The sequence below is a fragment of the Bombina bombina genome, chromosome 1 (genome assembly GCF_027579735.1).
Source record: "Bombina bombina isolate aBomBom1 chromosome 1, aBomBom1.pri, whole genome shotgun sequence".
Taxonomy (NCBI): domain Eukaryota; kingdom Metazoa; phylum Chordata; class Amphibia; order Anura; family Bombinatoridae; genus Bombina; species Bombina bombina.
Window position 1 is genome coordinate 905,625,372 of NC_069499.1, and position 144,179 is coordinate 905,769,550.

Here is a 144,179-nt window from a genome sequence, read left to right on the forward strand (position 1 = left end):
GGGCATCGGAAAAAACACATATTTTTATTTGTATGTCCTTTGATGATTAATTCTTTATTAATAACCACTTGAAACTAAGGCCCTGATATTCAAAGATTTTGCAGCTTGGAGAGAAATTGTAGTTCAGACTTCTAAAAGGCTCCCTCTCATTTATGTATATTAAGCAGAGACAAGCCCAGTGCAATATATTATTATTATTATTATTATTATTCTTTATTTATAAAGCGCCAACAGATTCCGCAGCGCTGTCCATGGGTACAAAGATAAAAGTGCAGTACAATACAATATAGAAGACACCAAAGTTTAACAAAACAAATACAGGGGGAATTGAGGGCCCTGTTCCCGTGGGAACTTACAATCTAGATGGTAGGAGGGTGAGAAACAGGAGGTGGGGACTGCAAAGGTGAGAATGATGTTAGTGTGGAGTTAGATGGGGCAGCAGTTAGGCAGGTAGAATTCATTTTTTACTGATTTAGAGATAGGCTTCCATGAACAGAAAGGTCTTTAGGGAGCGTTTAAAGGAGGAAAGGTTAGGGGAAAGTCTAACAGCTCTGGGAAGTGCATTCCAGATGGTTGGTGCTGCACGAGAGAAGTCCTGTAGCCTGGCATGGGAGGAGGTGATGGTAGAAGATGCAAGGAGCAGGTCATTGTTGGATCTTAGGGGGCGGGCTGGAGTATATTTCTTGATGAGTGAGGACAGGTAGGGGGGGCTACGTTGGTAAGGGCTTTGTAGGTCAGGATGAGAATTTTGAATTTAATTCTGCTGTGGATGGGTAGCCAGTGAAGGGACTCGCAGAGAGGTGCAGCAGATACAGAGCGTCGGGAGAGGTGGATTAGCCTAGCAGAGGCATTTAGGATGGATTGAAGAGGGGAGAGGCGGGAGAGAGGGAGGCCAGTTAGTAGGTTATTACAGTAGTCAAGTCGGGAGATTACCAGGGAGTGGATTAGCTGTTTAGTAGTTTCAGCACTCAGAAATGGACGGATTTTGGAGATATTGCGTAGATGGTTGCGACAGGAGGAAGAGAGCAATTGGATGTGGGGAATGAAGGACAGATTGGAGTCAAGTGTAACTTCTAGGACACGGACTTGGGGTGATGGGGAGATAGTGGTATCACCAACAGTGATTGAAAAGTTAGGAACCGGGGTAGAATTAGAGGGGGGATTAGAAGGAGCTCAGTCTTGGACATATTGATTTTTAGGTGGTGAGAGGCCATCCAAGAAGAAATGCCAGATAAGCAGACACCGATGTGAGCAAGGATAGAAGGAGAGAGTGAAGGGGCGGATAGGTAGATCTGGGTATCATCAGCATAGAGGTGGTAGTTGAAGCCATAGCTACTGATAAGTTTTCCCAGTGAGGATGTATAAATAGAGAAGAGTAGGGGACCCAGAACAGAGCCTTGAGGTACTCCAACAGACAGAGGCAATGGAGAGGAGTCGCCACCAGCAAAGGAGACAGAAAAGGACCTATTAGAGAGATAAGAGTGGATCCAGGAAAGGGCAGTGTCAGAGAGCCCAAAGGAGCTGAGAGTCCGTAGGAGAAGGGGATGGTCAACTGTGTCAAAGGCAGCAGACAGATCAAGTAAGATAAGTATTGAGTAGTGGCCATTTTTTTTAGCAGAAAGAAGATCATTAGTAACTTTGGTGAGAGCAGTCTCAGTTGAGTGTTGGGAACGGAAGCCAGATTGTAAGGGGTCAAGCAGTGAGTTAGAGGACAAGAAGTGGGTTAAGCGATCGAAGACTAGTTTTTCCAGGACTTTTGAAGCTAGCGGAAGCAGTGATATGGGGCGGTAGTTTGCAGGAGAATTGGGGTCGAGGGAGGGTTTTTTGAGGATGGGGGTGACCTTTGCATGTTTGAAGGAAGATGGGAATGAACCGGTAGTAAGGGATAGGTTAAATATGTGAGTAAGAGCTGGAGTGAGGGTAGAAGACAGAGACGGTATTAGATGTGAAGGGATAGGGTCAAGTGGGCAGGTAGTGAGGTGTGAGGAAGACAATAGGGAACTCACTTCATTCTCAGAGGTAGGGGGGAAGGTGCTGAGAGTGGTGGAGGGGGTTGCCAGGGGCGGAGATGGAAGGTTGCAGACTTGTGTTGGGATATTATTTCGGATGGTAATTGTTTTGTTGAAAAAATAGTCTGCCAGGTCTTGAGCACTAAAGGCAGATGAAGGGGGTGGTGAAGGTGGGTAAAGGAGAGAGTTGAAAATGGAGAAGAGACATTTAGGGTTTGTGGAGTGAGTAGATATAAGAGAAGAGAAGTAGGTTTGCTTGGCTAAGTGAAGGGCAGAGGAGTAAGAATAAAGAATGAACTTATAGTGAAGGAAATCTGATTCATAGCACTGCATGATATGAGAGTTTTGTTACATTTATACTTTGTACATTGTATTTTATATTACTATATATTTCCGATTGGGTCCTTTCAGTATTATTGCAATTAAATGTTGCACTTTCTCATTTGTATTTTAAAACATAAAAAACTTGATCTAGTAGTGATTTTACACATTTTGATTATGCTTTGAAAGTTTCTGTGTTACTTTGATAGCGTAGGATTATACTTTGTATATTCTGTGTATCTTTTACAAATTACATTGCACATTTGTCCATTGTAAGCTGACAGTTTCGGAATGTGGGATGGACAGGGCAGTTCCCTGGGCTGAAAAGGGGAGTTCCCATGTATGTCTGAAGCTTTCTCACTAGTCTTGTGAAATTTTGTAAGCATTTTAATCAAGTTGGTCTCACTGATTTGTCTCACCAGCTGTGCACAGGTGAAGTTTGCTAAAAATTCACAACACACTTATTTTAACTACAGAAAAGTAATATATACTAAATTATAGACAAAATCAAGTTACATTGTAGCAAAAACATTTCAGTTTAATTTGGAATTGATGCAAACAGAGCATTTATACAGTCCCAGGCATTCTCTAGTTACCTCCTCTATCCCATGAGAAAATTTGTATCCCAGAGAGCTTAATTGCTTTCTATGGAAGGCCTCTCTCATCTCTCTGGGATTTCCAGGTCCCACCTCTTTTCTTAGAAAACTCAGTGAGTTCTGCCCCTGTGAAGTCAGCACTATATTATCTCTCCATATTAAAGAATGTTTGATTATCTGGCCCATAGAAAGTAATAACGCTCTCTGGTAAACTGATGCTGAAAGTTTTTCAGTTTTAATTTAAATAAAAGACATGTAAAGTGCACTCTAATTTATAAAATACACACACACACACACACACACACATATATATATATATATATATATATATATATATGTATATATATATATATATATATATATATATATATAAAAGTATGAACTTAATTTGAAGTGACACAGAAACTGTGAAGACATAATAAGAATTTGTAAAATCACAATCCTAACTACACTGATGTATCCAAAATAAAATACAAAATAGAAAGTTTAAATGTAATAAAATGTAATCTAAAGTTTAAATTAATATAAAATATAAATCACAAAGTGTAAATGCAGCAGAACTGTCATGTCATGCAATGCTATATTGCACTGGGCTTGTCTCTCCTTCATATACAGAAATGCAGGGAAAGACCCTTAGAGAAGTAAAGCAAAATCTGCCTTTTTAATATTTCACTAGAGATCTCGCAGTGCTGGAGGATCATGTCACCTAAGCGGAAAGGTAAGGGCCTAAGGAACATGTTTAGAAGGGCGAGAGCCAAAGAAGATTTAATTTAAGAATTAAAAGTGTCTGTCACAATAGATAAATATTAAGATGAACACCAATTTTTGTGGGGAAAGAGTGAAGATCAGTATCCATAAAGTGTAAACAGATGAAGCAGACTACTGGTACATGGAAAAAGAATGATGTCATCAATACACATATCTTCTATTATCAACCATAAATAATTGTGTAATTTCATTTTAACACTACTGGTGTAAAAGTAACCAGAGAATCTTTAGTGTAGCCAACATCTCTTTAAAACATCCTCTACTTTCAATGGATAGTGTGGCACACTAAACATCACTTATATTACAAGTTTAAAGTTATCTGTTGCATTCCAGTGCAACACATAACCGTGCTAAAAAATGTAGCTCGGCTTGAGATACAATATATTAAAATAAAGTATTACACTCACATTTAAACATATAAAATATAAGTTCATTAATAAAATACATTTACCAAAAGTGCTTAAAAGAGATGTGTTATATGCCAAGGTGCTGTGTGGTTATTGGCACTTAAAGGCTACATTTAGAGTAGAATGCAAACAGAGAGAAGAGATGGACACGCCAGAACAACATAATAAGAATTGGTGCAGTGGCCAAGACCAAGTGCCTGTGCAAGAGGAAAAAGAGGTTTTGATAGTTTTGATTGATAAAAAGCTTTAAATAAATAGTCTTTTTAATTAGATTATAAAACCTGATTTGATAGAGAGACGAAACTGAAGTTAACCAAAGTACTGTTATGTGTTGGCTTTATTAAATGTTTGAGTGCTTGTAAAGTGTTGTTTGAAACTAACAACAATGTTGTTGGCACATTCACTAAGGCCTAGATTTGGAGTTTGGCGGTAGCCGTGAAAACCAGCGTTAGAGGCTCCTAACGCTGGTTTTAGGCTACCGCCGGTATTTGGAGTCATTCAAAAAAGGGTCTAACGCTCACTTTTCAGCCGCGACTTTTCCATACCGCAGATCCCCTTACGTCAATTGCGAATCCTATCTTTTCAATGGGATCTTTCTAACTCCGGTATTTAGAGTCGTGTCTGAAGTGAGCGTTAGAATTCTAACGACAAAACTCCAGCCGCAGAAAAAAGTCAGTAGTTAAGAGCTTTCTGGGCTAACGCCGGTTTATAAAGCTCTTAACTACTGTGCTCTAAAGTACACTAACACCCATAAACTACCTATGTACCCCTAAACCGAGGCCCCCCCACATCGCCGACACTCGATTAAATTTTTTTAACCCCTAATCTGCCGACCGCCACCTACGTTATACTTATGTACCCCTAATCTGCTGCCCCTAACACCGCCGACCCCTATATCATATTTATTAACCCCTAACCTGCCGCCCCCAACGTCGCCGCCAGCTACCTACACTTATTAACCCCTAATCTGCCGATCGCAAAGAGCCGCCACCTACATTATAGCTATGTACCCCTAATCTGCTGCCCCTAACACCGCCGACCCCTATATTATATTTATTAACCCCTAATCTGCCCCCCTCAACGTCCCCTCCACCTGCCTACACTTATTAACCCCTAATCTGCCGACCGGACTGCACTGCTACTATAATAAAGTTATTAACCCCTAATCCGCCTCACTAACCCTATAATAAATAGTATTAACCCCTAATCTGCCCTCCCTAACATCGCCGACACCTAACTTAAATTATTAACCCCTAATCTGCCGACTGGAGCTCACCGCTATTCTAATAAATGTATTAACCCCTAAAGCTAAGTCTAACCCTAACACTAACACCCCCCTAAGTTAAATATAATTTTAATCTAACAAAATAAATTAACTCTTATTAAATACATTATTCCTATTTAAAGCTAAATACTTACCTGTAAAATAAACCCTAATATAGCTACAATATAAATTATATTTATATTATAGCTTTTTTAGGATTAATATTTATTTTACAGGTAACTTTGTATTTATTTTAACCATAATTTTAAGAACTATTTAATAGCTAAAATAGTTAAAATAATTACAAATTTACCTGTAAAATAAATCCTAACCTAAGTTACAATTAAACCTAACACTACACTATCAATAAATTAATTAAATAAAATACCTATAATTATCTACAATTAAACCTAACACTACACTATCAATAAATAAATTAAATACAATTCCTACAAATAAATACAATGAAATAAACTAACTAAAGTACAAAAAATAAAAAAGAACTAAGTTACAAAAAATAAAAAAATATTTACAAACAACAATTTTAAACTAATTACACCTACTCTAAGCCCCCTAATAAAATAACAAAGCCCCCCAAAATAAAAAAATGCCCTACCCTATTCTAAATTACTAAAGTTCAAAGCTCTTTTACCTTACCAGCCCTGAACAGGGCCCTTTGCGGGGCATGCCCCAAGAAGTTCAGCTCTTTTGCCTGTAAAAAAAAACATACAATACCCCCCCAACATTACAACCCACCACCCACATACCCCTAATCTAACCCAAACCCCCCTTAAATAAACCTAACACTAAGCCCCTGAAGATCTCCCTACCTTGAGTCGTCTTCACCCAGCCGAGCCAAATTCTTCATCCAAGCGGAGCAAGAAGAGGTCCTCTATCCGGTAGAAGTCTTCATCCAAGCAGGGCAGAAGAGGTCTTCCATCCGATTGAAGTCTTCATCCAAGAGGCATCTTCTATCGTCATCCATCCGGAGCGGAGCGGCAGCATCCTGAAGACCTCAGACGCAGAACATCCATCCTGGCCGACGACTGAACGACGAATGACGGTTCCTTTAAATGACGTCATCCAAGATGGCGTCCCTCGAATTCCGGATGGAGGACCTCTTCTTGCTCCGCTTGGATGAAGAATTTTGCTCGGCTGGGTGAAGACGACTCAAGGTAGGGAGATCTTCAGGGGCTTAGTGTTAGGTTTATTTAAGGGGGGTTTGGGTTAGATTAGGGGTATGTGGGTGGTGGGTTGTAATGTTGGGGGGGGGTATTGTATGTTTTTTTTTACAGGCAAAAGAGCTGAACTTCTTGGGGCATGCCCCGCAAAGGGCCCTGTTCAGGGCTGGTAAGGTAAAAGAGCTTTGAACTTTAGTAATTTAGAATAGGGTAGGGCATTTTTTTATTTTGGGGGGCTTTGTTATTTTATTAGGGGGCTTAGAGTAGGTGTAATTAGTTTAAAATTGTTGTAATATATTTCTAATGTTTGTAAATATTTTTTTATTTTTTGTAACTTAGTTCTTTTTTATTTTTTGTACTTTAGTTAGTTTATTTCATTGTATTTATTTGTAGGAATTGTATTTAATTTATTTATTGATAGTGTAGTGTTAGGTTTAATTGTAGATAATTAGAGGTATTTTATTTAATTAATTTATTGATAGTGTAGTGTTAAGTTTAATTGTAACTTAGGTTAGGATTTATTTTACAGGTAAATTTGTAATTATTTTAACTATTTTAGCTATTAATTTGTTCTTAACTATTTAATATCTATTGTACCTGGTTAAAATAAATACAAAGTTACCTGTAAAATAAATATTAATCCTAAAATAGCTATAATATAATTATAATTTATATTGTAGCTATGTTAGGATTTATTTTACAGGTAAGTATTTAGCTTTAAATAGGAATAATTTATTTAATAAGAGTTAATTAATTTCGTTAGATTTAAATTATATTTAATTTAGGGGGGTGTTAGTGTTGGGGTTAGACTTAGCTTTAGGGGTTAATACATTTATTAGAATAGCAGTGAGCTCCAGTCGGCAGATTAGGGGTTAATAATTGAAGTTAGGTGTCAGCGATGTTAGGGAGGGCAGATTAGGTGTTAATACTATTTATTATAGGGTTAGTGAGGCGGATTAGGGGTTAATAACTTTATTATAATAGCGGTGTGGTCTGGTCGGCAGATTAGGGGTTAATAAGTGTAGGCAGGTGGAGGCGACGTTGTGGGGGGCAGATTAGGGGTTAATAAATATAATATAGGGGTCAGCGGTGTTAGGGGCAGCAGATTAGGGGTACATAGGGATAATGTAAGTAGCGACGGTTTACGGAGCGGCAGATTAGGGGTTAATAATAATATGCAGGGGTCAGCGATAGCGGGGGCGGCAGAATAGGGGTTAATAAGTGTAAGGTTAGGGGTGTTTAGACTCGGGGTACATGTTAGAGTGTTAGGTGCAGGCGTAGGAAGTGTTTCCCCATAGGAAACAATGAGGCTGCGTTAGGAGCTGAACGCAGCTTTTTTGCAGGTGTTAGGTTTTTTTTCAGCTCAAACAGCCCCATTGTTTCCTATGGGGGAATCGTGCACGAGCACGTTTTTTAAGCTGGCCGCGTCCGTAAGCAACGCTGGTATCGAGAGTTGAAGTTGCTTTAAATATGCTCTACGCTCCTTTTTTGGAGCCTAACGCAGCCCTTCTGTGAACTCTAAATACCAGAGTTATTTTAAAGGTGCGGCCAGAAAAAAGCACGCGTAGCTAACGCACCCCTTTGGCCGCAGAACTCTAAATCTAGCCGTAAGGTTGTTGCAGATTAATTTAAACAATTATTTTTATGCGTAACATCAATCATTTCCATTACAATTTGACATCTGAGAAGATAATTTGATGACAGGTAATTATGGGTACGGTTCTACTATTATCAAGCCAGCAGAGGGTGTGGCAGTGATGTCCATGGATACTTCCTTTTATCTTGGTGAAATAAACAACTGTCTGGAGAAGAAATTAGGGATGCTTTTTAGAAAGCTCCTGAAAAAGTTAACATTAGTTATTTTAGTTAAAAAAAAAAAAAGAAAAAAAAAACAGAAATCCACCATTTTAGATTTCCGCGATTGGTTTTGTTTTTTGTATCAGTTCTGGTGTTTGTTGATTAGCAACCATTCATAGTAGTTCAGCCTGCTGTTTTGGTAAAATGGAAACTGAATTATGGCAGTTATTGAGTTCAGCTGTTTTTGTTTTGTTACAAAATAAAAATGGCTGAATCAGTTTTTCCAATATTCAAAGCGAAAATCAAATAGAGTGGAATGGACCCTATAATATTCATCTTTGTGGTGTTCATAAACTTTTAGGTTTAAGTACTGGTTTGAATGGGGAGTATATTAAATACTGGGGGGATTTATGTTTTCAATAAGCCCCTTAGAACTAGTGAAAACATGTACACATCTGCTCTTATGTAGGAAATCTAAATGTTCCCTTTGGTGTGAAATGTCAAGATGTTTTTATTTAATGGAAGGTATATTCCAGTTGTACTCAACTCATATTCCCAATCACTATGTGATCTTATTGTAAAGTCATGAAAAAAATGCCTCTTTACTGGACTGTCTCAACAGCTGTCCTGTGTTTCCCAATAAAGATTACTTGCAAGGAATGTAGAATAATTGCTTCCTAAAGGTTATGATAGCAGAAAAAAGAAACAAAAGTATATGTATTTAGATATAAGGTAAGCACACCTACTGATTACAATAAATAATATCAATGTTCATGCCCTTAGCCCTCCAAAGGTACAAAAGTAATAAAAACATCTGCACACCAACTAAAGAGTGGAATAAAAGCTTTAATAGTTCATACAGTATCAATGCTTTGGGGCCACTGCCATTTTCTCAAGGTAAAATAATATTCACATTTAATATAGGACAAGAGAGGGCACCATTGTGCAGCACTTATTTTTGTGGTCATTAGCGCCAATTAAACTTGTCACTTGTTCACACTAAGCTATATCTTGTGATTACCGCTTGGCCAGACACAATGTTGTATTTAAATCTTGTTTTATTGTTTTTATATTTATTTAAACATTTCTTAACTAATAATCTGCTATCTCTTTAATTCACAAATAAGTTATATTTGGAACTGGATGATGTCACCTATCTCACAGAAGTTTGACCATAAATCAACATTTCAGATGGCACAAGCCACAATAAAATATACCATATGTTCCATTTTTTTGTTATTTAATAAAAAAACAAGCAAAAAAAACATTTCCTTCAACCCCAAAAAGTTCATGGACCCTAGGAACTGTGCCTACTGTGCCAAATAGATGTTGGTCTAGTTTGTGTCTAGCACATCACACATATTTAAATCATTTCCCAACAGTGATAGAAGAAAAGCAGTACATATATACATTTCAAATGACACCCTAAACAGCTAAAATTATACAAAGAAGCATTCAAATAAAATATATCCATATTGGATATAAAGTACTAAGTAAACAATTCCACTTGCTTAAATCTTTGTTTTTTAGGTGTGCCAAATTATATAAATAACATGGTACAGGGCCATATTCAGGTTCCATGGCTTATTCTGTCTCTTATTCTTTGAGTGGTCTCCATCTGGATATTAACAAGCATAGGTCAAGATTACAAGTCCCATGGCAAATCTGTTGTGAAAACACTGCACGCATTATGTTTTTTTCACATTTGGAGTTGCGCAGGTATTACCAAATTGCAAAATAACATTTTGCACACGCGTTAACTCGCATAATCCAAAAAGCCAAATTGCATGTTCTTGTATTCCCCCATAGAAGTCAATGGAGAAGACAAATAGAAAAAAACAAAAACTAATCTGTTGCACAAAGACCATGATGTATTCTCCTCAAAAATTGTACATGCAAATGCATATACTGTATTTAATATTGTGAGAATGTTTTCTTAACAGAATTTATTCTATTTATTTGTAAATAAATATTTCTCTACATATGTGAGGATTTTTGGACAGATATTTCTATTTATAGCGAGATATCTATATGAATATATATACAGTATATGTCTAGATATCTCAAGATCTATATGAGAATATCTTTTTGAAAATCCCTCTGATATATTGTTTAATGTGCAGAAGATTGTAATGTGAAATCTTTTTATTATCTACATAGTTAAACATATCTCTATAAATATACATCCATGTTTCTCTATGTATGTGCATTCATGTCAATGTAAAATCCCTGTGTCTGCTTTTTTTTCCCCCTAACACCTGAGATCTCGTATCTTTGAGCCCTTATAACTTTTGTGTGCAATATATATATATATATATATATATATATATATTTATTAGACAGTGTTAATATGAGTGTAACTGTACTTTGTAATGTAGTTTTTAAGTGTTTCATGAAAATTTTTTTTTTTTTTTTTTTTTTATTTTATTGAGGGTAAAACAATATATTCACTTGTAGTGCATATTACAAACAGATAAATATTATCATCATAACAGAACATATAGAGTGTACATAAAGAACTAGCAGCCCTCATTTTTTTCTTTTTCTTTTTCCCCTATTGTTTGTAGATGTAGATCACTCTTGGACCTGTGATATTGTAATAAATTGTAATAAGGGATAAACAATGAACAAAATAAACATAACAAAACAAAACAAATTGCATCTTAGAGAGAAGGCATCAAAAAAAAGAAAATGAAGATGCAAGTAGCCAAAACTGGAAACAGCAAAGATAAATATAACCATTCAACATAATGCAAATTGTCACATTGTAAATGTACAATCAAATGGGTTCTATGTAAGAACTGGGGACACCATAGCTATGGTTTAAGGGGGTGGCAATCATGATATATATCTTTAAATTATTTATTTGGAGAATTGGATGTTGGGAAATTTTATCTGTATTTGCTGATCTCGTTTCCTGTGCTACACTGAGAGGCCATCTGGTGGTCAAAAATATAAAAGTGACTTAGAATGTGCCCGCACTAGATAACCCTTGTGTATATATATATAGTAAAATGATTTAATGCATCACTTAGCTAAAGCAAATATATTCTTCAGTCATGCCATTGAATCTGCTGTCTAGAGGTGCTAACAGTACTTGATACCTGGTCGCTACCGCGAAACCAGGACCTGTGAGTTGATATAATGTAAGAGTCGGCACCATGCTAAGATTAAATGTAGACATGCCCCAAGAGTATCTTATAGTGATATAGGCAGTATAAAAAAAAATATCCTTATCTCTATGAGCGGGTAATCCCGCTTTACTAAGGTGTCTTAAATGTGCCTCATTCTGAGTTGGTATACCAAGTGACATATGGTTATATGAGTTATATATTTAAAGAAGCGAACATAAGGAAGCATATACACAGTAAGATCGTAACATCTTCTCCCACTGAGGGTATTTCAAATTGCAAACAACATTATTACATTAATACATGTTAGATTACGATTGATTCAGAGTCCAATGTTATGATAAATGTTAGAGAAGTAGATGTAAACCTCATTTGATTTGACTGGTTAACAAGATAAGCTGGTTAGGAGTGTAAACAGTAACGCCAATACCCAGCCGGGTTGACAATTTTTCCAATAGCGCTATCAGAGGGAAGCACATCAGGGCCACATCACCGGCATGAAACCTGAGCACAATCCAGATCCCCTGGGCAGCGATGCCCAGCTCTCTTCTTCAGGAATATTTCCTGGTTAGTTTTTGCTATATCAGTCTGGGTAAGCATAGGTCTGGAAAATGCTGTTATTATGTCTCTGTCTGTAGTGTCTGTCTGCAACATGTTCCGCTTATGTCTCTGAGTGGCCATGCTGTTTTGCGGATCAATCATCAGATCTAGCATTGTCCCGAGAGGAGTATGTGCATCTCCAGCCATGTCCAATTCAGCTAGGCCTATCTTATACCTTATTATATGATCTAGGGTCTTCAATGTACTTCTAATACTGGTGTATTTGCTCATCATGGCGTCAACAGGCCCTGAGCTCCGCATGGTGGCTAGATGGGCAATGGTTCCAGCTTGAGTCTGGGGGGCCTGTGAGAGATCAGATGAGTGTGGCCCCTTACCTTGAATAAGCGCATTGGTTGGGTATGTGTAAATATCCTTGTCTATAGAGTAAGTCATCTTCACTGTGCTATGTGTCACTTCTGCACTTACTTGTTTGGCGGTAAACTTGCAAATTAGATTGTCGTATGGAGCTCTGTCCATCATTGATTGCAGCAGGCTTTCAATCCTTTGAAGATGCTTATCATTGTGATCTGGCATGTTAGGTTCTCCGGTGATAGCCATCCTCCTTTTTAGAGTGGTATACACGTGGGTTATTGGGGTATGATGTGTGAGATAGTTTGCCACCTCCAGTTAAGGCCAAGTACCTCGGAAAACCGAGGGGGAAAGCACTGCCTATCGTAAGCCGCTGCTCTGGCCTCTGATGTCCGATTCTGGGCTCTAATGTCAGGAATACAGCTCAGTTGTAGTATATGCTTTCCACAACAGGAACCAAGAGATTATAATGTAAATTGAGTTGTTGTGCTGTAAAATTTCTCAGATAATCAGCGGATTATCAGTGTATCTATCAGAGCTCAAGAAAATGCGACCTCTCAGGATTGCTGTACGGACACGCCCCCCTTCATGAAATTTTTATGTTGTGGAAAACTGTTAACTACAGGATTGGTGCATAAAAAGTGATTGTGCGTGTGCAATCGTGATTTTTCAAAACTTGTAATATCTGCACAGTGAAAATTGATTTTGAAAAGAACATATCACGCAGAAAACTTGTAATCTTGCCCATTGTAACTATTGATCATACATCACATAAGGGTATGAGATTTCATCACCTTTCAGGACACTATTACATTGGGCATATTAAAACACAGGTATGTGCCACCCTTACAGGAAACAAGACCGGTATAGGGGGATATTTATCAAGCTGTCAACCGCAAATACGCCGGAATTCCGCAGCGTAATTGTTGCAAGCTTGATCCAACTTAGTTATCAAAGCCTACAGACCGACAAAAGTTGACATTTGTGATGTAACATACGATCTGCCTGTCTCAATCCGATGCAAATCGATGCTTATGTCATTACAGATGTTCCGAATACACATTTAGCACTATTTGACCCCTTTTCCCATTTGTCAAATTTCTAACAGGTATGCTCGTCGCTATTCTGGTCCAGCGTACCTGGTTTTTAATCCGCCACCCTGGAGGCCGCGGATGCCATAGAAATAAATGGGAGTCTGGAAGCACCAAAGTTTATGTTCGATGCTGCAAGATATCCCATTGATTTATATCGTTGAAAACAAGTAACGTTTACACCTAACACCCTAACATAAGCCCCGAGTCTAAATACCCCTAATCTGCCACCACCTACATAATGTTATTAACCCCTATTCTGCCCCTCCCGGTCCCCACCACAACCTAAATAAAGTTATTAGCCCCTATCCCGCTGCTCCCGGACCCCGCCACCACTAAATAAACGTATTAACCCCTAAACCTCTGGCCTCCCACATAACTGCCACTAACTAAACCTATTAACCCCTAAACCACCAGCCCCCCACATCACCATAAACTAAATTAATTGGAACCTTTTAGCCAATAGGAATGCAAGGGATGCCATCTTGGATGACATCACTTGCATTGAAGTTCCAGTTTATGGAAGCGACCGTATGAAGAGGAGCTCTGCGCCGGATGTCTTCAGGATGGACCATCTCCACGCCAGATGGATAAAGATAGAAGATGCCGTCTGGATGTAGACTTCTTGCTACCTGGATGAGGACTTTGCCGGCTGGATGAAGATGGAAGAGGCCGCCCGGATAAAGACTTCTTGACGGCTGCATGGATAATTCAAGCTGGACTTCAATAATTGTAAGTGGATCGTCAGGGGTTAGTGTTAGGTTTATTTAAGGTTTTTTTGAGTGGATTTTATTTTTAGATTAGGGTCTGGGCAGGTAAAAGAGCTAAATGCCCTTTTAAGAGCAATGCCCATACAAATGCCCTTTTCAGGGCAATGACTAGCTTAGGTTATTTTAGATTTTTATTTAGAGTTTTTTTATTTGGGGGGGTTGGTTGGGTGGTGGGTTTTACTGTTGGGGGTGTTTATGGCAGCGACCGTATGAAGAGGAGCTCTGCGCCGGATGTCTACAGGATGGACCCGCTCCACGCCGGATGGATAAAGATAGAAGATGCCGTCTGGATGTAGACTTCTTGCCGTCTGGATGAGGACTTTGCTGGCTGGATGAAGATGGAAGAGGCCGCCCGGATAAAGACTTCTTGACAACTGCATGGATCCTTCAAGCTGGACTTCAATAATTGTAAGTGGATTGTCGGGGGTTAGTGTTAGGTTTATTTAAGGTTTTTTTTGGGTGGATTTTATTTTTAGATTAGGGTCTGGGCAGGTAAAAGAGCTAAATGCCCTTTTAAGAGCACTGCCCATACAAATGCCCTTTTCAGGGCAATGGGGAGCTTAGGTTATTTTAGATTTTTATTTAGAGTTTTTTATTTGGGGGGTTGGTTGGGTGGTGGGTTTTACTGTTGGGGGTGTTTGTATTTTTTTTTACAGGTAAAAGAGCTGATTTATTTGGGGCAATGCCACACAAAAGGCCCTTTTAAGGGCCATTGGTAGTTTATTGTAGGCTAGGTTTTTTTTTATTTGGGGGGGGCGTTTATTTTTTTGGTAATTTAGTAATTTTTAATAATGTTTAATAGTACATTTATATAATTTGAGTAGGGTTAGGGTTTTTTAATATGTAATTTAGTTAATTTAACTGGTAGTTTAATTTAATTGTAGTATAATAGTTAGGGTAGGTTAATTAATAGTTTAAAAATAGTTTATTTTAATTTTACAGGTAAGTTTAAATTTATTTTAAGATAGGGATGTTGTAATTTTAATTTAAAGTTAGTGGCTTGTTAGGCTTAGGGGTTAATAGCTTAATTTAGTTTATGGCGATGTGGGGGGGCTGGTGATTTAGGGGTTAATCAGTTTAGTTAGTGGTAGTGATGTGGAAGGACAGAGGTTTAGGGGTTAATACATTTATTTAAGTTGCGGCAGGGTCCGGGTGGCGGGGTCAGGAGCGGCAGGATAGGGGTTAATAACTTTATTTAGGTTGCGGCGGGGTCCGGGGGCGGCGGGATAGGGGTTAAAAACTTTATTTAGGTTGTGGCGGGGTCCGGGAGTGGCGGGATAGGAGTTAAACATTTTAGTATAGTGGCGGAAGTTAGTGACAGGTATAAATAAAGTTGGTAAAAAGTCGAATAGACGTGAGATCAATGACTGCTAGTTAACAACAGTCCGATGCTCATCGCCCTGTACTTGGTGTGCGTCTTTTTGACGGCTTTTTCTTATAAGTATGGAGATTGTATTCAGGTCCGCGGCCGCGATGTTAGGTGATTTTAGGCAAGCGTATTAGTGCCAGCGAATGCAGCATACTTGAAGCTTTGATAAATATCCCCACTAACCTTGTTTGCCAGTCTGCTCTTACCAATCTTTTCCAATTCAGAAAACCCCTCTGATAAATTTTCAATGAAGATTAGGAAAAGTCAATAATATCATTACAGGTTTACTGCAAAATATAACAATTATAACTTAAAGGGACATGATGCCCAAATGTCGAAGCACATGAAAGTGATGCAACATAGCTAAAAAAAAGCTGAATAGAAAATATCACCTGAACATCTTTATGTAAAAAAGGAAGATATTTACCTAAAAATGTCCTAAGTATTCACACCCAAAGTAAAGAGACTTTAAGCAGCCAATCAGGATACTAGTTTCAGGACATGGGGAGTGTGCATCTGGCATGTGCAGGTATAGTCATGTTATTTACCTATTCAGTTTAAGGAAGTTTACTATGAAATCTCTCCAACTTCCAGCTGAACAGCAGTTTAAAGGGACAGACTAGTCAAAAATAAACGTTCATGATTCAGACAGGGCATGTAATTTTAAACAACTTTCCAATTTACTTTAGTATGCAGCTTTTTCTTATAAACCATAATTATACTTATTTTGATGTGACCTTAATGGTGTTGAAGAAATCAGACATGTCAAGCAAGAGAGTATTTTGATATAAGAGAAAGATGGTTTATTTTAACTGTGTCTAGAAAACTTTGGGGTATAAATGAAATCTTTGACACTTTCTTACAAAGATACATTTATTTTTTTCTGACTTTCTGTTGACGCCATTTACTTAAACCAAAAATTTGGCACTAATAAGTAAAGTGCTATACAATGCACTGAATATGATGTACGTCTGACATAATATTATATCTTGTGATTATATCATTTCAAGGTCAATTTGATTGTGGAGTAATATTTCAGATTCTTCATATAAATAAATGTTTCCACATTTCCCATAAAAGAGAAAATCTTATATCTCCTAAAATATAAAACAGCCAAATGAAAATGTGATCAGAATGTAAACCAGCAATAAAAAGGAGGTTAATGTTAATAGTGTATTTATTGCTACACTAGAATAATTGCTGCCTTGAAGCCATAATTATTTTTCCTTTGAACACTTTCCAGTCCTTTTCTCTCTCATGTACTTTGTATTTATTGATTCATCACATTAGAATATAACCAGTATTTAGTCCTGCAAACTGATTTTATGAAAGTTTCTTTTTACAAGTTTATTGGCATTATTGGATGTACACAATTATTAATTAACAAACTGGAGAAAAGCTTAGTTTCTTGATAACTTAGATTTTTTTTAATCAAGTTGGATTTTTTTTATTGTGTCACTAGATTATACATCAAGGGCATATGTTAAAGGGATTGCTTTTTGTCTTTTTTGCATCTAAAATAGGGCATTTAAACGTGTACAATATCTTTTATTTGAATGCTTGTGTGAGTAACTGTCCACAAACACAGCAATAGGAGTTTAACAATCTGTCCTTAAAGGGGCATTGTACCGTTTTTTTCATCCCCTTCAATGAGCTAGATTACAAGTGGTGTGCTGCTTAGTTATTTTGCTCATGAGTAAACACCACCAGAAGTAAATTGCAAGTTGAAAGTAAAATGTTTACGCAAGTAAAAGCTGACCCGTGCTAACTTCAGGACTTTGGCTATCATGACAGTGCTAACTTCTTCTCCCCATAGACTTAAAAAAAGAGCAGAAACTGAAAAAAACCCCCACTTATTACTCGCACGCTAACCTGGCAGGAGTAGCTATGAATATATTCCAATGTTCTTCACATAGAAGAAAATGTTATTTTTAAATAAAGATTTCCTTTCATATCTGATGTATTTTTTGTAAAATATATATCTATAGATATTTGTCTATGTGAATATGTATAGGTATATACAAATACATATAGGAATATATATTTAAAAGTACATAGAAAATTTGCCCTATGTGAAGAACATCGAAATGTAAAATATTTTTATTAAATACACACTAAAACACATGATTAAATATTATAATTGAATAAAAATTATTTTTGTTTTTTTCAGGTATTTGAGTGGAAAGGGTTCCAAAGTATATATGCATATATGTGTTTATGTTGTGTTTAGCGCTACTTTTAATGTAGACCTACCCCTTTACATGAGGCCACATTTTTTATTTCAACTTGCAATAAGTGCACAAGTTAACATGGGCACAATATTTTAATATTGTGTGCACCCTAATGTTAACACGCTACCTGTAATCTAGCCCAATGTGTTTCTAATAATGTTACTGCTGGAGTGTATTAAATTGTTTAACTTTATTTTGTTATTTAAAATATCTACATTTTGCCTGTTGATACTGCAACTTATACTGCAAATGTTAATACTGCACCATTCTATGTAGCAAAGTGATGCAAGCAAGAGGAGGTGAGAGAGCGAGATCTAAGGAAATGGTATTCATGCAGCTGCTTGGAATACAATTAACTCTTATCAGCTACATACCTGAGTACAATGTTGCTTTAACAATTTTCAGACAAAAAAAGCTATTTTCACTATGAGTAAAAGCTGTTCTTTTTAACGCATAATAGCATATTTTTTGTAAAATGTTCCTTTAAGACCTGGCTTTACATTGCATGTGTATGTACATGTCTCAATAAATACAATAGGTTCCGTATCTTCAGTGTTATCAAGTGCTGATGAAACTGAACCTTTTTAATCTGTGTTCACATTTTTTAATGAAAATTAACAATAAGTGTGATTTGGGCCCCGATGATCGAAAGTTCCAAGAGGCAGCAAGATTTCAAAAGGCATCCATCTCCATGTCGAGAAAACCGGTGAAATATTCCAAGCGGCTGACATCAGTGTTTAAAGACAACATCGCAATAGTTGGTAATTCTGGGAATATATTGCAATCAGCATCGCCATATACATTGACAATGTAAAAGTAAAGAATCCTTTTTAAATATATCACACAACCAAATAAACATACTGAAGCCAACAAGAATAACCTCCATCACTATTAACCCCCTACACTATTAATCCCTAAACCCCCACAACACAAAACCTGCTACACTATTAACCCCTAAACCACAATAAAATCTACACTACTTAACCCCTAAACCACCATTACCCCCACAGCAATAACCCCTACTCTACTTAACCCCTAAACCACTAATACCCCACATCAATATCCCCTACTCTACTTAACCCCAAAATTGCCAATAACCCCACCACAATAAACTTCCCATTCTACTTAACCCCTAAACTGCCATTACCCCATCACAAACTACCCCCTAATCTATTAAGACCCTAACTGCTACAACCCCCATTGCAAACTACCCCCTAAACCCCTAACAGCTAACCCCCCAAATCCCCTAACCTAAGACCCCCCCAAGACCTCTATCTTTTTTTTTTTATTCCTTTTATTTATAAGTTTCACAAAAGAAAACACATATATACATCAAAAAGTGGAGATATGTAAAATGATGTCACGCAGGACCACTTTGAACATAATACAGTTAAACAAAGAAAGTGAAATCATTGCATAAAACCTTGTTAAATGCATTTGTCATACTTTTTAACACACAAACTAAACACATTATACTAAACTCCGGAAAAAAAAAAAAAAGTTAAAATTCCCTCTCTCTCCAGCCCTCAACTCTCAGGATCATTCTCATCTAACCAAAATCCAGGAAAATGTCCTGCAAATATGTTGGCTCCTATTAATATTATCGCATTAATAAGTTTAAAATTCTTAGGGACCCCACAGTATTTAGCCAAAAAGAAAATCTCAATTGGTTTAAATTTATAATCTAAGTGTAGTTTCTCATTCATCCAATACATAGTTTTTTGCCAAAACTGGAAACTTTTAGGGCACTCCCAAAAACAGTGTACTAAATCTAGCTATTCGTGGTTTAGATTTTTGCCATAAAAATTTTGAGCACACTTTATTGTAGCTGCTGATATCAGCCTTACGTATAAATAATGGAATATTTTGAAAAACATATAGTAATTTGGGAAAAAGTAATGTTTTAATCAGAGCTACACGCGCTGACAGAGAAATAGGTAAAAAGGCCTAATCCTCAAGTTTTTTTTTACATTTCTCTAGACTGGGTGTAAAGTTCAATTCGTACTAATCGTCTGGATTATTAGTCAATTTAAGGCCCAGGTAAGAAATTTGAGTGACTTCCAAAAATTGGTGGTTGATTCTAGTTACTGGTCTTTTGTCTATCCACAGAAGTTCCGATTTCGATAAATTAATCTTGTAACCTGAGATTGATCCGAACTTAAAAAAAATATGCTGTAATATTGGCAAAGTATTTTGCAGATCAGACAAGAATAATAAGAGGTCATCCACATATAATAAGAGGACTAATTTATGATCAGCTAGTGTAATACCCTCAAGTTCTTGCTGGAGAAGTATTGCTAAGGGTTCCAAAGAAATATTAAAATAATAAAGGGGAGAGAGGGCATCCCTGACGAGTCCCTCTCATAAGGGTGATCCGTTTAGAGATCATGTTGTTAATAATAATTGCTGATGAGGAAGCATTGTAAATCAATTGAATAAACTTATTAAAATGCCCTGACATCCCGAATTGCTCTAGAGAAGAGAACATGTGATCCCAGGCTATCCGGTCGAAGGTCTTCTCAGCATCAACAGTTAAAATAGCCTTATCTAATACCACATATTGGGGCCTAGTTATCAAGCTGTCAACCTCAAATACGCTGGAATTCCGTAGCGTATTTGTGGCGAGGCTGATTCGCCTTAGTTATCAAAGGCTTGAGACCGGCAAAAGAAGAATTTTGTGACGTAAACTTTGATCCGCCGGACTCAGTCCGACACAGATCGATTCTTATGTCACTCCAGATGTTCCGCACACAAGTTCGGCACAATCTGACTACTTTTGCTAGTTATAAAAAAACTAGCAGGTACGCTCGGCACTTTTCCGGCCCAGCGTACCTGGTTTTCAAACCGCCACCCTGGAGGCGGCGGATCCCATAGGAATCAATGGGAGTCTGACCATAGCGAAAGTACAAGTTCGCTGCTGCCAGACATCCCATTGATTTCTATTGGAGATGTCTGCACCTAACACCCTAACATGTACCCCGAATCTAAACACCCCTAATCTGCCGCCCTACACCGCTGCAACTAAATAAATATATTACCCCCTAAACCGCCGCTCCCGGAGCCCACCGCAAGCTTCTCTATACATATTAACCCCTGATCAAAACAGCCAATAGAATGCGACCTCAATCTGATTGGCTGATTGGATCAGCCAATCGGATTGAACTTGAATCTGATTGGCTGATTCAATCAGCCAATCAGATTTTTCCTACCTTAATTCCGATTGGCTGATAGAATCCTATCAGCCAATCAGAATTGAAGGAACGCCATCTTGGATGACGTCCCTTAAAGGAGCCTTCATTCGTCGGTAGTCCGTCGGTAAACAAGGATGTTCCGCGTCGGCGGGATGAAGATTGAAGACCCGGCTTGGAAGATGAGATCGCCCGGATAGAAGACTTCTTCAGCGCCTCTTGGAAAATGACATCGCCCGGATGGAAGACTTTTTCAGTGCCGCTTGGAGGATCACTTCATCGGATGGAAGATTTCTTCAGCGCCGCTTGGAGGATAACTTCCTAGAATAGGGTAGGGCATTTTTTTATTTTGGGGGGGTTGTTATTTTATTAGGGGGCTTAGATTAGGTGTAAGTAGCTTAAAATTGTTGTAATATTTTTAAAATGTAACCTATTTTTTTATTTTTTGTAACTTAGCTTTTTTATATTTTGTACTTTAGTTAGTTTATGTATTTGTATTTAATTGTAGTTATTTGTAGGTAATTTATTTAATTAATTTAATGATAGTGTAGTGTTTAATTGTAACTTAGGTTAGGATTTATTTTACAGGTAATTTTGTATTTCTTTTAGCTAGGTAGTTATTAAATAGTTAATAACTATTTAATAACTATTCTAACTAGCTAAAATAAATACAAAGTTACCTGTAAAATAAAAATAAATCCTAAGATAGCTACAATATAATTATTATTTATATTGTAGCTATATTAGGGTTTATTTTAAAGGTAAGTATTTAGTTTTAAATAGGAATAATTTATTAAAGTATAGTGTAGTGTTAGGTGTAATTGTAATTTAGGTTAGTTTTTATTGTACAGGTAAATTTATCTTTATTTTAGCTAGGTAGCTATTAAATAGTTAATAACTATTTAATAGCTATTGTACCTAGTTAAAATAAATTGAAATTTGCCTGTAAAATAAAAATAAATCCTAAGATAGCTACAATATAATTATTATTTATATTGTAGCTATATTAGGGTTTATTTTAAAGGTAAATATTTAGTTTTAAATAGGATTAATTTAGTTCATAATAGAGATATTATTTAGATTTATTTAATTAATATTTAAGTTAGGGGGGTGTTAGGGTTAGTGTTAGACTTAGGTTTAGGGGTTAATAAATTTATTACAGTGGCGGCGGTGTAGTGGGGGGCAGGATAGGGGTTAATAAATTTATTATAGGTTGCGACGGTGTAGGGGGGCAGGATAGGGTTTAATAGGTATAATGTAGGTGGCAGCGGTGTCCGGGAGCGGCGGTTTAGGGGTTAATACATTTATCAGAGTTGCGGCAGCGTCTAGGAGTGGCAGTTTAGGGGTTAATACATTTATCAGAGTTGCGGCAGGGTCTAGGAGCGTCGGTTTAGGGGTTAATACATTTTTCAGAGTTGCGGCAGGGTCTAGGAGCAGCGGTTTAGGGGTTAATAACTTTATTTAGTTGCGGGGGGCTCCGGGGGCGCCGGTATAGGGGGTAGAACAGTTTAGATAGTGTGGGTGCTTAGTGACAGGCTAGCAATAAAGCTGTAAAAAAGCCGAAGAGCAGCGAGATCGGATGAGTGATAACTCTCACAGTCCGCTGCTCATTGCCCCGTACTTGGTACGTGGCTTTTTGACAGCTTTATTTGATAACTTAGGCGAAATTTTTCAGGTCCGCGGCGGCGATGTGAGGCGAGCTTAGGCGGGCGTATTGGGCTGGCGAAGGCAGGAAAGTTGACATGTTGATAACTACCCCCCCATGTCTAGATGTCCTGTATTTATTCCATAAAAAGTCCAGGAGCACCAAGACTTTCCTTTAATTTTTAACAGGATTTCTATCAGGCATAAATCCTGATTGATTTTTGTGGATTATATCTCCGATATGAGGTTTGAGGCGATTAGCTAAGATGGCAGTTAAAAGTTTATAATCGGTGTTCAAAACAGAAATAGGCCTATACGAACTGGGTAACTCGGGATCCCTGTTCTTTTTTAGTATTAACAAAATGTTAGCAGCTGCAAAGTAGGGTGAGCATGCAGCACAGTCAGAATAATAATAATTAAATAATTTGTTCAATATCGGTATAATCTGAGTTTGCAATATTCTATAGAATTCTATAGGAAGGGCATCAGGCCCAGCAGCTTTATTTAATTTGGCATTTTTAATAGCTAATAGTATCTCATTTACTGTAATCGGAGAATTAATTTCCACCATTATCTCACATGAGAGTCTAGGGGTCTTAATCTTATCCCAGAATTCCTTCTTATTACTAAAATTAGGATTTTCACCTATATATAAGTTACTAAAATAGTCAAAGAATACTTTTTCAATATCCTTTTGTTGAGTAAATCGATCCATGCCCTGTTTAATTGCTGGGATAGCATTTTTGGAGACAGACTTAATAATTCTAGATAGGAACTTAGCTGATCTCCCCGCATGCATTCCATAAATAGCTTTGATTCTAAGTTCTTCTTGGATAGTATCCTGTTTAAGTTGCATGTCTCATGCTGCTTTTGACTTAACATATAAACCCCAGCGGAAATTATTCGGATTATCTATATAGCTTCTATAGGCATTTTTAACTTGATTAGCTAACTGAATTTTAACTCGATTATATTTTTTCCTTTGATGACACATATAGGATTTAATCTCACCTCGCAAGACCGCTTTGGCTGTCTCCCAGAAGACTTCTGCTTTATATAACCCGTATTGTTATTATAAAATTCTAAAAATCTGTTATTTAGCCATTTTTGAAAATTGAGATTATTAGTTAGATGCTTCGGGAAATATATATAATTATTATTTGATCCAATCAAATTACAGTTACATTTTAACAATATGGCGGCGTGATCTGAGATTAAGATATCACCTATACCCGCTTCCCATGATAGATTAAGTAAAGGCTCAGATATAAGAAAATAATCTATCCTAGCTAGCGAGTGATGTGCTTTAGACATTCAGGTATATGTCTGGGTGTCAGGATTTTGTACTCTCCAAATGTCAATTAAACCTAATTGAAAAATAAATTTTTGTAAGATTCGTATTTTCCTATCTCTAATAAATACTGTGTTTTTGTTAGATCTATCTAATGTCGCATCTGCAATTAAATTAAAATCACCTGCTACAATTAAGTTTTGCCCTATGTATCCATGTCATTTTACTGTAAGTTTCCTCCAAAACTCATGATCCACATTATTAGGACCATATAAATTACACAAAATATATTGTTTTTTATTAACGGTTACTTCTATAATTAAAAATCGCCCTTCCGGGTCTAATTATGTATGCTCAGTATGGTAATCCAATTTTTTATTGAATAGAACAGTGACACCTCTCTTTCTGGACTCATAAGTGGTGGCTATAATCTCTCCCACCCATTTTACTTTGAGCTTAGAAATTTCAGTTTATTTCAGATGGATTTCCTGTAGTAAAACTATATCAGGTTTAGACGCCCCTAAATGTTTAATTATTGATTTCCTTTTAATAGGAGAGGTTATTCCTCCAACATTCCAAGAAATCAAATTTTTGGCAGGTATAGTCATCCTAATCTATATAAAGTAAAAAAAAAGGGTTCAAATCACAACTTGATCACAGCAGGGGATTTCAGTTTAATATCTCAGTCTCCCATTGATAGACTTCAGCAAGGGAATAAACAGGCAGCAGCATCTAAACGTGTCATATTAATTTTAAAGAATTTTAGAAATACTTTAAACCTGAAGGACATTTGGAGAATTCAAAATCCCGATGTAAAAGGTTTTACGTGTGAGTCTAAGACTCATAGGACGTTTTCGCGTATTGATTTTTTTTTAGTTAATGAAATATTACTCGGGCAGGGTCTAGAGGCTGAGATTACCCCTATAATTATATCTGATCATGCGCCAGTTAGACTAAGTATACCATTCAATGGCCCCACACATAAAAGAGCCACATTCTTTTTCCCCAAATATCTCTTCTCTAATATTAATTTTAAAAACTGGTTGAAGGATAAATGGAAAGAATATGAATCCCTTAACAAAGGTACAGTAGGAAGTAATCAGGTTTTTTGGGAGGCATTAAAAGCGGTAATTAGGGGAGAAATTAAAGCTTATCTGTGTAGGCTTGAAAAAAAAATTCGGCCAGAGAAATTCAGCTATCCAACCAGCTACTCAATGCCTATAATCGATATTTAAAAATTCCCAATAGGGTAAATTGGGATAAATATATTAACGCCAAAAAAGAAAGGGACGTCCTTTTACATCAGAAAACCATGCAAGGGATTCTGAGACAAGAGGCCAAATTATATAGATATGGGGGTAAGACTGGCAAGATGCTAGCAAATACAGTTAAACAGGCGCAAGGACCCAATATAATCGAAGCTATTAAGACCAAAGAGGGAAGATTAACATCTAGCGCACTTATTAAAGACGCATTCCTCAATTATTTTAAAAATGTATATAAATCCAAGGAAATTCATGAAGGTCACAAAGAAAGTTTCTGGAGAAAATATATTTTACCACAAGTGTCTATTAATGACTTAGCGGTACTTAATGAACCTATATCATTAGATGAAATTCAGAAGTCCATAAAAGCTATAGCATTGAATAAAGCCCCAGGCCCAGACCAGCTGCCTTCGGAATATTATAAGATTTTGATAGATGAGATTACACCACATATATAAAAGAGTTTTCAATGATTTTTATATTAATGGCACAGAAATGCCAAAACACTTTACTTCTTCTCTAATTACGCTAATTTTTAAAAAGGATAAAGATCCAGAGAATATGAACTCGTATAGACCTATAGCCTTATTGAATGTAGACTATAAGATCCTGGCAGGCATATTAGCAAACAGGTTAAAAACTATCTTACCTGGGTTGATCCACACTGACCAGACAGGTTTTATGAGTGGGAGAACTTCCTTTACAAACATTAGAAAAGTCTTGCTTACGCTAGATTATTATTGGAAGGATGTTAAAAGTTCTAAAAAGGCAGATATAGATAGAGCAATTATAACAGTCGACGCTGAAAAAGCGTTCGACTCAGTACATTGGAATCACCTGTTTGAAGTCCTGGGTAGATTTGGTTTTACTGGTCCCTTTTGCGCATACATTCATGACTTATATAATAACCCAGTAACAGCTCTCATAATTAATAGTGATCTTACTATGAATTTCCCTCTTCATAAGGGAACAAGACAGGGGTGCCCGCTCTCACCTTTATTGTTCAACTTAGTTATAGAGCCACTGTATTACGGAACAATATTCGAGGAATAGATCTGGGTTCTAAAGAACTCCAGATTGCGCTCTATGCAGATGACTTGCTGATTTTTGTTAGTGACCTTAAAAAATATGTTCCCATATTGCTTGATGTATTTCAAATTTTTAGTTCTTTTTCCGGGTACAGGATAAATAAGCAGAAGTCAGAAATTTTATGGATCACTAAGAATAGAGGTCCCATGGTTTCTACTCCTTTTAAAGAAGTCAAAAGTCACATCAGGTATTTAGGGATTAATATTAGCCTATCTCCAGAGAAATGGTACGAAATTAACTACGATTTATTATTTAAAAAAATTAAGGAGGATCTAAGGAATTGGTCTAATCTACCACTTTCCCTGGCAGGGAAAATAAATATTATTAAGATGATAAATGTTCATAAAAGCTAAGCATATAACTAATTTCCATAAAACATTACGCATGTTTCTCTGGGGTAAAGGTAAAGCAAAAATATCACTTATGAAATTAATGCAGTTAAAAGAGTATGCTGGGCTGAGTTTGCCGAATTTATCAAGGTATAATTTGGTCTGTATGACCAAAGTGGTGGCAGATTGGCTATTAGAAGTGGGACATTTTCAGCTAAAAGATATTGAGCAAAATCTGCTGAAACCAATAGGACTTAAAGTAATTCCGCATCTAGAAATTAAAAATGTACCACCTGTGATAAAGGGAATGATTACTTTCAAGAATGCAATCGCGGCCTGGCAAAAAATATGTACATTTTTAGGAATAAACTTTAGATCCTCTAAATATTTACCTATAATAGGTAACCCGGAATTCCCAGAAGCTATCAATTCTAGGGTATTTGCAAAATGGAAAAGTGAAGGCCTAGAATATGTCTATCAGTTCTGGGACTTCCCTCTTAAATGTATTAAAACATTCAGGATGATACAGCAGGACTTTAATATAGGGAATAAAGATTTTTTTGCATATTTGCAGTTGAGACATTTTGCTAACATGGTTAAAATAACTGCTGGCGATTTTAGTTGGGACTCATTTGATCCGCTTCTTTGCCTATTTAAAGCAGGTATATATTCTATATCCCCTTGGTACAGATTGTTAATGAAAAAGGAAGGAGAGGATTATATAAATAGTTTAGTATTGAAATGGTCTCGGGACCTAAGTGGAGTTAATAATGATATGATTCAAAAAAGTATAGCAAGAGCATGGAAGGCTACTCTCCTCTTATCTTGGCGCGAGTCCCATATTAAATTTATTAATCGTACTTACATAACACCTAGTAGGATGGCCATGTGGGGCTCGGATACATTTATAAATTGTCCAAGATGTAGTTTTCACCTTGCAGATCTAATAAATTTTGTATGGAGATGTCCGAAGGTCAGGCAGTTTTGGTATAGGGTTTCCTTCTGGTTATCTAAGACGGTTCAACAAAATATTAAATAACAACTAGGTGAGGTCCTCTTTCTAAAAGAGGGCAATAACAGGCTACATAACAGTAGATTTATTAATTTTGTGATCGTGTGTGCTAGAAATATAATTTTTAGTTCTTGGAAATCCAGTAGAGGCCCGAGTTTTTCTCAGTTTCTAAGAAAATTACAGGCAAAATGATAGTCGAGCAATTTGACTGTGTAATTAATTCAGAAAATGATGTTATGAATTTCATTAAAAAATGGGAATGTTTTATTACCTCTTTACCAGCTGGTACGCAAAAACAAATTTATAAGCCCTTTTATAACTCACTATATGTACAGGGTGCCATCCTAAGAGGAGAGATCGGTTGGTTTAATTAAGTTTAAGTTTTTTTTTTTTTCGTTTTACCTCTTTTCCCATAGAAATTGAGTTTGAATTATGATTTTGTATTTTTAAATAAGATCCTGTTTAGATTTAAAATTGATAAGGTATATATGTACATGCAGATATTTGGTTGTACTATCAACAGATAAAATGTAAATTTAATTTTGTTTATAATGATTGTTTTGGGAGCTCTTGCTCATATGACATTATTTACACTCTGTTGTAATTTAATTACCTTTGAATAAAAAGATTTTAAAAAAAAAAAAGGTGGGCAGAGAGGGGGAGAGAGAGAGGGAAGAAAAAAACATCAACACAAAAACAAAAACAACTTCCATAGATATACCAATTCTGTACATCCTCCATTCCCAAAATCATATTTAAGTATTAATAATGTGATTTGCGAAAACTATTGGCAGATTATCTTATACCGTATTCTCTACAAAAAGATTCTGCATCCTGAACATTATTCAGAGTATAAGAGATCCCATTTTTCAAAGCTATAAGTTTAGCTGGATAAATCAATTTAACATTATAATTAGATTTCATGAGCCTGGCATAATAAGGGGACATTTCTCTTCTTTTAGCTAATATTTCTGTTGAGAAATCCTGAAATATTAAAACTCTGTGAAGGTCAATTAGGAAAGGATTACATTTCCTGCAATATTTAAAAAAAAAAATTTGTCCTGAAAATTAATGTATTTGAATATGACCGGTCTTGGTTTAGAGTTTCCACTATTCTCTCTCACATGTCCAATTCTATGGACCCTTTCTACTTGGAAGGGAGAAACTGGGGGTGGTATAAGCAGAGCTTGTGGCAGCATAACTGTGACAAATGTCATTAAATCTTGAAATTCCAGAGTTTCAGGGAGACCTGTTATTTTTAAGTTATTACGTCTCGAGCGATCTTCGAGATCTTCAATTTTTAATTGCAATGCTGCAATTGTCTTGCCTTGTGACACTAGTACTGGCTCTTGTTGATTATATCGATCCTCTAGATCTGATACTCTATTCTCCAGCTCGTCTATTCTTATGGAGAATTGTCTAACTTCTGCAGTTAAGTTAGCTACTTCTTTTCTAATTTCAAGCTTTATAGAGTCAAATTGAGGGGCTAAAATTTTGGCAACTTCTGCTGCAAATTCTGCCATATCGTTAATTATAGGATTACAAATACTTTTATCTTGAGATATATCTATATTAGTATCCACATTCTTGCTGGTACTACCTTTTTTCCCCTATGTTTAGGGGGCATGTTGGGCGACACAGTCTTGTTAAGCATAAATCTAACTCTGCAGGTGAAGTGGAAGTGTGTGAAAAGTGACGAAAAGAAAAAAGAAAATCTTGTGGAGTACAAGTGAAGATCGTTAAATCCGTATTATTGAGAGCAATGGCTCTATCAAAAATTAAGTTGTAGTGAGGATATGTGTTACATGTGAATGCATGGAAGGGCATCAAGGTTAATTCGCTGGCCCCTGTTCTGAATTTAAGGCGGATGCCTAATGTGCGTGTAAATAATACAAAAAACTAGTGGCTTGTGTTTTACAGGTGAGAAAAAAAAAAAAAGTGTGTGAACACCAAAAAACTTAAGTATATTTACCTGTTTATCAGAGTTAGAAGTTTAGTTAAATCCACTTAATAGGAAGGAAGATTAACTATTCCCTCTACTATTACCTTAAAAAACTCGATTAAACTTAACCCAACAAATAGAACTTAATACCTTGCTTTTATATCTTTCAGGACCCAAAAAGTTTATGAAACTTTAAAACACTTATTACCTGGGTCTATGTTAGTGGATACAGAATAATCACAAGGTAATCCAATATAAAATTGTTGAAAGGTGTTAGACTAAAGCTATAAGCAGAATATGGTATATTCAATTAGTGAAACAATAATCAACATGGAATATTATTAACACACCTTCTAAGAACCACAGTTTACACTGATAGCAATCTTAATACACCTTAATATAGTACAATAAGTGAAGACCAATATAGTTCTTGGAGGCAAGATAGTAACAATTCAGTTATTTCTTGCAAACGTTTTATATACGGCACAAATTAAACGGTTATCTCAGCACACATGTATAGAATATATAAGGTGTTCCAGTAAGTACATATAAAAAGACACCAAGGAAATTTAAATGATACTCATGAGTTTAAATTGAGTATATTTCATAGATGCTTAGAATAGTTAGAGTACTTAGAGTACTTATTTCATAGGTCTATATTACTTTGTATAGAAATAGATGGTCATGCATTGACTTGAAAATATTGGGCCTAACCTATGGGCTAAATATGCTGTGTGAAATTGCCAATAATAATCAATACGAAGTAAACTTCATAGACCTGATAAGATCCATAATTTAACGCCAAAAATATAAACGATCAACATGTTACCATAAATGTATACCCATATAAATCCTGCTAGTTATCTACAGTAAAGATTCACTTGAATTTTACATATATTCTATATATACCAATAACTAAGTAATTATCTCAGAAACCCTTAAATTTGTTAATCCTGCAGCAGCCTAAGACATACTAGGGTCCCTAATGTTTTTATTTTTTATTTTTTTATTTTAGAAATATGTGCAGATATTTCTAGCGAAACTTAAGCCCTTTATTAGCTGCAATACAATACGTTAAGCTTAACCTAAGCATGAAAGACACAGGGCTTATATTTCTTTTTTAGTATAATCGCTCAATAGTCCACAATTTAGTGTATTGTTAACAAACACTAGCTGACAGATGAAAATTCCACAATAGCAATCTTCCTCAACAGGCGTATGAGAGAGCTTGTTCTTATCCCCCAGGGGCTATACCAGTAGCTGAAAGTGTCAACACCTGTACATGGAGTTGTGAGGGATAGCAGTCAATTGCCAAATTATGTAGCTCAGATCTTGCTTGAACTGTAAAGCCAAGTTAATAACTTCTACCCCTTGGGGTTATGGGAGTTGCCGCCTCCTACCCGAAGGGTTATGGGAGACTATAGTGAGAGATTATGTTGCAAGGATAGGCAGAATATTCCATTCCTTTCAGATGTGTAAAGCAGGAGAGAGCGAAATAACAGAACATTGATTGTAGGGACACAACCTTGCGTTTAAATACCGGGTTCAACTGGTCATCATAACCAAATTAACATTATGACTTGCAGGTCAAGTATACCAGCTCACTCAGCCTGAGATAATAAAAAACGCTGATATCATACACAATTCAGCGTAAGCCCAGCTACGCTTGCCTGGCAAGAAAGATAGTCACAGCCAGTTTTCGGCAACCAAGTGCCCACTCTCACACACAGAGTACCTTTAGTGGATACCACTATCCGTTAGTATGGGACCATCAGCTCTCCAATATAGCTTCTTATATTTCAGGCTGAGTTACGATCTATTCCTCGGTGGTCTGTATCTTGAATATACAGTGTGTATAGATAGGCCCACAGCTGTGTCCCTATTAGCTCAGGGATCTCCAATCATCTGTATGGCTTGTAATGGCTCCTCTGATTTACCAGCTAAGTACACTGAACTCACGCGCCATATGTTTGCTTGCTTGCCTTGGTTGATCCGGGAATGGTGCTGCTCCTACAAGGGAGCCTTCTTTGCAGCGAATTCAGGGCGCCCACAGTGCGGTCTATTAATCCGGGCCTTTGGAACTCCGTGGCCAAGGATATCTGCGCCCACGATGTAGCTCAATGCAGAGGCGCGAAGGTGCAGACCTCTCGCCGGAAGTCTCCACCCCCAAGACCTCTATCCTAAGTTACAAAAAATAAAAAACACTAGCATTAAACAAATATATGTATATCAAAAATCAAAAAACACAACCAGTTAAAACCCTATCCTAAAACTAAGTCGCCTTAAAAAAAAAACATACTAAAATTAAAATATACTCTAAATATTGCACTGAACGGCATTTGTGAGGCAGTGCCCTATGTGAAGTAATCATCTCTTTTGCATAAACAAACCCTATACTAAAACCAAAGTAACTCCCCACCCTCCCCACCAAAAAAAAAAAACCTACTCTAAAATTTGCCTCCAGAAGGGCATTTCTCAGGCTTTGCCCTGAAGTAATCACAGCTCTTTTGCTCAAACATTAAAAAACAAACAATGCTGTTCAGCCCTCACAGAACATTTTATCTATGGCTTCAATGGCTTTCCACCTAAATGGATACATTTAGGTGGAAAGCCATTGAAGCTGTCTTATCTCCATATAGGGGTAGCAATAGAAATAATCTGCTAGGTCACCAGCAGGTATATTGGATACATACATTGCAGACCCTGGTACCCAAAGGGTTCAATTTGCAATATGATATAATCAACTATTGGGAAGGATTTCTATGATTTATCCCAATTGGGTTGATTTATGTCTAAACAATCTAGCATAGATTCACTGAGTTGATATAGATTGTCAACTTGGACACTAACAAAGTACTTAGTAACTTTATAGCTTTGTCATAGGAACCAGTAAATTTAATCTTTATTATACTAGTCAGGTTCCAGTTTTGGATTATATGATCATTTTGTGAGTATGTTTTTTGACCAGCAATAGAGTAGTTATATATGTGCCCTCCATACAGAGAAAGTAATAATTACAATATGCTTGTGTTAATTATGACATTTATATTCTTACGGACTAATTTGATAGGAGCTTATGTAAGCATCAAAATTCAAGTATTTTAGTACCAATGCACTTCATTTACTAACATCCTAATGTTATTTCCGTTAATGCAGCTTAAAGTCTCTATATCCGTCTATTACTTATTCACCATTTCAAACGTTTCTATGAAACATTTTTTCTTGCAACTTCCTTATTTACTGTGTATATATATTAGTTGAGCTTTTTGTGCAAAAAACTTTTCCAACTTTTTTGTCTTTTTAATTATATTTAATTGGGAGGGGCTGGTGTCTCCTTTAAAAGCACACCTCTGACAAGGAGGTTCAGATGTATGATTACGGCCAACGGCCAAAACGTGTAAGATCCTGCTTATGCTCACTCCATACTGATGTCTTCATGATGTTTTTAACATTTGTGGAATACAATTTTACCTTTTAAGTATTTTGGGAGCCTACATCCAAACTTTTTTCTTCATTAAAAAAAAGCTATCTTTAAAAAATTCTAATCTAAAAACCCTATCCAAAAAATGGTTAAAAAACAAATATCTTAAAAAAACTAAAACTAAATGCCCTGAAAAGGGCATCAGTGATTAAGCTATTTTTTTCATTAATACTAAAAAAAATCTATATTAAAAGTAAAAACAAACAAACAAACAAAAAAACCTACAGCTAAACTTCAAAAATTCGTACTTACCAAATCAAATCCTTAGGGGTGCAGTGGCAGATCAATGGCGGTGCACCTCTGTGGCTGTCCTCTTCTTCCATCTTCCTGCCAATGCACCTTTTAATCTTCTATCTTCCATCCAATGTCTTCTTTCATCTTCCACCCGATCCTCCTTCTTCATGCTGTCACTGCAGCACACTGAAGCTTGAATGCAAGCTTCCCCCTTATATAGAGGTGTTCTTGCATTTCTATTGGCTGATTTTGGAATAACAATTCAAATCAAATTAAAAAATCTTTCCATTCAAGCCACTATGGACTCGACCACCCCCCCCTAAAGAGCTGGATTTTAGTTGGTGAGTACAAATTTTTGAGGTTTAGATGTAGGTTTTTGTTTTTAGGTGTTTTTTTATTTTTGTTTTGGCATAGGGTATTTTTTTGGGGTGGTGGGGCTATCAAAATAGCTATATCACAGACTTTTTTTAGTATAGTGTTTATTTTAACAGGTTTTTCTTTTCAGGGCATTTTTTTTAGGATAAGGTTGTATGTAACAGTATATATATATATATATATATATATATATATATATATATATATATATATATATATATATATATATATATAATTATATATATATATATATATATATGTATATATATATATATATATATATATATATATATATATACAGGGAGTGCAGAATTATTAGGCAAGTTGTATTTTTGAGGATTAATTTTATTATTGAACAACAACCATGTTCTCAATGAACCCAAAAAACTCATTAATATCAAAGCTGAATAGTTTTGGAAGTAGTTTTTAGTTTGTTTTTAGTTATAGCTATTTTAGGGGGATATCTGTGTGTGCAGGTGACTATTACTGTGCATAATTATTAGGCAACTTAACAAAAGACAAATATATACCCATTTCAATTATTTATTTTTACCAGTGAAACCAATATAACATCTCAACATTCACAAATATACATTTCTGACATTCAAAAACAAAACAAAAACAAATCAGTGACCAATATAGCCACCTTTCTTTGCAAGGACACTCAAAAGCCTGCCATCCATGGATTCTGTCAGTGTTTTGATCTGTTCACCATCAACATTGCGTGCAGCAGCAACCACAGCCTCCCAGACACTGTTCAGAGAGGTGTACTGTTTTTCCTCCTTGTAAATCTCACATTCTCAATGGGGTTCAGATCAGGTGAACAAGGAGGCCATGTCATTAGATTTTCTTCTTTTATACCCTTTCTTGCCAGCCACGCTGTGGAGTACTTGGACGCGTGTGATGGAGCATTGTCCTGCATGAAAATCATGTTTTTCTTGAAGGATGCAGACTTCTTCCTGTACCACTGCTTGAAGAAGGTGTCTTCCAGAAACTGGCAGTAGGACTGGGAGTTGAGCTTGACTCCATCCTCAACCCGAAAAGGCCCCACAAGCTCATCTTTGATGATACCAGCCCAAACCAGTACTCCACCTCCACCTTGCTGGCGTCTGAGTCGGACTGGAGCTCTCTGCCCTTTACCAATCCAGCCACAGGCCCATCCATCTGGCCCATCAAGACTCACTCTCATTTCATCAGTCCATAAAACCTTAGAAAAATCAGTCTTGAGATATTTCTTGGCCCAGTCTTGACGTTTCAGCTTGTGTGTCTTGTTCAGTGGTGGTCATCTTTCAGCCTTTCTTACCTTGGCCATGTCTCTGAGTATTGCACACCTTGTGCTTTTGGGCACTCCAGTGATGTTGCAGCTCTGAAATATGGCCAAACTGGTGGCAAGTGGCATCTTGGCAGCTGCACGCTTGACTTTTCTCAGTTCATGGGCAGTTATGTTGTGCCTTGGTTTTTCCACACGCTTCTTGCGACCCTGTTGACTATTTTGAATGAAACGCTTGAGTGTTCGATGATCACGCTTCAGAAGCTTTGCAATTTTAAGAGTGCTGCATCCCTCTGCAAGATATCTCACTATTTTTTACTTTTCTGAGCCTGTCAGGTCCTTCTTTTGACCCATTTTGCCAAAGATAAGGAAGTTGCCTAATAATTATGCACTCCTGATATAGGGTTTTGATGTCATTAGACCACACCCCTTCTCATTACAGAGATGCACATCACCTAATATGCTTAATTGGTAGTAGGCTTTCGAGCCTATACAGCTTGGAGTAAGACAACATGCATAAAGAGGATGATGTGGTCAAAATACTCATTTGCCTAATAATTCTGCACACAGTGTATATATATATATATATATATATATATGTATATATATATATATTTTTAAAATAAATAAATAATTAAAAGCAAAAGAGATTAAACATTTCAGGGTATATGTTAGGGTTTTTTGTAATACTTTTTTTTACTATATGGTTTTAAAAAAAAACATTGCAAAAGAGCTATATCACTGATGTCCTTTTTGGGACAATTTTTTAAGTAGTTTTTTTTTTTTAATAATGTTTTCCTTGGAGGGTGGGGGATTACTTTTAGTATAGGGTTTTTTGTTGCAAAAGAGCTGATTACTTCAACTAGGGCACTGCCAGAAACATTGTGCAGTTATGTAATTCTATATAGTCGCCACTACTGTATTTTATAACATATTTTTATAACGCAAAATAAATATTATTGTTTAAAACTAAAAAAGAACACGCAAAAAAAAAGCTCTTTAGAATCACTACAATACTTAAAATACATAGAATCGCATTTTACAATAGGATACATATAAATGATACATTGGGGGACATTTATCAAAGCATCAACTATGCTGCATTCGCGGGTGTCAATATGCTCGCCAAACATCGCAGCCGAGGATCTGAATACAATCTCCTTATTGATAAAAAAAACATCAAAAACATGCGAGTCAAGTTCGGTGTAAAGAGCATCGGACTGGTGTTAACTAACAGTCATTGATGTCCCGGCTATTCTGGTTTTTCCCAACTTTTTGAGACGTGACCCCATCATCAGACAAGTGAAAAAACAAGAACAAGTGCCCTTACCGAGTGTTACTATTTATAGAGGAGGATGCCTGTACGCCACCAGCTCCCGCGGGAGAACGCTAATCCAAAATCCGGAAATGACCACAGTGAAGTCATCACGCCAGGCTCAGGCGGTGTACCAAACACTGCCTAGTGATGAACTGTGTACACAAAGACCGGTTACTATGGTGATGTGTGTACATATTACAATGCAGCTTAAATAGGCTATTTGAGCGTGAATGCAAACAATGGTGTTATATATGGTAATCAGATTCCATTAATTATAGTGTACAATCAAAGCAACCTGGTGCCTCAAAAATGCCTATGAGGAACAGGACGGTATAGGGCATATCTCTTGCCAGCAGAAAATGACTTCACCACATTACAAGAGACCAATCAAAGGAGAAAAGAGAACGTAAGAAAATTAGAAAAAAAGAAAATAGGACAAAATAGAAACTGAGAGATAGAAAGGATGAAATAAAATAAAATGACATAAAATAGAATAAAATAGAATAAAACAAAAATTTGAAATAAATATAAATACAAATAGAATAAAACAAAAACAGACAATAAAGGGGCAGGCAATAAATCTAGCTATGTAACATCTATATATAGGAAACAAAATATGTATTAACTAGTTATTAACAGCCAACCAAAGATAATGGACCCATATCACTGTATACTGTCTAAGCTATCAGGACATGTTTAAACTGGGGAAAACAAGAGAAGAGGAAAAGAAGAATAAGGAAAGAGAAAAGGGAGAATAATCTGGTATACACATTGCTTATAAAAAATAAAAAAATAAAAAATTCAAAAAAGTAAAAAAATAGAAACATCAAGAAATTAAAAAAATAGAAAAATAGAAAATAGATCTTCACCAAGCCAGAACACACTATAAAAAGTAGTGCCTAAAAAGGTTACTGGCTTAATATACTTGAAAAATTGTAACCAAAAAATTGTAACATAAGCCTGTAACAAAAGCAGTGTTACAAGAACTACAAAAATGTAGCAATTATTCTACTGAAGAGACTAAAACTTGACTAAAAGAAGAAAAATGGGCTACAGAAAACAGTGCCAGTCCAACTGGGTATTGAGTACTTTAGGGACCAAGGTGCCTAATTCATAAGTCCACCTGGCCTCACATTGTAAGAGGATTTTCCCCCTGTCCCATCCTCTCGTAACTGGGGGGACATGATCGATTAAAGTGTATCGCAGAGGTCATATGGACCAACCGGTGGTTTGACACTTTTTGCAACAGGGACACACAGTCAAGAATCTGCGACACACTTTAATCAATCATGTCCCCCCATTTACAAGAGGAGGGGACAGGGGAAAATCCTCTTACAACGTGAGGCCAGGTGGACTTATGAATTGGGCACCTTGGTCCCTAAAGGACTCAACACCCAGTTGGACTGGCACTGTTTTCTATAGCCCATTTTTTCTATAGTCAAGTTTTAGTCTTTTCTGTAGAATAATTGCTAAATTTTTGTAGTTCTTGTAACACTGCTTTTGTTACAGGCTTATGTTACAATTTCTTGGTTACAATTTTTCAAGTATATTAAGCCAGTAACCTTTTTAGGCACTACTTTTTATAGTGCGTTCTGGCTTGGAGAAGATCTATTTTCTATTTTTCTATTGTTTGATCTTTTGATTTCTTGATGTTTCTATTTTTTTACTTTTTTGAAATCTTAATTTTTGGTCTGTTTAAAGGCACCAGTTATTTAAGACCAGCGAGTGCAGGCCTGCTCTTTGTATTGAGAATTTATTGCATGCACCCTGGCATCTGAAATTTAAAGTGAGAGTGCACTCCTGCAGTTTTTTGCTTATATATATATATATATATATATATATATATATATATATATATAGGTAAAGTAAGAAATACAGGTAATACTAGGACTACCAGGGTAAAATGGACATTACCCAAGCGGCTGTCAGTAAAGCTTGATGTAGTATAATTCCCCCCATCTACACTATTAATTTTGCCTTCACCTGGGGGGTTCAAGGAAGGCGCCCCACTGATCCTCTGGCATCCACCCCAAGTGAACCTTAGGAATGAGGTTTACAAGGGGGAAAAAGATAGTGAAGATGGGGGACAGTGCATCGTATATTTGTTTTACGCGGTGACTCCCCACTCTGAGGGGATTTATGATCATACATTGGGCTTTACCCACAGCTGCTTGGGTAATGTCCATTTTACATGGGTAATCCTCCTAGGATTACCAATATCTGACTTAACCCATAACATATATACTTAAATTAACACATAAATATATACATAAATATATATACTGTATATATATATATATATATATATATATATATATATATATATATATATATATATATAAAAAAGCATATACATATATATTTACAGGGAACACACAGTTCCCCATAAAGGCATAGACCAATGTAAAGGCACTTTTCAGTGCTATTTTCTTTCTAACAACCCACACCTGCCACTTTTAACCCCTAAAAACTGCTTTTTGCAGTTGTTTTTTTTATTAAAAAATTAAAAGACTCTTAAATTTGGGGCCAATTGTGGGACATTTAGAAAATTAACCAGAGATCTGATCTCTGGTTAATATTCTGAGTGCTAATTAATACTTGCGGTATCAAAAACCAGCCACTTGTAATCTTGCAATGAATGGTTATTTATTGCAAACCCTTAAACGGGTGAATTGGCCCATTTAAGGGCTCACAATAAATTAGCCCTCTGCTTGTAATCTAGCCCAAAATGGGGTTTGAAAATTCTATAGACTACAGAAAATAAGACTGGTCTTCAAATGTTTCAAGGATTGATTTTTATTCCTAGTCCAGCCCTGCTTACAATCATCTATGAATTCATCAGAGTTATTCAATGTATTACATGGCTGATGACAGTGATGGAGAAGCCAAGTTCATTACAAATGCTGAAGAAAGATATCCTGATGGCTTAAACAATTTTTTTGTTTACAATATTCTAGCTGAAGCATTATCATCTAGATTACAAGTTTTGTGCTAAAGAGGGTGCGAAATGAACGTAACAAAAGTTGTGTTATTTCACCCCCATAGCGTTGCCATTAGTTGAAAAGCCGCTTTGTGCATGCGATATGGTGGCAATGAGCTCCATACTCGTGCACACTTTCCCCATACACATCAATGGGGAGAAGGGGTTAAAAAAAATCTAGGGGGTCGGAGCCAACATCTGACCTGGACAGTTGCAGTTTCTGTGAGCTCCTGTATCTAAGTCCTAAAATAGTGTTTAAACAGAGTACAAAAATGCATATACCTAGTTACTGAGCTACTATCAGTGAGTGGTTGGGTATTTACATCTTTCCTGGCAAGGAGAAGTGGATATTGAGGGTACCTTGCGTGGATATGCTACATCAGCGGTATCCGTTAAACAGCACGCCGCAGCCTACTTCCCCTGCCTGCTGCTGAATAATAGACCGGTCATCACCATCTGCCAGACACCGGAGGGTCGGGGCTCCGCGTCTTTCAGCTATCTGCCGCAACAGAGAGGACTCTCCTATAGACGACCGGCTGCTCTGAAGTGCCCGCATCCTGAGGACCTGAGGCAAGGGGCCGAAAATATAGCACCCTTTGAACCAGACTGCACTGACAGAGGACCCCTCTTTGGCTCACCGCACCTATTCCTACCTGCTGAGGCGGTCGCCTCACTGAAGAAAAAGATCAGCATCTGTCGGGCCCGGTATCTGGTGCGCTGAGAGGAAAGAGAAGAGGCGCGAACAGCGGCCATCTTGGCCCATCCTGAGGCCTGATACTAGTAAGTCCTGATCGTCATGCACCCACACTCCTGATAACTCTGGGCTTGGGGAAAAGACTCAGCTCTACCTAATTCTCACCTGACACCTTCCTCTGGGTCATGATATCTAGCTTAACTCTCCCAGAGGCCTAGATTCAAACATAATGCACCCTCCTTCACAGGCTAGTGGCCCTTAAAAGACCTGAGAGTTTTGAGCTAAGAATAAAAATTGATCACTCAGACTTCTAAGGTGGGGAGCTATCTATCAGTGGCTATAAATTCTGTAGTCTGCCCATTAGAAAAGCTGTTCCATAAGCCATACAACCCACCTAACATCCCTGGGAGTTTATATTTTAGAAGCAACAGCCTACCCTATTTGCTGCACAAATAGTTCTTTGACACCCTCAGCTCAACAATCTCTTGGGCCTCCTCTGATAAAAGTCAAAGCCACTTTATGAGGTGCCCTGAAGTGATACCCATCACCATCCTATGTTTACACTTTGCCTGAGATTATATCACTAACCATGGCTGTGTAGATCATGATTGACACCAGGGGGGCTTTGTCCTATTTCTCCTCTATTTTTGTATCTACTTATGTTCTTACACTGAGAGCTCACTGTACGCTTTCTTATCCTCTGTGGCTAGTTTGGACAGTCCTGTCTATATATTATGTCTCAATCTGCTAAACGAAAACCTAAGTTAATGCAACCTCCTAAAAAAACTGTAGCAGACCACTTCAAAGATCAACCCTCTGTGAGGGGCCACTCAATCAGAGAATCTAATCTGGCGTTGGATCTGAGTAACTCAGAAAGCAGTGTGGACTCCCAATCACCCACAGCTGTCATTCTGTCCTCCAATATTGTGGAGGTCCTGACCAGACATATGAATATATTACAGGACACTCTGACCAAGGAGATCAAAGGCTCTACAGCTGAGTTACGCAGGGATATAGCTGCTTTGGGGGAACGCACTGAAACTCTTGAGCACAAACATGAGGATTAGCTATAGATCACGCAAACCTCTTATCGTACTCCCAGAATCTATCTGTTCAAATTTCAGACCTGGAAGTAAAACTAGCAGACATGGAGGACAGATCCAGGCAAAATATCCTGAGGTTCTGTGGGATCTTGGAAGACATTGGCCCTTCAGAGTTGGAATCCTATGTATTTGAACTATGCAAATGCCTTCTACCTTCCTTAGACCCTCCTGGTCTTGCAAGACCAAGGACTGTGTCTCAGGATAAGTATAAACACAAGTCCTGAAAGACAAAAAAGAGAGGTGCCCTTGGTGCAGCAAATTCTAGAGAGAATGAATCAGAAACAACAACACTGACGATTCAGTACTCACAAAGGAGATTGCACATCCAGTGCAATAGTAGGCAAGCCGAAGCTTCAGAGCCGCTCGGCTGACTCCCCAGTGGCAGATAAACTGAGAACAGGAACAGGATTCGATGAGTGACTCCGTTTCTGGTACCGCTTACCGACTTTGGACGCCAACTGTGTATTCCAAACACGGCAAAGTCCAAGAGGTAGTAATAATAAATATCCGGGAGCAAGGTAAAAGTGAACAGTTACTTTTATTAAAACTTTAAAAAGTTGCTTAGCAACGCATTTCTCAGCTAGATATGCCGTTTCATCAGGCTACATAGTATCGTAAACTACCTTGCTCATTTTAAAGGCTCAATTGACCAATCGGATGCTGTGTGTTTCACACACACCCATGAATGTAACATGTGCACTAATTATATCAAACCAGCAGATTCCTGGGCATGAAAAAGACTCAGATTTTGATTCTAACGTGTCAAATTACAAAAGTTCTGTTACATATAGTAATTTCATAAACTCTTATATAATGATACAAATTAACATTAGACAAAAAGAGGACAACAATATGATTAATAAAATCTGTCTCTATAGATATATAGTATATATAATTTGTATCATTATATAAGAGTTTATGAAATTACTATATGTAGCAGAACTTTTGTCATCTAACTTTGTTAGGGTTAAACACAACACCTCTAGATCCTGAGCTAGTTTGCTCTTCCCTGATTTCATAAACAGGCTTTACAGATAGGATACTATAGCCCATTCACTAGCCTGCATCGAAAGGTCCTATAGATCTACAGATATTAGGGAACAAACTCCTGATACACCAGAGGGGATGAGACAATGGTTGTTATTGCTGGGATTTAACTCCCATTCCATATTCCACTTTTGCTAGGAGGCTTGTAACTAACCTGATACATATCACATTTAATTAACACATATGATACAAAAATACTACTGCACAGTCTATTTCCCCCTTTAAAGTGTCAATCCTTTTACACAGTTACTTATTTGTAACAACCCCCCCTTCACATAAATATTGTTTGTATTATACCCTATTACGGGTATCGAAGAGGCCAGTCCTTCTTTTAGGAAAACCTCTTTCACTGGTGGTGATCTAAATGACCTTAACTGTTACGTATAGAAAACATACTCCTACATTGACAACAGATTGTTCTTTATTTAACGTACCTGTATTTATGCTGTGTTGAACTAAGATCCAAAGGTTATTCATTACTGTCATCATCCTTGTGTTATAATAAGTTTGTAACAAATTGCTCCTTCATTTTTCAGAACATCCTGCTTGGAGAACATAGACTACAATTCATTTAGAATCTGCTGAACAGAGAGCGGATCCAGGGGGTAGGTACTTCATAATCCCCTCCCCCCCAAGACCCTATGCCTTACCTACCCCTGTCTTTCCTCTACTTCCTCCAACTCCTCCCCCACACACATTAGAGTAACTAAAATGGAAGGGTCCCCTGACCTTATCACATTTACTACCCTAAATGCTAAAGGCCTAAACTCACCTACTAAGCGGAGTCTTCTAACTAATTCTATGAAATCCTTGAAAGCTCAAGTTATGTTTTTACAGGAAACCTACTGGCTAGCCTCATGCCAAGATCCATACAGATCCTCTGAATATCCTACCGTATTTTTTTCCTCTTTTGCAGAGAAATCAAGGGGTGTAGCAATTATTGTTCATAGGTCTATAAACCTTGAGCTTATCTACAGAGAGGCAGATGACCAGGGTAGATACTTAATACTCATTTGTAAACTAAATGGTTTGTTATACACCCTGGTTAACATTTATGTCCCCAACCAGTCCCAACCTAGATTTCTGAAGGAAGTCCTATCTAAGGAAAGGTGATAACTAAGAGCCAACTATATAATGCAACAGACCTCCAGCTCTAATAAATTGGCACCTAGTTGCCAAGGGTGGATTCAATTTTAAGATTGGATATCAGAGCGCCAAACAAGGGTCTATGGGCAGATAGTCAAATACCAAAGGTAACAATAGGTTGAAATAATATGATTTAATACATAAGATAAAAAAGTTGGTACATTTAAAATTATACAACAATTAGTCATAGATCCATGTTACACTTTAAAATATATATTGAAACACTTGGAACAATTTAAAAATGCTTGTAGAACAATAAATAACAACAACAAAAAATCTAACAAATAATGTCTATAGCATAAAACTTAAATTCTAATATGTGAATGCTAGGAGCGCTTATGAACACTCTATTTATAAAAACAATGGGTTACAATGCACAGGTGGATAGATTCCAGGTTGCTTGAAACCGGTGGGTGTGAAATGTAAGTGGCTCTGAATTGGGGTTTTGCCTATGTGTTTATCCAAAATTGTGTAAATCCTAACAGGTGGACAAAAAATGTTACAGGAATGTCTAGAACCTGAATTCAAAATATAAGACCTGAGGCTGTGCCTATGTGTTTATCCAAAAAAGGTGTAAATCCTAACAAGTGAAAAAATGTGAGAAAAATATTGCAGGGGTGTGTGAACCTTATTTTCAAAATAAACAATGAATTCAAAATAAAACGATATACAAGTGAATTTTTGACAAATCAACTAATGCAAACATAAAGCATAAATAGAACCATAAAAAAACAACAGCACAACTTTAACGTGTGTTCAAATGAGTTTCTGCTTGCAAACTGTGATGTGATGTGAACAAATATCTATTATAAACACTGAATAGTGGCAAAACTTTGTGATTGGATTGAAATTGTACACAGGCTCTAAATTGATACCCTAAAATACAAATCTAAAGGGCTCAGAGTTGCTGAGCTAGATATAAGGGACTTGCTCAAAGAGCCTCGAGATGTTAATTAAAAGAGACCATATAACAACATTGGGTTAAAAAAACGGATGATATAACATAAAATGCTTAAAAGTCCAAATAAATATTCAAATTGTATAATAAGAATCTTGCTATAGTCTATCTCAATATGGATCCCAACTGCTGATTATGTAGAAATCTTCTTGGGCGGTAGTTAACAAATAATTCCAACTTGCAATGTTGTCCCTTACCTGCCAAAAAAGGAAAGGCAAACAATAGTGCAGATGGCTTCTTAATGTGATCACAATTAAAATACTCCTTACCAGTCAACCAGTTTCGGTCTCCACTGACCTTTCTCAAGACTGGTTTGAGGTAAGGACCTAGACTGTTATATACCTTGCTGATTAACAGGTGAAATTAACACCTGTGTAGTAGAATAGTGATGTCGCGAACTTAAAATTTTTGGTTCGCGAACAGCGGACTCAAACTTCCGGTATTGTTTGTGAATTGAATTCAATAGGCAGGCAAATTTTAAAACCTACAAGGACTCTTTCTGGCCACAATAGTGATGGAAAAGTTGTTTCAAGGTTACTAACACCTGGACTGTGGCATGCTGGAGAGGGATCCCTGGCAAAACTCCCATGTAAAATTACATAGTTTATGCAGAGTCTGCTTTTAACCCATAAAGGGCCTAAATCACCTAACATTCCCAAATTGTTTGCAATAACGTGCTTTGATACTGTAACACGAATTATGATTGGTGCCACTAATTGGCTAGTTGGGCCTGGCACACAGGCTGGCAGATATGAGTCGTAGATGGTAGGTAGGGCAGCAATTTAACACAGTATGCTGTGTAAGTGACAAAAACACAGGCCTGATAGAAAATTAAGTTAGATTACACTAGCAAAATATTTTAAAATTTTAGATTTTAATATTAAAATTATGTTAAGAAGTGCAATGCACATATGAGTGGTCGCACTGGCTGGCTGCTACGTAGGGCAGCAATTAACAACAGTATGCTGTGTAAGTCAGATAGACAGTTAGACACAGGCCTGGTAGAAAATAAAATTAGATTACACTAGCATAATGATTTAAAGACTTTTTTTGGGGAATTTTAAAGAAAAAGGTTAAGCACATACATATGAGTCGTGGCTGATAGCCTTGGAAGGGCAGCTATTAAAAACAGTAGGCTCTGTAAGTCAGATACACACACGCCTGATAGAAAATAATATTAGATAGATTACACTAGAAAAATGATTTAAATAATTTTTTTGGGGGGGAAATAAAAAAAAAGTTAAACACATATGAGTCGTGGCTCATAGACTAGGGAGGGCAGCAAGTAAACACAGTAGGCTCTGTATGTCAGCAAAACACACAGGCCTGATAGAAAATGATATTAGATTACACTATCAAAAAAATTTAAACTTTTTTTTTTTATATTTAAATTAAGGTGAAGATATGAATGGTGGCTGCCTGGCACAGACCAATTAACCAAAAGACTGAAAAAAATGAGGTATATTAATGCTGAGTGAGCCTGGCAGACACAGGCCTGATAGAAAATGTAATTAGATTACACTAGCAAAATTATTATTATTTTTTATTTTTTTATTTAAAATTATGTTATAAACGGATATTAACACTGGTGGCTGGCACAGAGCAATGAACCAGAGTATATGCTGTGTGACACAGGCCTGATAGAAAATGAAAAAAAATTACACTAGCAAAATAATTAAAATTTTTGGTTAGTTAAATTTAAACTAATGTTGATAGGGAGATATCAGTGGTGGCAGTAATCACAGCATATGCTGTGAGACTTAAACACACAGGCTGAAAGCCAGGCAAATGCTAATAAAAATACGGAAAAAAAAAAGGCACGAAATATAGCCCTAAAAAGGGCTTTTTGGGGTGCTGTCCTTGCAGCAGAGATGAGTGGGGTCCTTCTGGACTTGAGTGGACACTAAATACACTAGCCTAGCTATGTATTTCCTATTAATGTCAGGAGCAAAAACACAACACGTCCTCTCATTAAGAAAGAAAGGTCGTTATGAGTCTAAAATGGCGGATTCCGAGTAGCTGGGAGGGTCTGTTAGGGAGTGTCTGATGTAGATTGGCTCTAATGTGTCAGACGGCTGTGACATACAGGGTCAAAGTTTCCTCAATGATGACACATAGGGGCGCATCGCCATGTGTTCGCCCGCAGCAGCGAACGAGAACAAGCTATGTTCGCTGGGAACCGTTCACGGGCGAACAGTTCAGGACATCACTATAGTAGAACAGGATGTGAAAACAACAATTTTTTCTTTTTCTCCTGGGTTAGAGAGAACATAGCAAAGCTTTTAGTTACCAAGGCAATTTGCTTGTTTTTTCAGAATCAGCTAAAATAATATGAGCATTGTCAAAAATAAAAGTCCAATTATGTAGATATGTTTATAAAAAAATGACCGTTTAAAACACTTTGTGAAATGTCAAAAAAATGTGTCAAAAAAATTGTCCTTTTAAAACACTTGTAAAATGTCCATTTAAAACATCTGTTTCTATATTTATACTTTCTTAATAAATGATCAAACTTTATGATGCATATTAGGTTATTACTTACTACTGCATATATTGTATTCTTGTCGAATTATTTATGTATATATTGGCCATGTTGTAATACCTAGCACTCATAGGTTCTAATTTGAGGGCTCAAGCCAGAATGTATGTGCTATTGGCTGATTTAGGGGTGTGTTAAATTCCTGCAATCTGATTGCTTGACTGTGTTTAATGTGCTTCCTTAGCACTATAAGCAAGCTGTAAAAGCCTTGACAAAACAAACAAACCAAATTTCTTACATCCTTGCTTCCCTCATAAATAATCATTCGCTATGATCATTATTTAACAGAGGGATTCTAGTTTCTATGTATGAAGCGCATAGCTGCTAAATGAGATTTCGAACAGGGTATAATATATTTTATATATGACAAAAGCTTAACAATTTCAGGCAGAGTGTAGTGTGTTTAATGTACAACTTAAGGTTAAAATTACATACTGGAACGAAAATCGTGTTTCTGACTGACCTATTATGATTATATGATTTCCTTCAGCTTAACATACTGTTTAAGACAAAAAAGCAGAGACAGAAAATAAAAAAAAACAAAAACAAACAAAAATAAATTAAACAAATCTTGTGCTTTTAACATATAGAGTAAACGGAGAGAGATACACATTTACAACTCAAATCTAAGGTTTATATACTCTCTTTTATTGCTACGGTATTTGAAACTGACCCATAGGTCCCTTGGAAATCTGTTTAAGGTAGGGATTGCTTGTATTGTTCTATATACAATATGCAAATGGTCTAGACCAGTTGGTAGTCCCTGACACCATCAAGCAGGAATTAATCTTCTCTGATGGTGTCACTCTCGTTGCGCCGAAACTCCCTACAGTGCCTGGCTAGACATCAGTGAAAACCAATGGAGGAGTTAAATTACAATCTCCCTACGCACGTTGTGTAATACTTGCGTAGCTAGATTGTATATTTAACTCCTCCTGCCCGGCGCACTGCTCAGAGAGGTTGATATAGTCTTGGCTTGAAATAGTGGAATTATAGTATATAAAAAAAGAAAATCTTAAAAAAAAATCTCTTATATTTCATTTATTTTCTTCCCTTTACCTGTCTCTTTGTAGTAGTTTAACTAATTCCTTCAGATGGACTTACATCACTGTTTGTCTTCCTCCCCTCCATTTTCTTTTTTTTTTTATTAAATATTAATTATTTTTCATTCTAATAATTTTCCAGCACACAAAGCCATTCCACCTGAATTCCAGTAATTGCCATCCAGCAGATCAGCCATATCCCACCAGTATTATAGTAATTGCCAGTAACATCAGTCGTAGTTAGCTCACATCCATATTGAGAGCTTTCTGATATAAACTTAATTTATGACTCCAATGTCTGTCCACTTTCTGCCTCTCTGTTTGCAGCTCAAAAGTTGGCACTCACCCTTCATCTGTCATTCGGAAGTATTCTTTCAGTTCTGTCATTCAGTTAGTTAATTCCAAAAAAATATTCTTAAAAATATGTAAATATATACATTATGTAAACCTAGCTATGGTTATACTAGTTATGTACAGTATGTGTGTGTGTGTGTGTATATGTATATATATATATATATATATATATATATACACACACACAACACACATTATAGAGGTTTGTACCTTTTAAAAAAAAAACATGTTAGTGGTCCACGGGATTCAAAATTGTGAGTTTAGTGGTCCCTGATGTCCGAAAAGGTTGGTGACCCCTGGTCTAGACTACTTGTTGATTCTATTAGTTTGGGAGCTGATATGGTTCTGACTGCAATACTCATAATGGATAGAGGATAAGTATTTCCTCTAAACTAAACTTAGATATCCAAACCTGGTGAAGAGAAAATATATATAAAAAATATATATAAAAATAAAGTATATATATATGATTAAAACTATCTTCTGACGTCACTTGCATATTATTATTACTGTTTGTTAGATCCAAAGCAAAACTAGTCTCATAATTGATACTTCTATCTTTCACAAATGAGGTAATTCTAGATTGGTCTTAGGTGTGGACTACCAATAGGATTGTTATAAAGCAGCAAAATAGAAGATTAAATAGCAGTTCAAATATAGATATAATTGAAGTATAGGTCCTGTTGTAATTCCCACAGATTAATTGGTGTTTATATCCTCTAGAATTATCATATAACTAAAGGATTATATCAATACTTAAAAAGACAGCTTCTCATAAAGGGAACAGGGTAGGCAGAGTTTCTATGACCTTACGGGCAGGTCTAATCATTATTAAGTTATTATTATTTATATTTTAAGAGATAGGTGAAAGGATTTTTTTTTTATATATATATATATGGATCCAAATTCAGAAGTCACTTGTAATAAGGGGCTAGTAAGATAAAACAAATCCCTTCCTAGTCATGACTCTTTTTAGTTGAGGTTTAAGAGATGAGACAGGTCCTCTTTGTTATTTAAGCCTCTTGGGCATGGAAAAAATCCTGCCACGTTCTTACCAAATGCATCTTTAATTACTGGAGGTTTCTTCCTCTGTATACTGGGAGCCAGCCTTGTTTTCAGATTTTTTGTCCTTCGATATATAAATCTGGGGTTTTTTGATATTTTGTCTCCCAGAATATCATCATCTTTGAGCATGTTCCAGTGTTTACGGAAAATGTTCTCTATAATTTGACTATTCTCACTGTATTCAGTAATTAGAGGAATATTAAGGATCTCTGTATCCTCATTCCACTTAATTTTCTCTTTGTAATGTGTCAGATCTTTCCTTTCTATTTGGTCTACTTCTTGTATTTTTGATCAAGAAAATCTTCTTCATATCCTCTCTCTTTGAATTTCGACTTGATCACTTGTGCCTGTTCTTTCTTTGGAGCAATTCTTCTTCATTCTTAGAAGTTTTTCCTTTGGGATGTTGTTCTTCCACTTTATGTGATGGCAACTCGTCTTGTGGATATAGTTATTGCTATCCACTTGAAGTGTGTTGATGTCTCTATTTTTCCTCCTTTCACCTCTTTTGACAAATCCAGATATGTGAGTTTTTTATAACTCCATTCGTACGTGAAATTCAGATTTGAGATGTTCTTGTTCATGATGTTAATGGTATACTCGAGATCCTCCTGTGATCCTTTCCAGACCATAATTATATTGTCTATATATCTGCGATAAAGAACCAGGTCCGCGCCGGCTGGGCAAGAGTCCCAGAAAATTTCTTCCCACTTTGCCATGTATAAATTCGCATAGCTCGGCGCGAACCTGGTCCCCATCGCCGTCCCGCATATTTGTCGATAAAATGTATTATAGTCACAAAAATAATTGTGGTTTAAGATATAATGGATACTGTCTAGGATAAATTCACATTGTTTGGTTGGGATCTCTTTGTCTTTCTCCAAATAAAATCTTACTGCCTCTATTCCTTCTTTATGAGGTATACTCGTATACAACGCTGTAACGTCACATGTTACCAAAATATAATTTTTCTCCCATGTCAGGTTCTCCAGAAGATTTAGTAACTGGGTTGAGTCTCTTAAATATGAAGGACGTTGTCTCACATGTTTCTGTAGGTGTTTGTCCACGTATTCGGACAAATTACTGCTTAATGATCCTATGATATTATTGGTCTTCCTGGGGGATTGTTGAGACATTTATGGATCTTTGGGAGATGGCATATGATTGGGGTCCTTGGATAGTGTATATTGAGATAATTATATTCTTTGTCATTTAATATATTCTCTTCTTTTGCTGCCTTTAATAGTTCCATTAGTTTCTCTTTATAGTTATTGACTGGATTGGCTTTCAGTCTTTGATAGGTTTTACTATCACTGAGTATTCATTCTGTCTCTGCTTTATAGTCCATTTGGTTCATCACTACAATGCCTCCGCCCTTGTCGGCGGGCTTGATGATGAGATTTTGATTTTGTTCCAACAGCTTAATAGTTTCCAATTGTTTCCCGGTTAGTTATTTGACTCCTCTTATTCAACCTTTAAGATTTATGTCTCTTATCTCCCTACAGAATATTGTTTCGAATGCTTCTATTGTTGCACCTTTGTAAGTCGTGGGATAAAAGGTTGACTTAGGTTTGAGTTCTGTGTGTTGATAATTGTCCTCATCTTTTGTACTTCCATACTCTCGAGGAGCAGACACCGTTCGCTCCAATGCAGATTTAAGAAAATATCTTTTTAAAGTTAATTTTCTAATGAACTCCTTGGTGTTCACAAATGTCGTGAATTTGTCCAGACTTCGGGCTGGAGCAAAAGAGAGGCCCAGTTTCAGAATAGATTTCTCTTCTTTATTGAGTTCGTATGAGCTGAGGTTAAAAATTCCTTTATCATTCCAGTCCTCCTCGTTAGCCTCACTTTCACAATTTCTTTTCTTCAATTTTACACCTCCTCTTTTCTCTCTGTGGGTCTTGTTTTTGCCCTTGTGGTGGATTGATTTTGTTCTCTTTCTTTGTATTGATGACGGTCCCACCCTAAAAAAGAGGGGGAGGGTACGGATTGAGATGGTTGAGGGGTATGTTGCATTGCAGAAGTCGCCGCATTTGCTGGAGCTTCTGTTTTTTTCATATTTGATTGATCCTCATTCCTTTCCATCTTACTGGCCTCTTTCAATTTTCCATTATCGGAGTACACTCTTGGTCTTTGTATTCTTTCCTGTCTTAGAGGATCATAATAGTTTTTGTCGCCTGGGTAGTTTTCAAACTTCCCATCATTGTTTCTTCTTCCATCGAACCTTCTATCAGTTTGTCTCTCTCTTTCATATTGCTCCCTGGGCACAGAACACCTATTCCCCTGTTTGTATTCTCCTATAGGGTGATTTTGATCGTTCCATTCTCTTTGATAGTGTTGTCTTTCAAAATGGCGTGGATATTCCCAATTATTATGCCTTTCATATCTCTCCCTTTGATTTGGCCTGTATTCTCTATGTTCTCTGTCTCTGTATGAGTTCATAGGGAATTCTCTCCTTTCTCTAGTTTGCTCATAATAATCTCTATCCCTTCTCCAATTCATGAAAGATCCCTCATAGTTATTTCTTCTGTATCCATTAAAGTCATCAGGAAAATTCCTATCTCTATAGTTATAATTATTCTGCCCGTTTTGGTAATCATTATGTCTATATGGTCTACTGTTATACATATTTTGCCTGTATATTATATTATTATTATTTTTTCTATAATAGGGTATGTCAGCCTGATTCTTTGTGTGCTCATAATTTGGATGGTCCTCTCTATTTTTTGTTTTTTTATATGTTACAGTCTTCCACGTATTGGATTCCTCAATATTCATTTCTTTGTCTATACTCCCTGTGTTTATGTTTTCTTCACTTTCTGTATTTTGACAATCATCTTCAGTTTTCCTTTCTATTTCTCTCATAAGTGTTTTAGTTTTCTTTTTTATAATCTCATCTTTTTGTTTTACTTACTTTTTTGACCTAAATTGTCTTTGTCTACAATTTACTGATATTCTGGCCCTGAACCTCTCTAAATTGAGTACAATTACTTAATTGTCCTTAATCTCAAGATCTATATTAGTTATTAGGGATTCTCTATATTCTATAATCAATTCCATTAGTTTCTTAGAGGTTTCAATTAGAACATTCCTCCATTTCTCAGCAATACTTTCTGAAAGTGGAAAAGCACATTCTTTGTGCACTAATAGCCCCTTGGGGATGATTTTTAATTCTAAGCATTTCTTGAGAAATGATAATTTCTGCTTTGATCATTACCTCTGATATAAGCAGTTTCTCAAGTTCTTTAAAGATTAAATGAATATCCTAAAGTGTCTTCTTCATCAGCCTTCTGTACCAATTTCTATTTCATTATTAATGTTGATACTTATCGGCTGCCTGAGATTCGCAAATGCAGTCATATTCAAGGTGTATCTAACTGCCAAAAGTATAATCAAAGAATCTAAATACAAATAGGATAGGACAATTGCTTCCTATTAGATATAATAAAGGAAATTATTACTACATGAGAGGATAGTGGCTGCTTGGTTAAGACTAGGATGAAGGGATTGAATGTGTGGAAAGGTGATAACTAAGCGCAACTATATAATGCAACAGACCTCCAGTTCCTAATAAATTGGCACCTAGTCTGCCAAGGGTGGATTCAATTTTAAGATTGGATATCAGAGCGCCCAAACAACGTAGGCAGGGTCTATGGGCAGATTAGTCAAATACCAAAGGTAACAATAGGTTGAAATAATATGATTTAATACATAAGATAAAAAAGTTCGGTACATTTAAAATTATACAACAATTAGTCATGGATCCATGTTGCACTTTAAAATATATATTGAAACACTTGGAACAATTTAAAAATGCTTGTAGAAACAATAAATAACAACAAAAAAAATCTAACAAATAATGTCTATCGCATAAAACTTAAATTCTAACTATGTGAATGCTAGGAGCGCTTATTGCACACTCTATTTATAAAAACAATGGGTTACAATGCACAGTGTGGATAGATTCCAGGTTGCCTTGAAACCGGTGGGTGTGAATGTAAGTGGCTCTGAATAGGGGTTTTGCCTATTTGTTTATCCAAAATTGTGTAAATCCTAACAGGTGGAGAAAAATGTCTGCAGGAATGTCTAAGAACCCTGAATTCAAATATAAGACCTGAGGTTGTGCCTAGGTGTGTTTATCCCAAAAAGGGTGTAAATCCTAACAAGTGAAAAATGTGAGAAAAAATTGCAGGGGTGTGTGAACCTTATTTTCAACATAAACAATGAATTCAAAATAAAACGATATACAAGTGAATTTTTGACAAATCAACTAATGCAAACATAAAGCATAAATAGAACAAAAAACAAACAAAAAAACAACAGCACAACTCTTACCGTGTGTTCAAATGTGTTTCTGCTTGCAAACTGTGATGTGAACAAAATTCTATTATAAACACTGAATAGTGGCAAACTTTGTGATTGGATTGAAATTGAAACACAGGCTCTAAATTGATACCCTAAAATACAAATCTAAAGGGCTAGAGTTGCCTGAGCTAGATATAAGGGACTTGCCTCAAGAGCCTCGAGATGTTAATTAAAGAGACCATATAACAACATTGGGTTAAAAAACGGATGATATAACATAAAATGCTTAAAAGTCAAATAAATATTGAAATTGAATAACTAGGAATCTTGCTCTTAGTCTATCTCAATATGGATCCCAACTGCTGATTATGTAGAAAGAAATCTTCTTGGGCGGTAGTTACAAATAATTCCAACTTGCAATGTTGTCCCTTACCTGCCAAAAAGGAAAGGCAAACAATAGTGCAGATGGCCCTTCTTAATGTGATCACAATTAAAATACTCCTTACCAGTCAAACGGTTTCGGTCTCAACTGACCTTTCCTCAAGACTGGTTTGAGGTAAGGACCTAGGACTGTTATATACCTTGCTGATTAACAGGTGAAATTAACTCCTGTTGTAGTAGAACAGGATGTGGAAAACAAACCATTTTTTTCTTTCTCTCCGTTTAGAGAGCATAGCAAAGCTTTTAGTTACCAAGGCAATTTGCTTGTTTTTTCAGAAATCAGCTAAAATAATATGAGCATTGTCAAAAATAAAAGTCCAATTATGTAGATATGTTTATAAAAGATGACGTTTAAAACACTTTGTGAAATGTCAAAAAAATGTGTCAAAAAAATTGTCCGTTTAAAACACTTGTAAAATGTCCATTTAAAACATCTGTTTCTATATTTATACTTTCTTAATAAATTATCAAACTTTATGATGTCAGCCGTTTTGGAATCAGTCCGGGATGCAACCCAACTGCTAGCATGAATTGAAAGCACACGCTAGCACACTGAGAAATATCCAGGACGTGACCCACTCAGGAAACAGATGAGGAAAGATAACAAAAATAATTATTGTTCTAGTATGCAGGAAAGCCCAAAGGAAAAAAAACCGTCCCTTTAAGCAGTTCAAAAAATATAAGGAAAGGCTTCTCTATTTGCAGTTTTTGAAAAAAAGTCCTCTTTAGCCAGGCTTGTAAAACAAAGCAAAGTTCTCTTTTGCAGCTTTGTAAAAGTAAATGTCCCCTTTAAGCAGGTTTATAACAAACCGAAAGGCAAAGTTCTCTTTTGCAGCTTGTAAAAGTAAATGTCCCTATTAAGCAGGTTTATAACAAACAGAAAGGCAAAGTTCCCTTTTGCAGCTTGTAAAAGTAAAATGTCCCTTTAAGCAGGTTTATAACAAACAGAAAGGCAAGGTTCTCTTTTGCAGCTTGTAAAAGTAAAATGTCCCTTTAAGCAGGTTTTAATTATCAAAGAAAAGGTTGTGGATTAAGGCAAAAGCAAGGTTCAGGCAGCAGAAGTCGGCATCCAAACAACAATAGAAGAATAGGCAAAAAGCAAGGTCAGGCAGACAGAAGTCGGTATCCAAATATCAGCAAAAGGTTAAGGCAAAAGGCAAGGTCAGGCAGGCAGAAGTCGGTATCCAAATATCAGCAAAAGGGTTAAGGCATGAGGCTTGGTCAGGCAGGCAGAAGTCGGTACACAAGAAAACAGAATTTGATAAGGTACTCACAAACTCCCAAAGGGAAACAAACAAACGGGCCCCGAGTAAGATCTCCCGCCGCGGGTTTAAAAGGCAGGACGCGGGGCAACGTCATCAGAGGGGTGTGTTGGAGGAAGCATCACGTTGCTAAGCAACGTGACGTCATTCACTCAGAGAAGATCGGGGGAGCCGCGAGCGACACGGCAATGAACGGACAGAATCATGACAATGAACGGACAGAATCATGACAGCACCCCCCTCCTCAAGGACCCCCTCCGGGGAACAGGACCAGGCCTATCAGGATGAGTCTTGTGGAAGGCCTTGATCAAAGTAGGAGCATTTACTTGATGAGCCGGTTCCCAAGAACGTTCCGTGACTGGATAACCCTTCCAATGAATGAGATAATACAATTTCTTGCCACGTAGCTTGGAATCCAGAATATGGCTGATCTCAAACTCAGGGTGGTCCATGCACAAATAGAGGTGGAGGTTTGGAAAAAGGCTTTAGAATACCTGTTAGTCATCACAGGTTTTCAAAGAGAAACATGGAATACCGGATGGACTTTGAGAGACTTGGGTTAAAGCCAACCCGATAAGCAGTGAACACACCTGACCCAGTATTCGGAAAGGGACCCACGTATCGTGGTCCCAATTTGTTAGAAGGTTGTTTCAGGCGAAAAAAAACGAGAGGAAATCCAAACTTTATCACCAGGGCGATATTTGGGAGCCTTCTTCCGTCGAAGGTCAGAAAAGAAACTTGTAACGTCTAGAACCTACAGAAAGAATACAATGTATTTTCTGCCAATGTCGAGTTAATCTTCGGGCTGTAAGATCAGAAGCAGGATTCACTGTGGACGAAGTATGCAAAGGAAATGTTCTGGGCTGATATCCGTAAGCTGCATGAAAAGGAGAAGTCTGAAGGGAGGAATTGTACCGGGCATTATGAGCCAATTCAGCCAAAGGAAGGTAAGAAGTCCAGTTAGAGTGATAATGATCCACATAATGTCTAAGATATGTTTCAAGACACTGGTTTACCCTTTCAGTCTGGCCATTAGATTGTGGGTGGTGAGAAGTAGAGAGAGATATAGTAGTTCCAAAATGTTTACAAAGTGACCTCCAAAATCGAGAACAAACTGTACCCCTCTATCTGAAACAATATCTAGAGGAAATCCATGGATTCTTACAATATGTGAAATAAAAAGTTCAGAGAGTTCTTTTGGCAGATGGTAATCCTGGTAAGGGTACAAAATGGGCAGTCTTAGTGAACCTGTCGACCACCACCCAAATAGTATTGTTTCCAGCTGACAAGGGAAGGTCGGTAATGAAGTCCATGGATACATGAGTCCAAGGCTGATGAGGTATGGGCAATGGTTGGAGCAATCCTGAAGGAAGTTGGCGTGGAGCTTTTGTTCATTGCACATTGTGTGCATACTGAGACGTAATCTTTTCACATCTTGAGAGAGAGTAGGCCCACCAGACATGCTGTTTGAGATTTCGAGTGGTAATACTGATGCCAGGATGTCCAGAAAGGGGACTATCATGAGCCCACAAATAAAATCTTGGAACGAAGGCGTTCAGGAACAAAGAGTAAACCATCGGGAGGTTTACAGGACAAGGAAGATTCCTTTGAGCAGACTGTAAATCTTGTAACCAGGAAGTGTTAACTGGGCTATGACTTCATGAGATTGGAGAATGGTACCAGACTCAGGAACTGGGGTATCTTGAAATTGTCTGAAAGGGCGTCTGCTTTAATATTTTTTGAACCAGATATGTAAGACAAATTATAGTGAAACCGGGGAGAAGAATAATGACCCAGCGTGCTTGCCTGGAATTCAATCGTTTGGCTGTTTGGAGATAAAGAAGGTTCTTATGATCAGTGAGTATGGTAAATGGCAAAGAAGTACCTTCCAGCCAATGCCTCCATTCATCCAATGCCATTTTGATGGCAAGCAACTCTTTATTCCCTTCGTCATAGTTAAATTCAGAAGGAGTGAATTTTTTAGAGAAGAAAGCAACAGGATGCATCTTTCCAGTCTCCGGTATTCGTTGAGACAGAACAGCTCCAGCAGCAACAGAGGAAGCATCAACTTCCAGGATAAACTGAAAATCAGGATTCGGATGACGGAGAATAGGTGCTGAGGAAAAAGCTTCTTTGAGAGACTCAAAAGCTTCTATAGCCTTAGGAGGCCATTTTTTACAGTCTTGTCCTTTTCTAGTGAGAGAAGTAAGAGGAGAAGTAATAGTAGCAAAATCCTTGATGAACTTCCTGTAGTAGTTGGCGAAGCCCAGAAAACGTAGTAAAGCCTTCAAAGAATCAGGTCTAGGCCAATCCAAGATGGCAGAAAGTTTAGTAGGATCCATTTCAAATCCAGATGCCGATATTACATAACCCAGAAAGGGTATGGATTTTTGATGGAAAGAACATTTCTCCAGTTTAGCAAACAGATGGAATTCTCTTAAACGTTGAAGTACTTTCTTGACGTGGTGTACATGATCTTGGTGGTTCTGAGAAAAAATTAAGATGTCGTCAAGGTATATAATGACAAAGATATTCAAAAAATCACGAAAGATCTCGTTTACAAAATGTTGGAAGACCGCCGGAGTATTGCATAGCCCGAAGGGCATGACCAAATATTCGTAATGCCCAAATCGAGTGTTAAAGGCAGTCTTCCACTCATCTCCTTTGCGTATACGGATCAGATTGTATGCACCACGTAGATCGAGTTTGGTGAATATGGTGGCTCCCTGAAGATAAGTAAAAAGTTCAGGAATAAGGGGTAGAGGATAACTGTTCTTGATGGTAATCTGATTTAATCATCGGTAATCAATACAGGGTCTTAATCCGCCATCCTTTTTTCCTACAAAAAAGAAACCAGCCCTACAGGGGAAGAGGAGGGTCGAATAAATCCTCTAGCCAGATTGTCTTTAATATATTCTTCCAAAGCCATGTTTTCAGGTTTAGAAAGTGGATATGTCTTGCCTCGAGGATAGGTAGCCCCGGGAAGGAGATCAATGGGGCAATCAAAAGGGCGGTGAGGAGGAAGACGTTCAGATTCTTTTTTGGAGAAAACATCCACAAAGTCATGATAAGGCATAGGTAGGGAGTCCGGAGTTTCGACTGTGAGAGCAATAGTGAGTGGTAACTTGGTAATCTTTTGAAGACATTTAGTCTGGCAAGTAGATCACTAGGAAGTGAGTTCACCGAAAGTCCAAGAAAAAATAGGATTGTGAATTTGGAGCCAGGGTAAACCCAAGATAATGGGAAATTGAGGAGTGGGAATGACATCAAAACAAATTGTCTCGGAATGAAGTATTCCTACGGTGAGAAGTAAGGGTTGAGTAGCAAACTGAATATATCCAGAACCCAAAGGATCTCCACTGACCGTAGAGACTGAAATTGAATACTCTTTCTTTTAGTAAGGGTATAGAGTGAATAGAGACGAATGTAGAGTCAATGAACACTCCTCCAGCACCAGAATCGATTAGAGCTTGGGTATGAATCTTCTTATGTCCAATTTGAAGGGTTACTGGAACAAAAAGTTTCTTGTATAGGGGAATGGCAACTGTTTTGGCCTTAACTCAGTTCCCTGGACTAGAGTTAAGCCCTGGCTTTTACTGGCCTAGTAGGACAATCCCTTAATAGATGCCCTTTAAGGCCACAGTACAGGCATAAGCCAAGAGTCCGTCTTCTCAAGCGTTCAGTCTCAGTTAATTTTATACTTCCCACTTCCCATGGGTTCAGCCTGATCAGTAGTAGGAGAGGCAGGAGTGACTGGATTAGAAAAACGAGGAGCCAAACGAAAAGGAGTTCGAGTTGAAGACCTCTGTGTTCTATCCTTTTCTTGTTGGCGTTCACGAAACCTGGCGTCGAGACTGATACAAAGATTTATTAAGGCTTCTAAGGGACTCTGGAAGTTCACGATACACCAATTCATCCTTGAGACGCTCAGAAAGTCCTTTACGAAAAGCGGCTCTGAGTGCTCCCTGATTCCAAGTGGTTTCAGAGGCAAGGGTGCGGAACTCAATAGCGTATTGAGAAACTGGTTGATTACCTTGACGTAAATCCAGGAGAGTGGCTTCAGCAGCGGATGACCTTCCAGGTTTATCGAATACATTTGAAAACATAGATAGAAATGTATCAACATCCAAAAGTATAGGATCATTCTTTTCTAGCAAAGGTGATACCCAAGCCAAGGCTTTTCCTTTCATTAAGGAAATAAGAAATGTGATTCTAGAAGAGGGAGTAGCAAAAAGACTAGGGCTATTCCGGAAATGAAGACGGCATTGATTCAGAAAGCCTCTACATTCTTCAGGATTCCCATCATATTTATCCGGAAGAGGTATCCTGGGACTTAGTTGTACCTGAGACTGATTGTTAGGAATCGAAGGAGGTAATGCCTCAATAGGATTAGGATTGGGATTAGGATTGGGAGGTGCAGTAGTAACCAAATTTTGTAATAGAGCAGTTATTTGATCAAGTTTAGTGTCCAGAGACTGCAAGTAAGTGGCATGAGATCCCAATAGCTGTCCCTGGTGAGCCACGGCCATGGATAATTCAGTGGGGTCCATTTTTATGGCCCGTTTGTAATGTCAGCCGTTTTGGAATCAGTCCGGGATGCAACCCAACTGCTAGCGTGAATTGAAAGCACACGCTAGCACACTGAGAAATATCCAGGACGTGACCCACTCAGGAAACAGATGAGAAAGATAACAAAAATAATTATTGTTCCAGTATGCAGGAAAGCCACAAAGGAAAAAACGTCCCTTTAAGCAGTTCAAAAAATATAAAGGAAATGCTCTTATTTGCAGTTTTGAAAAAAGGTCCTCTTTAGCAGGCTTGTAAAACAAAGGCAAAGTTCTCTTTTGCAGCTTGTAAAAGTAAATGTCCCTTTAAGCAGGTTTATAACAAACAGAAAGGCAAAGTTCTCTTTTGCAGCTTGTAAAAGTAAATGTCCCTTTAAGCAGGTTTATAACAAACAGAAAGGCAAAGTTCTCTTTTGCAGCTTGTAAAGTAAAATGTCCCTTTAAGCAGGTTTATAACAAACAGAAAGGCAAGGTTCTCTTTTGCAGCTTGTAAAAGTAAAATGTCCCTTTAAGCAGGTTTTAATTATCAAAGAAAAGGTTGTGGATTAAGGCAAAAGCAAGGTCAGGCAGGCAGAAGTCGGCATCCAAACAACAATAGAAGAATAAGGCAAAAAGCAAGGTCAGGCAGACAGAAGTCGGTATCCAAATATCAGCAAAGGTTAAGGCAAAAAGGCAAGGTCAGGCAGGCAGAAGTCGGTATCCAAATATCAGCAAAAGGGTTAAGGCATGAGGCTTGGTCAGGCAGGCAGAAGTCGGTACACAAGAAAACAGAATTTGATAAGGTACTCACAAACTCCAAAGGGAACAAACAAACGGGCTCGAGTAAGATCTCCCGCCGCGGTTTAAAGGCAGGAGCGGCAACGTCATCAGAGGGGTGTGTTGGAGGAAGCGTCACGTTGCTAAGCAACGTGACGTCATTCACTCAGAGAAGATCCGGGAGCCGCGGCGACACGGCAATGAACGGACAGAATCATGACATATGATGCATATTAGGTTATTATTTTCTACTGCATATATTGTATTCTTGTCGAATTATTTATGTATATATTGGTCATGTTGTAATACCTAGCACTCATAGGTTCTAATTTGAGGGCTCAAGCCAGAATGTATGTGCTATTGGCTGATTTAGGGGTGTGTTAAATTCCTGCAATCTGATTGCTTGTCTGTGTTTAATGTGCTTCCTTAGCACTATAGACAAGCTGTAAAAGCCTTGACAAAACAAACAAACCAAATTTCTTACATCCTTGCTTCCCTCATAGACAATCATTCGCTATGATCATTATTTAACAGAGGGATTCTAGTTTCTATGTATGAAGCGCATAGCTGCTAAATGAGATTTCGAACAGGGTATAATATATTTTATATATGACAAAAGCTTAACAATTTCAGGCAGAGTGTAGTGTGTTTAATGTACGACTTAAGGTTAAAATTACATACTGGAATGAAAATCGTGTTTCTGACTGACCTATTATGATTATGTGATTTCCTTCAGGTTAACATACTGTTTAAGACAAAAAAGCAGAGACAGAAAATAAAAAAAAAACAAAAAAAACAAACAAAAATAAATTAAACAAATCTTGTGCTTTTAACATATAGAGTAAACGGAGAGAGATACACATTTACAACTCAAATCTAAGGTTTATATACTCTCTTTTATTGCTACGGTATTTGAAACTGACCCATAGGTCCCTTGGAAATCTGTTTAAGGTAGGGATTGCTTGTATTGTTCTATATACAATATGCAAATAGTCTAGACTACTTGTTGATTCTATTAGTTTGGGAGCTGATATGGTTCTGACTGCAATACTCATAATGGATAGAGGATAAGTATTTCCTCTAAACTAAACTTAGATATCCAAACCTGGTGAAGAGAAAATATATATAAAAAATATATATAAAAATAAAGTATATATATATATGATTAAAACTATCTTCTGACGTCACTTGCATATTATTATTACTGTTTGTTAGATCCAAAGCAAAACTAGTCTCTTAATTGATACTTCTATCTTTCACAAATGAGGTAATTCTAGATTGGTTACAACTTTAGGGTCTCTATTGGCTATACTACACAGGTCTTAGGTGTGGACTACCAATAGGATTGTTATAAAGCAGCTAAATAGAAGATTAAATAGCAGTTCAAATATAGATATAATTGAAGTATAAGTCCTGTTGTAATTCCCACAGATTAATTGGTGTTTATATCCTCTAGAATTATCATATAACTAAAGGATTATATCAATACTTAAAAAGGCAGCTTCTCATAAAGGGAACAGGGTAGGCAGAGTTTCTATGACCTTACGGGCAGGTCTAATCATTATTAAGTTATTATTATTTATATTTATATTTTAAGAGATAGGTGAAAGGATTTTTTTTTTTATATATATATATGGATCCAAATTCAGAAGTCACTTGTAATAAGGGGCTAGTAAGATAAAACAAATCCCTTCCTAGTCATGACTCTTTTTAGTTGAGGTTTAGGAGATGAGACAGGTCCTCTTTGTTATTTAAGCCTCTTGGGTGCAAGCAATCTAGATGGAAAATCCATTTTGGATTCCTCCGTTATTAACCTCTTCTCATGGTTGCCCCCTTTCCAGTTTCTTTGCACTTTTTGAATCCCTATATACTTTACAGTATTAATGTCACCTTGGTGCTTGTCAGAAAAATGTTTATATAAAGGACTATCTTTGTTAAATTTTTCTATGAATCGGAGGTGTTCACGTATCCTGTCCCTTAGTGGTCTTGACGTCTGTCCAACGTATTGGAGACCACAGGGACATTGGAGTAAGTAGATCACATTTTTCTCCTGGCACCGAATCAAGTTTTTTATGTTGTACTTCTTTTTGGTGTTAAAAGAATGGAATTCTGCACTTTTTCTCCACATTTACATGCTTTACATTTGTGGCATGGAAAAAATCCTGCCACGTTCTTACCAAATGCATCTTTAATTACTGGAGGTTTCTTCCTCTGTATACTGGGAGCCAGCCTTGTTTTCAGATTTTTTTTCCTTCCATATATAAATCTGGGTTTTTTTGATATTTTGTCTCCCAGAATATCATCATCTTTGAGCATGTTCCAGTGTTTACGGAAAATGTTCTCTATAATTCGACTGTTCTCACTTTATTCAGTAATTAGAGGAATATTAAGGATCTCTGTATCCTCATTCCACTTAATTTTCTCTTTGTAATGTGTCAGATCTTTCCTTTCTATTTGGTCTACTTCTTGTATTTTTTGATCAAGAAAATCTTCTTCATATCCTCTCTCTATGAATTTCGACTTGATCACTTGTGCCTGTTCTTTCCACTTAGACGGATTGGAGCAATTCTTCTTCATTCTTAGAAGCTTTCCCTTCGGGATGTTGTTCTTCCACTTTATGTGATGGCAACTTGTCTTGTGGATATAGTTATTGCTATCCACTTTTTTTGAAGTGTGTTGATGTCTCTATTTTTCCTCCTTTCACCTCTATTGACAAATCCAGATATGTGAGTTTTTTTATAACTCCATTCGTACGTGAAATTCAGATTTGAGATGTTCTTGTTCATGATGTTAATGGTATACTCGAGATCCTCCTGTGATCCTTTCCAGACCATAATTATATCGTCTATATATAGGCGATAAAGAACCAGGTCCGCGCCGGCTGGGCAAGAGTCCCAGAAAATTTCTTCCCACTTTGCCATGTATAAATTCGCATAGCTCGGTGCGAACCTGGTCCCCATCGCTGTCCCGAATATTTGTCGATAAAATGTATTATTGTCACAAAAATAATTGTGGTTTAAGATATAATGGATACTGTCTAGGATAAATTCACATTGTTTGGTTGGGATCTCTTTGTCTTTCTCCAAATAAAATCTTACTGCCTCTATTCCTTCTTTATGAGGTATACTCGTATACAACGCTGTAATGTCACATGTTACCAAAATATAATTTTTCTCCCATGTCAGGTTCTCCAGAAGATTTAGTAACTGGGTTGAGTCTCTTAAATAAGTCGCTTAATCATCCTATCCCCGATATTATTGGTCTTCCTGGGGGATTGTTGAGACATTTATGGATCTTTGGGAGATGGTATATGATTGGGGTCCTTGGATAGTGTATATTGAGATAATTATATTCTTTGTCATTTAGTATATTCTCTTCTTTTGCTACCTTTAATAGATCCATTAGTTTCTCTTTATAGTTATTGACTGGATTGGCTTTCAGTCTTTGATAGGTTTTACTATTACTGAGTATTCGTTCTGTCTCTGCTTTATAGTCGGTTTTGTTCATCACTACAATGCCTCCGCCCTTGTCGGCGGGCTTGATGATGAGATTTTGATTTTGTTCCAACAGCTTAATAGTTTCCAATTGTTTCCCGGTTAGATTTTGACTCCTCTTATTCAACCTTTTAAGATTTATGTCTCTTATCTCCCTACAGACTATTGTTTCGAATGCTTCTATTGTTGCACCTTTGTAAGTTGTGGGATAAAAGGTTGACTTAGGTTTGAGTTCTGTGTGTTGATAATTGTCCTCATCTTTTGTACTTCCATACTCTCGAGGAGCAGACACCGTTCGCTCCAATGCAGATTTAATCTTTTTAAAATAAATTTTCTAATGAAATCCTTGGTATTCACGAATGTCGTGAATTTGTCCAGACTTCGGGCTGGAGCAAAAGAGAGGCCCAGTTTCAGAATAGATTTCTCTTCTTTATTGAGTTCGTATGAGCTGAGGTTAAAAATTCCTTTATCATTCCAGTCCTCCTCGTTAGCCTCACTTTCACAATTTCTTTTCTTCAATTTTATACCTCCTCTTTTCCCAACTTTTTTATCTTATGTATTAAATCATATTATTTCAACCTATTGTTACCTTTTTGTATTTGACTATCTGCCCATAGACCCTGCCTACGTTGTTTGGCGCTCTGATATCCAATCTTAAAATTGAAGTCCTATCTAAAGTAGAACTTAAAGTAGGTACTATGATCTTGGGAGGAGATTGTAATATGATATGGGATCCATCAGTAGACTAAAAGGTCCAGACAAGCAAAGAAATTTAAGCCTTCACTATAAGCACTGCTACCAAATTCCGACAGCATATAACACAATATAATGTATACGATATGTGGCGTGCCCAACACCACAATGATAAAGATTACACTTACTTTACAAAACCGCACAACTCATACTCTAGACTGGATTATCTATTCACCGACTCTTGAACACTTAATAAAGTAGTTGACTCGCACATACGGATCTGCTCTTGGTCAGATCATGACATTCTATTATTCACCCTTTCCACTGATTTGGCCAAAACATCTAGACGGAGATGGAAATTCCCAAGACAGCTACTACACAGGCAGGAATCCAGAGCTTCTCTTCAACCTCCATTGCAGAGTTTATAGCGATACATGAAACCCCTCAGATGCTGCATCAAACGATTTGGGCCTCGCTCAGAGGTATTTGTATTAGGAAACAAGCTGCTACTCGGACCCTGATGGGTGCCCCACTGGGGCTACTATTTGCTTCCTTGAGAGCTAAAGAACTGATAAATAAATCCTCACCTTCCCCACAAGTATCTGACAAAATCAAAAGGTTGAGAACCCAACTGGCAGACAGAGAGTTAGAAAGAGCCTCTACTTTACTGGCTCGTAAAATTCATGGCAGAACTGGCGCGGCCAGAATCCTGACTCTGAAATGAGGCAAAGGGGTAGCTAACTCACCTAAAGAGATTGGAGAAACATTTGCTGAGTACTACTCCGAGCTCTATAACCTCAAATCCTCTATGGCGAAAACTGAAGCTTCAGTCCAATCTATAACCACTTTTTTAAATAAACTCAATCTACGATCTCTCTCCGCAACAGATAGAGAAACAATACTTCATTTACAATGACTGAACTTTTGTTGGCCATTAAACACACTCAGAATTAGTGATGTCGCAAACTGTTCGCCGGAGAACAGTTCCCGGTGATCTTAGCTTGTTCGCCGTGGCGGGCGAACATATGCAATGTTTGATCCGCCCCCTATTCATCATCATTGAGGAAACTTTGACCCTGTATCTCACAGCCTGCAGACACATTTGAGCCAATCAGCAGCAGACACTCCCTCACAGACCCTCCCAGCTCCTGGGCAGCAGCCATTTTAGATTCATTACGATCCTGCATTCTTAGTGAGAGGAGGGTTAGTGCTGCTGCTGGTGATTTTATAGGGAAATAGATAGCTAGGCTAGTGTATTTAGTGTCCACTACAGTCCTGAAGGACTCATCTAATCTCTGCTGTAAGGACAGCACCCCAAAAAGCCCTTTTTAGGGCTAGAACTTCAGCCCAAAAAGCCCTTTTTAGGGCTAGAACTTCAGTCGTTTTTTTTTTTTTTATTATTATTTGTAATTGTATTTGCATTTGCCTGGCTGTCAGCCTGTGTGTGAGGCTCCCAGCATATACTGTGATTAGTGCCACCACTGATATCTGCTTAACATTAGTGTAAATTTTTTAAAAAAAACTTTTACATCATTTTGCTAGTGTAATCTAATTTCATTTTCTATCAGGCCTGTGTGTCAGGCCCACATCATATACTGTGATTAATTGCTCTGTGCCACCACTGATATCTGGTGTAACATTAGTGTAAAATTTAAAAAAAAAAAAAACTTTTACATCATTTTGCTAGTGTAATCTAATTTCATTTTCTACCAGTCTGTGTGTCAGGCTCACATCATATACTGTGATTAATTGCTCTGTGCCACCACTGATATCTGCTTAACATTAGTGTAAATTTTTTAAAAAAAACTTTTACATAATTTTGCTAGTGTAATCTAATTTCATTTTCCATCAGGCCTGTGTGTCAGGCCCACATCATATACTGTGATTAATAACTCTGTTTTCCACCACTTATATCTGGTGTAACATTATTGTATATTTAAAAAAAAATTTTTTTTACATCAGTCCTCTTCTAGTGTTATTTAATTTTAGTTGCCAGGACAGCCTGGCTGCCACTAGTGCCAGCCTGTGTGTCAGGCTGCCAGCATATACTGTGCCTACTTCCATCCTCAGTGCCACCACTCCTATCTGGTGTAACATTAGTTTAAATTTTGTAAAAAAAAACTTTTACATCAGTCTTCCAGTGTTATTTAATTTTAGTTGCCAGGCCAGCCTGCCACTAGTGCCAGCCTGTGTGTCAGGCTGCCAGCATATATCTTCTTCATCTTCTTACATCTCCCTGTTCCAAAAATGCAGGCCATATAGACCTCCCCCGATAGGGGGAGTAAAAGGTAGAAAACTGCTAAGAATAGTACTACTTAACACACCACGGGTCCCAGACCGCATGTCTTATTGTTATACTCTGTCAGGGAAATTATATATCTATCAAATCTATCTATTTATCTATCGAATCTATCTAACTATCAATCGTATCTATCAAATGTATATTGCATCTATTGATCTATGTAATTTGTATCTATCAAATGTATATTGCATCTATTGATCTATGTAATTCGTCTCTATCAAATGTATATTGCATCTTTTGATCTATGTAATTCGTATCTATCAAATGCATATTGCATCGATTGATCTATGTAATTCATATCTATCATATGTATATTGCATCTATTGATCTATGTAATCTATGTATCTATCAAATCTATCTATCTCGTGGTTGTGCAAATGGACTGTTGCAGTTGTTTGCGGTGCGTTACACGGGGAGTTTGGTGTGTCACTGTGAAGCGGGCGTAACCCTTACACTACCTGATCAATACAACATCATACCTGATGTTTTAAAGCACGTTATTAAAATTTTTTTTAGGAATGTTAGGTGATTAAGGCCCTTTATGGGTTAAAACCAGACTCTGCATCAACTATGTAATTTTCTGTGGGAGTTTTGCCATGGATCCCCCTCCGGCATGCCACAGTCCAGTTGTTAGTCCCATTGAAACAACTTTTCCATCACTATTGTGGCCAGAAAGAGTCCTTGTGGGTTTTAAAGTTCACCTGCCTATTGAAGTCAATAGCTGATTGCGCGGTTTGCTGGTTTGCGAACAGTAGCGGAAGTTCGAGTCCGCTGTTCGCGAACAGAAATTTTAAGGTTCGCGACATCACTACTCAGAATAATAAAGCCCCGGTTCCGGATGGATTCCCGGCAGCTTTTTATAAACTTTTTAGGACAGATTTAAGTAACATTCTCTTAAAAGTTTTCACTGAGGCACGCGAAACAGGCTCACTGAGAAAATAGTTTCTACAGGTGATTATCCTACCTATACCAAAACCTAATAAGGATCCCTCCCAATGCAGCAGCTATAGGCCAATCTTGCTGATCAATGCTGATGCTAAATTATATGACAAACCTTTGGGCAAATCGTCTTAGACTACTGCTTCCAAGGCTCATACACCCTGATCAGGTAGGGTTCACATTTGGTAAGGTGGGCCCTGACAATACCCGGAGAGTACTTAATGTTTTTTCAGAGGCCTTCTGGCTGAGATGTCCTATGCTGGCCCTGTCTCTGGATGCAGAAAAGGCATTTGACAGGGTCAGATGGGATTATCTGTGGCAGGTTCTATCTCAGTTTGGTTTCCAATGTGAAGTAGTTGCGGAAATCCAGGCGCTCTATACAGGCCCCTCAGCTGTGGTCAGAGGGCTTGGATTCTCCTCCCCAGAGTTCTTGATTACCAGCGGTACTAGACAGGGGTGCCCTCTGTCCCCCCTAATCTTTGTTTTGGCCATTGAGCCTTTAGCGCAGTACATTCACAATTCTATGATGGTCCGGGGGGTCCACTGGGTGAGAAAGTTGAGAAAATTGCTCTCTTTGCCAATGATGTCACTCTTTTTTTTACTAACCCAATTTGACATTTAGAAAGTACTTTGGAAAGTACAACTATTATAAAATCAACCTTCTTAAAACTGAAGCATTGCCTATCCATATTCCTGCATTTGAATTGGATATTCTGCAAACGTCGTACTCCTTTCAGTGGTCACAAGACACTATTCGACACTTGGGAATGCAATTAGGACCGGACAAACTAGTTGTTCAAAGAAATTTTAATAATGTGCTACAAGAGATTTCAACACTTATGAAATCCTAGGACTTTAAGGAAGTTTTGTGGCTGGGTTGTGTTGCGTCGCTGAAAATGTCTATCCTTCCCAAGACCCTCTATTACTTTAGATGCCTACCTCTAAATTTCCCTAAGATGCTACTCTGTAAACTTCAATCTTTCTTCCAGGGATATGTCTGGGGCTCCTCCAGACCCTGAATAGCATCGAAAATACTACAGAAATGGTTTGGTCAAGGTGGTGTTGCCATGCCCAGTATCCAAGGCTACTATGAGGCCTCTCGATTGACACACATCTCTGCATGGGCTGACAAAGGTGAACCGCAGATGTGGAAGGATGTTGAAACATCTAGCCTACCTAAGGGAATGAGATTGGAAGATCTTCCCTTGATCCCATCTTATCGCCTGGACAGACTGGGGATCAACAATGCCATTATTAGGGACAACTTAAAAGTTTGGCAATCTCTTAGGCACCTCTCTAAAATTGCACCACATCCTTCTCCACTACCTTCTATCCCCAGCTTGCTAGCTACATTACCAGAAATGCATACCACACAATGGAAAAAAATGGGACCTATATCATGTCTCACATCTCTATACTTCGGAAACACTAACTCCGCTACAGAGAATAGGCTCCATAATACAAGATCCACCATCTTGGATCCTGTTTGAATACTCTAGACTACACCATTTTTTACTATCCTGGGGCTTCCTCAAATCTGAATGCTGGCCCCTAACCATTTGGGAAAAACTATCTCCTAGATTACGAGTTTTGTCGGTAAGGCTGTGCGGTGCTAACAAGCAGTTTTCCCTCACCGCTCACCTACAGACAACGCTGGTATTACGGGTTTTTACAAACCTGGCGTTAGCCGCAAAAAAGTGAGTGTAGAACAAAATTTAGCTCCACATCTCACCTCAATACCAGCGCTGCTTACGTTAGAGGTAAGCAGGTAAAATGTGCTCGTGCACAATTTCCCCATAGGAATCAATGGGGGAGAGTCAGCTTAAAAAAACCTAACACCTGCAAAAAAGCAGTGTAAAGCTCCTAACGCAGCCCCATTGATTCCTATGGGGAAATACATTTTATGTCTACACCTAACACCTTAACATGAAACCCGAGTCTAAACACCCCTAATCATACACTTATTAACCCCTAATCTGCCACCCCTGACGACATCGCTGACACCTACATTATAGTCATGAACCCCTAATCTGCCGCCCCCAATGTCGCCACAACCTACCTACACTCATTAACCCCTAATCTACCACCCACAAAGTCACCGCCACTATATTAAAGTTATTAACCCCTAAACCTACGTCTAACCCTAACCCTAACACACCTTAACTTAAATATAATTTAAATAAATCTAAATAAAATAACTATCATTAACTAACTTATTCCTATTTAAAACTAAATACTTACTATAAAATGAACCCTAAGATAGCTACAATATAACTAATAGTTACATTGTAGCTAACAAGATTTATTTTTATTTTACAGGCAACTTTGTATTTATTTTAACTAGGTAGAATAGTTATTAAATAGTTATTAACTATTTAATAACTACCTAGTTAAAATAAAGACAAATTTACCTGTAAAATAAATCCTAACCTAAGTTACAATTACACCTAATACTACACTATAATTAAATTAATTACCTAAACTAAATACAATTAAATACAATTTAAAAAAAAAATCTAAAGTACAAAAACCCCCCCACTAAATTACAGAAAATAATAAAATAAAAGTTTTTTAAACTAATTACACCTAATCTAATCCCCCTAATAAAATAAAAAAGCACCCCAAAATAAAAAAGCCCTACCCTATACTAAATCACAAATAGCCCTTAAAAGGGCCTTTTGCGGGGCGTTACCCCAAAGTAATCAGCTCTATTACCTTTAAAACAAAGTACAATACCCCCCAACATTAAAACCCACCACCCACACACCCAACCCTACTCTAAAACCCACCCAATCCCCCCTTATTAAAACCTAACATTAACCCCTTGAAGACCACCCTACCTTGAGAAATCTTTACCCAGCCGGGCTGAAGTCCTCAACGAAGCCAGGCGAAGTGGTCCTCCAGACGGGGAGAAGTCTTCATCGAAGCCGGCCAGAAGAGGTTCTCCAGGCGGGCAGAAGTCTTCATCCAGGTGGCATCTTCTATCTTCATCCATCCGGCGAATCATCCATCAATCAGCCAATAGGATTGAGCTTGCATTCTATTGGCTGATCCAATCAGATAATAGAATGCCAGCTCAATCCTATTGGCTGATTGGATCAACCAATAGGATTGAACTTCAATCCTATTGGCTGATTGCATCAGCCAATAGGATTTTTTCTACCTTAATTCCGATTGGCTGATAGAATTCTATCAGCCAATCGGAATTGATGGGACACCATCTTGGATGACATCATTTAAAGGAACCTTCATTCTTCAGTTGGACTTCGTTGGAAGAGGATGCTCCGCGTCAGATGTCTTGAAGATGGAGCCGATCTGCGCCGGATGGATGAAGATAGAAGATGCCGCCTGGATGAAGACTTCTGCCCGTCTGGAGGACCTCTTCTGGTCAGCTTTGATGAAGACTTCTGCCCATCTGGAGGACCACTTTGCCCGGCTTCGTTGAGGACTTCAGCCCGGTTGGGTGAAGACTTCTCAAGGTAGGGTGATCTTCAAGGGGTTAGTGTTAGGTTTTATTAAGGGGGGATTGGGTGGGTTTTAGAGTAGGGTTGGGTGTGTGGGTGGTGGGTTTTAATGTTGGGGGGGTATTGTACTTTTTTTTTTACAGGTAAAAGAGCTGATTACTTTGGGGCAATGCCCTGCAAAAGGCCCTTTTAAGGGCTATTTGTAATTTAGTATAGGGTAGGGCTTTTTTCTCTTTTGGGGCTTTTTTATTTTATTAGGGAGATTAGATTAGGTGTAATTAGTTTAAAAAATGTGTAATTATTTTATTATTTTCTGTAATTTAATAGGGTTTTTTTTTCGTACTTTAGATAATTTTTTTAAATTGTATTTAATTTTATTTAGTTTAGGTAATTAATTTAATTATAGTGTAGTGTTAGGTGAAATTGTAACTTAGGTTAGGATTTATTTTACAGGTAAATTTGTCTTTATTTTAACTAGGTAGCTATTAAATAGTTAATAACTATTTAATAACTATTGTACCTAGTTAAAATAAATACAAACTTGCCTGTAAAATAAAAATAAACCCTAAAGGCTAGATTTAGAGTTTTGTCGGTAACGACCCGCATAGCTAACGCTGGCTTTTTTCTGGCCGCACCTTTAAAATAACTCTGGTATTGAGAGTCCACAGAATGGCTGCGTTAGGCTCCAAAAAAGGAGCGTACAGCATATTTAACGCCACTGCAACTCTCGATACCAGAGTTGCTTACGGACGCGGCCAGCCTCAAAAACGTGCTTGTGCACGATTGCCCCATAGGAAACAATGGGGCTGTTTGAGCTGAAAAAAAACCTAACACCTGCAAAAAAGCCGCGTTCAGCTCCTAACGCAGCCCCATTGTTTGCTATGGGGAAACACTTCCTACATCTGCACCTAACACTCTAACATGTACCCCGAGTCTAAACACCCCTAACCTTACACTTATTAGCCCCTATTCTGCCGCCCCCGCTATCGCTGACCCCTGTATATTATTTTTAACCCCTAATTTGCAGCTCCTACTTACATTATCCCTATGTACTCCTAATCTGCTGCCCCTAACACCGCCGACCCCTATATTATATTTATTAACCCCTAATCTGCCCCCCACAACGTCGCCTCCACCTGCCTACACTTATTAACCCCTAATCTGCCGACCGGACCGCACCGCTATTATTATAAAGTTATTAACCCCTAATCCGCCTCACTAACCCTATAATAAATAGTATTAACCCCTAATCTGCCCTCCCTAACATCGCCAACACCTAACTTAAATTATTAACCCCTAATCTGCCGACTGGAGCTCACCGCTATTCTAATAAATGTATTAACCACTAAAGCTAAATCTAACCCTAACACTAACACCCCCTAAATTAAATATCATTTTAATCTAACGAAATTAATTAACTCTTATTAAATAAATTATTCCTATTTAAAGCTAAATACTTACCTGTAAAATAAATCCTAATATAGCTACAATATAAATTATAATTATATAATAGCTATTTTAGGATTAATATTTATTTTACAGGTAACTTTGTATTTATTTTAACCAGGTAAAATAGCTATTAAATAGTTAAGAACTATTTAATAGCTAAAATAGTTAAAATAATTACAAATTTACCTGTAAAATAAATCCTAACCTAAGTTACAATTAAACCTAACACTACACTATCAATAAATAAATTAAATACAATTCCTACAAATAACTACAATGAAATAAACTAACTAAAGTACAAAAAATAAAAAAGAACTAAGTTACAAAAAAATAAAAAAATATTTACAAACATAAGAAAAATATTACAACAATTTTAAACTAATTACACCTACTCTAAGCCCCCTAATAAAATAACAAAGCCCCCCAAAATAAAAAAATGCCCTACCCTATTCTAAATAACTAAAGTTCAAAGCTCTTTTACCTTACCAGCCCTGAACAGGGCCCTTTGCGGGGCATGCCCCAAAACATTCAGCTCTTTTGCCTGTAAAAAAAAACATACAATACCCCCCCAACATTACAACCCACCAACCACATACCCCTAATCTAACCCAAACCCCCCTTAAATAAACCTAACACTAAGCCCCAGAAGATCTTCCTACCTTATCTTCACCATACCAGGTTCACAGATCGATCCAGAAGAGCTCCTCCGATGTCCTGATCCAAGCCCAAGCGGGGGGCTGAAGAGGTCCATGATCCGGCTGAAGTCTTCATCCAAGCGGGAGCTGAAGAGGTCCATGATCCGGATGAAGTCTTCTATCAACGGCATCTTCAATCTTCTTTCTTCGGGAGCCATCATCTTCCATCCGACGCGGAACATCCTCTTCTCCCGACGCCTACTAGCCGAATGACGGTTCCTTTAAATGACGTCATCCAAGATGGCGTCCCTCGAATTCCGATTGGCTGATAGGATTCTATCAGCCAATCGGAACTAAGGTAGGAATATTCTGATTGGCTGATGGAATCAGCCAATCAGAATCAAGTTCAATCCGATTGGCTGATCCAATCAGCCAATCAGATTGAGCTTGCATTCTATTGGCTGATCGGAACAGCCAATAGAATGCGAGCTCAATCTGATTGGCTGATTCAATCAGCCAATCAGAATATTCCTACCTTAATTCCGATTGGCTGATAGAATCCTATCAGCCAATCGGAATTCGAGGGACGCCATCTTGGATGACGTCATTTAAAGGAACCGTCATTCGTCGTTCAGTCGTCGGCCAGGATGGATGTTCCGCGTCGGAGGTCTTCAGGATGCTGCCGCTCCGCTCCGGATGGATGACGATAGAAGATGCCTCTTGGATGAAGACTTCAATCGGATGAAAGACCTCTTCTGCCCCGCTTGGATGAAGACTTCTACCGGATGGAGGACCTCTTCAGCTCCCGCTTGGATGAAGACTTCAGCCGGATCATGGACCTCTTCAGCCCCCCGCTTGGGCTTGGATCAGGACATCGGAGGAGCTCTTCTGGATCGATCGGTGAACCTGGTATGGTGAAGATAAGGTAGGAAGATCTTCAGGGGCTTAGTGTTAGGTTTATTTAAGGGGGGTTTGGGTTAGATTAGGGGTATGTGGGTGGTGGGTTGTAATGTTGGGGGGGGTATTGTATGTTTTTTTTACAGGCAAAAGAGCTGAACTTCTTGGGGCATGCCCCGCAAAGGGCCCTGTTCAGGGCTGGTAAGGTAAAAGAGTTTTGAACTTTAGAAATTTAGAATAGGGTAGGGCATTTTTTTTATTTTGGGGGGCTTTGTTATTTTATTAGGGAGATTAGAGTAGGTGTAATTAGTTTAAAATTGTTGTAATATTTTTCTTATGTTTGTAAATATTTTTTTATTTTTTGTAATTTAGTTCTTTTTTATGTTTTGTACTTTAGTTAGTTTATTTCATTGCAGTTATTTGTAGGAATTGTATTTAATTTATTTATTGATAGTAAAGTGTTAGGTTTAATTGTAGGTAATTGTAGGTATTTTATTTAATTTATTGATAGTGTAGTGTTAGGTTTAATTGTAGGTAATTGTAGGTATTTTATTTAATTTATTGATAGTGTAGTGTTAGGTTTAATTGTAACTTAGGTTAGGATTTATTTTACAGGTAATTTTGTAATTATTTTAACTAGGTAGCTATTAAATAGTTCTTAACTATTTAATAGCTATTGTACCTGGTTAAAATAAATACAAAGTTACCTGTAAAATAAATATAAATCCTAAAATAGCTATAATATAATTATAATTTATATTGTAGCTATATTAGGATTTATTTTACAGGTAAGTATTTAGCTTTAAATAGGAATAATTTTTTTAATAAGAGTTAATTAATTTCGTTAGATTTAAATTATATTTAAGTTAGGGGGTGTTAGTGTTAGGGTTAGACTTAGCTTTAGGGGTTAATGCATTTATTAGAATAGCGGTGAGCTCCGGTCGGCAGATTAGGGGTTAATGTTTGAAGTTAGGTGTCGGCGATGTTAGGGAGGGCAGATTAGGGGTTAATACTATTTATTATAGGGTTAGTGAGGCGGATTAGGGGTTAATAACTTTATTATAATAGCGGTGCGGTCCGGTCGGCAGATTAGGGGTTAATAAGTGTAGGCAGGTGGAGGCGACGTTGAGGGCGGCAGATTAGGGGTTAATAAATATAATATAGGGGTCGGCGGTGTTAGAGGCAGCAGATTAGGGGTACATACCTATAATGTAGGTGGCGGCGCTTTGCGGTCGGCAGATAAGGGGTTAATTATTGTAGGTAGCTGGCGGCGACATTGTGGGGGGCAGGTTAGGGGTTAATAAATATAATACAGGGGTTGGCGGTGTTAGGGGCAGCAGATTAGGGGTACATAAGTATAACGTAGGTGGCGGTCGGCAGATTAGGGGTTAAAAAAATTTAATCGAGTGGCGGCGATGTGGGGGGACCTCGGTTTAGGGGTACATAGGTAGTTTATGGGTGTTAGTGTACTTTAGAGCACAGTAGTTAAGAGCTTTATGAACCGGCGTTAGCCCAGAAAGCTCTTAACTCCTGACTTTTTTCTGCGGCTGGAGTTTTGTCGTTAGATTTCTAACGCTCACTTCAGACACGACTCTAAATACCGGAGTTAGAAAGATCCCATTGAAAAGATAGGATACGCAAATGACGTAAGCGGATCTGCGGTATGGAAAAGTCGCGGCTGAAAAGTGAGCGTTAGACCCTTTTTTGAGTGACTCCAAATACCGGCGGTAGCCTAAAACCAGCGTTAGGAGCCTCTAACGCTGGTTTTCACAGCTACCGCCAAACTCCAAATCTAGTCCAAAGATAGATACAATGTAACTATTAGTTATATTGTAGCTAGCTTAAGGTTTATTTTACAGGTAAGTATTTAGTTTTAAATAGGAATAATTTAATTAATGTTAGTTATTTTATTTAGATTTATTTAAATTATATTTAAGTTAGGGGGTGTTAGGGTTAGGGTTAGACTTAGGTTTAGGGGTTAATACATTGAATATAGTTGCGGCGACGCTGGGGGCGGCAGATTAGGGGTTAATAAATGTAGGTAGGTGTCGGCGATGTTAGGGCCGGCAGATTAGGGGTTAATAATATTTAACTAGTGTTTGTGATGCGGTAGTGCGGCGGTTTAGGGGTTAATATATATTTTTATAGTGGCGGCGATGTCCGGTTCAGCAGATTAGGGGTTAAAAATATGTTTTATTGTTTGCGATGTAGGGGGGGCCTCAGTTTAGGGGTTAATAGGTAGTTTATGGGTGTTAGTGTACTTTTTAGCACTTTCGTCAAGAGTTTTATGCTACGGCGTTAGCCCATAAAACTCTTAACTACTGACTTTTAAAAGCGGTACCAGGCTTGACAGGAGAGGCTGTACCACTCACTTTTTGGAAGACTCATAATACCGGCGTTATGCAAGTCCCATTAAAAATATAGGATACACAATTGACGTAAGCGGATTTGCGGTATTACTGAGTCTGGCCAAAAAAGTGAGCGGTACACCTGTAATTTCAAGACTCGTAATACCAGCGGGACCTCTCAACGCTGCTTTTTAAGGCTAATGCAAGACTTGTAATCTAGCCGTATGGAAACTAAAGACAGATCCCCAAAACCCTATCATACCATTACACTATGATTCAGACATCTACCAACTCTGAGAGAAGTTGGTAACTTAATATGGAATGATAAGGACTTACACCGTGCTATAACACTGACAAAAAATCTCTACATTGTGCAAACACTATTGAACCACATATGAAAATACTCCCTAGATGGTACAACACACCTATTAGGTTAGCACAGATGTTCCAGCTACTATCTCGCCTATGCTGGCGCAACTGTGGTGACATAGGTTCTGACCTCCACATTTGGTGGAGTTGCCCTGCATTGGGGCCTTGCTGGAATAAAGTGTTCCACTTATGCAAAGAAGTTGGGCTGTCTCTGCCACAAAGACTGGAGGTAGCCAACTTACCTGCCCCACCATCTAAACTGGCCATCTTCATCTTTGCTGCTATGAAACTTACTATAGCAAGAGCATGGAAACAAGCATTGCCCCCGATATCTCAGATGTAACAGCCACAATTCAATTCTTTGCTACAATGGAAAAAAAATCTACTCCAGCCTAGACAAAGAGGATCAATAAAAAATACTAAATTACAAAAAATAACAAACACTAAATTATGAAAAATAACAAAATTATCCAAAATAAAAACAATTACACATAATCTAATAGCCCTATAAAAATTAAAAAGCCCCTAAAAAAAAAAAAACCTAGATTACAATAAACTACCAATAGCCCTTAAAAGGGCCTTTTGTAGGGCATTGCCCTAAAGAAATCGGCTCTTTTACATTAAAAAACCCCTCCAACAGTAAAACCCACCACCCAACCAACACCCCAAAATAAAAAACCTAACTCTAACAAAAACCTAAGTTACCCTATTCAAATCAGCCAATAGAATTTCAGTAGCTCTCATACTATTGGCTGATTTGAACAGCCAATAGGATTTCAGTAGCTCTCATCCTATTGGCTGATTTGAATTTCAAAAATGAAATCAGCTAATAGGAATGCAAGGGACGCCATTTTGAAAAGGCTCCATTGCATTGAAGATTCAGTATATGGTAGCGACCGTATGAAGAGGATGCTCAGCGCCGGATTCCTTCAGGATGAACCCGCGATGCGACAAAGGGATGAAGATAGAAGATGCCGCCTGGATGAAGATAGAAGACACCGCCAGGATGGATGAAGACCTCACTGCCTGGATGATGACTTCACCGCCTGGATGTCCGGACTTCAGAAACTGTAAGTGGGTCATCAGTGGTTAGTGTTAGGTTTTTTTTTTCAACTTTTAGGGTTTTGGGCTTTCTTAAATAAGCTAAATGCCCTTTTCAGGGAAAGAAAAAGAGCTGATGAGTATCTTAGGTTTTTGTTAGAGATAGTTTTTTATTTTAGGGGGTTGGTTGGGTGGTGGGTTTTACTGTTGGGGGGGTCTTTGTATTTTTTTTTCAGGTAAAAGAGCTGATTTATTTAGGGCAATGCCCTACAAAAGGCTCTTTTAAGGACTACTAGTAGTTTATTGTAGGCTAGTGTTTTTTTTATTTTGGGGGGCTTTTTATTTTTATAGGGCTATTAGATTAGGTGTAATTGTTTTTATTTTGGATAATTACGTTATTTTTCTTAATTTAGTGTCTGTTATCTCTTGTAACTTAGTGTTTTTATTTTTTGTAATTTAGTATTTTTTATTTTTTGTAGATTTTAGTAGTGTTTTTTAATGTGTAATTTAATTTATTTAATTGATAGTTATTTTAATTTTAGTTTAACAGTAATGTTAGTTTAATTTATAGTTTAAACTTAGGTTGTTTTAATTTCCCAGGTACATTTTTGTTTATTTTAAGATAGGGATCTTGTAATTTTAATTTAAAGTTAGGGGTTGTTAGGTTTAGGGGTTAATAGTTTAATATTGTTTTTTGCAATGTGGGGGGCTGTCTAGTTTAGGGGTTAATAGGTTTATTTAGTGGCAGTGATGTGGGAGGCCAGAGGTTTAGGGGTTAATAACTATTTAGTGGCCGCGATGGGGAGCGGCGGAATAGGGGTTAATATCTTTTTTATAGTGTGGCGATGTCGGGAGAGGCAGATTGGGGTTAATACGTCTTAAATAGTGTTTGTGATGCGGGAGGGCCTCGGTTTAGGGGTTAATAGGTAGTTTATGGGTGTTAGTGTTATTCAGTTTAGTTATGAGTTTTGTGTAATAGTTTTGTGGCGCAAAACTCATAGCTACTGGTCTCAGATTGCGGAACGGATCATGTCGGTATAGGCTGTAATACAAGCTTTTTAGCCTCACCACAAAACTTGTAATGTCAGCGCTATGGAAATCCCACGCTCAAACGTCATTTTTTGAGTGAGGGACTGACTTTGCATTACAGGCTAAAATGCTTGTGGTACAGCTATACCGACAAGACTCGTAATGGCTGCGTTCCAGTTTTTGTGCTGAAATGGCCATTTTTTAAGCATTGAAACAAACGCAAAACTCATAATCTAGGTGTTTGTTTGCTAAAACATTTTTTACGGAAAAATAAATCATTTTCATAGTTTAAAACAGCTCCTTTAAAATGCATGATAAAAGTATTTCTTAATCCCACTATCATAAATAATTGCTTACCACTGTACACATGAAAAGATTGATATAATATACATATTTTAAGATAACTCTCCATTTTGGGAATGCATGTGCCTAGCTCATTTATTTCAATTACATAAAATTATTGCAATTCGTTTAAAAAAAAAGGAAATTGTCATATGTATTTCTACAAATTGGCTTATTTAATAAAATATTAAAAAAATAAAATATTAATTAAGCTGTGAATTTAAATTAGTCAGGTACTTAATAATTGTCTATGAATATTGAATGGGAAATCCTTAAGCTGAAGCTACTATACAAAAATTGAGAAAGTGGGAAATGTATTTATTTATAAGGTTTTCCAAAATATATATCAAATAGGGCATTAAAAACTTAAAGGTACAGTGTAATCTTTTTTTTCATGACTTCATATAACAAAGGGCATTTAAAAATGTATTTTTTTATCCCCCCCCCCCACACATACACACACATTAATGTTCCTGTACTTTATAAATCAACATTCTCTTATCACATTTGCAGAGTGTTGTTTCTCTTTAGCAATTAAACAAAAGCAGGGGCATAAAACCCCAAAATTTTCTTTCCTGATTCAGATAGAGCACACAATTTTAAAGTATTTTCCAATTTACTTATATTATCTAATTTGCTTTATTCTCTTGGTTTCATTTGTTGAAGAAGCAGCAATACACTACTGGGAACTAGCTGAATGTATTGTCAGAGCCAATAACATGAGGAATATATGTGCAGCCACTAATCAGCAGCTCCTATCTAGGTATCCATTTCGATAAAATATATCAAGAGAACAAAACAAATTAGATAATAGAAGTCAATTGGAAAGTTATTTAAAATCACATGCTTTATCTGAATAATGAAGAAAAATTGTGTTCTAAGTCCCTTTAATTGTTATTTATATTAGTTGTTATCTTATTACTTTAAATGTATGTTTAATTTCCAGTCTTTATATGCTTGGAAAAAATGTTTACTAACAGCTAGATTACGAGTTATGCGTGCTATAGGGAAATTAATTAACGCAAGAAAAGCTGCGTTATTTAACCCCCTATAGCGCAGCCAAGTTTTTCAAAACCGGCCTTGTGCATGCGATATGGTGCTTTCAAGCTCCATACCGCAAAAAAAAACAATAATTGTTTTGACGTGCTCATGCACGCTTTCCCCATAGACATCAATGGGGAGAGCGGGTAAGAAAAAAGTCTAACACCTGTGATCGCGGAAAGAAAAGCTCCGTAGCGCAGCCTAATTGATGTCTATGGGGAAAAAAACTAACGTTTAAACCTAACACCTTGACATAAACCCAGAGTCTAAACACCCCTAATCTGCCCCCCACCGACATCGCCTCCACCTACATAATGTTATTAACCCCTAATCTGCTGCCCCCGCTATGGCTGCCACCTAAATAAAACTATTAACCCCTAATCCCCGATATCGCCACCACTATACTAAAGCTAGTAACCCCCTATTCTCCTGCACCCCAACATCACCCACAGTATAATAAATCTATTGACCCCTATTCTGCCACTCCACAAAATCGCCGCAACTAAAAAAAGCTATTAACCCCTAAACATCTGGCCTCCCACATCACTACAACTAAATAAATTTATTAACCCCTAAACCACCAGACCCCCACATCGCAAAAATCTTAATTTAAACTATTAACCCCATACACCTACCCCTAAACCTAACACTAACCCTAAACCTAACCCTAACACCTCCTAACTTTAACATAATTACAATAGAGCTAAATCAAACTTACAATTATTAACTAAATAATACCTAGTTAAAACTAAATACATACCTGTGAAATAAATCCACAGGCCTAGATTACGAGTTTTGCGGTAAGCTAAAAAGCAGCGTTAACAGGTGCTAACGCTGCTTTTTTACTACCGCTGGTTTAGGGGTACCGCACACTTTTTTGGCCTTACCCCAAAACGACTTATGTAAACTTTGTAAAGTCTTTTTTCTGTGGGACTTCCATAGCGCTGGTATTACAAGTCTGTCCTGGGAGGCCAAAAAAAATCTGCCGCTCCCGACATCGCCGCCACTATAATAAACATATTAACCCCTAAACCGCCACACTCCCGCCTCGCAAACACTAGTTAAATAATATTAACCCCTAATCTGTCACCCCTAACATCGCCGCAACCTACCTACATTTATTAACCCCCTAATCTGCTGCCCCTAACATCGCGGCAACCTACCTACATTTATTAACCCCTAATCTGCCACTCAGGACATCACCGCCACCTACATTATACTTATGAACCCCTAATCTGCTGCCCCAAACATCGCCGACACCTACATTATTTTTATTAACCCCTAATCTGCCGCCCGACATCGTCGCCACCTACCTACACTTATTAACCCCTAATCTACCGCCTCCAACGTCGCCGCCACAATTCTAAATTTATTAACACCTAAACCTAAGTCTAACCCTAACCCTAACACCCCCTAACTTAAATATATTTTAAATAAATCTAAATAAAACTTTCTATCATTACCTAAATAATTCCTATTTAAAACTAAATACTTACCTGTTAAATAAACCCTAAGCTAGCTACAATATAACTAATAGTTGCAAAAAGGTATTGCAGTGATGCCTCAATATTGAGGCATTAGTGCAATACCTTAAATGTGACTGGAAGCAATCAGGATCGCTTCCACCGCTTGAAACCCCTAATGACATACAGGGTACGTCCTTGGTCCTTGGTCGTTAACTGACCTTTTTTGTAGGACGTACCCTGTACGTCCTTGGTCGTTAAGGGGTTAAAATAAATACAAACTTACCTGTGAAACAGATCCTAAACTACCTTACACTAAAACCTAAAATCACAAAAAATAAAAATACCTACCATTACAACAAAAAAAACACACAAAATGTCCAAAAAAATAAAAATTATTCCTATTCTAATACTCTTTGAAAAACCCAAAATAAAAAAGCCTAATCTAGAATAAACTACCAAGGGCCCTTAAAAGGTCCTTTTGTAGGACACTGCCCTAAAGTTAACAGCTCTTTTGCTACAAAACAAAACAAACACCTCCTAACAGTATACAAACCCACACCCCCCAAACTACCAAGGGCCTTTTGGGGGCCCTTAAAAGGGCCTTTTGTAGGGCGTTGCCCTAAAGTTAACAGCTCTTTTGCTACAAAAAAACCCCAAACCCACAAAATAAAAAGAAAGTAAAACCTAATCTACCCATTGCCCTGAAAAGGACATTTGTATGGGCATTGCCCTTAAAAGGACATTTAGCTCTTTTACTGCCCAAGCCCTAATCTAAAAATAAAAACCCACCCCAAAACGAAAAGAATACATTACACAAAATAACAAAAAAATGATCAAAAATAATAAAAATTATTCCTATTCTAATACCCATTTAAAAAAAAAAAATATCTAGAATAAAAATAACCTAGAATAAACTATTAATGGCCCTTAAAAGGACCTTTTGTAGGCCATTGACCTAAAGATATTAGCTCTTTTTCTGAATTTTTTTTTTACAAATACCTACTAACATTACAAACCTGCACCCCCCCAACCAACAAAAATAAAAAAAAACTATCTAAAAAACCTAAGCTACTCATTGAACTTAAAAGGGCATTTGGATGGACATTGCCCTTAAAAGGGCATTTAGCTCTTTTACATGCCCAAACCCTAATTTAAAATAAAAACCACCCAAAAAATCCTTAAAAAAAAGCCTAACACTAACCCCAACGATCCACTTACAGTTTTTGAAGTCCCGCTTGAACGATCTTCATCCAGGCGTAAGAAGTCTTCATCTAGACAGCCTCTTCAAACTTCATCCCGACGGCGAAGTCCTCATCCAAGTGGCGAGAAGTCTTCATCCAGACGGCCTCTTCAATCTTCATCCGGGCGGCATCTTCTATCTTGATCTGCGTGGAGTGGGTCCATCCTGAAGACATCTGGCGCAGAGCATCCTCTTCATATGATCACCACCGTACACTGTATCTTCAATGCAAGGTACGTGATTCAATATGGCGTCCCTTGCATTCCTATTGGATGAAAAATAGGCAATAGGAATTAGAGCTGCTAAAATCCTATTGGCTGTTCAAATCAGCCAATAGGAATTAGAGCTGCTAAAATCCTATTGGCTGTTCAAATCAGCCAATATGATTTAGGCAGCTCTCATTCTCTTGGCTGATTTGAATCAACCAATAGAATAAGAGCTTCTTAAATCCTTTTAGCTGAATCATGAAAAAATAATAATTGTGTTCTAAGTCCCTTTAAATGTTATTTATATTAGTTGTTATCTTATTAATTTAAATGTATGTTTAATTTCCAGTCTTTATATGCTTGGAAAAAATGCTTACTAACAGCTAGATTACGAGTTATGCGCACTATAGGGAAATTCGAATCAGCCAATAGAATGAGAGATGCTTAAATCCTAAGCAGCTCTAATTCCTATTGGCTGATTCAATTTTTTCAGCGAATAGGAATGCAAGGGACGCCATCTTGAATCACGTACCTTGCATTGAAGATTCAGTGTACGGCGGCGACTGTATGAAGAGGATACTCCGTGTTGGATGTCTTCAGGATGGATCTGCTCCACACCACCTGGATCAAGATAGAAGATGCCGCCTGGATGAAGATAGATGATGCCATCTGGATAAGACTTCTCGCCCCTTGGATGAGGACTTCGCCGCCGGGATGAAGATTGAAGAGGCCGCATGGATGAAGACTTCTCGTCGCCTGGATGAAGATCGTTCAAGCGGGACTTCAAAAAGTGTAAGTGGATCGTCGGGGGTTAGTGTTAGGCTTTTTTAAGGGTTTTTTGGGTGGGTTTTTATTTTAGATTAGGGTTTGGGCATGTAAAAGAGCTGAATGCCCTTTTAAGGGCAATGCCCATACAAATACCCTTTTCAGGGCAAGGGGTAGCTTAGGTTTTTTTTTTAGAGTTAGGTTTTTTATTTTGGGGGTTGGTTGGGCGGTGGGTTTTACTGTTGGGGCAGTGTTAGTATTTTTTTTACAGGTAAAAGAGCTGTTTTACTTAGGGCAATGTCCTACAAAAGGCCCTATTGGTAGTTTATTGTAGGCTATGTTTTTTTTTTTGTGGGCTTTTTTATTTTGATAGGACTATTAGATTAGATGTAATTCTTATTTATTTTTGATAATTTTTTTTGTAATTTAGTGTTTGTTATTTTTTGTAATTTAGTATTTTTTATTTTTTGTAATTAGATAGTTTGTAATTTTTATAGTAGTGTTAGGATGTTTTAAAGTGTATTTTAGTTTTATTTAATTGGTAGTTAGTTTAATATTAGTTAAATAGTTATATTAGTTTAATTGTTAGTTTAAACATACAACTATATTACGAGTTGTGCGTTATGCTTAAAATGCAGCGTTAGCCGGTCCTAATGCTGCTTTTTAACGCCCGCTGGTATTATGAGTCTTGCAGGTACAGGTGTACCGCTAACTTTTTTTGGCCAGACTTGGAAATACAGCAAATCCATTTACGTAAATTGTGTATCCTATGTTTTCAATGGGACTTGCATAGCGCCGGTATTAAGAGTCTGCCAAAAAGTGAGCGGTAGACCCTCTCCTGTCAAGGCTGGTATCACATTTTAAAGTCAGTAGTTAAAAGTTTTACACTACTAAAGTGCTAAAAGTACACTAACACCCATAAACTACCTATTAACCCCTAAACTGAGGCCCTCCCGCATCGCATACACTAATAAAACAAATTCAACCCTTAATCTGCCGAACCAGACATCGCCGCCACTATAATAAACATATTAACCCCTAAACTGCCGCACTCCCACATCGCAAACACTAGTTAAATATTATTAACAACTAATCTGCCGTCCCTAACATCGCCGACACCTACCTACATTTATTAACCCCTAATCTGCCGCCTCCAACGTCACCGCCACTATACTAAAGTTATTAACCCCTAAATCTAAGTCTAACCCTAACAACCCCTAACTTAAATATAATTTAAATAAATCTAAATAAATATAATGTTAACTATCATTAACTAAATTATTCCTATTTAAAACTAAATACTTACCTATAAAATAAACTCTAAGCTAGCTAAAATATAACTTATAGTTACATTGTATCTAGCTTAGGGTTTATTTTTATTTTACAGGCAAGTTTGTATTTATTTTAACTAGGTAGAATAGTTATTAAATAGTTATTGACTATTTAATAACTTCCTAGTTACTGATTACTTTGGTGCAATGCCCCGCAAAAGGCCCTTTTAAGAGCTATTTGTAATTTAGTGTAGGGTAGAGCTTTTTTTTATTTTGGGGAGGCTTTTTTATTTTGTTAGGGGGATTAGATTAGGTGTAATTAGTTTAAAAATCTTGTAATTTGTTTATTATTTTCTGTAATTTAGTGTTTGTTAGATGTAATTGTAACATTGGTTAGGTTTTATTTTACAGGTACTTTTGTATTTATTTTAACTAGGAAGTTATTAAATAGTTAATAACTATTTAATAACTATTCTACCTAGTTAAAATAAATACAAACTTGCCTGTAAAATAAAAACAAACCCTATGCTAGATACAATGTAACTATTAGTTATATTGTAGCTAGCTTAGGGTTTATTTTATAGATAAGTATTTAGTTTTAAATAGGAATAGTTGAGTTAATTATAGTTATATTTAGATTTATTTAAATTATATTTAAGTTAGGGGGTGTTAGCGTTAGGGTTAGACTTAGGTTTAGGGATTAATACATTTAGTATAGTTGTGGCGATGTTGGGGGCTTAATAAATGTAGGTAGGTGTCGGCAATGTTAGGGATGGCAGATTAGGGGTTAATAATATTTAACTAGTTTTTTTTAATTTGACAGGTAAGTTTTAATTTAATTTAAGATAGGGAAATTGTAATTTTAATATAAAGTAAGGGGGGCGTTAGGTTTAGGGGTTACTAGTTTAAATTCATTTATTGAGATATAGGGGGGCTTTCAGTTTAGGGGTTAATAGTTTAATTTAGTATATTTCGTTGTGGGGGCTTGCGGTTTTGGGATTAATAGGTTTATTATAGTGGCGGCGGTGTAAGGCTTGATAACTTTAGTATAGTGGGGGCGATGTGGGCGGACAGCAGATTAGGGGTTAATAATATTTAAATAGTGTTAGTGATGTGGGAGGGAGGTGATTTAGGGGTTAATAACTTTATTATAATGGTGACAATGTCAGGGAGTGGAGGAATAGGGGTTAATAAATGTTATTAGTGGCGGCAATGTCGGGAGCAGCCGATTAGGGGTTAATAACTTTAATATAGTGTTTCCGATGCAGGAGGGCCATGGTTTAGGGATTAATATGGGTGTTTAGTGTACTTTGGGACAGTTTAGCTATGAGTTTTATGTAACAGTTTTGTTGCGTAAAACTCATAACTACTGCTTTTAGATTGCGAAACGTATCTTGTCGGTATAGGGTGTAACACAATCTTTTTAGCCTCACTCGTAATGGCTGCGATATGGAAGTCCCATGCAAAAACTTAATTTTTACGTGTGCGGGACTGATGTTGTGTTACAGGCTAAAAGGCTTGTAGTATAGCTATATCGACAAGACTTGTAATGGATGCGGTGCTGTTTTAATGCTGAAATTACCATTTTTTCAGCGTTAAAACACGAACACACAACTTGTAATCTAGGTGTTTGTTTTTTAGAAATGTATTCATAAATATCAAAAAAATTATGAGCTAGAATACAAATTTGTAGGGAGAGGATACTGTCTAAACACCTCAGCGCTATAAAATGAGACTGAATAGAAACAACTATTCCTCCAATAGATAATAGCAATGTATATGTATACACTGTATCTGGAAGTGAAAATGATACAAAGACAGAATGCGTATATATAAATATAAATATAAACTAGGAAGCGGATGGATGGTAATTGTGATATAAGTAAAGTATGTATAAAACACCATAGTTGTACATATATGCAACTCAGTAATTCAAATATGTTTAGAACAATTAATAAAAAAAAAGAATCTCAGCAAAACTTATAATAATAGAAACTTAAAACATAAAAACACCATATATTAGAAAACAGTCCGAAATGATGTAATGTTGATAGTACGTGTGCTAAAATACATATATGTCAGAAAGGAGCAATCTCACTCTGGTTAAAAATAAACAAACATAAAGTTCATGTGGTATTGATAAAATTCCTTAGGCAAACATATAGTTCATATGGGTATCAGTAAGATTCTTCAGCAAAATCCACCATTGGGTATTCACTTACTGGAAACAACCTCAATCAGATGAGTTAAGGCAGGCACAGATGGACAGATAAAGCTTTGTCCAGAGCTATATCCGGTACTCTGTATCTTGTATATTGTCTTTCTTAGGGCTCCATGTACTAAGCCGTCAATTCATCCGTCATTTTAGACGCGGATAAACTCGCCGTTACTCGCCGCGGGCGAAATGGTGTCCGCTGTCACTATGTACTAATAATCCCCCAATAAATAGACAAGTCTAGCCCGCCGCGAGCAGTGGCGGATTATTGATAAATTTGACGCCTCGCTCGCCGCGACTAAGCTGATGTACTTAATTTTCAGTTGAATTGTCTGGCCAATTATTAACACGTGACATGCAAGGTGTCACGAACATCATAGTAGTCGCGGGAATAGAATTTTGCTCCTATAAAAGTTCAACTTATCTAAACAACTTTATTATTGTTCAAAATTTTTTGAAGAGTGTTAACAGAGCGATAACAGATAACAGAGTGATAACAAATATTTTTGTAATATTTATTTACAATTTGGATATGGCTTCATCTAGATCTGATAATATATAAATATTAATATAAAAATAATTATAAAGATTGACAACTATACAATACAAATTTAAAATATAGATTACTCTTTAATTACAGTCGACAAATTTGGCACAATTTATGTTCATGGAAATGAGAGACAAATTAGACGCCAGTTATGCTGTACAATGCTGATATTACTGCCTTTTATATATGTCTAGACTGGCGTCTAGATTGACTTTCCTATTGTTTTGTACCTTGCCCGCCACCTAAAAGGTGGCGAGGCAAAAATAACGAGGTGGGAGCGGAAATTGTAGCGAGCGGACAAATAGATTTTTTAGTACATTCGTATGTACTAAACGTATTAGTATACTATAATACTATAATACTATACGTATTAGTATAGTGTATTGGTCGCTTGGAGATACTCAACACTTGAATAAGTAAATCCCCAGTGGATCCCAAATGAAATGTTCTCAAATGGGAGTAACGCGTACTGGAGACAAAATGAGAACACAAAAAATAGCGCAACTCCATTTATTAGAGACAAAGTGACACATACATAAAGAAATAAGATACACTTACAAACTGAAACCTCAATGGTATGAGGTAACTAAACAGCGTTTTAATATAAAAGAAATCCACAGCGGTAACCAGTGACTACCGGAAACGACAGTGTAAGTTTTAGCAGCAGCGGGTAGAACTTCTCAAAAGAGCAAAGATACGGCGGCTAGTAGTCTGTACAAGATATACAATAAATTATCCGACGCGTTTCGAAGGGAATTATACAATAAACTCTTCTTCATCAGAGGCATGAATGCAGATTTACCCGTTTACGGGCGCATGTTAAATAACCAGACATTACAAGTGGCTGGTTAATGCTATCGCGAGCTTGCGGGTAGTACTTTGCATTAAGCAAAATTAACCAGAGGACAGAACTCTGGTTAATTTTAAAAATGTTCGCCAGTTGCCCTCAAATAAAGTAGACAGTTCCTATGGAAAAAAAAATATATCAGCATCGTTATTTAAAAAAATAACTGCACAAAGCAGTTATAAGGGGTTAAAGTGAGGGGATATGAGGTGTTAGAAAAAAAAAGCACTGAGAAGTTCCTTTACATAGCGTTCTATGGGAACTGTGTTAAAACTGTAAATATATATGTATATGCGTATATACATATATATTTATGTGTTAAAATGTGTATATACACATATTAACACATAAATATATATGTATATATTATTATTTTTTAAATTTGCTGCCCAACACTGTGTGACTTACTGTACCCCCTTCACTGTGCTAGGTTCTCTGCCATGTCTATTGGCATCAGAACAAAGCTCCTATTGGAGCCTATGGAAGCGAGCTCCCATGAGCACAAAGCTTCCATGCAATGTGAACGTGAGGTCACGTTCACATTGCACTTTACTTGTAATATCAGCACAATTTGCGTGCGCCAGTATTACTGAGTGGTGCGCAAATATCATGCTTGCAAAAGCGAAATTTTACGATAAACTTGTAATCTAGCCCTTTATGTTTTATATGGTTCCCTAACACTCCTTACTCCACCCTCCTCCATCCGCTCTCCAGTAGGCATCAAGGTGCATCAGGTATCAGGACAAATAAAGTAAGCGTATGAACAGAGCATCAATGAGGCATTTGCTCTTTGGAGTTGGGCGCCTATGGGCTGGAAAATCGAGTGGAAGAAGACCTTCAGGAAAGGTGAGTACCTATTTGGGACTGAGTTTTATGCTTTTTTTTATTTTTTGGGGTGGCTTTTTTGGGCTGGAGAAGAGCTGATTGCCCTTTTAAGGGCAGTAAAAGAGCCAAATGCCCTTTCAAGGGCAATGCCCATACAAATGCCCCTTTACGGGCAATGTGGAGTTTAGTTTTTTTTTAGTGTATTTTTTATTTTGGGGGGTTTGGTGGGTAGGGGTTTTTACTGTTAGGGGTAATTGGTAATTTGTTTAGTATAAAAGAGGCATTTTTAAGGGCTATTGGTAGTTTAGTATTAGATTATGCAGTGTTTTTATTGTTGGGGGGATTTTTTATAGGGGTATTAGTTAGGTTTAATTTTTTTTATTTTGAATAGCTTTATTTTTTTCTGTAATTTTAAATTTTTTATTTTGTGTAATTTTAGCTTTGGGGTTTGTAGTTTTTTTTTTTTAATAGACTGACCTCTGGGCAGGCTTATCGACTAGTAAGTAATAAAGGGATTATCTATCATTTTAAACAATAAAACTTTTCACGTAGACTGTCCCTTTAAGTTGCATTCTGCCACTTCGGAACATGAGCAAAAAAAGACACTTACTGTCTCTTTTAGCATTATCTGAATAGTAAACCAGCTTAAGTTACTCTAGAAGATTTATGACATGCTAGATAAGCCTTCATGTAGAGACCACAGCCTCATTGTAGGGCTGTGACAGGAAGTATTAAACTGCACAAATTAAGGCCTAGATTTAGAGTTTTGCGGCCAAAGGGGTACGTTAGCTACGCATGTTTTTTTTCCCCCGCACCTTTTAAATAACGCTGGTATTGAGAGTTCTCTGAAGGGCTGCGTTAGGCTCCAAAAAGGGAGCATTGAGCCGAATTTACCGCCACTTCAACTTTCAATACCAGCATTGCTTACGGTAGCGGCTAGCTTGAAAAACGTGCTCGTGCTGATCGGAACAGAAAATAGAATGCAAGCTCAATCTGATTGGCTGATTGGATAAGCCAATCCAATTGAACTTGAATCTGATTGGCTGATTCAATCAGCCAATCAGATTTTTCCTACCTTAATTCCGATTAGCTGATAGAATCCTATCAGCCAATCGAAATTCGAGGGATGCCATCTTGGATGACGTCCCTTAAAGGAACCTTCATTCGGTGTTAGGACGTCGTTAGAAGAGGATGGATCCGCGCCGGCTGCTTCAAGATGGACCCGCTCCGCTCTGGATGGAAGAAGATAGAAGATGCCGCCTGGATGAAGACTTCGGACCCTCTGGAGGACCTCTTCTGGCCGGATAGGATGAAGACTTCGGACCCTCTTCTGGACGGATCGGATGGTACCCGGCTGGGTGAAGACAAGGTAGGAAGATCTTCAGGGGCTTAGTGTTAGGTTTTATAAGGGGGGTTTGGGTGGGTTAGATTAGGGGTATGTGGGTGGTGGGTTGTAATGTTGTAATGTGTATGGGAGACAAAATGAGAACACAAAAAATAGCGCAACTCCATTTATTAGAGACAAAGTGACACATACATAAAGAAATAAGATACACTTACAAACTGAAACCTCAATGGTATGAGGTAACTAAACAGCGTTTTAATATAAAAGAAATGTTATAATGTTGTTCTGTAATTTAGTGGGGTTTTTTTTGTAATTTAGTTTAGTTGATTTAATTGTAGGTAATTGTAGGTAGGTTAGTTAATGTATTAATAGTGTAGTGTTAGGTTTAATTGTAACTTAGGTTAGGATTTATTTTACAGGTAATTTTGTAATTATTTTAACTAGGTAGCTATTAAATAGTAAATAACTATTTAATAGCTATTGTACCTGGTTAAAATAAATACAAAGTTGCCTGTAAAATAAATATAAATCCTAAAATAGCTACAATGTAATTATTTGTTATATTGTAGCTATATTATGGTTTATTTTACAGATAAGTATTTAGCTTTAAATAGGATTAATTTTTTAAATAAGATTTAATTTATTTCGTTAGAATAAAATTATATTTAACTTAGGGGGGTGTTAGGGTTAGGGTTAGACTTAGCTTTAGGGGTTAATACATTTATTAGAGTAGCGGTGATGTCCGGTCGGCAGATTAGGGGTTAATACTTGAAGTTAGGTGTCGCAGATGTTAGGGAGGGCAGATTAGGGGTTAATAAAATTTATTATAGGGTTTGCGAGGCGGCAGTGCGGCGGTTTAGGGGTTAATACATTTATTATAGTGGCGGTGAGGTCCGGTGGGCAGATTAGGGGTTAATAAGTGTAGGTAAGGTAGCGGCGACGTTGGGGGGGCAGATTAGGGGTTAATAAATATTATGTAGGTGTCAGCAATGTTAGGGGCAGCAGATTAGGGGTACATAGGGATAATGTAGGTGGTGGCCGGTCGACAGATTAGGGGTTAAAAAATTGTATTATAGTGGCGGCGATGTGGGGGGGCCTTGGTTTAGGGGTACATAGGTAGTTTATGGGTTTTAGTGTACTTTAGAGCACAGTAGTTAAGAGCTTTATAAACCGGCGTTAGCCCAGAAAGCTCTTAACTTCTGACTTTTTTCTGCGGCTGGAGTCTTGTCGGTAGAGGGTCTACTGCTCACTTCAGCCAAGACTCTAAATACCGGCGTTGAAAATATAGGATACGCAATTGGCGTAAGGGGATCTGCGGTATGGAAAAGTCGCGGCTGGAAAGTGAGCGTTAGACCCTTTCCTGGCTTACTCTAAATACCAGCGGGCGGTAAAAAGCAGTGTTAGGACCCCTTAACGCTGGTTTTGACGGCTAATGCAGAACTCTAAATCTAGGCGTAAGTAAATAAAGAAATAAAAGGTAAAAATCCTTTAATAATGATGAATGATACATATTGCACTTATTTTTATGGTAAACTCGATTGATTTTCAAGATATGCTTTTAACTATCACTAAAATTAAACCTTACTTTAATTCAAAAAAAATTTGACACCTAATCTTTCTATATTTGTTATACTGCTCCTCCGCCCGGTGCCGATGTGCTATTTTTTTTTTCTGAAATTTCTTCAACGCGGCTCAATAGTCTTCTATCTTCATCCGGAACGAAGGCAGCGTGGAGAGGAGATGCGGAGCTGTCTTCCCCGATGCGTGGATCCTCAGCGGCAATGGTCCTCGGTGGCGGTGTTCCTTGGTGGCGAGGAGGCTAATTTTCATCCGATGTCCATCGTACACTGAAGATTGAAAAAATCAATTTGGGGTACCTTGCATTCCTATTGGTTGAAATTTTGAAATCAGCCAATAGGATTAAATCTACTGAAATCCTATTGAATGTTTAAATCAGCCAATAAGATTTCAGTAGCTCTCATCCTATTGGCTGATTTCAAAATTCCAGCCAATAGGAATGCAAAGTACCCCAATAAATATCAATTCAATCTTCAGTGTGCGACGGACGATCGCATAAAAAGGAGCCTCCACACCCCTGAGGACCACCACCGCTGAAGACCGCCGCTGAGGACCGACACTGAGAACCACCAATGAGGACCACCGCTGAGGATCCATGCATCGGGGAAGCCAGCTCCGCACCTCCGCTACGCGCCACCTTTGCTCCAGATGAAGATAGAAGATGATGGAGCCACCTGGAAAAGACCTTCTCTGCTGGACTTCAGGAACAGTGAGTACCTATTTGTACCTATTTGGGGCTTAGTTTCAGACTTTTTTATTTTTTTTTTTATTTTTTTTTTAGTTTTTTGGGCTTGAAAAAGAGCTGATTGCCCTTTTAAGGGCAGTAAAAGAGTTGAATGCACTTTGAAGGGCAATGCTCATGCAAATGCCCCTTTAGGGGAATTGGGTAGTTTAGTATTTTGTTAGTGTTATTTTTGTTTTGGGGGGTTTGGTTGGTGGGGGGGTTTTACTGTTGGGGGGACTTAGTATTTTTTAAACTTAAAAGAGTTGTTTAACTTAGGGCAATGCCCAAAAAAGGCCCCTTTAAGGGCTATTTGTAGATTAGATTAGGAGGTGTTTTTATTTTGGGGGTCTTTTTTATTTTCATAAGAATTAGGTATATATATTTTTTTATTTTTGATAATTTTGTTTATTTTTTTCTGTAATCTTAGACTTTTTTATTTTTTGTAATGTAATGTTAGATTGTTTATTTTAATTGTAATTTTGTAGTAATTGGGGTTAATTTAGGGGATGTTAGCTTAATAATTAAACTAGTTATTTGCATTGAGGGGGGTTGGCGGTATAAGGGTTAATATATTATTTAGGTTTATTGCGATGTGGGGGTTGGTGGTTAATGGGTTAATAGGTTAAATAGGTTTATTGCGATGTGAAGGTTTTGCAGTTTAGGGATTAATAAGGTTTATTGCGATGTGGGGGTCGGCGGTTTAGGGGTTAATATTTTAATTATGTTATTTGAGGATTAGGGGTTAATTACTTTATTGTTTTGCAATGTGACAGTTGGCGGTTTAGGTATGTGTTAATACTTTGTGCGGGAGGTTAGTTTTTTTTTGCTATACTTCGTAAGGGTGGTTACATGTTTTTTTTTATTTTATTTTTTCCGAGCGGTTACGTGTTTTTTAGTTGTTATCTCATGCGGGTGGTTGCGTGTTTTTTTAAGGCTTCGGGTTTGCCTATGCTGCATCCAGGCGGATTCCGAAAATGGCAAGGTGAATTCTTTTGGCTGCACGCGCAGCCAACATTCTTTTGGCTGCTTCGCACAGCCAACATTCCTTTGAGGATGCGTGTTACAAACACGATTATAGTATAGCTTCCCCAGTTTTGCACAACCAACACTGTTATATTAATATACTTTTTGCCTATGTGATTACCTGTATCTAAGTCTCTGCAGACTGCCCCTTATCTCAGTGCTTTTTACAAACTTGCATTTTATCCAATTAGCATGGGTTCTTGCATAATCCGTTATCATTGTTCATAGGAATGAGCACAGTGTTATCTATATGGCTACATAAATTAGCACTCTCTGGATGTGTGCAAGATTTAAAAAGCTAATAAAAAACACTGATATGGGGGCGTGTCCGGGCACTCATGGTGTGCAGTCGCATTTTCAGGAGCTCCTGGCGATCCTGGGCAAATTAGCTGATTTATATCAGAGAAAGACAGCAAATCAGAGGAAGAACTACAATAGACAAGAGTGCTGGACTCCAGCGCTCAGAAGGAAAACTTATTTTGCAGTATTTATGACCCCAGAGTTCTGAACGGGCCCATTGAGGCCCTGGGCAGCAGCCATCTTACAACCCTTGACAAGGAGACAGCAGTTAAAACTGTACCCCACACCTCACAATTGTATTATGGAGGACCCATACATAAAAATGCAGGCCCTGCTCGAGATCCTTGAATCCAAGATGGAGAGAGGATTTGCTGACCTCACTGCTATATGCCGATCCATGAGGTGAGACCAGGCCCTATTACCTAGCCGGGATGAGACACCAAGTGGTGGAGGGGAAACACAGCACTCAGAACGACAACACAGAGATATCCTATGCCTCTCTGATATAACACTGCGAGAACATCAAATGATCCCTGGTCCTCCACAGCATAGAAACAAAGGAAGAGCAAAGATCACATAACATGTGCAGAGTGAGGCCATTACCCGATCCGATATGGCCGGTCGACCGGGTGAGGGCCTGGCAGAGGGAACCCTGAACACAGAAACCACATTGGTGGTAAAGCACTTTTTAATCCCGGTGTCTCAGGCAATGTTTACAAGAGACATATGGCCCGGTACTCTCAATACTTATCTTTTGCCTATGATCGAGAGCCTTGGAACTGCCTGCTCCTTGATTCCAACACACAGTCACAGACCCCTACACAAAACCATGCTTATGGGGACATCGCTCTTCAAAACTGGGGTCGGTTGAAGTCAGTAACTTTAAGACTCTGGTGAGGTCTCGTTTGATCAGACCAGAGACAGACTCTGATGTTCTCACAGTCAGAAATGTTTAAATGACTGCTCATTTAATTCATTTCATATCAGTCTCCACATACATAGGCTACAGTTATATGAAGACATCCTGTCTTAGAATTTTTTTAATCCTAGGATGCCTATGTGTGTATAGCTGATAAGTTTTGTAGTACTCTTATAGCCACAGTTCATTGTTGGAGAAACTGCACTGACTATCACTCCCCTGTGTGGTGTTGCTCATACTAGACTAACCCTGAGAAATGTTTCAGCGCTCCACTTCTTGTTACAAGAGTAAACTTTATATAATGTTTTGTGCTGTGGGGGTTTATTTATCAAATGGTTGCTCATCTCTACTATTACTTATTTAGGGGTCGATCCGATAAAAATCGTCGCCCGCAAAAGCCGGCGACGCCAATAATTGCGCGGATTTGGTATCCTATATACGGCGTAAGCTAGAAGTTACGCGCGTATATTTCTGCCGTCGCCCGCAGTTTTTTGGGCCATAGGCAGGTATACCAAACCCGCGCAGTTTGGTATCCAATATGCAGCGTAAGGACTTACGTGGCGAAAATGGAGAAAACTTACTCCATTTTCACCTCGCCACAAAAAGCAGCCGTAAGAAGCCTTACGCTGACTATTGGAGCCCCGTAACTTCCTAAACTGGCTGCTAAAATAAACCTAACACCTAACGCATGCGCAATGTCTATCTCCCTGTCAACCGCGATCTGCTAAAATAAACCTAACACCTAACGCATGCGCAATGTCTATCTCCCTGTCAACCGCGATCCCCCCCCCCCGAAATCCCTAATAAAGTTATTACCCCCTAAAACGCCGCTCCCGGACCCCGCCGCCATCTACATAAACTAACCCCCTACTGTGAGCCCCTAAAACCGCCGCCATCTACCTTATCTATCCCGTAATCTGACCCCTTACACCGCCGCCACCTATATAAAAATTATTAACCCCTAATTTAATCTACCTACCCCGCCGCCAGCTATATAAAAATTATTAACCCCTAATCTAATCCCCCTATACCGCCGCCAGCTATATTAATATTATTAACCCCTAATGTAAGCCCCTTACACCGCCGCCATCTCTATTAAAATGATTAACCCCTAATTTAATCTACCTACCCCGCCGCCAGCTATATTATCTATATTAACCCTAAGTATATTATAGTTAATATAGTTATTACATTATATATATTAACTATATTAACCCTAATTATATTAGGGTTAATATAGTTACTATAGTATTTATATTAACTATATTAACTCTATCTAACCCTAACTACATTTATATTAAATTAATCTAATTCATTTATAAACTAAAATATACCTATTTAAATCTAAATACTTACCTATAAAATAAACCCTAAGATAGCTACAATATAATTAATAATTACATTGTAGCTATGTTAGGGTTAATATTTATTTTACAGGTAAATAGTTAATTATTTTAACTAGGTATAATAGATATTAAATAGTTATTAACTATTTAATATCTACCTAGTTAAAATAATTACCCAATTACCTGTAAAATAAATCCTAACCTAAGTTACAAATACACCTACACTATCAATAAATTTAATAAACTACAAACATCTATCTAAAAATACAATTAAATTAACTAAACTAAATTACAAAAAAAAACAAACACTAAATTACAAAAAATAAAAAAAAGATTACAAGATTTTTAAGCTAATTACACCTATTCTAAGCCCCCTAATAAAATAATAAACCCCCAAAATAAAAAAAATTCCCTGCCCTATTCTAAATTAAACAAATTTCAAAGCTCTTTACCTTACCAGCCCTTAAAAGGGCCTTTTGTGGGGCATGCCCCAAAGAATTCAGCTCTTTTGCATTCAACAAATACAATCCCCCCCCCCCATTACAACCCACCACCCACATACCCCTATTCTAAACCCACCCAAACCCCCCTTAAAAAAGCCTAACACTACCCCCCTGAAGATCTCCCTACCTTGTCTTCACCACACCGGGCCGAACTCCTGATCCGATCCGGGCGATGTCGTCCTCCAAGCGGCAAAGAAGAATTCTTCCTCCGGCGACGTCTTCCTCCAAGCGGCAGCAAAGTCTTCATTCTTCCGGCGGCATCTTCAATCTTCTTTCTTCGCTCCGCCGCCGCGGAGCATCCATCCCGGCCGACTGCTGAACTTGGAATGAGGTACCTTTAAATGACGTCATCCAAGATGGCGTCCGCCGAATTCCGATTGGCTGATAGGATTCTATCAGCCAATCGGAATTAAGTTAAAAAAATCTGATTGGCTGATTGAATCAGCCAATCAGATTCAAGTTCAATCCGATTGGCTGATCCAATCAGCCAATCAGATTGAGCTCGCATTCTATTGGCTGTTCCGATCAGCCAATAGAATGCGAGCTCAATCTGATTGGCTGATTGGATCAGCCAATCGGATTGAACTTGAATCTGATTGGCTGATTCAATCAGCCAATCAGATTTTTTTAACTTAATTCCGATTGGCTGATAGAATCCTATCAGCCAATCGGAATTCGGCGGACGCCATCTTGGATGACGTCATTTAAAGGTACCTCATTCCAAGTTCAGCAGTCGGCCGGGATGGATGCTCCGCGGCGGCGGAGCGAAGAAAGAAGATTGAAGATGCCGCCGGAAGAATGAAGACTTTGCTGCCGCTTGGAGGAAGACGTCGCCGGAGGAAGAATTCTTCTTTGCCGCTTGGAGGACGACATCGCCCGGATCGGATCAGGAGTTCGGCCCAGTGTGATGAAGACAAGGTAGGGAGATCTTCAGGGGGGTAGTGTTAGGCTTTTTTAAGGGGGGTTTGGGTGGGTTTAGAATAGGGGTATGTGGGTGGTGGGTTGTAATGGGGGGGGGGGGGATTGTATTTGTTGAATGCAAAAGAGCTGAATTCTTTGGGGCATGCCCCACAAAAGGCCCTTTTAAGGGCAGGTAAGGTAAAGAGCTTTGAAATTTGTTTAATTTAGAATAGGGCAGGGAATTTTTTTTATTTTGGGGGTTTATTATTTTATTAGGGGGCTTAGAATAGGTGTAATTAGCTTAAAAATCTTGTAATCTTTTTTTTATTTTTTGTAATTTAGTGTTTGTTTTTTTTTGTAATTTAGTTTAGTTAATTTAATTGTATTTTTAGATAGATGTTTGTAGTTTATTAAATTTATTGATAGTGTAGGTGTATTTGTAACTTAGGTTAGGATTTATTTTACAGGTAATTGGGTAATTATTTTAACTAGGTAGATATTAAATAGTTAATAACTATTTAATATCTATTATACCTAGTTAAAATAATTAACTATTTACCTGTAAAATAAATATTAACCCTAACATAGCTACAATGTAATTATTAATTATATTGTAGCTATCTTAGGGTTTATTTTATAGGTAAGTATTTAGATTTAAATAGGTATATTTTAGTTTATAAATGAATTAGATTAATTTAATATAAATGTAGTTAGGGTTAGATAGAGTTAATATAGTTAATATAAATACTATATTAACTATATTAACCCTAATATAATTAGGGTTAATATAGTTAATATATATAATGTAATACCTATATTAACTATAAGATACTTAGGGTTAATATAGATAATATAGCTGGCGGCAGGGTAGGTAGATTAAATTAGGGGTTAATCATTTTAATAGAGATGGCGGCGGTGTAAGGGGCTTACATTAGGGGTTAATAATTTTAATATAGATGGCGGCGGTGTTAAGGGCTCACTTTAGGGGGTTATAGATATAATATAGCTGGCGGCGGTGTACGGGAGCGGCGGTTTAGGGGTTAATAACTTTATTAGGTTGCGGCGGGGTAAAGGAGCGGCGGTTTAGGGGTTAATAGCTTTTTTATTGTTAGAATAGTGAGGGGGGATAGCGGATAGAGGGTTAGACAGTGCGGGCTATGTTAGGGAGGCGTGTTAGACAGTGCGGGCTATGTTAGGGAGGCGTGTTAGACAGTGCGGGTGTTTTAGACTTTAGTCAGGTTTTATAGGCGCCGGCAGATTCTAACGTGGTGCAAGTCACTAGCGACGCCAGAAATTTGTACTTGCGCAGATTTCTGGACATCGCTGGTTTGTGAGACTTACGGCACGTTAGCATCTGACGGCGACCTATATGGGATGGCTCGAGTTGCGAGCTGAAACTGCGGGCGACGCCGGTCTCCTCGCTTGCGCCGCAAACTGCGATCGATATCGGATCGCGCCCTTAATTCTTACAAGTTCTGAGTTAATCATTTTACCTACAGGCGGTCTCTTATACTATTATGTCTTCAACAATGCAGACCTGTTGGATGTATGCTGTGCTTCACCTACAATTGTTGCAGTCTCAAAGTTGTTTATTTCTTAGAAGCGGCTCATGCCCTGTCTTATTAGGGTGGACCCTCTACTGTACAAGTAATACTTTTCTGCATTTCATCAGTTAGTTTGTTTGTCCTCAATAGCACACCATAATGCATTGGATTACTCTTTTACTTTGTTCTGGGAGTCAGACGCAATGGTATGTGGCATCCAGAGAACCAATTAAGCCTGTGAAGCCAAATATTTGTATTTGCATACCACAAGCGATAACTAGGTTGTTTCAATGTTTCATATACTATGTAGGGGGCTGGTATAGTAAAAGGTTCATGGTAGCACTTATTTGAATAACAGTTTGGTATACACAGTCACATATTGAACAAATATCAGATCCCAGCATATATATTCTTCTAATTTCTCTTGGTTTGAAGGGACACATACTGTACATCATGCATATAATAGCCTTCAGGATCTAACAAGCAAGTCAGGTAGACAGAGTTTATAGCTTATTTATTTTAAAGTGTCTCTTACTTGTTGCGCTACAGCGGGATAGGGTGTTTTCCACTCCTCCAACTACACCTGTCATCATTACCTCACGCAACACATACCCATGAGACACTTAGATTATTATCATTTTAACCCAAATAGGCTTGATCTTAAAAGTATATTTTATTTGGCTCATGCATATTAAGGTCTCTGGATTTCCTATATATCTAGGCCTATTTCTTTTTCAGGGATTGTAACGTAACATGAGCTCCCTCCTATACACACAGTATGGATCCTAAAACCATTGTGCCTATACACACAATAATTTGCTCTAGATATTGCCTTCATGATATGTATCCCTTAATATATGTTGATTCTATCCCTATGAGTGAGAATCATTTTACCCCCAATGGTCCCTTAGCAGTGGAGGCTCCTCTATATGAGCACTTGAGCACATGAACCCCCTGACCCGTGATGAACACCCTGACCCCTGATGAACAAAAAAAAAAAAGAGTGAGAAATATTTTTTTTTTTAATTTTTAGACCTTTTTTGCTGATTTAAATAAAAAAAATCCTCCATGCTCCACTGCAGTTTTGACTAAAAACATTTAAAATTGCAGTTTTTAATTCTTTAGGCTGAAGTGGAATGGGCTTTTGCCTAATACTTCTAACTATCACACATGCTGTGCAGTGCGATAGATAGAAGTATAGGCAAAAGCACTTTCCACTTTCAGCCTGCATTGCCTTCAGCGCCACCTACAGGCCAGCCCATAGCCTTTTTAACCTCACAGCTCTGAGTGTGTGAGAGCCAGCTGTCACGTGACATTAAGAGCTGTGTTTGTGGGAGGAGGAGCCGAGGAGAGGGAGGGGACGGGGCTCCAAGCAACCGACACCCACCTGTGTGAGAAGTGTGGAAGAAAGTCCCACCAGACCAGAGCAGCTGCTGCAGCATGTGGGGAATCGGGGAAACAAATCTGGAGCTGAAGAACATGGTGCTTAAAAGTAAATCTATTAACTATTTTTCCCTATTGATTTACATTGATTACAAATTTACATGTAGCTTAATGTTGTGTAGTCTTAAAAAAAGTTTAATCACTGATTAAGCATATTAGCTTTTCATATTTATTTATTTGAGCAGAAAAAAAAAATTCAGCACACCTTTTGCATAATGTCCGTTGTTAGATTTTATTTTTTTACTTAAGCGCTATACAAACAGTTCTGTATGTGATCTCAGTCAGTGGCAGGCAGCTAAACAATGTAAGATCAGATCGATCGCATGCAGGAGAAGAGTGAAGAGGATGGAGAGCTACTTGTATACCCCCCTAGAGATTTCTATAGCCTCACACCTTACTGAGCAGTAAAATCACTCCTTCGGCACAGCATTGCAACAGACCACAGAGAAATCTCCTCCCACACAACCTCCAGGTTTCTGAAAAACGGCTCAAATTCATAGAGGCATTTTTTGGGCAAAGAGGCCCCCCTCAAACACGGATAAAAAATTACCCCTTCTTTTCAAATTCAAATGTATATATATATATATATATATATATATATATATATATATATATACTGTATATATATATATATATATATATATATATATATATATACACACACACACACACACACATGTCTTTATATTGCCCCAGTGACAGGACTCTTGTACCCAGTATATGTGTATATATATATATATATATATATATATATATATAAAATATGATATTATATATATATATATATATATATATATATATATATATATATATATATATATATATATATATATGGTAACTGCAGGGTGTATGTGGTGCTCTTGTCTTTCAGTATACACAGGTTAGTTATGTACATACCTCACACACAGACTTTAACAACACACAGTAATACATATAACACACTGCCCTCACCTTGTACATAAGGATGTGTTAATGTAACTGACAGAGTGTGTGTGTGTGTGTGTGTATGTATGTATATATATATACACACACACACATTAAAATGGGCAGGGAGCCATCTGTGGGGCGGGGCTAGTGCTCCCCCATCTTCAAAAGTCACCAGCGCCACTGCCCCTTAGGAAGCGGAGACCCAGATTTTGATTACTGGGAAACTTAAGTAACATTCCTTGACATATATTTCACAGGTGTGTCCCTTACATGATATTTTAAGCTATAAGGGTGTGATCAATTCTCTACTATTACTTCTTCAGGTAGCACAGGCTTTGTGTTAATTATTGTGTCAGCATGTAGTCTCATATACTCCCATGTGTTTGAATGATGCAAATATGATGGCTTTATTATGCTTTGCTCATAATTGTAGTGGTGTCAAAATGGAATATGTAGCTGAAACTGTCCGTATGTCCCTTCTAGAGTAGACTTTTTGTTATATAGCTGTACTTCTCTGCATATTTTTGCTGGTTTACAGTACCATGCCATTAGTGATCCTCTTGGGTCTAGGGGACCGTATGGACTCATAGTGAAGGGTGGAAAAATCAACTATATGTGACACCCAGAAAACCCATTACACCCATGTAATTAACTTTATGTGCACGCGTCTCATAAGCATCTCATGAATGTCCTATATTCTATCTCATGACTCCTACATTCCAGGTTATACTTGCTCAGAGACATTTTTAACTAAATACATCCCACTCCATTTGCATGCACATGGGGTACCTTTTAACAATGTTGTGGTATGCACTGAAGCTCTTCATGGTCACACACTACATAGTTACTAATTGCTCGCTATAAATCCCCTCAGGGTTACTGTTTAATCTGACAGTTTTATAAGGCCATCTTTTATCATTCACCTACAATTTAATCCCCAAACTTCATCTGTGAGATCCTTTGGGTCCTCCCCCCGATCACAGGAGTATGCACCCTTTTTGAATCTATCCTGATCCACGTAACTTTCGCACCATATCATTAAACACCCTGGACATCCCCCCCTTATCTTTAAAGCAGCTCTTGCCTGCTGAATACCCCCCAAAGTTTCTCATTCTATTTCTTATTAATCCTTTACCCTATCAAAAAACTAGATTTTGTATGGCTAAGTTCATTTACATATTCATTGGTGGAGTCCTGGAATATCGAACAGATAGGTGTTCAGAAAATGTATAATCAAAAATCTCCTTGTTCTCATTACATTCTAGCACACAATCATAGCTTGCCATATCATAAGACATGACTGTTGACCACTTATTTAACGGCTAATTTTCTTTCCTACCGTTGTCATACCAAGCTTACAAGCAGCTTGTATATTGTATATTCAATCACTTACAATATCCACCCTCCTGTATTATGTACTATGTATATTTTCCGATGATGTAAATGAACGTATGTTACGTTGTGTATTTGCTAACAATCTCAATAAAAAACTTTGTTTAAAAAAAAAAGCACTGAGATAAGAGGCGGCCTGCAAGGGCTTAGAAACAGGCAAATTTAGTGGTTATAAAAGTATATTAATATAACAATGTTGGTTATGCAAAGCTGGATAATGGGTAGTAAAGGTGTAGACTTTCCCTTTGCATTCCAAAAATGTGTCCTCTCTCATCTCTCTGAGATGACAAATTCTAAGTGCTAATTTTTAAGAAAACAAGTAAGTTGTTTGCTTTTTTTTTACACTGTTTATTTTTATGTTTACTTTGATTTAACATATTTGTTTTTTCTAAAGAAGAACTGTTGTGGGTATTAGAAATTACTCAATTTTCAGAGCTAAATTAATTGAAAAGGGAGCAAAAAAAAATAGTATTGTGTAAAGGTTTTTTGCAGAAAAAGAAATTAAAGGGAGAGGGAGGGATGGGGATCTACATTACAGAAAAAAGGATGGAATGGGGGTTCTCATATATAAGAATCACTGGAAGGGGGAGAGGGGAGGACAACTACACTACATAAAACATTTAAAAAATATAAAACTAAAAAAAATTTGTATAAGTTAGCTACTGGCAACAAGCAGCCAGTACCAAAGCTGGCCGCCATTAGTGAGAGTGGGAAAGTTAGAGAGCAGTTTATCACTACACTGCAGATAAAATAATAATAATAATAATAATAATAATAGAAATTATTATGGGCAATTTCTTCTCTGAAATTCCCAGAAGTGAATGGGTTAAAGCCTGTGTGCTAGTCCTGAGAACAGTGTTTTGTAGATACCTTTGAATTGCAAGCTAAAGGTAAACATATTGTATATTGAATGTTTTTAGAAATAATTGCAAGTTACTGATTTGTTGTCTCCTATGACTTTTGAATTCTATTCTAGTACAGAAAATGCTTTCTCTAGTTTCAGTCATAACACCAGAAACTCACACAACAATAACTACAGAAATTTTGACTCAGGTAACCTTTGCTGCAGGAGAACCAACCACAAATATGTTTTGCCTGAAGAAACATCATAACTAATACAGTATTTGAAAGAAAAACTGATATAAGGGCCTGTGAAAGAAAGATATTGGATAACTGAATTTTCAGCAAGTTTAAGAACATAAAATTGAATTAAAATAAACTCAGGTCAGGTTTCAAACTCTGTGGATGGTCTGTGCTCTCTGGTTCTACCTAATATTTCTCTCCTCATCTTTATGAAGAACTTGCAAAAATAAAACTCACATTTCAAGCTCAGTTGATTTTTTTGCTCACATAAAAATGTGAACAATGACCCTATGGCCTCTAGTTATCAAGCTCTGTAAGGAGCTTGAAGGGCCGTGTTTCTGGCGAACCTGCAGGCTCGCCAGAAACAACGGTTATGAAGCAGCGGTCACAAAGACCGCTGCTCCATAACCTTTCCGCCTGCTCTGAGCAGGCGGACAGACATCGCCGGAAATCAACCCGATCGAGTACGATCGGGTTGATTGACACCCCCCTGCTGGCGGCCTATTGGCCGCGAGTCTGCAGGGGGCGGCGTTGCACCAGCAGCTCTTGTGAGCTGCTTGTGCAATGCTGAATATGGCGAGCGTATTGCTCGCCGTATTCAGCGAGGTCTGTCGGACCTGATCCGCACTCTCGGATCAGGTCCGACAGACCTTGATAAATAGGGGCCTATAGCTGAATATAGATCTCCAAAATAATTCTTCACTGGTGAGAGTTTTTTTCACTTTCTTTTTAAACCTGAATGTAATTTTTTTTTATATTGTTACAAGCGCAAATAGTTTAGCACGTTTTATCATATATGTACACTAATATCTAGCATTTAGGTTGTCATGGTAGAATCCTGAATAACACACACTGCAGCGCTCAGTCACTGTAACGGAAATTCACTGTCCCGCGACTCTTCAGCATTAGCACCGTATCTACCTACTCTACCAGGAAATAAGAGGCCGGATAGCCACTCCTCCATCCAAAGCATCTACGTTACAGCAACAGAATATAGATATCAGTAACCTTCTTGCAGTCAGTTCATTACAGCCAGATATGCAAAAAAGCTTCTTAAAATGTATCAAAATGATTATTAGAACAAAGTTAAAACCAGGCAATTGAAGACAAACATACCACAAGGGTAATTATTTAAAGAACCAGTAAATACAGTAGAGTTGTATAATCATCAAATGTATGATACCAAGACAGTGCAATAGCACATAGGGGCATATTTATCAAGCTCCGTATGGAGCTTAATGCCCTGTGTTTCCGGCGAGCCTTCAGGCTTGCTGGAAACTAGACATGTGCATGGCGAAAAAATTCAGTTCGGTTTGGTTCGGATCGATTCGGATTTTTTTGAATTTCGGTTCGGAGCGATTCGAATTCGGAAAAATTTGAATCAATTCAGTTCGGATTTGTTTCGGATTAATTCGGATTCGAATAAATTCGGTTCGGTTTTATTTCGGATTCATTCAGATTTGAATAAATTCGGTTCGATTCGGTTCGATTCGGTTCGGTTTCGGAAATTCGGAATTTCGGTAAGTGTTAGGTGGGATTAGACTAGTATTATGTACTAAATTTGGCTGGATTCCGTTCGATTCGGTTCGGTTCGGAATTTCGGTAAGTATTAGGTGGAATTAGACTTATACTGTACAATACTTGTGTAATCCATGGCCATCCGAATTTACCGAATAAATTCGAAGTCATTCGGATTTATTCGGCAGTATTTTAATTTGGAATTCGAATCGCCGAATTTGCCGAATTTCCGAATCGATCCGAAACGAATCGCACATATCTACTGGAAACACAAGTTATGAAGCAGCGGTCTAAAGACTGCTGCTCCTTAACCTGTCTGCCTGCTCTGAGGTGGCGGACAGACATCGCCGGAAATCAACCCGATAGAATACGATCAGGTTGATTGACACCCCCTGCTAGCGGCCAATTAGCCGCAAATCTGCAGGGGGTGGCATTGCACCAGCAGTTCATAAGAACTGCTGGTTCAATGATAAATGCCAAGAGCGTATGCTGTCTGCATTTATCTATATGCAGGGGACATGATCCGCAATATCGGATCATGTCCACTCACACAATGATAATTCGGCCCCATAGTCTGAACTTCAAATGAGCAGTAATTTTTTTTTCTGACAAATTTCAAAGTGATGTCGTTTTCCACTCCTCTTGTATCATGTGACAGCCATCAGTGAAATCACAAATGCATATACTGTACGTATATTCTATAAAGTTTTGCACATGCTCAGTAGGAGCTGGTGACTCAAAAAGTGTAAATATAAAAAGACTGTGCACATATTGTTAATGGAAGTAAATTGGAAAATTCCATGCTCTATCTTGAGTGTTCCTTTAACGCTAGCTCTGCATTACTGTCCCTCAACGCTAGCGTTGACCTAGCATTACTTGTGGTACATTTGTTTTTTAATAAATGTTTTGATACTTGTAAAAATTATTTTTTATACCTGGCTGTGATGAACTGACTTCCAGAAGGTTACTGAGTGTGGATATCTATGATTTGCTGCTGGAATCCGGAATCACTGACTCTTTGGTATGACAAAACTAACTCTTTCCTAAGAGGAATTATTAGATTAACTCAAACAGTATATCTGTATGTCAGACAGTATGCAATGATTCAGACTAGTGAAACTGATGCTTTGTGCAAATTGTTTCTCAGATTTTATTTATTTGACTGTTTGCTTGTGCTTTCAATGCGTTACTATTTAGTCTATGCACACAAAGGATGGTTATAAAACCTCTTTTATTGCTCAAAGCACAGACCTATACATCATTCATCATTCTGCCTCCACACTGTAGTTCTTAACCCCTAGTTAAACTCCCATCAATTTAACTGTACAATTACCACATTACTTTACCAAACTTTCTGTGTATTGAGATTAAAGTGCAATAAGATCAGCTCCCCCACTAGTCTGTGCTAAGTATTGTACGTATTCCTACAAGATGAGAGGAGGATACTGTTTCAGCTAACATATTAAACAGAAGATGCAAATTGGGAGCGCTCGCAAGCTATATCAGTAGGAGTCACTAATGACAGGTAATAAAATAAAATTATTTCTGCTAATGTAGCAGAGTTAGCCTTGAGAGTCTGCAGTTTGAATTTCCATCTCTGAGAATTAGAGAATTAAAAATGTTCTGAGTTAAAAAAAACATGAAATGTAGGAAAAATAAATGACAGTATACTGCCAGGTTGTTTGGTTATGCATAAATAACAGTTTATATTACAATCTTAAGGTGTTTACTGTCCATTTAAGAACGGTTTATAACGATTTATAAATGCCACTAACTTCTAACAGCAAACTTGGATTGGTGGTGATCCACTGTTTAGTTTTGATCCAGGAGCTTTTGCTTTCACTTAGCAACTATCACAACAGCATAGGGGGAACCCAGCATTCATATACTCTTATATATCAAATTATTACACTATACATAAAAGGGGGACTCAAGAACTTATTTATATTGTTTTTTATGCCCTTTTAAGGTAATTGTTCTAAACATCTGGTTGTTTTCCTTTTGTATATAAGCATTTTTTTTTTTTTTTTAAATATTAAAAGTTCTATATCTCTGAAGAAATCTATAAACTGAGTCAAAATAGGTATGAACATAAGTAGAACAATTTTCGATAACTTACCAGTAAATGAAAAAATACTAGTCAGAAAAGATGTTACTAGCCAACTCAGGGCTAGATTACAAGTGGTACACTAACGTTAGCGAGCGAGATTACATATGCGGCGTCGCCCGCAAAAGCCGGTGACGCCGGTTTTTACACGGTTTTGGTATCAAATATATGGCGGCGCATATATTTCACCCGTCTCCCACAATTTTGACTCCCATAAGCTAACATAGAACCACGTCGCAAATCGGTATCACATATTCAGCGCAAAAAGGCAGATAAAAATTTACAAATTTAACTCCATTTTCACCTCGCCACACATAAGCAGGTGCAGCAAGCCTTGTGCTGAATATGTGAGCACCGTAACTCCCGTAACTGCCTCAAAATATAAACTAACACCTAACGCATGCGCAATATCTACTTGTCAACCGCAATCCCCCACCGCAATAACTACTAAAGTATATTAACCCTAATCCGCCATTAACCCACATTGTAATAAACCTAATAAATGTATTAACCCCCAATCCGCCATTCACCCACATCGCAATTAACCTAATAAAACTATTAACCCCTAATCCGCCATTAACCCACAATGAGTAAACCTAATAAAACTATTAACCCCTAATCCGCCAAACCCACACAACGCAATAATCCTAATAAATCTATTAAACCCAAATGCACCAAAACCCTACAATGGAAATAACTAATTAAATTACTAAACCCCCTAACCTAACACCCCCTAAATTAACCCCAATTTCCTAAATTAAAAAATACTAAGATACAATTAAAATAAAAATGCTAACATTATCTAAAAATAAAAAAACCTAACATTAAATTAATCTAAGATTACAAAAAATAAAAATGTCTAACATTACATAAAATAATAAACCAAATTATCAAAAATTATAAAATTAAACCTAATCCCTATGAAAAATAAAAAGTCCCCCAAAATAAAAACACCCCCTAATCGAATACTAAAGTACCAATAGCCCTTAAAAGGGCCTTTTGTAGGGCATTGCCCTAAGTTAAACAGCTCTTTTACCTTAAAAAATACTAAGTCCCCCCTCTAACAGTAAAACCCCCACCCCCAAAATAAAAAACCTAACACTAAAAAATCCTAAACTATCCATTGCCCCTAAAAGGGCATTCGTATGGGCATTGCCTTTAAAAGGGCATTCAGCTCTTTTAAGAGTGCCCAATAAATCCCTAATCTAAAAAAAAAGCCTAAGTCTAACCCCCAAATAGGTACTCACCATTTCTGAAGTCCGGCGGAGAAGGTTCTGTTCCAGGCGGTAAAGTCTTCTTCCAAGCGGCTGACGTCTTCTTCCAAGTGGGGACCTCTTCCTTCTTCATCCTGAATGAAACCAGCATGGAGCGAAGATGAGCCCAAAGCAGGAATGGAGCCTGCGGAGCCATGGAGCGTGAAGGATGCTCTTCGCACGATCACCACCGTACACTGAATAGTGAATTCAAGGTATGCGTTTAAATATGGCTAGAATAACTTTCATGCCTGTTCATTTTTATTGCAACTCAGGGTGCGCATTCTTTTAGCCCCCTATGCCCCTTCACAGAGAAAAATATCCTGTAGCATATTAGTCTGACCCTGCCCAATGACAGTCCAGCGCCAAAATACCAGGCAATTCTTTTTGATCACCTGGGGTTGTTGCTTCCCTTGTTCAGAGAAGAATTGCCTGGTATTTCGGCGCTGGACTGTCATTGGGCAGGGTCAGACTAATATACTACCGGATATTTTTTCTCTGTGAAGGGGCATAGTGTGCTAAAAGAATGCGAACCCTGAGTTACAATATGAATGAACAGGCATGGAAGTTATTCTAGCTTTTGTTCTATCTCAGGAGTGCTGTTCTCTTTTGACATATATATATATATATATACACAGTATATACAGTATATATAAAATAAATATAACATTTTCTTCTATATAAAGAACATTTGAATGTAAAATATTCATAACTACCTTCGGGTAAGCGCAGTTGATCTTTTTGCGCATAATGTTAGCTCGCAAACGCTAAAAGCTAGGTTTTCCCAGTTTCCAAGATCTATTGAAGTCTATGGGGAGAAGTTAGCGGGATCTCGATATCCGAAGTCTTGAAGTAGGCATGTTGGTTTTCACTTGTGCGCAATTTAATTTCAACTTGTAATATGCGCGCTAACCTGATCATTAAAAGTTTAATTCTGGCGGGTTTTGCGTGTGAGTGAAAGCGCTAAATAGCATGTCACTTGAAATCGGGCCATCAATGTGTTAAAGATAACAAAAAAACTATTTACTTTTGTGCTGTCATTCCTTACTAGTCAAGAGCCTTGCCTTTATCTAAAATAAGTTAAAACGTTAGATTAGATTCCATATATTAGTTCTACTTTGTTTATTTAATGCCCCATTCACATTTAAACTTTTTTTCCCATTGTAATGAAATCAAGACATTTCTGCAAAATTCAGCATAAACTACTTTAAGTAGCAGCATAATTAGTTACTAATTGTTTTGTGATTACATTTGCATATGGCTGTCATTTTTATAACAATTACTTCAATATCATCTGAAAAAAATAGAATGGTTTTTATTTTCTACACTTAACTGCACTGAAACAATTGTTTGGTTTTTTTTGTTACTGAATTTTCCTTTAATTCATTAATGCAATTTGTAAATGGCAATAGACTGTTAAAAAATGGTATTACTATTGAAAACTTATCTAAGTATTATTTTATATAAGTGAGGGCCAACTTCCTAACACATGGGGGTCGCCGATTAATAATAATAATAAAGGGACATTAAATCATTTGAGTTGGTAATATAAAATGATGAATTGCATATATAAAAAATGTCTGCAATATGCTTTCATGATTTATTTTGTCCCCTTTTCCTGTAATTCCATTTTGAAATGGTGAGATTTTCAGTTCTTGTTACAAATGGCAGTGCAGAACACTGTTATATTCCACACAGCCATTGGCTGCACACTCTAGTGACCAATTTATAACTGTCTCTAATTGGCCACATCAGAGGAGGTAACCTAAGTGACAACATGGCAGCTCCCATTGTTTTATAGACACTAAAAGTTTATACATATTTTTTCAATATTTAAACAGCTCATAATAATCTACATGTTATTCTCAGACTAATCTGTTCTTTGAATACATCTTTCAATCTACACAGGATACCCTTTATCTGCTGTACTTCTCTCCAGTTTTTTTTGTTTTTTTTATTCAGTTATCACCTTGTTTACCCACCCCACAGAACACACATTTTTAATTCTATTTTAATGGGGCCACAAAAACTATGGCACACATTATTTGTTCTGTTATTTCCCAAGGGCCATAAAAAATAGGGCGGAGGGCCAGATGTCACTTATGGGACTCCAATGTTTTATATGATTTATTTTATATAAGCTAGCACATTCCAGACTTAGCTACCAATAGTTCTAATCAGTTTAACAAACATTTTTTAAGTCATTACTGAAATGATTGGGTTAAAAAAAAAAAAAAAAAAGATGTTAAAGGGACACTGAACCTACATTTTTTCTTTTGTAATTCAGAAAGAGCATGCAATTTTAAGCAACTTTCAAATGTACTCCTATTTTAATTTTTTCTTCATTCTCTTGCTATCATTATTTGAAAAAGAAGGCATCTAAGCTTTTTTTTTGGTTTCAGTACTTTGAATAGTACTTTTTTATTGGTGGATTAATTTATCCACCAATCAGCAAGGACAACCCAGGTTGTTCACCAAAAATGGGCTGGCATCTAAACTTACATTCTTGCATTTCAAATAAAGATACCAAGACACTGCTGCTATAGACGTGCCCTGAGCTCCTATCAGCCTACCTAGGTTTACTCGTAACAAGGGATATTAAGAAAACAAAACACATTTGATCATATAAATACATTGGAAAGTTGTATAGGCAGGGCCGGATTTGCCATTAGGCACAGTAGGCATGTGCCTACAGGCGCATTGCAGAGAGGGGCGCCACGGCACTGGAGTCAGTGTATTTAAAAAAAAACAAAAAAAAAACATTTTTTACTTTTAAACTTTTTTTACGCCCCATCCCTTGTCTCGTCCCGCCCACCCTGACTCCAGTCACAGTCACTCACTCTCCAGTCAGTGCCGTGGTTTGCAGGTTTGGAGCGGGTTTAGGGCAGGCGGTGTCATGCCCACATCACATGATTCTGGCTGCCGCCCTCAGACTCGCGACGGAAAAGTGAAGTGAGCTGAGTGTGTTCATTGCTGCTGTCGCCAGAGCCGCCCGCCCTGCCCAGTGCACGCCGTCGCCGTGGAGTGTCTTGTGGGAGACTGGCGTTAAGCCTACTGCTGTACCCTCGTGCATTCTTCCCAGCCTGTATCCTCCATCATCTGCTTCCTCAGGTCATTCTCTGCTAGGCAAGATGAGGGGGGTGAGCTGCACGGCAGCCGGCTCAGCTAATGCCGCCTTGCTCATTACCTTGTGATCTGCGGGACTGACGCTGACAGTGGTCTGGAACCTGATGAGCTGTCAGGTAAGTGAGCCCTAGGCTGGTGAGATGGTATGCGGACAGTGCGGTATATGGTCTAATATAGTGTGATGTATATGAGTTTTTAAGGTACCCTGGAGAGCCTGCATTGTATTATAGGGTTATAAGTATACAATATATAATATAGTGTATACTAGAGTGCCACAGGTTGACATAGGTTTAACTGAATATGGTAAACTACTAGAGTGTGTGGCTATATGTGGGGTGACTATATGTGGTATGAGATATATAGGACACACATGTGATATGTATACAATATATAGGGTACATAAGAGTGCCACAGTGTGACACAGCTTTAACTGGATATGGTAAACTAGAGTGTGAATATACTGTATGTGGTATGTATGAAATGTATAGGGTAACCTAGAGTGTGTGTCAGTATGTTATAAGGGTATCTATATGTGGTATGTATGAGATGTATAGGGTAAGCTGGGCACAGTTAGTGTTAAATGCTCCTCCTTTAAGTCAGCTGCTGTGGGTATTGGGGTGGAATGTCTTTTTCATTTTAAATGTCATTTGCCAGTTGGATTGCCTCCTGATTCCCATGATAAATAAAGCCAGGGAGGGACTCAAGAGGTGAAGTGGCAATCTTTTAGGAGGTGGCGTGCAGCATTGGAGCCCCTGTTTGAATGATATTTTTGAATGATATTCCTGGAATGTATTTTAAAATCAACAGTCCAATGTTTAATTCTATAAGCAATATAACTGTCTCTTGCTCCTACCTCTGTCTGTCTGTCTGTCTCTCCCCTCTGTCTCTCTTTCAAGTCCACCTTTCTCTCTCCCTCCCCTCTGTCTCTCTCCCTCCCCTCTGTCTATCTCTCCCCCCTCTGTCTCTCCCCTCTGTCTCTCTCTCAAGTACTCCTTTCTCTCTCCCCTTCTCTGTGTCTCTCTCCCCCCCTCTGTCTCTATCTCCCTCCCCTCTGTCTCTCTCTCCCTCCCCTCTGTCTCTCTATCCCTCCCCTCTGTCTCTCTCTCCCTCCCCTCTGTCTCTCTCTCCCTCCCCTCTGTCTCTCTCTCCCTCCCCTTTGTCTCTCTCTCCCTCCCCTCTGTCTCTCTCTCCCTCCCCTCTGTCTCTCTCTCCATCCCCTCTGTCTCTCTCTCCCTCCCCTCTGTCTCTCTCTCCATCCCCTCTGTCTCTCTCTCCCTCCCCTCTGTCTCTCTCTCCCTCCCCTCTGTCTCTCTCTCTCCTCCCCTCTGTCTCTCTCTCCCCCCTCTGTCTCTCTCTCCCCCTCTGTCTGTCTTTCCCCTGTCTCTCTCTGGCTCTCTCTCTCCCCCCATCTCTCTCTCCCCCCTCTGTCTCTCTCTCCCCACTCTGTCTGTCTTTCCCCTGTCTCTCTCTGTCTCTCTCTCTCTCCCCTCGTCTCTCTCTCTTCCCCCCGTCTCTCTCTCTCCCCCCGTCTCTCTCTCTCTCCCCCCGTCTCTCTCTCGTTCTCTCTCTCTCTCTCTCTCTCTCCCCTCTCTCTCTCTCTCTCTCTCTCTCTCTCCCCCCTTTCTCTCTCTCTCTCCCCCCATCTCTCTCTCTCCCCCCTTTCTCTCTCTCTCTCCCCCCATCTCTCTCTCTCTCCCCCCTGTCTCTCTCTCTCCCCCCTGTCTCTCTCACTCTCCCCCTGTCTCTCTCTCTCTCTCCCCCCTGTCTCTCTCTCTCCCCCCTGTCTCTCTCTCTCTCCCCCTATCTCTCATTCTCTCTCCCCTCATGTCTCTCTCTCCCCCCCACCTGTCTCTCTCTCTCTCTCTCTCTCTCTCTCTCTCTCTTTCCCCTCTCTGTCTCTCTCTCTCTCTCTCCCCTCTCTGTCTCTCTCTCTCCCCTCTCCGTCTCTCTCCCTCTTCTCTTAATAATAATGCAGTAGTTTTGCTGGTTGCAAATATAATAGTTATATTAGTGCACATAATTTTATTATACTCTTATGTGTAAGATAAATACTACACTGGTTGGTGAATATAATGAAACACATAGTACTGACATCTGGCAAATGTCAATCAGTAATGGGATTACTAGTAGGTTCGGTACTAGAGAGATATTTTAGATGAGTGTAATACATTAGCAGAAGCAGGAAATTGTATATATCACAGCCAAGCTGCACACATTTACATGCTCTTTGGGCAAAATTAACTAAGAAGTCTCTCCAGCCTCCTATTTCACTAATCTCTTTGTTATTCTATGAAACTAATTCACACAAAAAAAGGAAGATATGAGAATGAGCTTTAGTAAATCCACAGCACAAAATAAAACAGACTGGTGATACTTTTTAGTGAATTTAAAATTAAAGGGTTTTGGGGGTTTGGGGTGCCCTAACTAATGATCGGGGGCGGTGGGGGGCAAAAAGGAAAAAAAACTATTAGTGCATAGAACAGATTATGCTGCATGTTGTGTGGGTCCCATACAACAAGCAGCATACTCTGTTCTATAATGTACTGTGTTGTATACTATTTGTCTAACATTTGCATATCTAACAAAATACTTATTATCCATAATCATAAAAATAATTCCTCTGTTTTTTCACTTTTTTTTGGGGGGGGGGGGCAGGGGGGGTGCTTCAGGTTTTTGTGCCTACAGGCACCTGAGATGTAAATCCGGCCCTGTGTATAGGACTGCATAATCTATCTGAATCACTAAAGCATTATGAAACCCCAAATTTTTCTTTCAGAATTCAGATAGAGCATGCAATTTTAATCAACTTTCCAATTTACTTTTATTATCTAATGTGCTTAGCTCTCTTGCTATCCTTAATTAAAAATAATACATAGGTAAGCTCAGGAGAACCACTACTTGGAACTAAGTGCTGATTGGTGGATGCACAAATTTGCCTCTCTTCATTGGTTCACCTGATGTGTTCAGCTAGCTCCCATGAAAAAAATGTTGCTTCCTTAAGAAAATAAAGTAAGAGAATGAAGCCAATTTGATAATAGACGTAATTTGGAAAATTGTTAAAAATTTCATGTTCTATCTGAATCATGAAAGAAAAATGTTGGGTTTCATGCCCCTTTAAAGTTTAATTTTGTCATTACTATCCCTTTAATGTGTATGACCAAAATAAGTATTTTGTTTCACATCACTGTTAACAAATAATGTATAGATGTTGAACATAGTATTGTTTTATTAATATTATCAGATGTAATATTTTACCTTTGTTGCAATAAACCACCTTTTCTTTGATACATTTGTTGTATATAAACTCATAAGGTGCATACTACAAGCATCTATGGATTTTATATATTCTTTTAAAAGCTAGTGATTATTTTCCCCAAGGTGGTGACCTCATGCAAAAAACCGAGCTGAAGCTTTCAAGTTTCACTCAACACTAATACAGGTTTACATTCTAAATCTCACAGGGGAATTATTGGTTATATCAGGAACTATGTATCACTAATGTATACACTCACTAAGAATATTTTCTGTCTTTTTATTGACTTGTGCAATCAGCTATAGTTCTAAACCTTGTCAGTGTCAGTATATGAGTTATTTCTGGAAAATGCAGTCTTGTTTCCCAGCATCTATATGTATTTTTTTTTTACCTTAGGAGAAAATATACACCTATGCCACATCATCTGCTATGTTGAATAAAAGTAAAACTACCTTAACGATAAACTACAATGAAGAAACATTCTAGAAAGTACAGATAACATTGTACAAAAATACAGCTTTAAATATAGATGGGGTTCATATTTTTGTTACAATACAGGCAAAATAAAAGTAAAAAAAAAATACAATTTTTTCCTGCCAGTAGATGAGAATCTTATCTGTCTGCATTTTTGTTTTGTTTTGTTTTGTTTGTGTTCTAAAATTCAAATGTTAGTCTATATTTATTTATTTATTTAAAGGGATAGTCTAGTCAAATTTTCATGATTCAGATAGAGCATGCATTTTTAAGCAACTTTCTATTTCACTCCGATTATCAAATTATCTTTGTTCTCTTGGTATCTTTATTTGAAAAAAGCAATAATGTAAGCATAATGTAACACTTTCTGATTTTTGTCTAAATGTAGCCACCGATCAACAAGCGATACCCAGGTTCTGAACCAAAAATGGTACGGATCCTATGCTTACATTCAAATAAAGATACTAAAAGAATAAAGAAAAATTGATAATAGGAGTAAATTAGAAAGTTGCTTAAAATTGCATACGCTATCTGAATCATGAAAAGTTTTATTTTAAATAGACTATTCCTTTAAAAGTACTACTATTTTTTCTGATTACTTTACTGTAATATCTTTCTGATGTATAAAAAAAAGTATTCAACATAGTATAAAACTACCTTTAGGTTGTAGGTATAAACTGTATTATGGCATGTACAAATTGTCTAAATTACATACTATGATGCTTACACTTGGTGCTATCCCCTCTCCAAGCTGTCCTATTTTATAGTTAATAGCAAATATACAAATAGTCCAAAATCCAACCTATTCTGTTCAAAAAGTAAACAACAATACTCTGCTCTCATGGATATCAGACAATTGGAAACACGACACAGGTTTATCCAAAAAAAAATCTTAGCTATTATTCACTACATTGCAAACCTGTATAACACATACAAGTTTTAATGTATTGAAACGTTTATTTTCTGACATTGGCGTTGTTTTACAGTCTACCAACATATTTTTTAAAAGCCTCTTTAATGTTATGCATCTTATCTCCAACGCTGTGGCCAATTATTGGCACATATAAAAAAAAAATACTACACTGAGCAAGCAATCACTGTGTAGAATGTAGTAAGTTTAGCGGTTTGAAGTCTGGGAAACTCTTTTTGAGCTTTATGTCTGTATAATTGATTTCAAGCATGACTATTTACCTGGAGTATGCAGAAGGATACCTTAAAAAAGCAATTAAGCTTATTCATTATAAACAAATGTAATCCTTCTGTTTCTTAAAGGAATATGAAACGCACATTTTTTCTTTCATAATTCATATAGAACGTGCAATTTTAAGCAACTTTCTAATTTACTCCTATTATACATGTTTCTTTGTTCTCTTGGTATCTTTATTTGGAAAAGCTGGAATGTAAGTTTAGGAGCCAGACAAATTTTGGTTCAGCACCCTGAGTAGCATTTGATAAATGTAGCCACCAGTCAGCAAGCACTACCCAGATGCTTAACCAAAAATGGGCCGGCTCCTAAGCTTGCATTCTTGAATTTTCAAATAAAGATACCAAGAGAACAAAAAAAAATTATAATAGGAGTAAATTAAAAATGTTGCTTAAAATTGCATGCTCTATCTAAATCATGATTTTTTTTTGACTAGACTATCCCTTTAAAATGATCAAAATCTATGTTTTTAAGTACCTGGAACACAGTCAGGCCGACTCTACCACATAAACATTTGTCACATAAACAGAATAATTTTCCAAGTGCAATGACTGTAGTAACATTCATATGTGTAAAAAGAAGGTACAGTAACATTTTAGAAATAAATATTTGTACACATACAAAATGGAGTGCATTTTCTTAAATTTCTCATATTTCTGCTTATTCTTTTTTCTTAAAAAAGCATTTACTTTGTATTTTAAGATACTATCCTGAGGTAAACAAAAAACAATGTTGCACAAAGCACCACAAAGCTTAATGTAGCATGCTAGGATATAATTCCGTTGAAAGAAATTGAATTTTGTTTTCTAAATGTTTTTTAAAAATGAACATCTAACTCAGAAAGCAAATAATGGCAATATTTGAATACACATTGCAAACACGTCAACAGCTTTTTTGTTATTTTTTTCTTTTAAATAAAGGTAAAACATAATAGAAAGTGCTTTAATAATGAGTTTAGTTACCTCTTATATGTATTATATTGTATTATTTTAGAAAAATGAAGATAAGAATATGCTTTAGTAAAATCTCAGATGTTATATTGTGTATTTAGAACTAAAGATTTCAAAAGGGCTTATTATAGTAGGACCTGGGGCCCTCTATGTCACTTCAAAAGTTTAAATCTAGCTCTATATTTTCCCAAATTGAAAACCACATTGTGTGAACCAAGAAACAGTTTTACAAGTGTAGTAAGTTAAAGTTCACTAAAATAAAACTTTATTTCACAAAAAACACACACACAATTATAACCTCATGCTTAGCTAAGGTACAATACTTTTACTTTCTGAAGAATTTAATCATACTCATTAACTTCGCTAGAAGTAAACTTTTTTCATACGTTGGGTGAATATCAAAAGCGTTAACATATTCCCCCATAGACTTCAATGGAGCATGAAAAGTGGGAAACAAAAACTAAAACCCTACTTACGAGCAAACTCGATCACGTTTAACAAACGTGCACTAACCCAATATGAAATATGACTGCAAAGTGCTTCAATGCACATTTATATATGTCTATATACATGCACTGGCCACTTGTTTCCTGCTCATGGCTGACAGGAGTGGCACCCGGTGTGGTCTTCTGCTGCTGTAGCCCATCAGCTTCAAGGTTCGACATGTTGTGCTTTCAGAGATGGTATTCTGCATACCTTGGCTGTAACGAGTGGTCATTTCATATTGGCTTTTCAAATCAGCCAATAGGATTTGAGCAGCTCTCAACCTATTGGCTGATTTGAATTTTTCAGCCAATAGGAATGCAAGTTTACCCCAATATAAAAGGGGTACCTTGCATTCAATCTTCATTGCATGGCGGATGATCTCATGAAAAGGACCTCCACATAGGACCAATGGACTGCCGCCTCTGCTCCTCCTCCTCGCATCCAACGTCCGCTCCGCCTCCGTGATGAAGATAAAAGATGTGGGTCCTGCGATGGATGAAGATGGAGCTGTCTGGATGAAGATGTTTCACCGCTGGGATGAAGATCTTTTGCCAGACTTTAGGAATGGAGAGTACTGATTTTGGGGTTAGTGTTTTTTTGGGGGGTTTACATTAGGGCTTTTTCATTTTTAATGGGCTTTAAAAGAGCTGAATGCCCTTTTAAGGGCAATGCCCATACAAATGCCCTTTTCGGGGCATTGGGTAGATTAGTTTTTTTTTGTACATTTTTTTAATTTGGGAGGTTGGGGGTGGGGGGTTGTAATGTTAGGGAGTATTTGTTATAATTTATTGGCAAAAGAGCTGTTTAACGTTAGGGCAATTCCCTACAAAAGGCCCTTTTTAGGGCTATTGGAAGTTTTTTTTATAGATTAGGGTTTTTTATTTTGGGGTGAGTTTTTTTTTTTAAACGGGGGAATTAGAATAGAAATAATTTTTATTATTTTGGATAACTGCGTTTGTTATTTTTTGTAATCGTAGATTTTGTAATTTTAGTGCTTGTTATTTTTTGTAATTTTAGTGCTTGTTATTTTTTGTAATTGTACTTCATTTTTTGTGTAATGTTAGGTTGTATTATTTTTTACTAATGTTGTTTTTTATTTTTTGTATTTTATTTTTAACAAGTAAGGTTTTTTTTTTTGTTTAGGCTTAGGTTTTATTTTTATTTTACAGGTAAGTTTGTATTTATTTTAACTAGGTAGTTAGTAAATAGTAATATTGTAGCTAGCTTAGGTTTTATTTTTAGTTCACAGGTAAGTTTGTATTTATTTTTAAATAGTAATTGTAACTTTAATTTAGGTGTATTTAAATTATGTTAACATTAGGAGGTGTTAGGTTTAGGAGTTAATAGTTTAATTTAGGTAGTTGCGATGTGGGGGGAAGGCGGTTTAGAGGTTCATTATTTATTTAGTGTTTGCGATGTGGGGGACGGCGGTTTAAGGGTTAATAGTTTTATTTAGTGTCATAATGTGGGGGGATGTCGGTTTAGGGGTTAATAGGTTTATTTATTGTTGGCGATGTGGGGGGGCAGCGGTTTAGGAGTTAATCATTTTATTTAGTGTTTGCAATGTTGGGGGACGGTGGTTTAGAGGTTAATAGTTTTATTTAGTGTTGGCGACGTGGGGGGACGGCAGTATAGAGTTTATTAGGTTTATTTAGTGTTGGCAATGTGGGGGGATGGCGGTTTAGGAGTTAATAATTTTATTTAGTGTTTGCAATGTGGGGGGATGGTGGTTTAGAGTTTAATAGTTTTATTTAGTGTTGGCAACCTTTTTGGTTCATAAATAAAATAAATATGTGTTATTGCTGAAATTTTTAAAATGAATTTAAATGTAAACATTGGCTTTAATAAAGTTTTTGATTCACCTTCCATAAAATATGATACTTACAAATATGATTTGAACTAAACCTTGTCAATGCAAGCCTGTTACATTATGTAGTGTATTATTTCTGTTAAAAGATAAAGGAAAAAAAGAAAAGAAAGAAAAAAAGGAAAAAACCTTCAAGAGTAATTTAATTTCTGTTAATGTTTAATATCTGTCCCATTTCAACATTGAACTTTCAAATTTGAACATAATTTTGTTATTTATGTGTCCATATAGATTATTTGACATACCAGCCTGAGATACACGGTGAGCACACTTCCTATATGAGCCCTGTTTTAGCAGCAGTTTTTTGGTGCACCTGTTTTTTTTTCTTTTCCCTTTAGGCCTCCGGACTCTCCAGCTTCTGACCTCACTTTGCTCCCGGATAACCTGCAACTACTTCAGCCGGATTCATACATCTTGGACTTTCTTTTTTCTCTTTCCCCTTCATTTTTTTTATTTTTTCGTATTTGGACTATTTTTAATACATTTTTTAAAATATCATCATATGTATTTTATTTATATTTTTGGAGCTGTTAATACGTTCCTATTGCTGCAGCAATTACCAGCTCTAACATATGCAAATTTAACACTGTGTTTCAATATGGTTTAATATGTATTTATGAGATACATATACTCATTTTTATATTTGTAATGTTTTGTTGCTCTGTATTTGTAAATTAAAGGGACAGTCTAGTCCAAAATAAACTTTCATGATTCAGATAGAGAATGTAATTTTAAACAATTTTCCAATTTACTTTTATCCCCAATTTTACTTTGTTCTCTTGGTATTCTTAGTTGAAAGCTTAACCTAGGAGGTTCATATGCTAATTTCTTAGACCTTGAAGGCCACCTCTTTTCAGAATGCATTTTAACAGTTTTTCACCACTAGAGGGTGTTAGTTCATGTGTTTCATATAGATAACACTGTGCTCATGCACCTGAAGTTACCTGGGAGCCGGCACTGATTGGCTAAACTGCAAGTCTTTCAAAAGAACTGAAATAAAGGGGCAGTTTGCAGAGGCTTAGATACAGGGTAATCACAGAGGTAAAAAGTATATAAATATAACTGTGTTGGTTATGCAAAACTGGGGAATGGGTAATAAAGGGATTATCTATCTTTTAAAACAATACAAAATCTGGTGTAGACTGTCCCTTTAAAATAGTATTGCCAGGTAATACTTAACAGTAAGCCTTGCTACCTGAACTTATTAAATATCAGCTGTGACACGTAAACATTGTGTATCCGGTACTAGATATGATTTAAAGTTACACTTCAACTCCTATGTGAAACATCTTTCCACACACTTCGAGCACTTTATACAACTTAGTTATTATTCCTATCTCCTAATTTAATGTTCTCATTAACTTGTACTGATTTGTAATAGTATCCTTGATTGCAACTTTGTAACCACTTTCTTTATGTAACTTTTTAACCCCTTTCTTTATGTAACTTTATGTGATTTTTTCCACACTGAGAGATTTGTTACTTAAACTGCAACTCAAAATGTTAGTTTTTTTTATCACATTTTTGATCGCATTTCTGATCCACTGTATCTCATTTTTATGATACAGCTAACGATGATATACACAACTTGCACACTATATGCTTTTTTAAATTGCACATCTTTAAAACATTGCAGCACACAAATTGCACATTTTTAAAACATTGCAGCACACTTCCTGCACTTTCATATAGGGTTTACGCATCTAAGCCGCACTCAAGCCACCTTCTTTTGAAGGAGGCGCTCCTTTCCAAATACTCTTCTAACCTACAATTCATTTAAATAAAACAATATAAAATTTGTAAGAGACAGGACAAAATTTACAAACACATACAGGAGGAATTGAGGGCCCTATTCCCGTGGGAAATTACAATCTAGAAGGGTTGGAGGTTGAGAAACAGGAGGTGAGAACTGCAAGATTGAGAAAGATGTTAATACAGAGATAGATGAGGGAAATGTTAGGTAAGTGAAATTAATGTATTATTGAGTTGGGTGGTAGGCTTCCCTAAACAGAAAAGTCTTCAAGGAGCAATTAAAGGAAGAAAGATTAGGGCAAAGCCTGACAGCATGCGGGAGAGTGTTCCAGATGGTAGGTGCTGCACGACAGAAGTCCTGTAGTCTAGCATGAGAGGAGGTGATAGTCATGGATGCAAGGAGCAGGTCATTGTTGTATCTTAGTGGGCGGGCTGGAGTATACTTGTTTATCAGAGAGGATAGGTAGAGGGGTTGGTAAGAGCTTTCTATGTAAGGATGTGAATTTTGAATTTAATTCTGCTTTGAATGGGGAGCCAATGAAGAAACTCGCAGAGAGGTGCAGCAGATACATAGCAACGAGAAAGGTGGATCAGCCTGGCAGAGGCATTTAGGATGGATTGAAGGGAGGAGAGGTGGGAAAAAGGACGGCCAGAAAGTAGGTTATTGCAGTAGTCAAGTCGGGAAATTACAAGGGAGTGGATTATTTGCTTTGTGGTGTTAGCACTCAGAAAAGAGCGAATCTTGAAAATATTGCGTAGATGGTTGCGGCAGGATGTAGAAAGCGATTGGATATGGGGGCGAAGGATAGATTTGAGTCAAGTGTAACTTTGAGGCAGCGGACTTGGGGCGATGGGGAAATGGTGATGCCGTCAACAGGGATAGAGAAGTCAGAAGTCGGCATAGAGCTTGAGGTGAGGATAAGAAGGAGCTCAGTCTTGGACATGTTAATCTTTAGGTGGTGAGAGGCCATCCAGGAAGAAATACCAGATAAGCAGTCGCTGACATGAGAAAGGACAGAGGGAGAGAGAACAGGGGTGGAGAGCTAGATCTGGGTGTCATCAGCATAGAGGTGATATGTGAAGCCATAACTGTTGATAAGTTTACCCAGTGAAGAAGTATAAATGGAGAAAAGTAGAGGACCCAGAACAGATCCTTGAGGTACGCCAACAGACAGAGGGATTGGAGAGGAGGAGTTGCTGGCAAATGACATAGAAAAAGACCTGTGAGAAAGATAGGAGTGAATCCAGGAAAGAACAGTGTCACAGAGGCCAAAAGAGCTAAGGGTCTGTAAGAGGAGGGGGTGGTCAATTGTGTTGAAGGCAGCTGAGAGGTCAAGTAAGATGAGTATAGGGTAGTGGACAATATTTTTAGCAGAGAGATCGTTAGTAACTTTGGTAAGGGCAGTCTCAGTTGAGTGTTTGGGGTGGAATCCAGATTGCTGGGGGTCAAGCAAAGAGTTGGTGGACAGGATGTGGGTTAGGCGATTGTAAACTAGTTTTTCAAGGAGTTTTGATGTTAGTGGAAGCATTGATATGGAGCGGTAGCTTTCAGGAGAATTAGGGTCGAGGGAGGGTTTTTTGAGTATGGTAGGGACTTTTGCGTGTTTGAAAGAAGATGGGAATGAGCCAGAAGAGAAAGATAGGTTGAAGATGTGAGTAAGAGCAGGAGTGAGGGTGGAAGACAGGGAGGGTATTAGATGGGAAGGAATAGGGTCGAGCGGGCAGGTAGTGAGGCGTGAGGAAGATAGTAAGGAAGAAACTTAATTCTCATATATAATAAAAAATAGAACACACCTAAAAACTGTTGTCAGATTATTATAATTTGCCAATCATATGCAAGCTAGAGTAAATTGAACCTCCTCATTAAACAATAGAACACTCTTTTACAAACAAACACCTAGAATAACCTATGAGTTTTGAGCGCTATACGGAAAGTAAAGAATGCAACAAAAGTTGAGTTATTTAACCCCCTATAGCGGCATTACAAGTTTTAAAAAAACCCGGCTTGTGCAGGTCGATATGGAGATTTTAAGCTCCATACCGCACCAAAAACAAGCTGTGTTTTGACGTGCTCGTGCATGCTTTCCCCATGACATCAATGGGGAGAGCCAGCAAAAAAAAAGTCAAACACCTGCGATCGCTGAAACAAAAGCTCCGTAACGCAGCCCTATTGATGTCTATGGGTAAAAAGAAAATACAGTTTAAACCTAACACCCTAACATTAACCCCAAGTCTAAACATCCCTAATCTGCTAACCCTGACATCGCCGACGCCTGCCTACAGTTATTAACCCCTAATCTGCTGCTCCCGATATCGCCGCCACCTAAATAAAATTATTAACCCCTAATGTGCCGCTCTTGATATCGCCGCCACTATACTAAAGTTATTAACCCCTATTCTGCCATATCCCAGCATCACTGCAACTATATTAAAGTTATTAATCCCTATTCCGCCTCTCCCCAACATCGCCGCAACTAAATAAAGTTATTAACTCCTAAACCTCTGGTCTCCCACATCTCTACCACTAAATAAACCTATTAACCCCTAAACCCCAGCCCCCACATTGCAACAACCTAAATTAAACTATATTAACCCCTAAACCTAACAAAACCCTATATCCTAACACTAAACCTAACCCTAACACCCCCTAACTTTAACATAATGAAATTATAGCTAAATTAAATGTTCAAATCAGCCAATAGAATTTAAGCAGCTCTCATTCTATTGGCTAATTTGGAAATTTGAATCAGCCAATAGGAATTAGGGCTGCTAAAATCCTATTGGCTGTTCAAATCAGCCAATAGGATTTTAGCAGCCCTAATTCCTATTGGCTGATTCAGATTTTTCAGCCGATAGGAATGCAAGGGATGTCATCTTGAATCACGTCCCTTGCATTGAAGATTCAGTGTACGGCGGCGACCGTATGAAGAGGATGCTCCGCATCGGATGTCTTCAGGATAGACCACTCCATGCCTCCGGGATCAAGATAGAAGATGCCACCTGGATGAAGATTGAAGAGGCCACCTGGATGAAGACTTCTCGCCGCTTTGATCAGGACCTTACCGCCAGGATGAAGATTGAAGAGGCCGCCTGGATGGAGACTTCTCGCCGCAGGGATAAAGTCTTCATTCAAGCGGGACTTCAAAACTGTAAGTGGATCATCAGGGGGTTAGTGTTAGGCTTTTTAAAGGTTTTTTTGGGTGGTTTTCTTTTAGTTTAGGGTCTGGGCAGTAAAAGAGCTAAATACCCTCTTAAGGGCAATGCCCATACAAATGCCTTTTTCAGGGCAATGGGTAGCTAAGGTTTTTTTAGAATTATCTTTTTTATTTTGGGGGGTTAGTTGGGTGGTGGGTTTTACTGTTGGGGGGTCTTTGTGTTTTTTTTTACAGGTAAAAGAGCTGATATCTTTGGGACAATGCCCCACAAAAGGCCCATTTAAGGGCCATTGGTAGTTTATTGTAGGCTATGTTTTTTTTAATTTTGGGTGTGCTTTTTTATTTTGATAGGGCTATTAGATTAGGTATAATTCTTTTTTATTTTTTATAATTTTGCTTGTTATTTTCCATAATTTAGCGTTTGTTATTTTTTGCAACTTTTATTTTTGTTTTTTTTGTAATTTTTTTGGTTTTGTTTTTGTATTTAGATACTTTGTAGTGTTAAGATTTTTTTAATGTGTAGTTTAGTTTAATTTAATTGGTAGTTAGTTTAATTTTAGTTTAATAATTATATTAGTTTAGTTTAAACTTAGTTTTTTTAATTTGACAGGTAAGTTTTAATTTAATTTAAACTAGGGAAATTGTAAATTAAATATAAAGTTAGAGGGCGTTGGGTTTAGGGGCTAATAGTTTAATTTACATACAAAGATAAAAGCGCTCTACCAGGAACGAACAACAGCTCATCAGCTAGTTCTATGGCGATTTACCACCCAGGAGCAGCCTCTATTAGACCAGTGTGCTTTTCACAGAGGAAAACTTTCCTGAAGTATATCAGTCTGATCCCGCCATGTAAGGTCAGTCCAGCCCCGAAATACCAGGCAATTCTCCTCTGAACATGGAACATGACAAACCCAGATGATCGTTTCGGTCTCCTATGGGCCTCGTCAGTGAGGTGCAGCCACATTCCTCTAAGCACACTGGGCAAGGAGTCCACGTCTATTTTCCCCATCACCCATAGGGAGACTTCCCCAGGGTCATATTAATTTGCATACAAAGAGAGAAGCGCTCTACCAGGAGCGGACAACAGCTCATCAGCTAGTTCTATGGCGACCACCCAGGAGCTATTTAATTTAGTTTATTTCGATGTGGGGGGCTTTCGGTTTAGGGGTTAATAGTTTAGTTTAGTATATTTCGTTGTGGGGGGCTTTTGGTTTAGGGGTTAATAGGTTTATTATAGTGGTTGCGGTGTAGGGCTAATAACTTTAGTATAGTGGGGGCAATGTGGGCAGAAGGCAGATTAGGGTTTAATAATATTTATATAGTGTTTGTGATGTGTGAGGGCATTGGTTTAGGGGTTAATAACTTTAGTATAGTGGTGAGGATGTCAGTGAGCGGCGGAACAGGGATTAATATTTTTTAAAGTGGTGGCGATATCGGGAGCGGCAGATTAGGGGTTAATAAATTTATTATAGCGTTTGCAATGCGGGAGAGCCTCGGTTTAGGGGTTAATAGATATTTTATGGGTGTTAGTATACTTTTTAACACTTTAGTTATGAGTTTTATGTTACAACTTTGTAGCGTAAAACTCATAACTACTGACTTTAGCTGGCGGTACGGATCTTCTCGTTTTAGGCTGTAATGCTCGCTTTTTAGCCATAACACAAAACTCGTAATACCGGTGCTATGGGAATCCCATGAAAAAATGAAATTTTTACGAGTGCGGTACTGACGTTGCGTTACAGGCTTGCGGTACATTTATACTTACAAGACTCATAATGGCTGTGTTAGGGAAAATGATGCGTTATGGGCCACAACGCTGCTATTTGACTCATAGCACACAACTCGTAATCTAGGTGAAAAAGAATTATGATATATTTCTTTTTTCAGGGTAGATTTGGGCTTTTGGGTGTTTAAAATAATGCATGAGTCCATTTCACTAATCGGTCCAACAACAGCTAGGTAATAACAGAGAAATAAAACTGATAAATAATTAATTAAATGGCATATATTAGTCAGAATCGATTTTTGCTGCCTTCAAAAATACATTGTATCCTAACTGTTAAAATAAATGGTACACAGTTGATAACTAACTACCTTATATACCTGGACAGAGTTACTTGAAATGTCCTGACACTTTATTCCCACAAAGGATCATCCTATTTATTTTTCGTATTTTTTTCTGTCTGAAGAGCCTGATCATGTAGTTCAAATCTCTGCAAAGGTGACAAATTTGATGGATTTGAGGTCATTTTTCATCAATCTGATCATGAGGGAAATGGAATCTTAAAGCAGGGATTGAACAGTAAGCACACTGAAAACTATGATTCACATCTAGCCTTAAGCACTATGATCATATTTTTTGAGGGAATTGGTGTTTCTTTCTCTTTGACATTTTGCTGCCTGATATAATTTTAAATACAATCACCCATTTAGAAGGATGTGACTGAAAAGAATGACGGTTCCATGTTGAAATGAAAGAAAAAAAATGAACAATAATTTATTGGGAAGATAGACTAATAAATGATATCTATATATATGGTTCAAAATATATTTACCCTTTTCTAATCATAAATTTAGTTCAGGTTTCTGGACCCTGTGACTAGTAATAAATCAAATTTACATTTCTCATGTAACCTTTGTTAATGAGGGCGGTACAAATTATTTTAACACACAAGTGGAATGGTTGATGTGCTGCTTAAAGGGGAAGTAAATAGCTTTTTAAGATAAAATGTTTAGTAATGTAGCAATGTATAATGAAGCAACTTTGCAAAATACTTTTATTATTTATTTTATCCCTTTTCATGTAATTTTTCATGTAATTAAGCTCTGAAAATGTTCTTATTCTCAAACCTCAAAAAGTACTCTGCTGACTTCTCAAAGCTAGCTCTACCACATATGTGTACCTTATTGGCTTTAGCAGGAAACAATTGCAAAACAATGCATTTTATATTAACATAATGATTGTGACTATCCTTGTTATCTGCAGAGTCAAGACAAAATTGACACTTTCACATAAAGCAAATTGTGGGTGTAATTTGGCTATTCAAAAACAATTGCAGCAAAGAATATATTAAGATATTAAGTGGAAAGCAAAATATCACTTTCGCTAAAGCGATATTTGCACTCCACTTTGTAATACCAGCGCATGCAAATGTGCGCTTGTATTATAGGTAAGATGTAATGCGAGACGTGACCTCAGGTTCACATTGCACAAAAGCATTGCTCTCATGAGAGCGTGCTTCCATAGGCTCCAATGGAAGCCTTGTTCTCATGCCGTGAGACACTACATTAGAACCTAGTGCAGCGAAGGGGGTAAATCGTGCAGTGACGGGGAGCAAATGTAAATATATATGTACATGAATATATACATATATATTTATGTGTTACTACCTTACCGGCTTGTCCATGAAACTCCTCGGTAGATGACGTAGCTGAAGGGGTGTGTGTCTAGCTCTTCCCACGATTGGTTAGGAGCAGAAAAAAGTGCACGTGGGTAAAAGGCCAAATTGGATCAAGATCATAAAAGGAATCCCATGCTCATATGTAGATAAAACAAGATCTTTATTTTGTTACTTAAAAATTGTGACAGTATGCCACCTATACAAAATGTGGAGAGAAGAAAGCGCAGCACACAGGCTTACGCATTTCATTAGTTTGCCATTATGCTATGTCATATAATTACATTGTTAATTTGTCAGTTATATCTAAGATTACAGTCAGCACATATATTAGTGATTGCACAGGTGTTACACACAGGGGGGAGGGGTCAGCACTTGTTTTAACAAATTAGTATGTTTTGTAAGGTATTTAAAGTAAGGGAAGAACAGACACATCAGACTATGAATACGGCAAACTGCCGAAAAGCGTAAGTCTGTGTGCTGCGCTTTTCTCTCTCCACATTTTGTTTAGGTGGCATGCTGTCACGATTTTTAAGTAACAAAATAAAGATCTTGCTTTATCTACATATGAGAGTGGGATTCCTTTTTTGATACTGATTACTAACGGCTAGATTTAGAGTTTGGCGGTAGCCGTGAAAACCAGCGTTAGAGGCTCCTAACGCTGGTTTTAGGCTACCGCCGGTATTTGGAGTCAGTGATTAAAGGGTCTAACGCTCACTTTTCAGCCGCGACTTTTCCATACCGCAGATCCCCTTACGTCAATTGCGTATCCTATCTTTTCAATGGGATCTTTCTAACTCCGGTATTTAGAGTCGTTTCTGAAGTGAGCGTTAGAGCTCTAACGACAAAACTCCAGCCGCAGGAAAATAGCAGGAGTTAAGAGCTTTCTGGGCTAACGCCGGTTCATAAAGCTCCTAACTACTGTACTCTAAAGTACACTAACACCCATAAACTACCTATGTACCCCTAAACCGAGGTCCCCCCACATCGCCGCCACTCGATTAAAATTTTTTAACCCCTAATCTTCCGACCGCCACCTACGTTATACTTATGTACCCCTAATCTGCTGCCCCTAACACCGCCGACCCCTATATTATATTTATTAACCCCTAACCTGCCCCCCACAACGTCGCCGCCAGCTACTTACAATAATTAACCCCTAATCTGCCGACCGCAAAGCGCCGCCACCTACGTTATCCTTATGTACCCCTAATCTGCTGCCCCTAACACCGCCGACCCCTATATTATATTTATTAACCCCTAACCTGCCGCCCATAACGTCGCCGCCAGCTACTTACAATAATTAACCCCTAATCTGCCGACCGCAAAGCGCCGCCACCTACGTTATCCTTATGTACCCCTAATCTGCTGCCCCTAACACCGCCGACCCCTATATTATATTTATTAACCCCTAATCTGCCCCCCTCAACGTCGCCGACACCTGCCTACACTTATTAACCCCTAATCTGCCGAGCGGACCGCACCGCTACTATAATAAAGTTATTAACCCCTAACCCGCCTCACTAACCCTATCCTAAATAGTATTAACCCCTAACCTGCCCTCCCTAACATCGCCGACACCTAACTTCAATTATTAACCCCTAATCTGCCGACCGGACCTCACCGCTATTCTAATAAATGTATTAACCCCTAAAGCTAAGTCTAACCCTAACACTAACACCCCCCTAACTTAAATATAATTTACATCTAACGAAATAAATTAACTCTTATTAAATAACTTATTCCTATTTAAAGCTAAATACTTACCTGTAAAATAAATCCTAATATAGCTACAATATAAATTATAATTATATTATAGCTATTTTAGGATTAATATTTATTTTACAGGCAACTTTGTAATTATTTTAACCAGGTACAATAGCTATTAAATAGTTAAGAACTATTTAATAGTTACCTAGTTAAAATAATTACAAAATTACCTGTAAAATAAATCCTAACCTAAGTTATAATTAAACCTAACACTACCCTATCAATAAATTAATTAAATAAACTACCTACAATTACCTACAATTAACCTAACACTACACTATCAATAAATAAATTAAATACAATTGCTACAAATAACTACAATTAAATAAACTAACTAAAGTACAAAAAATAAAAAAGAACTAAGTTACAAAAAATAAAAAAATATTTACAAACATAAGAAAAATATTACAACAATTTTAAACTAATTATACCTACTCTAAGCCCCCTAATAAAATAACAAAGACCCCCAAAATAAAAAATTCCCTACCCTATTCTAAATTAATAAATGTAAAAGCTCTTTTACCTTACCAGCCCTGAACAGGGCCCTTTGCGGGGCATGCCCCAAGAAAATCAGCTCTTTTGCCTGTAAAAAAAAACATACAATACCCCCCCCAACATTACAACCCACCACCCACATACCCCTAATCTAACCCAAACCCCCCTTAAATAAACCTAACACTAAGCCCCTGAAGATCTTCCTACCTTGTCTTCACCATCCAGGTATCACCGATCCGTCCTGGCTCCAAAATCTTCATTCAACCCAAGCGGGGGTTGGCGATCCATCATCCGGTGGCTGAAGAGGTCCAGAAGAGGCTCCAAAGTCTTCCTCCTATCCGGCAAGAAGAGGACATCCGGACCGGCAAACATCTTCTCCAAGCGGCATCTTCGATCTTCTTGCATCCGGTGCGGAGCGGGTCCATCTTGAAGCAGGCGACGCGGATCCATCCTCTTCTTCCGTTGTCTCCCGACGAATGACGGTTCCTTTAAGGGACGTCATCCAAGATGGCGTCCCTTGAATTCCGATTGGCTGATAGGATTCTATCAGCCAATCGGAATTAAGGTAGGAAAATTCTGATTGGCTGATGGAATCAGCCAATCAGAATCAAGTTCAATCCTATTGGCTGATCCAATCAGCCAATCAGATTGAGCTCGCATTCTATTGGCTGATCGGAACAGCCATTAGAATGCGAGCTCAATCTGATTGGCTGATTGGATCAGCCAATCGGATTGAACTTGATTCTGATTGGCTGATTCCATCAGCCAATCAGAATATTCCTACCTTAATTCCGATTGGCTGATAGAATTCTATCAGCCAATCGGAATTCATGGGACGCCATCTTGGATGACGTCCCTTAAAGGAACCGTCATTCGTCGGGAGACAACGGAAGAAGAGGATGGATCCGCGTCGCCTGCTTCAAGATGGACCCGCTCCGCACCGGATGCAAGAAGATCGAAGATGCCGCTTGGAGAAGATGTTTGCCGGTCCGGATGTCCTCTTCTTGCCGGATAGGAGGAAGACTTTGGAGCCTCTTCTGGACCTCTTCAGCCACCGGATGATGGATCGCCAACCCCCGCTTGGGTTGGATGAAGATTTTGGAGCCAGGACGGATCGGTGATACCTGGATGGTGAAGACAAGGTAGGAAGATCTTCAGGGGCTTAGTGTTAGGTTTATTTAAGGGGGGTTTGGGTTAGATTAGGGGTATGTGGGTGGTGGGTTGTAATGTTGGGGGGGGGTATTGTATGTTTGTTTTTTACAGGCAAAAGAGCTGATTTTCTTGGGGCATGCCCCGCAAAGGGCCCAGTTCAGGGCTGGTAAGGTAAAAGAGCTTTTACATTTATTAATTTAGAATAGGGTAGGGAATTTTTTATTTTGGGGGTCTTTGTTATTTTATTAGGGGGCTTAGAGTAGGTGTAATTAGTTTAAAATTGTTGTAATATTTTTCTTATGTTTCTAAATATTTTTTTATTTTTTGTAACTTAGTTCTTTTTTATTTTTTGTACTTTAGCTAGTTTATGTAATTGTAGTTATTTGTAGCAATTGTATTTAATTTATTTATTGATAGTGTAGTGTTAGGTTAATTGTAGGTAATTGTAGGTAGTTTATTTAATTAATTTATTGATAGGGTAGTGTTAGGTTTAATTATAATTTAGGTTAGGATTTATTTTACAGGTAATTTTGTAATTATTTTAACTAGGTAACTATTAAATAGTTCTTAACTATTTAATAGCTATTGTACCTGGTTAAAATAATTACAAAGTTGCCTGTAAAATAAATATTAATCCTAAAATAGCTATAATATAATTATAATTTATATTGTAGCTATATTAGGATTTATTTTACAGGTAAGTATTTAGCTTTAAATAGGAATAAGTTATTTAATAAGAGTTAATTAATTTCGTTAGATTTAAATTATATTTAATTTAGGGGGGTGTTAGTGTTAGGGTTAGACTTAGCTTTAGGGGTTAATACATTTATTATAGTAGCGGTGAGGTCCGGTCGGCAGATTAGGGGTTAATAATTGAAGTTAGGTGTCGGCGATGTTAGGGAGGGCAGATTAGGGGTTAATACTATTTATGATAGGGTTAGTGAGGCGGATTAGGGGTTAATTACTTTATTATAGTAGCGCTCAGGTCCGCTCGGCAGATTAGGGGTTAATAAGTGTAGGCAGGTGTCGGCGACGTTGAGGGGGGCAGATTAGGGGTTAATAAATATAATATAGGGGTCGGCGGTGTTAGGGGCAGCAGATTAGGGGTACATAAGGATAACGTAGGTGGCGGCGCTTTGCGGTCGGCAGATTAGGGGTTAATTATTGTAAGTAGCTGGCGGCGACGTTGTGGGGGGCAGGTTAGGGGTTAATAAATATAATACAGGGGTCGGCGGTGTTAGGGGCAGCAGATTAGGGGTACATAGGGATAATGTAAGTTGGGGCGGTTTACGGAGCGGAAGATTAGGGGTTAATAATATAATGCAGGGGTCAGCGATAGCGGGGGCGGCAGATTAGGGGTTAATAAGTATAAGGTTAGGGGTGTTTAGACTCAGGGTTCATGTTATGGTGTTAGGTGCAGACGTAGGAAGTGTTTCCCCATAGGAAACAATGGGGCTGCGTTAGGAGCTGAACGCTGCTTTTTTGCAGGTGTTAGGTTTTTTTTCAGCTCAAACAGTCCCATTGTTTCCTATGGGAGAATCGTGCACGAGCACGTTTTTGAGGCTGGCCGCGTCCGTAAGCAACTCTGGTATCGAGAGTTGCATTTGCGGTAAAAATGCTCTACCCTCCTTTTTTGGAGCCTAACGCAGCATTTGTTTGAACTCTCGATACCAGAGTTAATTTTATGGTGCGGCCAGAAAAAAGCCCGCGGAGCGTTAACAGCCCTTCTACCGCCAAACTCCAAATCTAGGCCTAAGTGTATATACACAAATTAACACATAAATATATATGAAAGGTAAGCTGCTGCTTTGTGTATTTTTTTTTTTAAAGAAAACTAACACTTAAAGGGACATTAAACACAAAATGCATGCTAGATAGAATGATGCATTCAAAAAAATATTAGTCCATGACTAACATGTAGATGCATTTTTTAAAGTTTCATTAGTTGTTTAAAAAGTGACAAAATAAGAGTAAAGTTTTAGGCCTAGATTTAGAGTTCGGCGGTAAAAGGGCTGTTAACGCTCCGCGGGTTTTTTTCTGGCCGCACCATAAATTTAACTCTGGTATCGAGAGTTCAAACAAATGCTGCGTTAGGCTCCAAAAAAGGAGCGTAGAGCATTTTTACCGCAAATGCAACTCTCGATACCAGAGCTGCTTACGGACGCGGCCGGCATCAAAAACGTGCTCGTGCACGATTCTCCCATAGGAAACAATGGGGCTGTTTGAGCTGAAAAAAAACCTAACACCTGCAAAAAAGCAGCGTTCAGCTCCTAACGCAGCCCCATTGTTTCCTATGGGGAAACACTTCCTACGTCTGCACCTAACACTCTAACATGTACCCCGAGTCTAAACACCCCTAACCTTACACTTATTAACCCCTAATCTGCCGCCCACGCTATCGCTGACCCCTGCATTACACTTTTAACCCCTAATCTGCCGCTCCGTAAAACGCCGCCACCTACGTTATCCCTATGTACCCCTAATCTGCTGCCCTAACATCGCCGACCCCTATGTTATATTTATTAACCCCTAATCTGCCCCCCACAACGTCGCCGACACCTACCTACACTTATTAACCCCTAATCTGCCGAGCGGACCTGAGCGCTACTATAATAAAGTTATTAACCCCTAATCCGCCTCACTAACCCTATCATAAATAGTATTAACCCCTAATCTGCCCTCCCTAACATCGCCGACACCTACCTTCAATTATTAACCCCTAAACTTCCGATCGGAGCTCACCGCTATTCTAATAAATGGATTAACCCCTAAAGCTAAGTCTAACCCTAACACTAACACCCCCCTAAGTTAAATATAATTTTTATCTAACAAAATAAATTAACTCTTATTAAATAACTTATTCCTATTTAAAGCTAAATACTTACCTGTAAAATAAATCCTAATATAGCTACAATATAAATTATAATTATATTATAGCTATTTTAGGAATAATATTTATTTTACAGGCAACTTTGTAATTATTTTAACCAGGTACAATAGCTATTAAATAGTTAAGAACTATTTAATAGTTACCTAGTTAAAATAATAACAAATTTACCTGTAAAATAAATCCTAACCTAAGTTATAATTAAACCTAACACTACCCTATCAATAAAATAATTAAATAAACTACCTACAATTACCTACAATTAACCTAACACTACACTATCAATAAATAAATTAAACACAATTGCTACAAATAAATACAATTAAATAAACTAGCTAAAGTACAAAAAATAAAAAAGAACTAAGTTACAGAAAATAAAAAAATATTTACAAACATAAGAAAAATATTACAACAATTTTAAACTAATTACACCTACTCTAAGCCCCCTAATAAAATAACAAAGCCCCCCAAAATAAAAAATTCCCTACCCTATTCTAAATTAAAAAAGTTACAAGCTCTTTTACCTTACCAGCCCTGAACAGGGCCCTTTGCGGGGCATGCCCCAAGAATTTCAGCTCTTTTGCCTGTAAAAAAAACATACAATACCCCCCCCCCAACATTACAACCCACCACCCACATACCCCTAATCTAACCCAAACCCCCCTTAAATAAACCTAACACTAAGCCCCTGAAGATCTTCCTACCTTGTCTTCACCATCCAGGTATCACCGATCCGTCCTGGCTCCAAGATCTTCATCCAACCCAAGCGGGGGTTGGCGATCCATAATCCGGTGCTCCAAAGTCTTCCTCCTATCCGGCAAGAAGAGGACATCCGGACCGGCAAGCATCTTCTCCAAGCGGCATCTTCGATCTTCTTCCATCCGGTGCGGAGAGGGTCCATCTTGAAGCAGGCGACGCGGATCCATCCTCTTCTTCCGATGTCTCCCGACTAATGACGGTTCCTTTAAGGGACGTCATCCAAGATGGCGTCCCTCGAATTCCGATTGGCTGATAGGATTCTATCAGCCAATCGGAATTAAGGTAGGAATTTTCTGATTGGCTGATGGAATCAGCCAATCAGAATCAAGTTCAATCCGATTGGCCGATCCCATCAGCCAATCAGATTGAGCTCGCATTCTATTGGCTGATCGGAACAGCCAATAGAATGCGAGCTCAATCTGATTGGCTGATTGGATCAGCCAATCGGATTGAACTTGATTCTGATTGGCTGATTCCATCAGCCAATCAGAAAATTCCTACCTTAATTCCGATTGGCTGATAGAATCCTATCAGCCAATCGGAATTCGAGGGACGCCATCTTGGATGACGTCCCTTAAAGGAACCGTCATTAGTCGGGAGACATCGGAAGAAGAGGATGGATCCGCGTCGCCTGCTTCAAGATGGACCATCTCCGCACCGGATGGAAGAAGATCGAAGATGCCGCTTGGAGAAGATGTTTGCCGGTCCGGATGTCCTCTTCTTGCCGGATAGGAGGAAGACTTTGGAGCACCGGATTATGGATCGCCAACCCCCGCTTGGGTTGGATGAAGATCTTGGAGCCAGGACGGATCGGTGATACCTGGATGGTGAAGACAAGGTAGGAAGATCTTCAGGGGCTTAGTGTTAGGTTTATTTAAGGGGGGTTTGGGTTAGATTAGGGGTATGTGGGTGGTGGGTTGTAATGTTGGGGGGGGGGGTATTGTATTTATTCTTTTACAGGCAAAAGAGCTGAAATTCTTGGGGCATGCCCCGCAAAGGGCCCTGTTCAGGGCTGGTAAGGTAAAAGAGCTTGTAACTTTTTTAATTTAGAATAGGGTAGGGAATTTTTTATTTTGGGGGGCTTTGTTATTTTATTAGGGGGCTTAGAGTAGGTGTAATTAGTTTAAAATTGTTGTAATATTTTTCTTATGTTTGTAAATATTTTTTTATTTTCTGTAACTTAGTTCTTTTTTATTTTTTGTACTTTAGCTAGTTTATTTAATTGTATTTATTTGTAGCAATTGTGTTTAATTTATTTATTGATAGTGTAGTGTTAGGTTAATTGTAGGTAATTGTAGGTAGTTTATTTAATTATTTTATTGATAGGGTAGTGTTAGGTTTAATTATAACTTAGGTTAGGATTTATTTTACAGGTAAATTTGTTATTATTTTAACTAGGTAACTATTAAATAGTTCTTAACTATTTAATAGCTATTGTACCTGGTTAAAATAATTACAAAGTTGCCTGTAAAATAAATATTATTCCTAAAATAGCTATAATATAATTATAATTTATATTGTAGCTATATTAGGATTTATTTTACAGGTAAGTATTTAGCTTTAAATAGGAATAAGTTATTTAATAAGAGTTAATTTATTTTGTTAGATAAAAATTATATTTAACTTAGGGGGGTGTTAGTGTTAGGGTTAGACTTAGCTTTAGGGGTTAATCCATTTATTAGAATAGCGGTGAGCTCCGATCGGAAGTTTAGGGGTTAATAATTGAAGGTAGGTGTCGGCGATGTTAGGGAGGGCAGATTAGGGGTTAATACTATTTATGATAGGGTTAGTGAGGCGGATTAGGGGTTAATAACTTTATTATAGTAGCGCTCAGGTCCGCTCGGCAGATTAGGGGTTAATAAGTGTAGGCAGGTGTCGGCGACGTTGAGGGGGGCAGATTAGGGGTTAATAAATATAATATAGGGGTCGGCGGTGTTAGGGGCAGCAGATTAGGGGTACATAGGGATAACGTAGGTGGCGGCGATTTGCGGTCGGAAGATTAGGGGTTAATTATTGTAAGTAGCTGGCGGCGACGTTGTGGGGGGCAGGTTAGGGGTGAATAAATATAATACAGGGGTCGGCGGGGTTAGGGGCAGCAGATTAGGGGTACATAAATATAACGTAGGTGGTGGTCGGCAGATTAGGGGTTAAAAATTTTAATCGAGTGGCGGCGGTGTGGGGGGACCTCGGTTTAGGGGTACATAGGTAGTTTATGGGTGTTAGTGTACTTTAGGGTACAGTAGTTAAGAGCTTTATAAACTGGCGTTAGCCAGAAAGCTCTTAACTCCTGCTATTTTCAGGCGGCTGGAATCTTGTCGTTAGAGCTCTAACGCTCACTGCAGAAACGACTCTAAATACCGGCGTTAGAAAGATCCCATTGAAAAGATAGGCTACGCAAATGGCGTAGGGGGATCTGCGGTATGGAAAAGTCGCGGCTGAAAAGTGAGCGTTAGACCCTTTAATCACTGACTCCAAATACCAGCGGGCGCCCAAAACCAGCGTTAGGAGCCTCTAACGCTGGTTTTGACGGCTACCGCCGAACTCTAAATCTAGGCCTTAGTGTCTATAAAACACTGGGAGCTGCCGTGTTGTAACTTGTGTTACCTTCTCTGCTGTGGCCAATTAGGGACAGTTATACATAGGTCATTAGAGTGTGCAGCCAATGGTTGTGCTGGATTTAACAGCGTTCTGCACTTCCATTTCTAACAGGAACTGAAAAGCTCACAATTTCAGAATGGAATTAAAGGCAAAGAGGACAAAATAAATAATGAAAGTATATTGCAGAGTTGTTTTATATATACAATTTATCATTTTATATTACCATCTCAAAGTGTTTAATGTCCCTTTAAAGGGGCATGAAACCCAAAAAAAAATAATTTCTAATTTACTTCTATTATCTATTCTGTTTCATTCTCTTTGTATTATTTGTTGAAGGAGCAGCAATGCACTAATGGTTTCTAACTGAACACGGGGTGAACCAATCAAAATCAATATATAAATACAGCCACCAATCAAAAGATAGAATCTAGGTTCTCTGCTGTCCCAAACTTGCCTAGATACACCTTTCAGCAAAGAGAAGGAGACAAATTAAATAATAGAAGTAAATTGGAAAGTTGTTTAAAATTGTATTCTCTATCTGAATCATGAAAGAAAAGTTTTGGGTTTCATGTCCCTTTAAGTTTGAGGGCATTTGGGGGAAATTTACAAAAATCCCTTGTAATGGCTGGTTATTTATTGCGCACTCAGCAAAGGGCAAGATAAATTAACGCTCCACTTATAAATTAGCTCTAATTTGTTTAAAAAAATGTTTATTCTTGGCTGACGTGATTATTAAGCAAGACAACAGAAATGCATTGTATTCACAAGGTGTTTACTGGCCCTTTAATGCTTAAAATGCTACTCTGTGAAATGAAACCACTTAATTTCATAATGCTTTATTACAATAAAGTCATCTCCAAAACAAAACACCTACAAAAGCAACATAATCATAAAAGTTCATAAATAGCCTTTCTCTATGAAAGTCCTAATCACAATAATTCTTAAACACTGAATTATTAAGACAGATATTGCTGTGGTATGTAACTCCCCCCCCCCCCCCCCCCCCACACACACACACAACCACACAATTCTAATTCTAGATTAATATTAAAATAAAGGGAGATGGAAGTTATAATTAAATATGTCATGATTCAGAGCTTTCTAAATTTACTTCTGTGATTATATTTACTTATTTCTCTTGGCAACCTTTGATGGCAACTTGGATCCTTTCCATTAGAGCATACTGTGCACTGTGGGGTTGATCACAATTTATAACTTGATAATTACCATCAGGATAATGGCTTCCAATGAAGACTTTTCAAAGTCCAAATAATCACAACCATACTTTTTTTTTCTTCTGGAAACACATTAGGGTCAATTACAATCCTTTTAAAAAAAATTATCGAATTACATTTCTACAAAAATTCCTATAGACATTAAAGGTGGTTTCCTATAGAAATACATTAGACACATTTTTTCTAAAGGACTGTGATTGACCCCATTATTGCATTGCTGATAAATGGCACAATACTTACCATAACATGGAAAAGTCCTGTTCAACATGATAGCAATCCAAATCAAGATACTTCCCAACACATTTACAGTTAATGGGACTTAATAACTTCCAAACTTAATTTTTTTTTCCTTTTTTTTTTCTGAGTATTTTGAATGAACATTTTTGCAAAGGTAAAACACAATCACCTAGATTACAAGTTTTGTGTTATGATTGAAAAAGCAGCATTATGGCCCATAACCCTTCATTTTCCCTAATGCTGCTATTATGAGTCTTGTCGGTATAGGTGTACCGCACACCTTTAAGCCTGTCACGCAACGTCAGTACCGCACTTTTAAAAAAGTCCTGAAAGTCAGTAGTTATGAGTTTTAAGCTACAAAGCTGTAACATAAAACTCATAACTAAAGTGTTACAAAGTACACTAACACCCTAAACCGAGGCCCCCCCCCCCAACTTCACAAACACTATAATAAATGTTTGGAACAGCCAATAGGATGAAAGCTCAATCCTATTGGTTGATTGGATCAGCCAATAGGATATTAGCAGCTCTAATTCCTATTGGCTGATTGAAATCTTCCAGCCAATAGGAATGCAAGGGACACCATCTTGGATTGCATCACTTGCATTGAAGTTCCAATTTACGGCGACGACCGTATGAAGAGGAAGATGATGCTCCGCGCTGGATGTCTTTAGGATGGACCCACTCTGCGCAGGATGAAGATAGAAGATGCCGTCTGGATGAAGACTTCTTGTCGCCTGGATGAGGACTTTGCCGGCTGGATGAAGATCAAAGTGGCCGCCTGGATGAAAACTTCTTGCCGCATGGATGATGACTTTGCTGGCTGGATGGATCCTTCAAGCGGGACTTCAAGAACTGTAAGTGGATCGTCGGGGGTTAGTGTTAGGGTTTTTTAAGCGTTTTTTGGGTGTGTTTTTTTTTTGTTTAGGGTCTGGGCATGTAAAAGAGCTAAATGCCCTTTTAAGGGCAATGCCCATACAAATGCCCTTTTCAGGGCAATGGTTAGCTTAGGTTTTTTTAGATAGTTATTTTATTTGGGGGGTTGGTTGTGGGGGTGGTGGGTTTTACTGTTGGGGGGTGTTTGTATTTTTTTTTTTACACGTAAAAGCTGTTGTTATCTTTGGGGCAATGCCCCACAAAAGGCCCTTTTAAGGGCCATTGGTAGTTTATTGTAGGCTAGGGTTTTTTATTTTGGGGGGGCTTTTTTATTTTTATAGGGATATTAGATTAGGTGTAATTAATTTTTATTTTTGATAATTTGTTTCTTATTTTTTCTAATTTAGTGTTTGTTTTTTATGTAATTTAGTTATTTTTAGTAATTTTGCTATTTTTATTTTTAGTAATTTTAGATTTTAGTGTAAGGCAGGTTAGGTTTTATTTCACAGGTAAGTTTGTATTTATTTTAACTAGGTAGTTAGTAAATAGTTAATCACTATTTACTAACTAGTCTACATAGTTAAAATAAATACAAACTTACCTGTGAAATAAAAATAAAACCTAAGCTAGCTACAATATAATTATTAGTTATATTGTCGCTAGCTTAGGTTTTATTTCACAGGTAAGTTTGTATTTAGTTTAAAATAGGTATTATTTAATTAATAATTGTAACTTTAGTTTAGGTGTATTTTAATTATGTTAAAGTTAGGGGGTGTTAGGCTTAGGGTTACGTTAGGGTTAGTGTTAGGTTTAGGGTTAGTGAGTTTATTTAGGGGTAGTGATGTGGGAGGCCAGAGGTTTAGGGGTTAATAACTTTAGTATAGTGGTGGTGACATTGGGAGTGGCAGATTAGGGGTTAAAAGTTTTATGTAGGTGGCAGCGATGTTGGGGGCAGATTAAGGGTTAATAACATAGATACATGAGTTACAAAGTCTGTAACAAAACTTTACCCCTGCAATTATTTAGGAAAAATTGTCACTGAATAATACAGGAATGATTTTTAACCATTAATACTTTATCTTTATTGGATTAACTATTCAATCATACATGTTTAAAAACAATTAAACTCTCTAGATATCAATATATAGCATAGATGTGTGAATAATACCTCTGAGAATCATGTATCTATATGTGAAACATTGTACTTGGTTTGTATAATATCAAGCAAGTCAGATACAAACATTATCTTTTGTAGCCGGCTATTAATAAATTCAGAAATAATGCTGTAACAAGAGGACCTGTTAATATGTGGGATGTCAGATTGTGAGATTAAAGCTATCTAGCTAATACTCTATCTGTAATTATAAAGTCCTTGCTTGCACAGTCAACTTTAGCAAAGCTGTTCAGTGTATAGATTCTGCCTGCTTAAAATCTCTAGATATTAATATTTAGTATAGGTGTGTGACTAACACCTCTGAGAATCATGTGTCTAGTTATGAAACATTGTACTTGGTTTGTATAATATCAAGCAGTCAGATATAAACAATATCTTTTGTAGCCGGCTGTTAATAAATTCAAAAATAATGCTGTAACAAGAGGACCTGTTAATACGTGGAATGTCAGGTTATGAGATTAAAGCTATCTAGCTAATTCTCTATCTGTAATTATAAAGTCCTTGCTTGCACAGTTAACTTTAGCACAGCTGCTCAATGTAATAGATTCTGTCTGCTTGAACACTCTCAATATCAATATATAGCATAGGTGTGTGAATAATACCTCTGACAATCATGTATCTAGATATGAAACATTGTACTTGGTTTGCATAATATCAAGCAGTTAGATACAAACAATATTTTTTGCAGCCGGCTATTAATAAGTTTAGAAATAATTCTGTAATAAGAGGATCTGTTAATATGTTGGATGTCAGATTGCGAGATTAAAGCTATCTAGCTAATACTCTATCTGTAGTTATAAAGTTCTTGCTTGCACAGTTAACTTTAGCATAGCTATTCAGTGTAATAGATTCTGTGTGCTTAAGCCCCTTCTATAGCGGGGGCTAGATTAACGCTTAACTGACTTGTTTCACTAACATAACACAACATCTGATCTCAGAATATAACACACATTTACAAGCTATTGGCAATCAACAGTTGTCATAGAGAGTAAGTGGTTAAAAAATGAGAGTATGAACTCTCTGAAGCCAGACCCCTGACACGTGTTCCGCTCACGCTTCCTCAGAGGGGTTACACACCGGCTGTTTGGTAAATCTATTTATTGGTTCATTAGTCCCACCTTGTGTTGGATTGGATGATCATGAGGAATTATCTTGATTCTGATTGGTAGGATTGCATGTCAATCATGTTTAGGCATCCAATGGGGATACATATTTCATTTGAAGCCTTATGCTATACTCTGTTACATATTGCAAACTTATGCATGGTGGTTGCGATAATATATGTTACTTTGCAAACTTATGCATGTGGGTTATGATGATATGTGTTACTTTATCAGGAAGTTCTTTATGTTACTGCTGAAGAATAAGTTCACTTGTGTGTATTTTGTATTATACCACAGATATATTGTTTGGTAATAGGACATCAGTGGCACGCCATTTTCTAAAAATTCACAATAGTGGAATCAC